This window comes from Pelophylax lessonae (genome assembly GCF_965119305.1).
Source record: "Pelophylax lessonae genome assembly, chromosome: 2".
Lineage (NCBI taxonomy): Eukaryota > Metazoa > Chordata > Amphibia > Anura > Ranidae > Pelophylax > Pelophylax lessonae.
The window spans coordinates 418,919,652-419,063,830 of NC_138769.1; positions in this window are offsets into that span (position 1 = coordinate 418,919,652).

The following is a 144,179-nucleotide window of genomic DNA, read 5'->3' on the forward strand; positions in this document are numbered from 1 at the left end:
TACAATCGATATTGCTGTGTGGTGTGGGATTGGAGATAGGCAGGTGTCAGTGATCCACATCCATTTTTCTGTGTGTGAGCTGCAGTGAACACAATCTTTTTGGGCTGCAGTGAACACAATCTTTTTGGGCTGCAGTGAACACAATCTTTTTGGGCTGCAGTGAACACAATCTTTTTGGGGTGCAGTGAACAAAATCTTTTTGGGGTGCAGTGAACACAATCCTTTTTGGTGTGCAGTGAACACAATCTTTGTGGGGTGCAGTGAACAAAATCCTTTGTGGGGTGCAGTGAACACAATCTTTTTGGGGTGCAGTGAACAAAATCCTTTTTGGGGTGCAGTGAACAACATCCTTTTTGGGGTGCAGTGAACACAATCTTTTTGGGGTGCAGTGAACAAAATCCTTTGTGGGGTGCAGTGAACACAATCTTTTTGGGGTGCAGTGAACACAATCTTTTTGGGGTGGAGTGAACAACATCCTTTTTGGGGTGCAGTGAACAAAATCCTTTTTGGGGTGCAGTGAACAAAATCATTTTTGGGGTGCAGTGAACACAATCTTTTTGGGGTGCAGTGAACACAATCTTTGTGGGGTGCAGTGAACACAATCTTTTTGGGGTGGAGTGAACAACATCCTTTTTGGGGTGCAGTGAACAACATCCTTTTTGGGGTGCAGTGAACACAATCTTTTTGGGGTGCAGTGAACACAATCTTTGTGGGGTACAGTGAACAGAATCTTTGTGGGGTGCAGTGAACACAATCTTTGGGGGGTACAGTGAACACAATCTTTTTGGGGTGCAGTGAACACAATCTTTGTGGGGTGCAGTGAACACAATCTTTTTGGGGTGGAGTGAACAAAATCATTTTTGGGGTGCAGTGAACAACATCCTTTTTGGGGTGCAGTGATCAAAATCCTTTTTGGGGTGCAGTGAACACAATCTTTTTGGGGTGCAGTGAACAAAATCCTTTGTGGGGTGCAGTGAACAGAATCTTTGTGGGGTGCAGTGAACACAATCTTTGGGGGGGTACAGTGAACACAATCTTTTTGGGGTGCAGTGAACACAATCTTTGTGGGGTACAGTGAACAGAATCTTTGTGGGGTGCAGTGAACACAATCTTTGGGGGGTACAGTGAACACAATCTTTTTGGGGTGCAGTGAACACAATCTTTGGGGGGTACAGTGAACACAATCTTTTTGGGGTGCAGTGAACACAATCTTTGTGGGGTGCAGTGAACACAATCTTTGGGGGGGTACAGTGAACACAATCTTTTTGGGGTGCAGTGAACAACATCCTTTTAGGGTGCAGTGAACACAATCTTTGTGGGGTGCAGTGAACAACATCCTTTTAGGGTGCAGTGAACACAATCTTTGTGGGGTACAGTGAACAGAATCTTTGTGGGGTGCAGTGAACACAATCTTTGGGGGGTACAGTGAACACAATCTTTGTGAGGTGCAGTGAACACAATCTTTGTGGGGTGCAGTGAACACAATCATTGTGGGGTGCAGTGAACTCAATCTTTGTGGGGTACAGTGAACACAATCTCATACTTCTGAAGATTTGAGGGTGCTGCCTGTTCCATACTCCCCCTACTCCTCATCTAGCCTTTTAGGGGTACAAACAATAGTAATTGGGGCCTAGTGTGGTTGTGTACGTGTGATATACATACAGTTTTTTTGGATCATATTTTCTATTCCGCTATTTAATCAAAAACCTTTGGGGATCAGTTAAATTGGGGGATAGTCTGTGTTGGTACGTGTGAGAGAGATCCACCTTTCCAAGTTGTTGGGGTTCATCTCATACTTCTGAAGGTTTGAGGGTGCTGCCTGTTCCATACTCCCCCTACTCCTCATCTAGCCTTTTAGGGGTACAAACAATAGTAATTGGGGCCCAGTGTGGTTGTGTACGTGTGATATACATACACTTTTTTTGGATCATATTTTCTATTCCGCTATTTAATCAAAAACCTTTGGGGATCAGTTAAATTGGGGGATAGTCTGTGTTGGTACGTGTGAGAGAGATCCACCTTTCCAAGTTGTTGGGGTTCATCTCATACTTCTGAAGGTTTGAGGGTGCTGCCTGTTCCATACTCCCCCTACTCCTCATCTAGCCTTTTAGGGGTACAAACAATAGTAATTGGGGCCCAGTGTGGTTGTGTACGTGTGATATACATACACTTTTTTTGGATCATATTTTCTATTCCGCTATTTAATCAAAAACCTTTGGGGATCAGTTAAATTGGGGGATAGTCTGTGTTGGTACGTGTGAGAGAGATCCACCTTTCCAAGTTGTTGGGGTTCATCTCATACTTCTGAAGGTTTGAGGGTGCTGCCTGTTCCATACCCCCCCTACTCCTCATCTAGCCTTTTAGGGGTACAAACAATAGTAATTGGGGCCTAGTGTGGTTGTGTACGTGTGATATACATACACTTTTTTTGGATCATATTTTCTATTCCGCTATTTAATCAAAAACCTTTGGGGATCAGTTAAATTGGGGGATAGTCTGTGTTGGTACGTGTGAGAGAGATCCACCTTTCCAAGTTGTTGGGGTTCATCTCATACTTCTGAAGGTTTGAGGGTGCTGCCTGTTCCATACTCCCCCTACTCCTCATCTAGCCTTTTAGGGGTACAAACAATAGTAATTGGGGCCTAGTGTGGTTGTGTACGTGTGATATACATACACTTTTTTTGGATCATATTTTCTATTCCGCTATTTAATCAAAAACCTTTGGGGATCAGTTAAATTGGGGGATAGTCTGTGTTGGTACGTGTGAGAGAGATCCACCTTTCCAAGTTGTTGGGGTTCATCTCATACTTCTGAAGGTTTGAGGGTGCTGCCTGTTCCATACTCCCCCTACTCCTAGCCTTTTAGGGGTACAAACAATAGTAATTGGGGCCTAGTGTGGTTGTGTACGTGTGATATACATACACTTTTTTTGGATCATATTTTCTATTCCGCTATTTAATCAAAAACCTTTGGGGATCAGTTAAATTGGGGGATAGTCTGTGTTGGTACGTGTGAGAGAGATCCACCTTTCCAAGTTGTTGGGGTTCATCTCATACTTCTGAAGGTTTGAGGGTGCTGCCTGTTCCATACCCCCCCTACTCCTCATCTAGCCTTTTAGGGGTACAAACAATAGTAATTGGGGCCTAGTGTGGTTGTGTACGTGTGATATACATACACTTTTTTTGGATCATATTTTCTATTCCGCTATTTAATCAAAAACCTTTGGGGATCAGTTAAATTGGGGGATAGTCTGTGTTGGTACGTGTGAGAGAGATCCACCTTTCCAAGTTGTTGGGGTTCATCTCATACTTCTGAAGGTTTGAGGGTGCTGCCTGTTCCATACTCCCCCTACTCCTAGCCTTTTAGGGGTACAAACAATAGTAATTGGGGCCTAGTGTGGTTGTGTACGTGTGATATACATACACTTTTTTTGGATCATATTTTCTATTCCGCTATTTAATCAAAAACCTTTGGGGATCAGTTAAATTGGGGGATAGTCTGTGTTGGTACGTGTGAGAGAGATCCACCTTTCCAAGTTTTTGGGGTTCATCTCATACTTCTGAAGGTTTGAGGGTGCTGCCTGTTCCATACCCCCCCTACTCCTCATCTAGCCTTTTAGGGGTACAAACAATAGTAATTGGGGCCTAGTGTGGTTGTGTACGTGTGATATACATACACTTTTTTTGGATCATATTTTCTATTCCGCTATTTAATCAAAAACCTTTGGGGATCAGTTAAATTGGGGGATAGTCTGTGTTGGTACGTGTGAGAGAGATCCACCTTTCCAAGTTGTTGGGGTTCATCTCATACTTCTGAAGGTTTGAGGGTGCTGCCTGTTCCATACTCCCCCTACTCCTCATCTAGCCTTTTAGGGGTACAAACAATAGTAATTGGGGCCCAGTGTGGTTGTGTACGTGTGATATACATACACTTTTTTTGGATCATATTTTCTATTCCGCTATTTAATCAAAAACCTTTGGGGATCAGTTAAATTGGGGGATAGTCTGTGTTGGTACGTGTGAGAGAGATCCACCTTTCCAAGTTGTTGGGGTTCATCTCATACTTCTGAAGGTTTGAGGGTGCTGCCTGTTCCATACTCCCCCTACTCCTCATCTAGCCTTTTAGGGGTACAAACAATAGTAATTGGGGCCTAGTGTGGTTGTGTACGTGTGATATACATACACTTTTTTTGGATCATATTTTCTATTCCGCTATTTAATCAAAAACCTTTGGGGATCAGTTAAATTGGGGGATAGTCTGTGTTGGTACGTGTGAGAGAGATCCACCTTTCCAAGTTGTTGGGGTTCATCTCATACTTCTGAAGGTTTGAGGGTGCTGCCTGTTCCATACCCCCCCTACTCCTCATCTAGCCTTTTAGGGGTACAAACAATAGTAATTGGGGCCTAGTGTGGTTGTGTACGTGTGATATACATACACTTTTTTTGGATCATATTTTCTATTCCGCTATTTAATCAAAAACCTTTGGGGATCAGTTAAATTGGGGGATAGTCTGTGTTGGTACGTGTGAGAGAGATCCACCTTTCCAAGTTGTTGGGGTTCATCTCATACTTCTGAAGGTTTGAGGGTGCTGCCTGTTCCATACCCCCCCTACTCCTCATCTAGCCTTTTAGGGGTACAAACAATAGTAATTGGGGCCTAGTGTGGTTGTGTACGTGTGATATACATACACTTTTTTTGGATCATATTTTCTATTCCGCTATTTAATCAAAAACCTTTGGGGATCAGTTAAATTGGGGGATAGTCTGTGTTGGTACGTGTGAGAGAGATCCACCTTTCCAAGTTGTTGGGGTTCATCTCATACTTCTGAAGGTTTGAGGGTGCTGCCTGTTCCATACCCCCCCTACTCCTCATCTAGCCTTTTAGGGGTACAAACAATAGTAATTGGGGCCTAGTGTGGTTGTGTACGTGTGATATACATACACTTTTTTTGGATCATATTTTCTATTCCGCTATTTAATCAAAAACCTTTGGGGATCAGTTAAATTGGGGGATAGTCTGTGTTGGTACGTGTGAGAGAGATCCACCTTTCCAAGTTGTTGGGGTTCATCTCATACTTCTGAAGGTTTGAGGGTGCTGCCTGTTCCATACTCCCCCTACTCCTCATCTAGCCTTTTAGGGGTACAAACAATAGTAATTGGGGCCTAGTGTGGTTGTGTACGTGTGATATACATACACTTTTTTTGGATCATATTTTCTATTCCGCTATTTAATCAAAAACCTTTGGGGATCAGTTAAATTGGGGAATAGTCTGTGTTGGTACGTGTGAGAGAGATCCACCTTTCCAAGTTGTTGGGGTTCATCTCATACTTCTGAAGGTTTGAGGGTGCTGCCTGTTCCATACTCCCCCTACTCCTCATCTAGCCTTTTAGGGGTACAAACAATAGTAATTGGGGCCTAGTGTGGTTGTGTACGTGTGATATACATACACTTTTTTTGGATCATATTTTCTATTCCGCTATTTAATCAAAAACCTTTGGGGATCAGTTAAATTGGGGGATAGTCTGTGTTGGTACGTGTGAGAGAGATCCACCTTTCCAAGTTGTTGGGGTTCATCTCATACTTCTGAAGGTTTGAGGGTGCTGCCTGTTCCATACTCCCCCTACTCCTCATCTAGCCTTTTAGGGGTACAAACAATAGTAATTGGGGCCCAGTGTGGTTGTGTACGTGTGATATACATACACTTTTTTTGGATCATATTTTCTATTCCGCTATTTAATCAAAAACCTTTGGGGATCAGTTAAATTGGGGGATAGTCTGTGTTGGTACGTGTGAGAGAGATCCACCTTTCCAAGTTTTTGGGGTTCATCTCATACTTCTGAAGATTTGAGGGTGCTGCCTGTTCCATACTCCTCCTCCTACTGCTCAACCATCCTTTTAGGGGTACAAACAATAGTAGTTGGGGCCTAGTGTGGTGGTGTACGTGCGAGATACATACACTTTCTTTTTGATCATATTTTCTATTCCGCTATTCAATTAAAACCTTTGGGGATCAATTCAATTGCGAGATAGTCTGTGTCGGTACGTGTGAGATCCACCTTTCCAAGTTGTTGGGGTTCATCTCATACTTCTGAAGATTTGAGGGTGCTGCCTGTTCCATACTCCTGCTCCTACTGCTCAACCATCCTTTTAGGGGTACAAACAATAGTAATTGGGGCCTAGTGTGGTTGTGTACGTGCGAGATACATACACTTTTTTTGATCATATTTCCTATTCCGCTATTCAATAAAAACCTTTGAGGATCAATTGAATTGCGGGATAGTCTGTGTCGGTACGTGTGAGATCCACCTTTCCAAGTTTTTGGGGTTCATCTCATACTTCTGAAGATTTGAGGGTGCTGCCTGTTCCATACTCCTCCTCCTACTCCTCATCCATCCTTTTAGGGGTACAAACAATAGTAATTGGGGCCTAGTGTGGTTGTGTACGTGCGAGATACATACACTTTTTTTGATCATATTTCCTATTCCGCTATTCAATAAAAACCTTTGAGGATCAATTGAATTGCGGGATAGTCTGTGTCGGTACGTGTGAGATCCACCTTTCCAAGTTTTTGGGGTTCATCTCATACTTCTGAAGATTTGAGGGTGCTGTCTGTTCCATACTCCTCCTACTCCTCATCCATCCTTTTAGGGGTAGAAACAATAGTAATTGGGGCCTAGTGTGGTTTTGTACGTGCGAGATACATACACTTTTTTGGATCATATTTCCTATTCCGCTATTCAATAAAAACCTTTCTAGGGCAAGATCTTAAATTACAGAAATATGAGGAGACTGTCAAATAAGGGCCGTGGCCTGGGTCGTGGTGCTGCTGGTAGAGCTCCTGTTGCAAGGAGAGGACGTGGTCGATCTGTGCCAGCTACACGCACAAGTGAAACACCTTCCTCAAGTGTGAGTAGGCGACAGAACCTGCATCAGTATTTGGTAGGGCATCAAACGCCCCTAGAAGTGATGAGGCCAGAACAAGTTGAGGCGATAGTAGATTGGTTTGCTGCTGACAGTGCCTCCAGTTCCTTCACATTGTCTCCCACCCAGTCTACTGCAGAAAGGTCAGAGTTGGCACCTGCAGCCAATGTCCAACCGTCTTTCACCTCACCCCCTTGCAAATCAGGCCAGCAGTCTGAGCCCCAAGCCATACAGCAGTCTCTTATTCTTTTTGAGGACTCTGTCAGCAGGGTTTCCCAGGGCCATCCACCTAGCCCTGCCCCAGAAGTGGAAGAGATTGAGTGCAGCGATGCCCAACCACTTATTTCTCAAGATGAGTACATGCAAGGATCATCGCAGCACGTCTCCGATGATGACGAAACGCAGGTGCCAACTGCTGCGGCGTTCAGCATTGTGGAGACCGACAAGGAGGGCAGGGGTGAAGACTGGGTGGAAGATGATGTGGAGGACGATGAGGTCCTCGACCCCACATGGAATGAACGTCATGCAGGTGACCTGAGTAGTTTGGAGGAAGAGGCGGTGGTCGCACAGAGCCACCAGCACAGCAGAAGAGGGAGCAGGGTGCAGAAGCGGAGCGGCCGTGCCCTAGACACTACGCCCGCTACTGCCCAACGCAGCAAGGGAACGAGCGCACCAAAGTCAGCTCAAAGGAGTTCTCTAGCGTGGAAGTTCTTTAGAAAATGTGCTGATGACAGGACACGAGTGGTTTGCACCCTGTGCAATCAGAGCTTGAAGCGAGGCATAAACCTTCTCAACCTGAGCACAACCTGCATGATCAGGCATCTAAGTGCAAAGCACGAGCTGCAGTGGAGTACACACCTTCAAAACCAAGAAACGTCTCTGGCTCATCCTGCTTCCTCTTCTGCTGCAGTCTCGGCCGCTCCAGCCACATCTGTAGTGATACCGGCACCTGCCACCCCGCAAACAGACGATCTGTCAGCAACACCACCACCTGGGTCACCAACAACCATCTCCACAATGTCCCGTGGAAGCGTTCAGCTTTCCATCTCCCAAACACTTGAGAGGAAGAGGAAGTACCCCCCTACCCACCCGCGATCCCTGGCCCTGAATGCCAGCATTTCAAAATTATTGGCCTTTGAAATGCTGTCATTCCGTCTGGTGGAGACGCACAGTTTTAAAAACCTTATGTCGGTGGCTGTCCCACAGTACGTCGTGCCCAGCCGCCACTACTTTTCCAGGCAAGCCATCCCTTCCCTGCACAACCAAGTGGGGGAAAATATCAGGTGTGCACTGCGCAACGCCATCTGTGCCAAGGTCCACCTAACTACGGATACGTGGACCAGTAAGCACGGTCAGGGGCGTTATATCTCCCTAACGGCACACTGGGTAAATGCAGTGGCGGATGGGCCTGAGGCGGATAGCAATTTGGCGCATGTCCTTCCACCACCGAGGATTGCAGGGCGCTTCAGTTTGCCTCCTGTTCCTAACTCCTCCTACTCCGCTTCCTCATCCTCTACCGCCTCCTCATCCGGACAGCGTAACACCTTCACCACCAACTTCAGCACGGCCAGGGGTAAACGACAGCAGGCAGTTTTACAACTTGCCTGTTTGGGGGACAAACCACACACCGCGCAGGAGTTGTGGAGGAGCATGGAACAGCAGACAAATGAGTGGTTGCTGCCAGCGAGCCTCAAGCCCGGCCTGGTGGAGTGCGATAACGGGCGAAATCTCATAGCAGCTCTGGGCCTAGCCGGTTTGACGCACATCCCTTGCCTGGCGCATGTGCTGAATTTGGTGGTGCAGAGGTTCCTTAAAAACTACCCCGATATGTCAGAGCTGCTGCAGAAAGTGCGGGCCGTTTGTGCGCACTTTCGGCGTTCTCACCCTGCTGCTGCTCGCCTGGCAGCGCTGCAGCGTAACTTCGGCCTTCCCGCTCACCGCCTCATATGTGACGTGCCCACAAGGTGGAACTCCACCTTGCACATGCTGGAAAGACTGTGCGAGCAGCAGCAGGCCATAGTGGAGTTTCAGCTGCAGCACGCACGCGTGAGTCGCTCTGCGGAACAGCACCACTTCACCACCAATAACTGGGCCTCCATGCGAGACCTGTGTGCCTTGTTGCGCTGTTTTGAGTACTCCACCAACATGGCCAGTGGCAATGACGCCGTTCTCAGCTTAACTATCCCACTTCTATGCCTCCTTGAAAAAACAATTCGGGCGATGATGGAAGAGGATGTGGCACAGGATGAGGAGGAGGAGGAGGATGAAGAGGTAACATTTCCAAGGCTTTCAGGGCAGTCATTCGCAAGGGGCTCCGAGGGTGGGTTCCTGCACACGCAAACGCCAGGGACGCAATTGTCCAGCAGGGGCACAGTTCTGGAGGATGAGGAGGATGAGGAGGAGGAGGAGCTGGAGGAGGAGATGGAACCATGTTCACAGCAGGGTGGCACCCAGGCCAGCTCATGGCCATCACTGGTGCGTGGCTGGGGGGATACAGAGGACACGGACGATACACCTCCCACAGAGGACAGCCTTTCGTTGCCTCTGGGCAGCCTGGCACACATGAGCGATTACATGCTGCAGTGTCTCCACAACGACCGCCGAGTTGCCCACATTCTAACTTGTGCTGATTACTGGGTGGCCACGCTGCTGGATCCCCGTTACAAGGACAACGTACCGTCCTTAATTCACTCACTGGAGCGCGATCGCAAGATGCGCGAGTACAAGCGCACGCTGGTAGACGCCATGCTGCTGGCATTCCCATCTGACAGCGGGGCCACAGTGGAAGCACAAGGCAGAGGAGGAGGAGGAGGAGGTCGCCAACGCAACCAGGGCACCGCCAGCACCTCAGAAGGCAGGGTTAGCATGGCCGAAATGTGGAAAAGCTTTGTCAGCACGCCACAACAAACAGCAGCACCAGCAGCTCAGATGGAACGTCTTAGCAGGAGGCAGCATTTTACCAACATGGTGGAGCAGTATGTGTGCACACGCCTACATGTAGTGAATGACGGGTCTGCCCCCTTCAACTTCTGGGTCTCCAAATTGGGCACATGGCCTGAGCTTGCCCTTTACGCCTTGGAGGTGCTGGCGTGCCCTGCAGCCAGTGTATTATCTGAACGGGTATTTAGCACGGCTGGGGGCGTTATAACAGACAAGCGCAGCCGCCTGTCCAGAGACAATGTGGACAAGCTCACGTTCATTAAAATGAACCAGGCATGGATCCCACGGGACTTTTCCGTACCTTATGCAGAATAGCAATGGATACCGACCTTACCCACCCATTGTTCCATTTTTGCTCTTTCTCACTCTTTTGGGGTGTACCCTCATTTAAAATTTTTGAAAAGAAGCAGTGTTGGCTACCTCGTCCTCCTCCTCAGGGCCAGATTAATGTAGGGGCTATTGGAGCTGCAGCTCCAGGCCCCTACCTTTTATATAGGCCCCGGGTTGGCCATATTCACTGTTACCGCTCTTCTGTCACTTGTAAACACAGAAGTCTGGCTTCTATGCTCGCTTCCCCAGGCAGCACCCTCAGAACCTCCCCACACAGCGTGAAGGCCGGACAAGGAGGGACAGTTGGCGATGCATGGATGTGTTTATGGGCTTCAGAGACAGCATCCCATGTTGAATTAGGCATGCATGGCTGCACCCTTCCTCCTCTGGGTGCATGGCAAGGCACGGCCCTTAAGGCCCTTCAAAATCCTCAGCACCAAGCCCATGATGCTGTTAATCCGGCCCTGGTCCTCCTCCACCGCCGCTTCCACCTACACCGCCCATAGGTGTGCGCAGCCTATTGCATTAAGGTGTGCACCCCAAAGTTGAAATACACATGCATGTGTTTGCCAGCAGGGAGAGTAATGTATCGGGGCCATGTACCTGTAGGCAAGGAGAAATAGAGCAGAGCAGGTCCCAGGGAGATCTTTCCCATCTCCTCACTGGCAATGCTATGTGCCCTAGGTGATTAGGGTGTGCCCAGGCACACCCAGCACACCCTGTGCGCACGCCTATGTCACCGCCACATCCACCACCACCTCAACCTCCCTCCTACTCCATATGGGCCTCGTCCTTCAGAGATGAAGAAGAACATTGTTTTATTTTTCTGTTTTTTTTTGTTGTTTTAAGTTATTTCCCTATCCACATTTGTTTGCAGAGCACTTGCCATGCTCTTAATTACGTTTTGCTGCCATTTGCAGCACTCTAGCCCTTTCCTTTGGTGTTTTAGAGCCATTTTAGTGCCTTAAAGTTCGGGTCCCCATTGACTTCAATGGGGTTCGGTGTCCGGGAAAAGTTCGGTAAAAGTCCGGGACACGGACCCGGACTTTTTTTTAAAGTTCGGCCGAACCCGTCGAACACGGACATCTAGGTGTCCGCTCAACCCTACTTATAAGTACTCAAACATGTATTAATATTTTTTAAGGGCTTAAAATATGGACAATGTCCACTGAGGAATGTATCATGATATAGTTTTGATTTGATAAAATTATATGTGTACCTAAATATTGTATAATATGTTTTAACTATGCTGCATCTCCCAGTACTAATAGGAATCCCCTGAAGAAGCTATTTGCGAAACATGAAGTGATCCTCTGGTAATGGCACATTGACTTCCTGTTAGGCCCAATATTAGAAATCGCAGACCCTTCATCTTTAACCACTTGCTTGTTGTTTTACAGTGGCAGGTCTGCTCTGTCCCGTGAAACAACGTGCCTGTACGTCGCTTTGCGGGACCGCTAGTGGGGGGGGGCGCATACGCACCGCCAGAGGCTACAGGGGGAGCCAATCAGCAAGTCCGGCCGCTGCAATGCCCATCGGGCACCCGCAATCGCTCCCCGTGGTGACAGAATGGCGATCTGCTGTTGTAAACACGGCAGACCGCTGTTCTGTCAGTAATGAACACAGGGTTCCTATGTTCCTCCTATTTAGGAACACAGGTCTCTGTGTTCATTCAGCAAGCCCATCCCCACAACAGTTAGAAAGCACCACCTAGGGACACATTTAACCCTTTGATCACCTCTAGTGCTAACCTCTTCCCTGCCAGGGTCATTAGTACAGTAACAGTGCATTTTTTTTGCACTGATTACTGAAGTAATGTCACTGGTGCCCCAAAAGTCTCAAAAATGTCAGTTAGGTGTCTGGTCCGTCCACCGAAATGTCGCTAAAAAAATGCTGACCGCTGCCATTACTAGTAAAAAATAAATAAATAAATAAAAATGACATAAATCTTTCCCCTAGTTTGTAGACATGATAATTTTTGCGTAAACCAATCAATATATGCTTTTTGGGATTTTTTTTTTTTACCAAAAATATGTAGCAGAATACAAATTGGCCTAAAATGAATTGTCGCTCTTTTTTTGTTTATAGTGCAAATAATTAAAAATCGCAGAGGTGATTAAATACCACCAAAAGAAAGCTCTATTTGTGGGGAAAAAAAAAACATCAATTTTATTTGGGTACAGCATCGCTTGATCGCGCAATTGTCAGTTAAAATAACGCAGTGCGGAATCGCAAAAAATCGCCTGATCATTAGGGGGAAAAACCTTCCGCTCCAGAAGTGGTTAGAACTAAGAATATTTACACGCATGGGCATCAAACAGGTCTCTGTGTATAGCCAATTGCCACGCTCATTCTAAGGGGAAGATGTTGCTGTATATATACCCATCATGCATGTATTGTTCTGATATATTTTTAACAATTATAACATGTTGTAATAACCTTTTCAATTTTTATATACGATTAAAGTACTCTATCTTCCTATTTAGGATCACTAGTGGCAACCCTCAAAGTCCTACACAATTCCTTCTTTTTCTTTGCCCCATTTAAGAACTTAACCTTCCTCATTGTCTGATTTGCTTTTAGACAAGATGGCAACATCCTATCAAGCAATGATTGCCTCTGCATACAGTAAATGGAACAGTTAAAGAAGAACTCCTTTCTAGTTTTGGATAGCATGGGGAGAAGTTGAAACATGTTTTCAGCTTTAAAAACGTGGTAAAGGCAGAAGGTTTTTATATCTTAATTAGTGTTGAGCGAACACGGACTGTATTATTCGTGTTCGTACCGAATAATTGGATTTTTTGTACCCGAACACGGACACGGACACTTTACTGTATGTTCGGGTAAAAATCCGTGTTCGGTCGTTTTATTTCCGGGTTTTGCATGCTTTGGCGCTCTTTTCATGGCGGGCTTTCAACAGCCAATCAACAATCGTTTAACTGGTGTGCCTTAAGCCATCCCAGCCATGCCTGCAAATGTCTCAGTAGCTGTGATTGGCCGTCTGAAGCATGTGACCAAGTCTTTATAAGTTCGAGGCAGCCGCAGCGGCGTCATTATGCTGCTTAGATTCAGGGACAGAGCACACATCAACGTGCTGGCTGCTGATTAGGGAAAGATAGGCAGGAAAAAACCATTTGTGTCCGGATAGAATTGAGGGACAGGTCGGAGTGTTTAGGCAGGGCGAGTTGTAGGCATTTTAGGGATAGAGTCTGCTGAATTATATAGGGTCAGTGTCTTCTACAAACTACAATCGATATTGCTGTGTGGGGGGTGGGGTCTGCACTCAATCCTGATCTACGATCTCTTCTCAATCCTGTTAGGGACAGAGTCTGCTGAATTTTAGGGAAACTGTGTTCTACAAACTACAATCGATATTGCTGTGTGGTGTGGGATTGGAGATAGGCAGGTGTCAGTGATCCACATCCATTTTTCTGTGTGTGAGCTGCAGTGAACACAATCTTTTTGGGCTGCAGTGAACACAATCTTTTTGGGCTGCAGTGAACACAATCTTTTTGGGCTGCAGTGAACACAATCTTTTTGGGCTGCAGTGAACACAATCTTTTTGGGCTGCAGTGAACACAATCTTTTTGGGGTGCAGTGAACAAAATCTTTTTGGGGTGCAGTGAACACAATCCTTTTTGGTGTGCAGTGAACACAATCTTTGTGGGGTGCAGTGAACAAAATCCTTTGTGGGGTGCAGTGAACACAATCTTTTTGGGGTGCAGTGAACAAAATCCTTTTTGGGGTGCAGTGAACACAATCTTTTTGGGGTGCAGTGAACAAAATCCTTTGTGGGGTGCAGTGAACACAATCTTTTTGGGGTGCAGTGAACACAATCTTTTTGGGGTGGAGTGAACAACATCCTTTTTGGGGTGCAGTGAACAAAATCCTTTTTGGGGTGCAGTGAACAAAATCATTTTTGGGGTGCAGTGAACACAATCTTTTTGGGGTGCAGTGAACACAATCTTTGTGGGGTGCAGTGAACACAATCTTTTTGGGGTGGAGTGAACAACATCCTTTTTGGGGTGCAGTGAACAACATCCTTTTTGGGGTGCAGTGAACACAATCTTTTTGGGGTGCAGTGAACACAATCTTTGTGGGGTACAGTGAACAGAATCTTTGTGGGGTGCAGTGAACACAATCTTTGGGGGGTACAGTGAACACAATCTTTGTGAGGTGCAGTGAACACAATCTTTGTGGGGTGCAGTGAACACAATCATTGTGGGGTGCAGTGAACTCAATCTTTGTGGGGTACAGTGAACACAATCTCATACTGAAGGTTTGAGGGTGCTGCCTGTTCCATACTCCCCCTACTCCTCATCTAGCCTTTTAGGGGTACAAACAATAGTAATTGGGGCCTAGTGTGGTTGTGTACGTGTGATATACATACACTTTTTTGGGATCATATTTTCTATTCCGCTATTTAATCAAAAACCTTTGGGGATCAGTTAAATTGGGGGATAGTCTGTGTTGGTACGTGTGAGAGAGATCCACCTTTCCAAGTTGTTGGGGTTCATCTCATACTTCTGAAGGTTTGAGGGTGCTGCCTGTTCCATACTCCCCCTACTCCTAGCCTTTTAGGGGTACAAACAATAGTAATTGGGGCCTAGTGTGGTTGTGTACGTGTGATATACATACACTTTTTTGGGATCATATTTTCTATTCCGCTATTTAATCAAAAACCTTTGGGGATCAGTTAAATTGGGGGATAGTCTGTGTTGGTACGTGTGAGAGAGATCCACCTTTCCAAGTTGTTGGGGTTCATCTCATACTTCTGAAGGTTTGAGGGTGCTGCCTGTTCCATACTCCCCCTACTCCTAGCCTTTTAGGGGTACAAACAATAGTAATTGGGGCCTAGTGTGGTTGTGTACGTGTGATATACATACACTTTTTTGGGATCATATTTTCTATTCCGCTATTTAATCAAAAACCTTTGGGGATCAGTTAAATTGGGGGATAGTCTGTGTTGGTACGTGTGAGAGAGATCCACCTTTCCAAGTTGTTGGGGTTCATCTCATACTTCTGAAGGTTTGAGGGTGCTGCCTGTTCCATACTCCCCCTACTCCTAGCCTTTTAGGGGTACAAACAATAGTAATTGGGGCCTAGTGTGGTTGTGTACGTGTGATATACATACACTTTTTTGGGATCATATTTTCTATTCCGCTATTTAATCAAAAACCTTTGGGGATCAGTTAAATTGGGGGATAGTCTGTGTTGGTACGTGTGAGAGAGATCCACCTTTCCAAGTTGTTGGGGTTCATCTCATACTTCTGAAGGTTTGAGGGTGCTGCCTGTTCCATACTCCCCCTACTCCTAGCCTTTTAGGGGTACAAACAATAGTAATTGGGGCCTAGTGTGGTTGTGTACGTGTGATATACATACACTTTTTTGGGATCATATTTTCTATTCCGCTATTTAATCAAAAACCTTTGGGGATCAGTTAAATTGGGGGATAGTCTGTGTTGGTACGTGTGAGAGAGATCCACCTTTCCAAGTTGTTGAGGTTCATCTCATACTTCTGAAGGTTTGAGGGTGCTGCCTGTTCCATACTCCCCCTACTCCTAGCCTTTTAGGGGTACAAACAATAGTAATTGGGGCCTAGTGTGGTTGTGTACGTGTGATATACATACACTTTTTTGGGATCATATTTTCTATTCCGCTATTTAATCAAAAACCTTTGGGGATCAGTTAAATTGGGGGATAGTCTGTGTTGGTACGTGTGAGAGAGATCCACCTTTCCAAGTTGTTGGGGTTCATCTCATACTTCTGAAGGTTTGAGGGTGCTGCCTGTTCCATACTCCCCCTACTCCTAGCCTTTTAGGGGTACAAACAATAGTAATTGGGGCCTAGTGTGGTTGTGTACGTGTGATATACATACACTTTTTTGGGATCATATTTTCTATTCCGCTATTTAATCAAAAACCTTTGGGGATCAGTTAAATTGGGGGATAGTCTGTGTTGGTACGTGTGAGAGAGATCCACCTTTCCAAGTTGTTGAGGTTCATCTCATACTTCTGAAGGTTTGAGGGTGCTGCCTGTTCCATACTCCCCCTACTCCTAGCCTTTTAGGGGTACAAACAATAGTAATTGGGGCCTAGTGTGGTTGTGTACGTGTGATATACATACACTTTTTTGGGATCATATTTTCTATTCCGCGATTTAATCAAAAACCTTTGGGGATCAGTTAAATTGGGGGATAGTCTGTGTTGGTACGTGTGAGAGAGATCCACCTTTCCAAGTTGTTGGGGTTCATCTCATACTTCTGAAGGTTTGAGGGTGCTGCCTGTTCCATACTCCCCCTACTCCTAGCCTTTTAGGGGTACAAACAATAGTAATTGGGGCCTAGTGTGGTTGTGTACGTGTGATATACATACACTTTTTTGGGATCATATTTTCTATTCCGCTATTTAATCAAAAACCTTTGGGGATCAGTTAAATTGGGGGATAGTCTGTGTTGGTACGTGTGAGAGAGATCCACCTTTCCAAGTTGTTGGGGTTCATCTCATACTTCTGAAGGTTTGAGGGTGCTGCCTGTTCCATACTCCCCCTACTCCTAGCCTTTTAGGGGTACAAACAATAGTAATTGGGGCCTAGTGTGGTTGTGTACGTGTGATATACATACACTTTTTTGGGATCATATTTTCTATTCCGCTATTTAATCAAAAACCTTTGGGGATCAGTTAAATTGGGGGATAGTCTGTGTTGGTACGTGTGAGAGAGATCCACCTTTCCAAGTTGTTGGGGTTCATCTCATACTTCTGAAGGTTTGAGGGTGCTGCCTGTTCCATACTCCCCCTACTCCTAGCCTTTTAGGGGTACAAACAATAGTAATTGGGGCCTAGTGTGGTTGTGTACGTGTGATATACATACACTTTTTTGGGATCATATTTTCTATTCCGCTATTTAATCAAAAACCTTTGGGGATCAGTTAAATTGGGGGATAGTCTGTGTTGGTACGTGTGAGAGAGATCCACCTTTCCAAGTTGTTGGGGTTCATCTCATACTTCTGAAGGTTTGAGGGTGCTGCCTGTTCCATACTCCCCCTACTCCTAGCCTTTTAGGGGTACAAACAATAGTAATTGGGGCCTAGTGTGGTTGTGTACGTGTGATATACATACACTTTTTTGGGATCATATTTTCTATTCCGCTATTTAATCAAAAACCTTTGGGGATCAGTTAAATTGGGGGATAGTCTGTGTTGGTACGTGTAAGAGAGATCCACCTTTCCAAGTTGTTGAGGTTCATCTCATACTTCTGAAGGTTTGAGGGTGCTGCCTGTTCCATACTCCCCCTACTCCTAGCCTTTTAGGGGTACAAACAATAGTAATTGGGGCCTAGTGTGGTTGTGTACGTGTGATATACATACACTTTTTTGGGATCATATTTTCTATTCCGCTATTTAATCAAAAACCTTTGGGGATCAGTTAAATTGGGGGATAGTCTGTGTTGGTACGTGTGAGAGAGATCCACCTTTCCAAGTTGTTGGGGTTCATCTCATACTTCTGAAGGTTTGAGGGTGCTGCCTGTTCCATACTCCCCCTACTCCTAGCCTTTTAGGGGTACAAACAATAGTAATTGGGGCCTAGTGTGGTTGTGTACGTGTGATATACATACACTTTTTTGGGATCATATTTTCTATTCCGCTATTTAATCAAAAACCTTTGGGGATCAGTTAAATTGGGGGATAGTCTGTGTTGGTACGTGTGAGAGAGATCCACCTTTCCAAGTTGTTGGGGTTCATCTCATACTTCTGAAGGTTTGAGGGTGCTGCCTGTTCCATACTCCCCCTACTCCTAGCCTTTTAGGGGTACAAACAATAGTAATTGGGGCCTAGTGTGGTTGTGTACGTGTGATATACATACACTTTTTTGGGATCATATTTTCTATTCCGCTATTTAATCAAAAACCTTTGGGGATCAGTTAAATTGGGGGATAGTCTGTGTTGGTACGTGTGAGAGAGATCCACCTTTCCAAGTTGTTGGGGTTCATCTCATACTTCTGAAGGTTTGAGGGTGCTGCCTGTTCCATACTCCCCCTACTCCTAGCCTTTTAGGGGTACAAACAATAGTAATTGGGGCCTAGTGTGGTTGTGTACGTGTGATATACATACACTTTTTTGGGATCATATTTTCTATTCCGCTATTTAATCAAAAACCTTTGGGGATCAGTTAAATTGGGGGATAGTCTGTGTTGGTACGTGTGAGAGAGATCCACCTTTCCAAGTTGTTGGGGTTCATCTCATACTTCTGAAGGTTTGAGGGTGCTGCCTGTTCCATACTCCCCCTACTCCTAGACTTTTAGGGGTACAAACAATAGTAATTGGGGCCTAGTGTGGTTGTGTACGTGTGATATACATACACTTTTTTGGGATCATATTTTCTATTCCGCTATTTAATCAAAAACCTTTGGGGATCAGTTAAATTGGGGGATAGTCTGTGTTGGTACGTGTGAGAGAGATCCACCTTTCCAAGTTGTTGAGGTTCATCTCATACTTCTGAAGGTTTGAGGGTGCTGCCTGTTCCATACTCCCCCTACTCCTAGCCTTTTAGGGGTACAAACAATAGTAATTGGGGCCTAGTGTGGTTGTGTACGTGTGATATACATACACTTTTTTGGGATCATATTTTCTATTCCGCTATTTAATCAAAAACCTTTGGGGATCAGTTAAATTGGGGGATAGTCTGTGTTGGTACGTGTGAGAGAGATCCACCTTTCCAAGTTGTTGGGGTTCATCTCATACTTCTGAAGGTTTGAGGGTGCTGCCTGTTCCATACTCCCCCTACTCCTAGCCTTTTAGGGGTACAAACAATAGTAATTGGGGCCTAGTGTGGTTGTGTACGTGTGATATACATACACTTTTTTGGGATCATATTTTCTATTCCGCTATTTAATCAAAAACCTTTGGGGATCAGTTAAATTGGGGGATAGTCTGTGTTGGTACGTGTGAGAGAGATCCACCTTTCCAAGTTGTTGAGGTTCATCTCATACTTCTGAAGGTTTGAGGGTGCTGCCTGTTCCATACTCCCCCTACTCCTAGCCTTTTAGGGGTACAAACAATAGTAATTGGGGCCTAGTGTGGTTGTGTACGTGTGATATACATACACTTTTTTGGGATCATATTTTCTATTCCGCTATTTAATCAAAAACCTTTGGGGATCAGTTAAATTGGGGGATAGTCTGTGTTGGTACGTGTGAGAGAGATCCACCTTTCCAAGTTGTTGAGGTTCATCTCATACTTCTGAAGGTTTGAGGGTGCTGCCTGTTCCATACTCCCCCTACTCCTAGCCTTTTAGGGGTACAAACAATAGTAATTGGGGCCTAGTGTGGTTGTGTACGTGTGATATACATACACTTTTTTGGGATCATATTTTCTATTCCGCTATTTAATCAAAAACCTTTGGGGATCAGTTAAATTGGGGGATAGTCTGTGTTGGTACGTGTGAGAGAGATCCACCTTTCCAAGTTGTTGGGGTTCATCTCATACTTCTGAAGGTTTGAGGGTGCTGCCTGTTCCATACTCCCCCTACTCCTAGCCTTTTAGGGGTACAAACAATAGTAATTGGGGCCTAGTGTGGTTGTGTACGTGTGATATACATACACTTTTTTGGGATCATATTTTCTATTCCGCTATTTAATCAAAAACCTTTGGGGATCAGTTAAATTGGGGGATAGTCTGTGTTGGTACGTGTGAGAGAGATCCACCTTTCCAAGTTGTTGGGGTTCATCTCATACTTCTGAAGGTTTGAGGGTGCTGCCTGTTCCATACCCCCCCTACTCCTCATCTAGCCTTTTAGGGGTACAAACAATAGTAATTGGGGCCTAGTGTGGTTGTGTACGTGCGAGATACATACACTTTTTTTGATCATATTTCCTATTCCGCTATTCAATAAAAACCTTTGAGGATCAATTGAATTGCGGGATAGTCTGTGTCGGTACGTGTGAGAGAGATCCACCTTTCCAAGTTGTTGGGGTTCATCTCATACTTCTGAAGGTTTGAGGGTGCTGCCTGTTCCATACCCCCCCTACTCCTCATCTAGCCTTTTAGGGGTACAAACAATAGTAATTGGGGCCTAGTGTGGTTGTGTACGTGCGAGATACATACACTTTTTTTGATCATATTTCCTATTCCGCTATTCAATAAAAACCTTTGAGGATCAATTGAATTGCGGGATAGTCTGTGTCGGTACGTGTGAGAGAGATCCACCTTTCCAAGTTGTTGGGGTTCATCTCATACTTCTGAAGGTTTGAGGGTGCTGCCTGTTCCATACCCCCCCTACTCCTCATCTAGCCTTTTAGGGGTACAAACAATAGTAATTGGGGCCTAGTGTGGTTGTGTACGTGCGAGATACATACACTTTTTTTGATCATATTTCCTATTCCGCTATTCAATAAAAACCTTTGAGGATCAATTGAATTGCGGGATAGTCTGTGTCGGTACGTGTGAGAGAGATCCACCTTTCCAAGTTGTTGGGGTTCATCTCATACTTCTGAAGGTTTGAGGGGGCTGCCTGTTCCATACCCCCCCTACTCCTCATCTAGCCTTTTAGGGGTACAAACAATAGTAATTGGGGCCTAGTGTGGTTGTGTACGTGCGAGATACATACACTTTTTTTGATCATATTTCCTATTCCGCTATTCAATAAAAACCTTTGAGGATCAATTGAATTGCGGGATAGTCTGTGTCGGTACGTGTGAGAGAGATCCACCTTTCCAAGTTGTTGGGGTTCATCTCATACTTCTGAAGGTTTGAGGGTGCTGCCTGTTCCATACCCCCCCTACTCCTCATCTAGCCTTTTAGGGGTACAAACAATAGTAATTGGGGCCTAGTGTGGTTGTGTACGTGCGAGATACATACACTTTTTTTGATCATATTTCCTATTCCGCTATTCAATAAAAACCTTTGAGGATCAATTGAATTGCGGGATAGTCTGTGTCGGTACGTGTGAGAGAGATCCACCTTTCCAAGTTGTTGGGGTTCATCTCATACTTCTGAAGGTTTGAGGGTGCTGCCTGTTCCATACCCCCCCTACTCCTCATCTAGCCTTTTAGGGGTACAAACAATAGTAATTGGGGCCTAGTGTGGTTGTGTACGTGCGAGATACATACACTTTTTTTGATCATATTTCCTATTCCGCTATTCAATAAAAACCTTTGAGGATCAATTGAATTGCGGGATAGTCTGTGTCGGTACGTGTGAGAGAGATCCACCTTTCCAAGTTGTTGGGGTTCATCTCATACTTCTGAAGGTTTGAGGGTGCTGCCTGTTCCATACCCCCCCTACTCCTCATCTAGCCTTTTAGGGGTACAAACAATAGTAATTGGGGCCTAGTGTGGTTGTGTACGTGCGAGATACATACACTTTTTTTGATCATATTTCCTATTCCGCTATTCAATAAAAACCTTTGAGGATCAATTGAATTGCGGGATAGTCTGTGTCGGTACGTGTGAGAGAGATCCACCTTTCCAAGTTGTTGGGGTTCATCTCATACTTCTGAAGGTTTGAGGGTGCTGCCTGTTCCATACCCCCCCTACTCCTCATCTAGCCTTTTAGGGGTACAAACAATAGTAATTGGGGCCTAGTGTGGTTGTGTACGTGCGAGACACATACACTTTTTTTGATCATATTTCCTATTCCGCTATTCAATAAAAACCTTTGAGGATCAATTGAATTGCGGGATAGTCTGTGTCGGTACGTGTGAGAGAGATCCACCTTTCCAAGTTGTTGGGGTTCATCTCATACTTCTGAAGGTTTGAGGGTGCTGCCTGTTCCATACCCCCCCTACTCCTCATCTAGCCTTTTAGGGGTACAAACAATAGTAATTGGGGCCTAGTGTGGTTGTGTACGTGCGAGATACATACACTTTTTTTGATCATATTTCCTATTCCGCTATTCAATAAAAACCTTTGAGGATCAATTGAATTGCGGGATAGTCTGTGTCGGTACGTGTGAGAGAGATCCACCTTTCCAAGTTGTTGGGGTTCATCTCATACTTCTGAAGGTTTGAGGGTGCTGCCTGTTCCATACCCCCCCTACTCCTCATCTAGCCTTTTAGGGGTACAAACAATAGTAATTGGGGCCTAGTGTGGTTGTGTACGTGCGAGATACATACACTTTTTTTGATCATATTTCCTATTCCGCTATTCAATAAAAACCTTTGAGGATCAATTGAATTGCGGGATAGTCTGTGTCGGTACGTGTGAGAGAGATCCACCTTTCCAAGTTGTTGGGGTTCATCTCATACTTCTGAAGGTTTGAGGGTGCTGCCTGTTCCATACTCCCCCTACTCCTCATCTAGCCTTTTAGGGGTACAAACAATAGTAATTGGGGCCTAGTGTGGTTGTGTACGTGTGATATACATACACTTTTTTTGGATCATATTTTCTATTCCGCTATTCAATAAAAACCTTTCTAGGGCAAGATCTTAAATTACAGAAATATAAGGAGACCGTCAAATAAGGGCCGTGGCCTGGGTCGTGGTGCTGCTGGTAGAGCTCCTGTTGCAAGGAGAGGACATGGTCGATCTGTGCCAGCTACACGCACAAGTGAAACACCTTCCTCAAGTGTGAGTAGGCGACAGAACCTGCATCAGTATTTGGTAGGGCATCAAACGCCCCTAGAAGTGATGAGGCCAGAACAAGTTGAGGCGATAGTAGATTGGTTTGCTGCTGACAGTGCCTCCAGTTCCTTCACATTGTCTCCCACCCAGTCTACTGCAGAAAGGTCAGAGTTGGCACCTGCAGCCAATGTCCAACCGTCTTTCACCTCACCCCCTTGCAAATCAGGCCAGCAGTCTGAGCCCCAAGCCATACAGCAGTCTCTTATTCTTTTTGAGGACTCTGTCAGCAGGGTTTCCCAGGGCCATCCACCTAGCCCTGCCCCAGAAGTGGAAGAGATTGAGTGCAGCGATGCCCAACCACTTATTTCTCAAGATGAGTACATGCAAGGATCATCGCAGCACGTCTCCGATGATGACGAAACGCAGGTGCCAACTGCTGCGGCGTTCAGCATTGTGGAGACCGACAAGGAGGGCAGGGGTGAAGACTGGGTGGAAGATGATGTGGAGGACGATGAGGTCCTCGACCCCACATGGAATGAACGTCATGCAGGTGAACTGAGTAGTTTGGAGGAAGAGGCGGTGGTCGCACAGAGCCACCAGCACAGCAGAAGAGGGAGCAGGGTGCAGAAGCGGAGCGGCCGTGCCCTAGACACTACGCCCGCTACTGCCCAACGCAGCAAGGGAACGAGCGCACCAAAGTCAGCTCAAAGGAGTTCTCTAGCGTGGAAGTTCTTTAGAAAATGTGCTGATGACAGGACACGAGTGGTTTGCACCCTGTGCAATCAGAGCTTGAAGCGAGGCATGAACCTTCTCAACCTGAGCACAACCTGCATGATCAGGCATCTAAGTGCAAAGCACGAGCTGCAGTGGAGTACACACCTTCAAAACCAAGAAACGTCTCTGGCTCATCCTGCTTCCTCTTCTGCTGCAGTCTCGGCCGCTCCAGCCACATCTGTAGTGATACCGGCACCTGCCACCCCGCAAACAGACGATCTGTCAGCAACACCACCACCTGGGTCACCAACAACCATCTCCACAATGTCCCGTGGAAGCGTTCAGCTTTCCATCTCCCAAACACTTGAGAGGAAGAGGAAGTACCCCCCTACCCACCCGCGATCCCTGGCCCTGAATGCCAGCATTTCAAAATTATTGGCCTTTGAAATGCTGTCATTCCGTCTGGTGGAGACGCACAGTTTTAAAAACCTTATGTCGGTGGCTGTCCCACAGTACGTCGTGCCCAGCCGCCACTACTTTTCCAGGCAAGCCATCCCTTCCCTGCATAACCAAGTGGGGGAAAAAATCAGGTGTGCACTGCGCAACGCCATCTGTGCCAAGGTCCACCTAACTACGGATACGTGGACCAGTAAGCACGGTCAGGGGCGTTATATCTCCCTAACGGCACACTGGGTAAATGCAGTGGCGGATGGGCCTGAGGCGGATAGCAATTTGGCGCATGTCCTTCCACCACCGAGGATTGCAGGGCGCTTCAGTTTGCCTCCTGTTCCTAACTCCTCCTACTCCGCTTCCTCATCCTCTACCGCCTCCTCATCCGGACAGCGTAACACCTTCACCACCAACTTCAGCACGGCCAGGGGTAAACGACAGCAGGCAGTTTTACAACTTGCCTGTTTGGGGGACAAACCACACACCGCGCAGGAGTTGTGGAGGAGCATGGAACAGCAGACAAATGAGTGGTTGCTGCCAGCGAGCCTCAAGCCCGGCCTGGTGGTGTGCGATAACGGGCGAAATCTCATAGCAGCTCTGGGCCTAGCCGGTTTGACGCACATCCCTTGCCTGGCGCATGTGCTGAATTTGGTGGTGCAGAGGTTCCTTAAAAACTACCCCGATATGTCAGAGCTGCTGCAGAAAGTGCGGGCCGTTTGTGCGCACTTTCGGCGTTCTCACCCTGCTGCTGCTCGCCTGGCAGCGCTGCAGCGTAACTTCGGCCTTCCCGCTCACCGCCTCATATGTGACGTGCCCACAAGGTGGAACTCCACCTTGCACATGCTGGAAAGACTGTGCGAGCAGCAGCAGGCCATAGTGGAGTTTCAGCTGCAGCACGCACGCGTGAGTCGCTCTGCGGAACAGCACCACTTCACCACCAATAACTGGGCCTCCATGCGAGACCTGTGTGCCTTGTTGCGCTGTTTTGAGTACTCCACCAACATGGCCAGTGGCAATGACGCCGTTCTCAGCTTAACTATCCCACTTCTATGCCTCCTTGAAAAAACAATTCGGGCGATGATGGAAGAGGATGTGGCACAGGATGAGGAGGAGGAGGAGGATGAAGAGGTAACATTTCCAAGGCTTTCAGGGCAGTCATTCGCAAGGGGCTCCGAGGGTGGGTTCCTGCACACGCAAACGCCAGGGACGCAATTGTCCAGCAGGGGCACAGTTCTGGAGGATGAGGAGGATGAGGAGGAGGAGGAGCTGGAGGAGGAGATGGAACCATGTTCACAGCAGGGTGGCACCCAGGCCAGCTCATGGCCATCACTGGTGCGTGGCTGGGGGGATACAGAGGACACGGACCATACACCTCCCACAGAGGACAGCCTTTCGTTGCCTCTGGGCAGCCTGGCACACATGAGCGATTACATGCTGCAGTGTCTCCACAACGACCGCCGAGTTGCCCACATTCTAACTTGTGCTGATTACTGGGTGGCCACGCTGCTGGATCCCCGTTACAAGGACAACGTACCGTCCTTAATTCACTCACTGGAGCGCGATCGCAAGATGCGCGAGTACAAGCGCACGCTGGTAGACGCCATGCTGCTGGCATTCCCATCTGACAGCGGGGCCACAGTGGAAGCACAAGGCAGAGGAGGAGGAGGAGGAGGTCGCCAACGCAACCAGGGCACCGCCAGCACCTCAGAAGGCAGGGTTAGCATGGCCGAAATGTGGAAAAGCTTTGTCAGCACGCCACAACAAACAGCAGCACCAGCAGCTCAGATGGAACGTCTTAGCAGGAGGCAGCATTTTACCAACATGGTGGAGCAGTATGTGTGCACACGCCTACATGTAGTGAATGACGGGTCTGCCCCCTTCAACTTCTGGGTCTCCAAATTGGGCACATGGCCTGAGCTTGCCCTTTACGCCTTGGAGGTGCTGGCGTGCCCTGCAGCCAGTGTATTATCTGAACGGGTATTTAGCACGGCTGGGGGCGTTATAACAGACAAGCGCAGCCGCCTGTCCAGAGACAATGTGGACAAGCTCACGTTCATTAAAATGAACCAGGCATGGATCCCACGGGACTTTTCCGTACCTTATGCAGAATAGCAATGGATACCGACCTTACCCACCCATTGTTCCATTTTTGCTCTTTCTCACTCTTTTGGGGTGTACCCTCATTTAAAATTTGTGAAAAGAAGCAGTGTTGGCTACCTCGTCCTCCTCCTCAGGGCCAGATTAATGTAGGGGCTATTGGAGCTGCAGCTCCAGGCCCCTACCTTTTATATAGGCCCCGGGTTGGCCATATTCACTGTTACCGCTCTTCTGTCACTTGTAAACACAGAAGTCTGGCTTCTATGCTCGCTTCCCCAGGCAGCACCCTCAGAACCTCCCCACACAGCGTGAAGGCCGGACAAGGAGGGACAGTTGGCGATGCATGGATGTGTTTATGGGCTTCAGAGACAGCATCCCATGTTGAATTAGGCATGCATGGCTGCACCCTTCCTCCTCTGGGTGCATGGCAAGGCACGGCCCTAAGGCCCTTCAAAATCCTCAGCACCAAGCCCATGATGCTGTTAATCCGGCCCTGGTCCTCCTCCACCGCCGCTTCCACCTACACCGCCCATAGGTGTGCGCAGCCTATTGCATTAAGGTGTGCACCCCAAAGTTGAAATACACATGCATGTGTTTGCCAGCAGGGAGAGTAATGTATCGGGGCCATGTACCTGTAGGCAAGGAGAAATAGAGCAGAGCAGGTCCCAGGGAGATCTTTCCCATCTCCTCACTGGCAATGCTATGTGCCCTAGGTGATTAGGGTGTGCCCAGGCACACCCAGCACACCCTGTGCGCACGCCTATGTCACCGCCACATCCACCACCACCTCAACCTCCCTCCTACTCCATATGGGCCTCGTCCTTCAGAGATGAAGAAGAACATTGTTTTATTTTTCTGTTTTTTTTTTGTTGTTTTAAGTTATTTCCCTATCCACATTTGTTTGCAGAGCACTTGCCATGCTCTTAATTACGTTTTGCTGCCATTTGCAGCACTCTAGCCCTTTCCTTTGGTGTTTTAGAGCCATTTTAGTGCCTTAAAGTTCGGGTCCCCATTGACTTCAATGGGGTTCGGTGTCCGGGAAAAGTTCGGTAAAAGTCCGGGACACGGACCCGGACTTTTTTTTAAAGTTCGGCCGAACCCGTCGAACACGGACATCTAGGTGTCCGCTCAACCCTAATCTTAATGCATTCTATGCATTAAGTTAAAAAGCCTTTTGTGTGTAGCAGCCTCCCCAGCACCCCCTAATACTTACCTGAGCCCCCTCTCTATCCAGCGATGTCCATGGGTCCCTCGACTATATGTTCTTCCTCCTGATTGCCTCAGACATAGCAGCGGCACCATTAGCTCCCGCTGCTGTCATTTAAAGCCAGTTAGCCAATCAGGAGAGAGGGGGGCAGGGCCGAATGGCAGCTTCATGTCTGAATGGATACATGGAGCTGCAGTTTGGCTCAGGTGCCCCCATTGCAAGCTGCTTGCTGTGGGGGCACTCGACAGAATAGAGGGGCCAGGAGCAGCGAAGAGGGACCCGAAAAGAGGAGGATCTGGGCTGCCCTGTGAAAAATCACTTAACAGAGGAGGTAAGTATAACATGTTTGTTATTTAAAGAAAAAAAAAACACAAGACTTTACAATCGCTTTAATTCTTTCTTCCTTTTGGTGGGTTTAACCACACTTCTTGCCTACTTGATGAGAATTTATCAGAACAGGAAATGACGGGAAATTTTTTCAAAGGGGGATACCGTCAGCCAATAAAATACATTTACTAGCAGGTTTCCTTATCTTTTCTGGTATTAGCAGTTAACTTACCTGTGGAAACCAGGAACCAGCTATTTTCCAATTTCAACTAGGAATTATGTGGCATACTTTCAATACCACCGTTTCTATTATATACTTTCTAGTTGTAAATATACATAGGTAGCACCCACTGAGCATTTAATACATTTACAGTACACGAGAAATGTATTATTATAATTATGAAAAACAAAAGATATTCATTTTAAAAAAGAAGAATATTCTAGGTGCTATTGAATTCCAAAAATAGAAAATCACTTTAGATTTGAAGATTCACACTGTTTTATCCTAAGAACAAGCTAATCTTTTTAGGCACTTGGTAATGACAAAAAAAATAAGTTTTGTAATATCATAGTGGTTTTACTAATATATAAAACTCGGTTTCACACTGTTTTCATTTTGTTAATGCTCTAGATTATTTTGTTAACTCCTAAGGTAAAAGTAATTTTCTATCCAACTCATGTACCGACTTGCATTTAAAACCTATATTATTGCAGAGTCTGTAAAAATGGAATTAATTTCTCTGGGAAGAAATGTATTGATTATCAGGAAGTGATATAAGGTGCACATACTAAACATAGAAAAAATATCCCGAAGCAGAAGCAGAAAGAAGTTTGCGCTCTCCAATTATTTTAACCAATTCAGCTGCTCACATGACTGTATGTACAACGCAGGCAATCCACAAATTGAACACCTAGACATAAACCAATGCAAACAGAAGTGAAAATAAAATAATTATTTGTTCTTCAAAATAAAATGACCTAAACAGAATCTTCTTGCCAAAAATGTATATGATAAGCATGAGTAGAGTGAATTTGCTTATTGTTAAAACGACACGCAGATTTAGAGTCATAAAATGTTGCTGTTTTTGTAATAGCTTCACTTGGGAATACAGTTACATTTTTAGTTCCAGAGGCATACCAAGGATGAGGGGTTGGGGAGGGGGAGTGAGACTTGTCCAATCTATATGCAGACAGTATTGGGGTGCATTGTCTTTAGACAATAGCAATGCAGACAACGTGCAGGCAGTTCTGGAAAGATTGATCTCATGCACTAGGTTAATCTGATGCCACAATTACTCAGCAGAGCCAGTAGGTCAGGAGCAGTAGAGGTGCTGCTCTCTCAGGTAAGTAACAGTTGACACTAATTATCTATTTAGCTGAGCTCCCACTGACCAATGATAGAGAAAATCAAGCTTTTCCTTGCCTCTACCCTGCAGCAGCAGTGACCCTGCAGCAACAGATCACTGAATGTAAGAGAACGTTTGCTGTGCAAAGACGTGTTCCTGTCAGAAACCTGACAATGGCCAATGCGCATGCGCGAACACGCGCAACCGCGCACGCACGTTCGTGAGTACGCGAACATGCGTTACACATTGGCGCCAAAGGGACTATTTAAACCCAGCCATTACACTGCTCTAGTGCTGCTTTGTCTTCAGCCTTGGATACCTGTTACCTGTTTACCTGCATCTTGTTCCTAGTTCCAGACCCGGCTTGTCCTGACGATTCTCTGCTCTCCACCTGCACCCACCTTGGCTTGTCCCATGACCTCTCTTCCTGTCTGCTCCTACTGGCTTCTACGTTCCCGATTGGCTCCGGACCTGGCTTGTCTTACCACGCTTCTGTCATTCCCAGATCCGTTCATCCTGCCCAGGAGGCTCCTCCTGTTACCCAGGAACCCCTGCTTCCAGCACTGCTGACAGCTCAAAACCCTGCTCATCGGACTTCTCTGGTGACCTTCACCAGTGGCCATCGTCCGCTTCAAGCAAACCTCCAGGCACTCGTGCTACTCTACACTCCGGTGTCCCCTGTCTGCACTATCAGGGGTCCCGAGTCGGAGGTGCAAGGGAGGCCTTCCTCACAGTGTCAGGCTCATCTCCAGGTACGTGATAGTACAAAGCAGCCAGATGTCTGAGCCTGACCAAGGAACCTCTCCTATGGACGAGTTATGTCATCAGCTGGCGGCACTGGCCCGGTCTGTCAAAGACTTACAAGAAGGCTATAACCGACTTGAAGAACGGGTCCAGTGACTAACCCCGCCAGCCTCCTCTTCAAACGCCCAGGGGGGATCTCCTGCTGCGCCTGCAGTAATGTTTTTACCTCCAGAACCTCGTGTACCTACCCCGGAAAAGTTCTTTGGTGATCGCAGCAAGTTCAGGTCCTTCCATAATGCCTGTGAACTTTATTTTGCGCTACAATCCCGGACTTTTTCACTCAAAGCCACTAAAGTAGGCTTCGTCATTTCCCTTCTACAAGGCGAACCCCAGTCCTGGGCCCACCGTTTGCTTGAACAAAAGGATTATCCAGTTTAACCTTGTTCTTTGGAGCTATGGCCCAGTTATATGAGGACCCCTAGAAAACCACTACTGCTGAGGCAGCTCTCTACACCCTTCAGCAGGGCCGCAGAGCAGCAGAGGACTAAGTAACTGACTTTAGATGGTGGAGTGCTGAATCTGATACTAACTGGAATGATGCTGCCCTCCGCCACCAAATTCGGATGGGACTATCTGACTCTCTGAAAGACGAATTGGCCTGTGTAGGGGAGCCAGATACTCTGGAAGCCCTGATACACCTGGCGATCCAGATCGAGATCCAGATCTAAGAGAACGTCGTTCAGAAAGATCATCCGGTCAGTCCCGACCCGTATGGATGATGCCTCGAGTCTTCAGACCTTCTGGTCCAGCACCCTCAGCATCCGTTCCTCTCGCTACTGACTCTTCTGAACCAATGCAGCTTGGCATACTCCGTCCTTCTCTCACCCCAGAAGAACGTCAACGCCAGCGACTGAATAACTTGTGCCTGTACTGTGGAGAAGATGGACACTATGTGAGGTCTTGTCCAGCTAAAAGCCGTAAGTGCCTAACCCTTTCCTCTACCAACCAAGGGTTGTGCCCCCACAATTCATCTCACCTGACTGTTCTTATCTCATTACAGCTTCCAGAAGGGGCTATCCAGGCACCGGTCATTATTGATTCAGGAGCCTGTAGCTGTTTTATTGACCTGAAATTTGCAACTCAGCTAAGAGTTCCGCTAAGGCCCAGATCACAGGGACTGACTATCTGTTTGGCTGATGGGTCTCGTATCAGATCTGGACCTGTCACACAAGAGACTCTTCCTTTGCATGCTACCATATCGGGTAACCACAAGGAGCTACTACGCCCAGATGTTATCACCATACCACTATTTCCCATTATTCTGGGCATGCCATGGCTGCAGGCACACAATTTCTGCATTAATTGGAAAACGGGAGAGATTAAATTCCAGTCATCTTACTGTCAACAACTCTGCTTCCTCCAACCACAAGACCCCCTGTCTTCATTACTGTGTATGGACTCTGATACCGAATCGTGCTCTTCTGTGCCTGCAACCTACCACAATTTCTTAGATGTCTTCAGCAAGAAAGGAGCAGAAACTCTTCCCCCTCACAGACCATACGATTGCCCTATCGAGCTTCTTCCCGGAGCCGAAATACCCTTTGGACGGATTTTCCCCCTCACTGAACTTGAACTTGCAGCACTAAAGGAATACCTTGATGATAGCCTGAGAAAGGGGTTTATCCGCCCTTCCACATCCCCGGCAGGAGCAGGGATTTTCTTTGTAGAAAAAAAGGACCACTCGCTCCGCCCCTGTGTGGACTATCGTTATCTAAATAAAATTACGATCAAGAATCGTTACCCGTTACCATTAGTGCCAGAACTGTTCCAGAGACTCCGCTGTGCCACCATTTTTACTAAGTTGGACTTACGGGGGGCATATAATCTAGTGCGAATCAGGGAAGGTGACGAGTGGAAAACAGCATTTTAGCACCTGTTTCGGGCACTATGAGTACCTAGTGATGCCCTTTGGGCTTTGCAACGCCCCAGCCACCTTCCAGCACTTTGTTAATGACATTTTCCAAGATTTTCTGGACTTGTTTGTTATTGTTTATCTTGATGATATTTTGATATTTTCCTCCACCATAGAAGACCATCATGAACACGTAAGAAGTGTCCTGGCCCGTCTCAGACAGCATGGCTTATACGCAAAACCTGAGAAGTGTGAGTTCAATCGTCAGAATATCCAATTCCTGGGTCTGATCCTCTCCACAGAAGGTATTAAAATGGATCCTCAAAAAGTTTCTGCCATTTTACACTGGCCGGTCCCCTCTGATAAAAAAAAGGGGTGCAACGGTTTGTAGGGTTCTCAAACTTTTATCGGAAGTTTATCAAACATTTCTCTGCAATTATCTCTCCCATAACCAGACAAAGTACCCGGTTCCTGTGGACTCCTGAGGCGCAGACCGCATTTGAAACTCTAAAGGCTTTCTTCACCACTGCACCGGTTCTTCAACACCCAGATCCTGGCCTGCCCTACATCCTGGAAGTGGATGCATCTGAGTCTGCAGTAGGAGCAGTATTGTCTCAGCGGCAAGGAGCCAAAGCTCTGTTACATCCCATTGCCTTCTTTTCACGCAAGTTATCTCCAGCAGAGAGGAATTATGACATCGGTGATCGAGAGCTCTTGGCTATTAAGGCAGCCCTGGAAGAGTGGAGATACCTCTTAGAAGGGGCAGCCCATCCAATCCTAGTCTACACAGATCACAAGAATCTAGAATACTTGCGAGCAGCTAAACGCTTGAAACCTCGCCAGGTCAGGTGGGCTCTCTTTTTCTCCAGATTTTCCTTTCATGTCACGTACAGGCTGGGATCAAAGAACACAAAACCGGATGCATTGTCCAGTACCAGTATGTTTTCTGATGCTGAGAGATCTGCAGTCCCAGATACAATTCTGTCGTCAGGAAACTTCCTGTTACTGCAAGAAGACTTACTGCTACAGCTCAAACAGGCCTCTGAGGATATTTCCCCACTTCCCGGAGTGTCCTTACAAGTTAAGTACGGATTTTTGTGGCATAATGACAAAATATTCGTACCTGAAAGATTGCGGGTCCCTGTCCTGGGTCTCTGCCATGACCATTCCCTTGCAGGTCATTTTGGAGTCCATAAGACATCTGAGTTGCTTCAACGTACCTTTTGGTGGCCTGATCTGCAGAAGGACTGTAAAAAATATATTGAAACTTGTGTTACATGTATCCTGAACAAGACCCCCAGGTCCAAGTCTTGGGGCTTGCTCAAACCCTTACCAGTCCCTGACAGAGCATGGAAAATGATTTCGATGGACTTCATCGTTGAACTCTTGCCATCTGAAGGCTACACTACTATCTTCGTGGTGGTAGACCGGCTATCCAAGATGGCACATTTTTTGCCCATGAAGGGCACTCCCTCTGCCATGGATACAGCTAAGTTGTTCATCAAAGAGATTGTGAGACTGCATGGAGTTCCTGCCAACATAGTATCCGACCGTGGAGTTCAGTTCACCTCCAGATTTTGGAAATCCCTTTGTGAGAAATTGGATATTGAACTGTCCTTCTCTTCAGCGTACCACCCACAGACCAATGGTCAAACGGAAAGGACCAATCAGACACTGGAACAGTATCTACGCTGTTTCTTGTCCTTTTCCCAGGATGATTGGGTGACGCTATTGCCACTAGCGGAGTTCGCATACAACAACTCTGAACATTCGGCTACCAAGCAGACTCAATTTTTTGCCAATTATGGTTACCACCCTTCCTTTCTGATCACCACAATACCTGAATGCCCTGTCCCTGCTGTCCAGGACACAGTAAAATTTTTTGCATCCAACACTGAGTTACTTCGGGAAACCATGGCTAAAGCTCAGGAAAATAATAAAAAATGATTTGACAGGAAAAGAAAGGGAGAGCTGATATTGGAACCTGGTGATCAGGTATGGTTGGCCACAACCAATTTGAAACTTACCTGTCCTTCAAGAAAACTTGGACCTAAATTTGTGGGTCCCTTTCCTATTAAAAGAAGAATCAATGACGTCTCTTATGAATTGGTACTACCTGATTCTTTCAAAATCCACCCTGTTTTCCACGTGTCTCTGTTAAAACCTGCATTACCGAACCCCTTTCCTGAAAGGGACAATGGTCCCCCTGAACCTGTGGTAGTCAACAGTGAAGAGGAGTTTGAGTTTGAAGCCATTGTTGATTGCAGAAGAAGGGGTAATCAAATTCAATATTTGATTAAATGGAAGGGTTATGGACCTGAGGAGAACTCTTGGGAGCCAGTGGACAATATCCATGCAAAAGACTTAATCCAGGCTTTCAAGCGTAATCACCCAGAGAGGTTGGCCCGGTTGGGCATTCGGAGGCTGCCCATTGGGAGGGGGCAATGTAAGAGAACGTTTGCTGTTCAAAGATGTGTTCCTGTCAGAAACCTGACAATGGCCAATGCGCATGCGCGAACTCGCACAACCGCGCACGCACGTTCGCGAGTACGCGAACGTGCGTTAGACATTGGCGCCAAAGGGACTATTTAAACCCAGCCATTACACTGCTCTAGTGCTGCTTTGTCTTCAGCCTTGGATACCTGTTACCTGTTTACCTGCATCTTGTTCCTATTTCCAGACCCGGCTTGTCCTGACGATTCTCTGCTCTCCACCTGCACCCACCTTGGCTTGTCCCGTGACCTCTCTTCCTGTCTGCTCCTACTGGCTTCTACGTTCCCGATTGGCTCCTGACCTGGCTTGTCTTACCACGCTTCTGTCATTCCCAGATCCGTTCATCCTGCCCAGGAGGCTCCTCCTGTTACCCAGGAACCCCTGCTTCCAGCACCTGCTGCCTGCTCAACACCCTGCTCATCTGACTTCTCTGGCGACCTTCACCAGTGGCCATTGTCCGCTTCAAGCAAACCTCCAGGCACTCGTGCTACTCTACACTCCAGTGTCCCCTGTCTGCACTATCAGGAGTCGGAGGCGCAAGGGAGGCCTTCCTCACAGTGTCAGGCTCATCTCCAGGTACGTGATACTGAAATAGTAATTCAATGTGTTCTGATAACAGGTAGAAATACACCACTGTTAGAACAGACTGTTGCTGATTTATTTTATTATATTTTTGTTAGTACTGCAATGGTATCTAATAGTTACATAATTAAATGGAAGCACACCATCATCTTTAGGCTGTAATGGCATCTGCAGTGTCATCTTCACGATGAAGGCTTATTTTCTTTTAAAGCACAGTGCACTTAATTTTAACTCTACTATGCTTCAAGTAGAAGTATAGGCAAAACCTTGTTTTTCATTTTGGATAGAGTAAGGGAGGATTCTAATTCATTTTTTTTTTGCCTTCTGTGTCCCATTGGGGAGATTTAACTTTACTTTCTGCCTCATAGCCAAAACAGGAAGTGAGAAATCCCTGCAAATTAAAGTGTAACTAAAGGTACATTTTTTTAAATTTTGAGATAGGGGAGGGTTGTAACCCCTGTTTTTTTTTTTTTTTTTTTGTCATCTGTGTCCCATAGGAATAATTTCCCTTCCCTTCCTGTCCAATAGCCAAAACAGGTAGTGAGATGAAGCGAGGGAATCCCAGGGGGTCACCAGGGTCACAGGAACTAGAGTGGAAGATTTCCACTCTATTACTCTTTTTGTGTGAACCCAAAATTTGGGATTTGTTTTACCTTCACTCTCAATAACAATAGTAAACATGACAAATAGAGTGGGTGAATCTCTAATAGGCACATAGACAGCAATCAAAACTGCCAGTTGTGCTAATCCCTCCTTACTCTATCCGAAACTAAAAAAAAAAAAAAAAGTTTTGCCTTTGGTTACACTTTAAGATCTCCCCTCCATTGCTCTTCTGAGGACAACCAAAAATGTGAGCTATCCTTTTCCTTTCACTGTCACTAATAATAGTAAATAGGGCAAATAGAGAGGGTGAATCTCTATAACTGGGGGCAGATATGACAATAAAAGCCTGACATGTATTCTAATCCCTCCCACTCCCTGAACAGTTTTTTGGAGCACAGTGGGTTGCACACTGAGCTCCTGCAGGTAACATGTAGCTGGAAAGCCCCTAGTTTTGCTGGTTTAAGCTATTACACAAAAAAAGATCATAATACAAACCAGTAAACTAGTATCTTTTACTGGTTTACAAATACAGCAGATGTTTCAAATAGCTGCCTTTCCCACAGGATAATTCTTACATTCAGATGTCAGTGAATGTTGTTGGATCTTTTAGGAATCCATGTTTCAGACAGCGAAATCAGCATCAGATTTGGCCAAACATCTACTATCACCAACACATGCATTTAAAGCATGTCCGTGTTTGCTTAGATGACCATATGGTATCTAAAAGTGTACAGACTGGTAGCACAATTTGTCTCTGTGTCAATTATGGTTCAAGTATAACACATTTAACATTCCAAATAGTAGTCTGTGCATGGACAAATTTAGCTTTAGTGTAACTGCCTTTACCATGAGCTACATAGGAACTCTCTCTGCTTGCCATATCTACCAATCAGATTCCAATTGTAACTATAGAAGAATCTTTTTAGTAACTGCAAATAACACATTATGATATAAAGGTTGCATTTAGGCATGTTTTTTTTTTTTATAAAATAAAAATAAATATTACTTTGCTGCTTATGTACATGTACATTTGAAGATATTTATAATAAATAATTTTCAGCACATTGTGATTTATTAGTGTATCAGCATAGCAATAAAATTATTAAAACAATAATACTGTTTCTTGAAGTTTCGTTTGAAAGTTTAGACTTTGAAATACTTGCAACCCCTTGTGATTTGAAATTCAGATCCTTATGGTCTGGCCTTTGGAATCATAGCATAATATATTTTTAATAGGCTCCCATAAGGTTGGCAGCCTTGGACAGCTTCATAAAAAATGTACATTAACACATTTCCAGTTCTAAGTAATTACAAGCAAAGTCTTATTACTGAGCCATCATGGATTGCCGTGAACTATAAAGAGTTTACTCCTAAGAACACAAGATCCTTGCAAAAAACTCAGATAGGTCAAATCTATGTTGGTTTTGTGCAGTGTAACAGATATAAGAGTAATCAGGGCACAAGAATATTTTCATCTTGATGAGGCTAGAATAGGGGTAACAAGAAGACTATGTGGTCAAGACACCACAGTCTTAACATGAATAAAAAAATTATTACATCATATCAGACCATAATCCTCATTGCGGTAAAAAAGCCATATGTGTAAGGACAGATAAAAGTTAGCTAGATTGTAAACACTAAAGAGCATGGCCCTAATCCCATTTTGTCTCCAAGACAGTTTACAATATTACTGTATTCTTTGTAGTGTAATATGTTGCTAGTGCCATTATATATACAAATATAATACTACAAAAAGTGCAGTTAGGTGGACTTAGCTATGTCACACGAAATCACTTAATGTGAACTACATTAAAGGATGACTGCATTGTAAATTTTCCCTTTCTAATTTTGTAGGTCATAATCCTGCTGAAAGAATATCTTTTTGAGCTGTTCACAGGTATGTTTTCCCTATATCACAGTTCTGCTATCAATGTGGAAAACAAAGCCTAAATTCACGAAACCAACAAATGCTGTGCTAATCCTATGATGTGAAAGGTGTTTAATTCTTATCTTACTGCTGCTGGCTGAATGTCTTACTGGTGGTGGAACATGTTCCCCTAGTATGGGGGATTTTGGATAAGCCTTCACTGTAAAGTGTCATATTGGAAGCTGCTGTAGGCAAAGCATAGGAAAAGCTTCCAAACTGCATAGGGAGAGATTAAGGTCAATTAATTTACTTGAATTTTTTTTGCTTTACACAATCAACACCTTCGCTCCTTTTTGTTTTGATTATTGAGGGTCTTTTATATCTTTCATTTTATTTTGTGGATAATTTAAGGTTAACAGTTTCTTTGAGCCTCTTTCCCATCCATAGCAAACTGTCTTTTTTTTCTTTTTACTGCAAGACTTTACTTTAAAAAGGATTTTGTTTCAGAAGGTATTTTGGGGTTTTCCGTTAAGTACTTTTTTATTGGTTTTGAAGGCAGCAGATGGCGAGCTATTAAAAGACACGGTAGGTATGAGTATGGCATCCAGGTGAACAATGCAAAGGGGTCATCTAATTGGTTCAGTAGAGTATAATACATTTGGAAGAAGGCAGTATAGGACCCCAGGGCTCTTTCCTACCGTCAACATAAATCAACAAAAGACTTGTACAGAAGAAAGAAAAAGTTAAGAGGGAGGAGAGTTGAAAGGTAGGGAGGAGCACTGTAGAAATTGTATGGGTCTCAGATGAGGAGAGTGGCTTCTCATAAGTCTAATAGTCAGCGGTTGAAATCTGATGGCATAAAGCTGGAGATCATAGGTTTATATTTCAAGGTTTTCGTTTATTTTTATGGAATATATTTTATATTCTATTTTGCTTAGGGTTTTATATTAAGTAACCGAGTTTTTTTGTGCAGCAAATTCACGCAAAATAATAAATATAAATCAAGTCCCTAGCAACAAAAGCCCAAAATTGGCATTATATTTTACAGATGATATTTTGGGGTTTACATTTCTTTTGTGTTTTTTTTATTGTATGTTGATAGGCCCTTTTCATAAGTTCAGGGTGCTCAAAGTGAAGCATTCACTTGCTACTGAACATTTATTTATTTAGCTGTGTTTTGTTCGCAGTATGCTGCTGCATCATTTGAAATAATGAAGTGCCATAAGAGTCCTTTCACATGGAATGGATCCATTCTACTCAGAGGTAGATCGATTCGCTGATCCCCCCTGAGCAGGCGGATGACAGCTCCGTCTCCGCTCTGTGTGCAGAGACAGAGCTGTCAGATCCCCGCTGTCCTCTATGGGGAGATTGGATGAGAACAAACCGCCTGTCCGTTCTCATCTGATCCCATCTGATCCGATCTGCCAGACGGATGAAAAATAGGGTCTCACTGTTGAATATCTTCTGTCCGCCATTGTTTTGCCTTGGCCAATACATTATCAGAAGAGAAAGGATGGTTCTTGTATTGAGGATCCAAAAGACATGCAAGCACAACATTTTTATTCTCTTCATGCTTCTCAAAACGTTTGGCGAGGCTGTCCCTCATGGCCTGCCTACATGTTTTAATGCCACGTGTGTTGGGTCCTTCATTCTGTTGAAGAAGCATCTTTACACATGGGATGACAGATGACACAGATGAGTCATAATGACTTACCTCTAGTGTCACTTCCTCTATGGGGAGGAGGATCTCAATGACATTGGCTACAATGTCCCACTGATCAACAGTAGGACAAGAAAATCCTTCATATTCACCTGAATATATGGTAAGAGCTCGCTTCTGCTCCAGCATTCTTTGCAGCATGTGAAGTGTTGAGTTCCATCATGTTGGAACAGCGTTAATCAAGTTGTTCTTGGGTAGGCCAAGGTCTTCCTGAATGCACCTCAGTCGCAGCTTGGCAAGGATTGAATGGTGGAAATAGCCTGCGCACCTCTTCAGCATGCTAATTATCATTATGTCAAGCAAAGCTCTCTGGTTTAACAGACCATCATTTACCACAAGTTGGAGGGTGTGTGCCATGATACTGAGGTCTGACACTTCAGCAAGTTTCATTCCTTTCACCATGTTTGCTTCGCTGTCTCGAAGCACAAAAAGTCACTCAGTCTTTGGTGATTCCCCATTCTTCTAGCATTCCTAGAAACCTTTCTCCAATGTACTCCCCAGTGTGGGATCCTTGCATCACTTTTGTATTCAACACCAAATGCCTTCTTGTCCATCCGCTGTCAATGAAGCAGTATGTAAGACTCATTAGTGATTCTGTTTGTCCTGACCAGCAGTCAGTCGTGAATGAGAGTGAGTTGCCAGCATTCTATGGTTTCAGCATAGCCTTTACTTTCTCAATGACCTTTTGGTGAATCTTTCCCAGTGTGTTCCTTGGCTCAAGTATGGACATCAACCGCTTAAATTCAGAGTCAGACACCATTGTAAATGGCTATTTATCAGTGACCATCATCTCTGTGATTACTCTGTCCAGCAGTTGGGATCTTCCATCCGATTTTAGCCACCTGTTTTTTTTCTGAAACATATCTGTTATTGTTGCCTGGGATAGTGATGTTTCACCTTGTGATTCATTTTGGTTTTTCTGTGCTGCATGATACAATTCAACATGATGAACTCTTAGAAGGGCCTAAAGATTTGATGTATTTTTGGATTTTGCAGTTATTGATCCCATGCTTACATTGTTTGTGCACATGTTGCACACTGCTGCTGCTTTTCCTGGAGATGGACATGAGAAATAGTCCCAGACCACACTTTTAATTTTTCTATCTCCATCCATCTCCATGGAAATTTGAAAGACACTACTGAAATTGAATATAGGCTTAAAAAAACTGGCTGGCTGGCACCCTTTGGTGGGTGGCTGGCTAGCACCCTGTGGTGGGGGGGTTGGCAGGGTGGCTGGCTGGCACCCTGTGGCGGGTGGCTGGCTGACTGGCACCCTGTGGTGGGTGGCTGGCTGGCTGACACCATTTGGTGGGTGGCTGACTGACACCCTGTGGTGGGTGGCTGGCTGGCACCCTGAGGTGGGTGGCTGGCTGGTACAGGCCCAGGGCTTGTGGCTGGCTGGCTGGTACAGGCCTGTGGGTGTGTGGGTGGCAGCTGTTTGTGGGTGTATCTGTGTGGCCGTGGCGGCTGTGTTAAACACACTGTGCACTGTGACTGTACTGTATGAGAATCAGTCACTGTCCAGACTCCAGACTCCAGTATGTGGCCGCGGCGGCTGTGTTAAACACACTTGCACTGTGACTGTAGTGTACGTACAGTCGTACACTCACTGTCCTGACTCCAGGCGAGGCTGATGGAGGCGGCCTAAGAAGGCAGAAGCTGTCCCAGTGCGTGGAGGTGTGTGGCGCAATATACGCAATGACCTCATGACAATATCAGTAACCGATATATTGGGGGAAAGTGCATATCGGCCCTCGATATATCAGCTTTGCCGATAATCGGTCGATCCCTACTCTGCAGTGTGTTAATTCATGTAGTAAATCCCAAGAATGTTGGCCAATTCTCTATTGAAAATACCCTGCTGCTTATATTTTTTTTTTTACACTACTTTATCAACTGCAGTCTGTTCTTTTTCTTTAGAGTTTGATATAAATTGGCCACAACAGTTTTGCATTAGCAAGAACAAGGAGAGCCACAGCACACTACTTTCTAGTTTCTTTCTGCCAGTCAAAGTGTGATTATTGCCTTAGATGAAAAGGCATGCATTGCTAGTAAAAAGCCTTTTTTTTTCCAAACCAATATTAATCAGACTAGGGTGCTGCTGCATGTAAGTCAAGCTAACTGTAAAAGGAAAAACATACATTTTACACCCAAATGGAAACTGGAAATTATGCTGGTCTTGTTATTTGCATGTTATTAAAGGGTTTATGTATTTTAAATGTTTCCCTCAAATCCACATGGAAATAATATTTTCCGGATGTATGGTAGTTTTGTTTTATTTGCATTTACATAGACTTCATTGTGATTTACCTCTCCCTGATCAGATTCACCCTTTAATAATAAGGGTTTCAATAAGGTTCAAGAGGGCAGTATTTTCATTATGAAGAAAAGATTACAGGGGCATGATCTCAAACTAGCAGGAGGACATTTAAAAACTAACCTTATAAGTATTCATGCACTGTAATGGCCCGTACACGTGGTCCGAAAATCGTATGTAAAATACTGCTTTCCAAGTGATTATACGATAATCTGATTATTAGTACAGAGCTTTTGATACCAGATCATGAGAGTTCTTCCGATATTATCCGATTGGACAAGCACGAAAATTGTTCTCATATGATACCAGATTGTACGATTTTCATTTAACCCCTTCTGGACCGAAAGGATTTGCCCCCTTAATGACCAGGCCATTTTTTGCGATTTGGCACTGCGTTACTTTAACTGACAACTGCGCGGTCCTGCGATTACCCAAATAAAATTGACGTCCTTTTTTTCACCACAAACAGGGCTTTCTTTTGGTGGTATCTGATCACCTGTGCAGTTTTTTGATCATGCACTATAAACAAAAAAAGAGCGACAAAGCAGTGTTTTTCACTTTCTGCCATATAACATTCCCAATAAAAAAACAAATAAAAATCAACATTTTTCATCATTTTTGGCCAATTTGTATTCTGCTACATATTTTTGGTAAAAAAAAAAAGTGTATTTTGATTGGTTTGCGCAAAAGTTATCGCGTCTACAAACTAGGGGTAAGATTTATGTCATTTTTATTTATTTATTTTTTTATTACTATAAATGGCGGCAATCTGCAATTTTTAGCAGGACTACGACATTGCGGCGGAAAGATTGGACACCTAACTGACATTTTTGACACTTTTGGGAGGTCCAGTGACATTACTACAGTAATCAGTGCTAAAAATATGCACTGTTACTATAATAATGACACTGGCAGGGAAGGGGTTAACACCAGAGGCGATCAAAGGCTTAAATGTGTACCTAGGGAGTGATTCTAACTGTGTGGGGGCCAGACTTGGTGGATGGAAACAGGGCTCCTGTGTTCCGAGATAACAGGAACACAGGTGCCTTGTTTCAATCAGTGACAGATGAGCGGTGTGCCGTGTTTACAATGGCACACCGCCTTCTGTCAGTCCCTGCAGTGATCGCCGGGTTCCCGGTGGCCATCACGGCCACCGGACCCGTTGCTTAGTTGCAGGGCTAGAGAGCAGGTGCGTGATCGTGCCGCCGACGGCGCGCGTACGCCCAAGGCCCGCTTCCCTGAGGCGTTTTGCGCAGGAGAGCCAGCATGCAGCAGTATGTCTGCGGCGGCTGGTCGGGAAGCAGTTAATCAGTACAGTTGTCTTCCAAAAATATAAAACAAATATACTACATCACATTACATAATTTCCCAATTTTTATTCTGTCTTATGAGAATTTTCGAAACTGTAGTAACCTATTTAATTTCTACTTGTGTCTAGCAAGCGAAAAAAGTCAGATGATCTGCGTCCAATTTTTGAATCGTGTGTATGGGGCATAAGAGTAATTGATGCTTGGAACAAACTTTCATGAGAGTAGTCAGGAAACAGTAAGGGTGTATAAAAAAATGCAGAGCTATTCCTTCTGTAAAATTGCATGTACATTAGTTCTGTGTAAATGATGGTAAAACCAAATGTTACAATTTTCTCTCCAGGTTGGATGTTCCTAATTCATAAGAGAGCAAGAATCAGGAAAATACTGCTTTATTGCAACTAGATGGAGCTTATGATCATAGGAAAAATCTTTATTTGTGCTAGTCTCATGAATAAATAGCATCTGACCTGGAGAGAACTTAGGCTGGCCATTCATGTTCAATCCCCTTGTACAATTTCCCTTTAGATTTGCCAAACACCAAACAATATGAGGTCAAAACGAAACAACTTTTAATTGTATCCAATTAAGCAGGCCCTTATACTACATAGTTTCAGGTAAATCTAAAGGAAAATTGTACAAGAGGATTGAACATGTATGGCCAGCCTTAGCCTGGTAACATTCAATTTTGCAAGCATTCGTACAGAACAAATGTACATGGCAGTTTTGCAGGAACAACCCTGCAACTTTTTTTTATAAGTACACCCCCTAAGTGAATTTAATTATGCTTGGGATAAACATAGAACTATACCCAAAAATGTTCAAAACATAAATAGAAAATTGGACAGACTTGATGGACCACTTGCTCTTTTTTACTCTTCTGTGTTTTTATTTTACAAAAATAATTTACCCAATTTGTATCCAGTCTATTGCCTTTTGTACATTTTATTAGTGTATCTTTCATGCTGTTGTTTAATGCTTTATTTTAAATACAACTCTTTAAGGCCCCGTTCACACTGGGGCGATTTGACTTGGGGGGGCGACCTCCGAGGTCGCGGTGCGAGCAGCGCGCCGCGACCTCGGAGCGGCCGGCACGGACTTCATAACATTGAAGTCTATGACGGTCGCTCCGGGTCGCCCCAAAGAAGCTCCGGACCCTTTTTCTAAGTCGGAGCGACTTGTGTCGCTCCTATTAGAACGGGTCTGCAGCTTCCCTATGGAAGGCGACCTACAGCGACCTGTGAGGCGACCAGGTCGCCTCACAGGTCACCTTAGTGTGAACGGGGGCTTATATGTATTATAGCATTTGTAAACCCTTAACAATAAAATTCTTTGTTTGCTCCTTTTGGTCTATGAAATTTACCCTTTGGTCTATTTTAATTTTTTGAAATTACTTTGGTTTATCAGTTTTATAAGGGCAAACAATACCTGCTGCTCCTGCCAGAGCCAAAGCTGTCCCTTGTCCTGAGCCTTGTTATCTCGATTAGTGTTATCAACCCTACCTAGTTCGCCTCTGTTAACTCCAGAACTCCTACCCATATGTAGGAGGAGATGGGGGAGAGAGAATTTATTTTTTAGACCTAACACACTTCCTGATCTAGGGTGACAACACTGCTCCCCCATAGATACAGGATAGAGTAAGTGTTGTCACCCCCATAACAGGAAGTGTGTTTGTTACATGTGGGATCACCATATGAAAATAAAGGAAATTAAGCCTAAAAAAAAAAAAGAAACCTAGAGAAACAAACACACCTGATGGCTGGTAAGCAGCAATATATTACACTTATGTTCTTGAGTTTAAATACTTTAACACAGCAGTAAAAGTAAAAACCAGCATGTTGCCCACAGACGTTGCTACAATCACTTAGTAGAATTATATTCACTGACTAAAAATATATTTGTATTTTTACATGCTACTGACATGCTGTGAACATTTTTTTTCCTAATACAAATAAACTGTGTGAAACAGGAAAGCCAAAAAATAAATAAATAAATAAATAAAATACACTGCTAAAGTTGTAAAGTTATTTCTACAGATATGCTGCAGTACCCCACTGACTAAATATCTATACTTATCCCAATGGCAGATATTAGGTGACAGGAGTTTTTAGGATAGCGATGCAGAGACAACGTTTTCTTATCTGTTACATGCAGACTCTAGTGCATACCTATCCATCTACTTGTACTCTAAAGTCTTTTTCCTAAATTATCACAAATAATACTTTTTTGTCACAATTGAAATAGTCCTAAAAGGTCCAAAATCAGCCATCAAAATTCTCTGCAGAGCAATTTTTCCCAGCTCCCAAGAATAGAATAGAATAAACGCAATCACCCTCACTGCAACATAAAACTTTTAAGATGCTTCTAGTATCTATCACTATTCCCTAACAACTTCTTCTGATTGTTCTATGATAAATTTAATTCAAATGATATCTATAAAGCTCCCTTTTTCCACTTTGAATGGACTGGTAGGGAAAACTATATATTGTAGCTATGATGAGGTCAAATGAATGATTCACGATCAAGCAAAACCATGCTCTTTTCTCAGGAATCAGTAGCTCTTTCTATGCTCGATAAAGTCTTTATAACCTTTGCTCATCCAAGCTGAACAATTTTCACTTACACCTCTTTATAATCTTTCTTTTTCCATTTATGAACAAAAGTTTTCAAAGTCCATATAGTTTTGTGGCACTCACTAGATGATAGCACATTGATAGAGAAATGAATTCTAATCAGTTATTGCCTTATTAAAATAAAAAAAAAAAATGTTTTTTTTTTTTTTTCCTGCCACTGTGCATATACTACATCTTTTAATGTTATAACATTGAACAGAATCATCTACTTCATTAAAGAAATTTAAAACTGTGACTGCTGCCTCCCCCTGATGTCCGTTTTAAAACTCCACAGCCTACCCAAACCTTTTAGGTCGATCCGTTTTGTATACCTTATAAGAAAAATGCATGTATTCTGCTTTTGAGTCAGCTTTCAGGAGCCAGCTCTTGTTGCTGTAATAACTGTAATGTAAGAATTCTATACTGCTGCTCACAGAGTATGGGCTCAGGACAAGGTGAGTATATTCTGCAAAGAGGTTGATTTAGTGTTAGGGATTATTATAACAATGGTCATTTAGTGTTGGGGCCAAGGGTTATTGGTTTAATTTAAAGTGGTTGTAAACCCTTGCATATACCCAATGAAGTGAGTAGCTTCAGATCATACAGAGAGATTAAACAAAACCTGCTACATAAGTTTTACTTGTATATCTGCAGTCTTCCCCTTTCTACACCCTTTCAGAAGTGCCGATTGTGTTAAAAATCTTTCTTCATCTGTCTCAGCACCCTCCCCGACACAAATTTTTATCTCATGTTATCTCATGTGTTGGAGAACATGTCCGAAGGGCCTTATGCTGATAACAGAGGAAGGAAGCACCAGAGAGAAACGACACTTAGAGCTTTGGAGAGAGATAACACTGCATAAATATGTGCTTAAATTTCATGAATGGAGTTTACAATCACTTTAAGAGCTAGGCCCCTTTCACACATGCAGACTGTTCAAATCTGCCTGTCCGTTTTTCAGGGGTATCTGAATAGATGCCCCATGCATCTCTATGGGGAAGCAGGTGTCAGCGGAGACATGTCCACTGACATCCAATTTGATCCTGTCTGTTAAATCCGGGCCGATGGAAACCCTATTTTCCATTGTCCAGCAGATCGGATTGGATGGGATGAGAGCGGGCAGGCGGTCCGTTCTCATCCGATTTCCCCATAGGGGACAGTGAGGATCTGACACCTCCCTCTCCACACACAGAGCAGAGACGGAGCTGTCATCCGCCTGCTCAGAGGGGATCAGCGGATCGATCCCCCGCTGAGCAGAACGGAGTCTGCCGACGGAGCGGATAGGTGTGAAAGGGGCCTTAAGGTTAGGATTAAGTTTTAGGGGGTTAATTACTAAAGTGTGCAAACCCAAAGATTCAAATTTCAAATAAGCTTTAACATGTTAAATTAATTTCAATTTTTTTTTTTTTTCATTTGCAGCTTTCATTAATATGATACCAGTGGTCCTGCCATTGTTCAGGCATTTAATTTAATAGGGTGACAGTGCTCTGTCCCCGTCTTTCCATTTTTCTACTGCATTGTCACCCTGTCGCATGGGCTTCCTATGGAAACAAGAAGTGTCAACACACATTATGTAGGCATGGACCACTGTTATCAGCATCAGAAAACCTGTCCTAAGAAGTCCCATGCAGCCACCACTGGAAAGCATGCAGACATGGTAGCAAAAAGGCTTCAGGAATTCTTCAGCACTGAAATGCTACAAAGGATAAAACCAAGATAAAAACAAGTATTTTATTTGGGGAAAAAAAGCAATTCTCTATAATACACAGCACTTTAGCAAACTTAACCACTTCTGGATCGGAAGGATTTGCCCCCTTTAATGATAGGCTATTTTTTGTAATTCGGCACTGCGTTACTATAACAGACAATTGCGCGGTCGTGCGGCACTGTGCGTAAATAAAATTGATGTAATTTTTTTTCCTACAAATAGAGCTTTCTTTTAGTGGTATTGGATCACCTGTGCGATTTTTTTTTTTTTGCGCTAGAAACAAAAAAAGAGCGGCAATTGTGAAAGTGAAAAAAAAAAAAGCAATATTTTTCACTTTCTGCTATACAACATTCCCCCCCCCCCCCCCCAAAAAAAAAAATTTAAAATCAAATTTTTTTCATCCTTTTAGGCCAATTTGTATTCTGCTACATATTTTTGGTAAAAGAAAATCTCAATAAGCGTATTTTGATTGGTTTGCACAAAAGTTATCTCATCTACAAACTAGGGGAAAGATTTATGTCATTTTTATTTATTTATTTTTTTAACTAGTAATGGTGGCGATCTGCATTTTTAGCAGGACTGTGACATTGGGGCGGACAGATCGGACCCCTAACTGACATTTTTGACACTTTTGGGGGGACCAGTGACATTACTACAGTAATCGGTGCTAAAAATATGCACTGTTACTATAATAATGACATTGGCAGGGAAGGGGATAGCCTAGGGGTGGTCAAAGGGTTAAGTGTGAGCCTAGGGGAGTGTTTTCTAAATGTATGGGGTGCTCTGTGATCATTTCAGAGAGAACAACGGTTTGCTGTGTTTACAACAGCAGAACATCATTCTCTCTCAGCAGGAAGCGATCGCGGGTGCCTGGTGGCAATCTGTGTTGCCGGTCCTGTGGATCAGCATCCCCGCTGCCTAGTGGGGGCAGGCACCCCTAGGAGCGCCCCCACAGGTACAGCGATTCACGCAGGCGAGCCAGCCTGCCGCAGTATATATGCGGTGGGTAGTTGACAAGTGGTTAATGTCATCCAGTTAGAGTTTACATTTATCATAAGGCTTTAGTGACTTTTAAAGGCTTACTTTAAGGATTATTGTAAATGTTAGGTGTATAGTGAGGATTAAAGCTGGCCATACGTTGATAAAAATTTGATCCATTCAGCAGGGACCAGCTGAATTTTGGTCAGTGTGTGGCATCCCTGCTAGACAGAACTCGATCATTTGATAGACTTCTGTCAAAGGGACAAGTCAGAAATGTTGTATTATTCGGTGCCTGCAGCCAATCAGTTGAAAAAAATAATCGCTTATGGCCATATTTTAAGGTGGGTTTTAGGTAATAGAGCGGGGTTTAAATGTTAAGGCGATATATTAGGGTTTAATAAAATTATTAGGTACAAGGAAGGTTAAATAGTAGGAAATGTGGCTTTTTAACTTGCCGTCAGTGTCAAAAGCCCAACACCAACGAGGTTTTTAAGCTCTGAGCATAATAAACTATTTCTGCATTCATGTTTAGTGTTTTAATGTTCTACTGTTATTTGCTACTATATCAATATATTAATTCATATATATTTTAATATAGCAATTAAAAATATATTTTAATATTAAAACAACAGTCAGTGTGCTTATATATGTGGCCTCTCCACAAATTCAGACCTGCTTTTTTTGTTTAGAGAATGGAAGCAGTCAAGAATGTAAAGTATCTGAAATACTCACAATGATTATTATGGGACAGAGAAAGGATTATGCTGGTAAGCAATATATGCCTGCAGCCTCGCAAAATCCCAGACAGTCCTGCTTCAGAAGAAGTAAGCTGAAAACTCTTGAAAACTGCATCAAAACTTCCATAGACATTAATCAAAAAAGGATATGTTACAGCACCACTAGCACAAAAGCTAGCACAAAAGCTTTAAGACATTCTTGATGATCCAGCAGGCACAGAAAACGGATTACAGAATGAATACTGGCCCAGCTTCAGATGTCGCTGTAAATGCCTTAGGTACTTACCTATGATGTGAATATCTATTTGAGTTTCCAAGTACATTGTTCACCAAAGTAGCTCAGTCATTTTCTATATAAAATAAATGGTGTATATATGTCTTCAAAGAGAGATAAAGCTGAGCAATGGCAAAGATCCTTATGTTTATTAAAATGACTGGGGAAAGATTTTCTTTTTTTGCATTTATTAACATGCAACATTAATTTCATAACTGTTTTTCCACTATATAAAAAAAATATATATAGTGTTAGGAATGGCAATGACAGAAACTATTAAATATTAAATTAATTAAGTGACTTGTCCTATTTTACCAATACAAGTATCCATAAACTGGTTATTTTCTACAATAACCCCACTCATCACAAAGCTTTAAATGTAATAACTAACCCCATGAAAATGAAGTTATTTAGAAGAGTCCTCTAAAGAGCTGGCTGTAATGATGAGACAGGACTAAAGTCCATATCTGGAGATGAGAAAACCAATTTGCGTAACCATGGATTTGATCCTGTCATTCCAATAACTCAATGGGGACGTTTTCAATCTTTCAGACCTTCACGACACCTAACATGAGTTAGGAGTCACAATCCAAATATTAATAACATTTGGGGTGCAATGGTGCTTGATACTTTTTCTTACTGTGTACAAGACCTTTCTCAATCATACCATCACAGTTCAAAATCTGTCCTCATAGCATGATCACAATAATTAGATTTAGAGCCCATTCACACTTGTCAGGCTGACAAGTCGCGGTATGTCGCGGTCCATTGAGTAGTACAAAACTCGTTCTAATAGGACCGACACATGTCGCTCCGACTCAGAAAAAGGGTCCTGTACTACTTTGGGGCGACCTCGGAGCGACTTGCATAGACTTCCATTATGTGAAGTCTTTGCAGGTCGCGCCGAAGTCGCGGTGCACAGTGGTGCACGTGACTTCACAGGTCGCCCCCGAAGTCGTATCGCCTCAATGTGAATGGGCTCTTAGGTGTATTTGTTATTTGAAGTTGTTATTTAGTAGCAAAATCCTAAAACTAAAGCAAATCAGAATTGGTGACATCATCATTGTCATGCACACATAGGCATTTTAAAACCTCTAATTTCTTGGTCTGTTAGAAGATAGGGATTCAATTTAAAAGTTATAATGTGTTCTGGCCACATTTTTAAAATTAACATTTTATTTAACTACTGATGTTGATCAGCTAAAAAATACTTATTAACATAATATAATAGAATATTAACATATTCTGTTTCAACAATTTTTATTAATGTTTTTGGAAAAGTAATTGTACAGTTAACAAAGAAATAGAGCATTTCACAATGGCTTTGGTGAACATTTTACAGTATTTATCATGAATGTTAAGGCTTTTAGATGTCTGGGGGTCCTCTTATTTGTCAAGAGTATGTAATGCTTATGTTTCTTGGCTGCTGCTGGCCTCATACCAGCATCCTGGTTTTAGCTTTCGCTGTCTGACTGACCACCTGCAGATTGATTGATGTAGGCTCAGCCTCTAAGTGGAGACCAAACCTGTTTTAAGCCAACCAAGCCCTTAGTGTAATGCTTGTGATAGTGTTTGTAACATGTACTTTGAGCTCCCTGTTTGCCTGCCTTGTTCCTGTACCTTGACCTTTGTCTTCGCCTAATCCCAGTCCTGCCTGCTAATTTGGATATCCATGATATCAGCCTCAGTTTGAATTTTGGATTACTCTATGAATTGTGTCTACCTTTTGATCATATATTCGACCCTGACTACTCTCTGAATGTTGCCTGTGTTGAACCCCGACTGCCATTGGACCATTCTGCCTGTCTGCCAACTGCAAGAAGTACCTCTTTGCTGTGCTTACTTTGTGCCTGCCCTGATGTGGTAGCCAGGCACTATAGCATTGGGTATAAGACCTGTGGGCAACTGAGTATCGGTAGGCCTGCTTACCTTATGGGTAAGGGGGCTGCTTTAGATGAAGAATGCAGAGCCAGCTATAGCGCCTTACAATCAAAGCTAGGGGTAGGCATGACATTACTGTTCTATAATGCACATAGTTATGGATCTGGTGCCACATCAGGCAATGTACAAGACTTTTAAAATACCACTTACAACAAATGTAAAGTTTAAAAACAGAAAATATGTTTGTAATAAATCAAAGAAAAAGGTACCACATCCCTAGAATGTATACAATTAAATGTGGGAAATATTCCCAAAGTGTATCCAAGGCACAAACCCAAGGTGTGAGGACATGGGTCTGGATGGAAACAAGAATGTAGACGGAAAAACTAGCGAGGAACCAAGGAGAAGAAGAAGAGAAAGGGGGAAAAAAGGGGGAAAAAAAGGGGGGAGGGGGAAAAAAGGGGGGGAGGGGTAAAAAGGGGGGGAAAAGGGGGGAAAAAGGGGAGGGAAGGGACAAAAAGGAAAAAGTGAGGAATGAGAATGAGAAAAGGAGAAAAGAGGAAAGTAGAAAGCAAGGGCAGTAGGAAAAAAGTATTGAGGGCTGATGGGATTTTTTAGGTACCAGGTAGAACAAATGGAAAAATGTTTATAAAAACTAAAAAAGTTTATTGGTACATATTAAAACCAGGGTAAATGATGCAAATCATGATATTCATAGATATATACTAAACATATATGAGATGAAATATAAAATGAAGCATATAGGCATGAAGCATATAGGCATAAGGCAACGATGTGTAGTACATTGGGTCCAATGAGGAGCATCAGACAATTCCCAAATTGGGAATTGTCTGATGCTCCTCATTGGACCCAATCTACTACACATCGTTGCCTTATGCCTATATGCTTCATTTTATATTTCATTCATATATGTTTAGTGTATATCTATGAATATCATGATTTGCATCATATACCCTGGTTTTAATATGTACCAATAAACTTTTTTAGTTTTTATAAACATTTTTCCATTTGTTCTACCTGGTACCTAAAAAATCCCATCAGCCCTCAATACTTTTTTCCTACTGCCCTTGCTTTCTACTTTCCTCTTTTCTCCTTTTCTCATTCTCATTCCTCACTTTTTCCTTTTTGTCCCTTCCCTCCCCTTTTTCCCCCCTTTTTCCCCCCTCCCCCCTTTTTTCCCCCCTTTTTTCCCCCTTTCTCTTCTTCTTCTCCTTTGTTCCTCGCTAGTTTTTCCATCTACATTCTTGTTTCCATCCAGACCCATGTCCTCACACCTTGGGCTCGTGCCTTGGATACACTTTGGGAATATTTCCCACATTTAAATGTAAAGTTTAAAAAAGTGTTTTTACAGAAATAAAATCATATAAGATCCTGTATTGTAAAATCATGGATGTTCATGGTGGTTTGTAAATAACCACAACCCTCATTTACAAACAATATGATACATGTGTACATACAAGTATTTTCGGTTTGGTGCATTCCATTAATACTGTATTTCTGTTTCTTCAAAAGTATTTTGTAGTTAACTAAAGAATGCTCCTCCAACAAGCTGTGCTAGTACTGCAAATGTATGTCCTCCCAGAGGCAGATATAAAAGTTCTCAGAGACACAACCTCAGGCATTCAGTTGATAGTAAACTCCATGTGTAGTATTAGTGGGAACTGTGAAACGTTAACCATGGATGGCAGTAATTTGGATCATGTCATATCCCAAATCCTACTTACTGGAGCGATTTAGATGCTTCTACGTAATAAGAGGTGCTTAATTCAAAGCATTAATGATCCAGTACAAAATCCACAGGCAAATGCTCGATAATGGTCACTGCCCATATGTACAGTAACTGGGTCACTATGAATGACATGCAACATAGTAAAGCTCAAAATGTCCATATAGGTGAGCCATCACATACAGATTGAAGCATCAAATAGAAATGCCCATAAAATTATTTAAAATGAATCACAAAGGAACCAATGAGGATCACTGTTTCAGTCTTGCTTGGGGACATTTAATAATAGGTCCCCTTACAAAACATTGTAAAAATTGACTTTACACTTCAACACACACCAAAATATCTTAAAAACCTGGCTGTGCTCTCTGCTTGATTAACTTTGCTTTGTGTTTAGTGCCTAGTATACATTTTACAAGTATGCCAGATGTTGAAAACTTTCAAAGCTTACCAGATGCCTCAATACAAGTCAATGAAAGCATGACAGAACTTTCACCAAAAGCACTTTAGACATTTGGGAAGCTCTGAATTTCCTTCTAAACAAAACACCAGAAAAAACATGTTTTGCAAGGCATTGTGACATTTTTAGCAATGCTTTATAATGGACTCCTAAAAGTTTCTAAAATGTGTCAAATAATTACCTTTTTTTACAAGCATTTCTTTTTACAGGGCCGGCGCCACCTGTAAGGCAACCCAGGCAGTCGCCTAGGGCGCAACTCAGCATGGGGGCGCCAGCATCCTGCTTGCTGCACCATCCGCAATGAGTATGCTGGCGGGTGCGGGCAGCACCCCTCTTGCTGTTCTAACCTGTATGTGTCGGCTCGGCAGCGCCCTCGACTCGGCTGCGTCATCATCATGTCTGTGTCTGTGTGTGACAGACAGCGTGAATCTCTCTCCTTCTTTCAGTACCGGCTCCAGCGTCGGAAATCTTTGCAGCAGTGGTCGCGCATGCGTACTAGGACTAGGTTTCCCCCAGCCAATGACGTCACCCGGTGGAGGATGATGGATGGAGGTCACTTCCTGTGTTTCCTGCACACAGAGGAGAGGAGGTGGGCTGATCTGAGGTCTGTGATTTTTTTAACTAATACTAACTTGCGGGGGGGCTGTATGGAGATTGAGGGGTGTATGAAGATGGGGGGTGTATGGAGATGGGGGGTGTATGGAGATGGGGGGTGTATGAAGCTGGGGGGGTGTATGACACCACAGATGCAGGTGCATTTCTACCTAAGACCCTGCTCACCAGTAGTGCAGTGACCGTGTTTTAAAAATGTTTTAATGTTTTTTTTTTTGGGGGGGGCGCAAGTAGCTGGTCTTGCCTAAGGCACATAATAGTCTAGCACCGGCCCTGCTTTTTAATGCCCATGTGAACTTATCCTTAATGTCACCTAAATGTTTACCTAAGCAGAAATCCAGGTTTACGATGGAAATGGGATTTAAAATATTTGGGTTATACACTGTAAATTATTCCTGGTATATAACCCCTCCCAGTCCAGCAGGCTCCCAGTTCTTTTTAGTGTCCTTATATGATGGCCCTAGTCATGTTTTCCGATACTACAAAGATGAGAGGTGGAAGTTTTGACAAAGCTGCCTCGACCAAGATGACTGTCCCCACACAGGGAAGAGCAAGGCATGGTAAGTCATTATTGGGAAAAATGTCAGCTGCAGGGAGCCTAGAGGTAATACTGGTGACTAATAGGGATGCACTAAGGTTCAGCGAAACCCAATTTAGCCTGAGCCCTCAGAAAGCTGTTATATGATAACAGGCCACCGACCCAATCAGTTGCAGCCAGGAATTTCCCCACCTACATGTAACAAGGGGGAAAGGATGTTGGCTGCTGTCACTATCCAAATATGGCTTAGTGGCCATATTAGGTCAATGATGTCCCCAGCACATCCATTCCTTTGTTACGTGCAGCTGCAAGGCAGGGGATTCCCTGGTAACAGCTTCCCACAGTTTCAGGCTAAACTAGGTTTTGCTCAAGCCTTAGCTCATCACTCGTGACTAGTCCTTTGCCCTTTGCTTATCTTTTTTGGCATAGCTTCCACAGTTAGTTAGTAAACCACATTCTGAAAAGGACTAGGATATGAAATTAAAATCTTAAGACTAGCCAATGTTATAATAGGAAACAGTACTCCCTCAGAATTCCCTTACACTTGCTGCACCCTTTGTGAAACTTTCAACCAATGTGTAATGTATGCTGCAGTAAACCAAAGAACTTTGTTGAACTATCTGTAATTCTGCTTCAGTCTCTGAGAGTACTCTGGGGAAAGACAGTGGTCCAATTATGTGAGAAGGATATGTCTTCTAGGATGTCCTGTCCTGTCTACAACTGTTGCCATGGTTTACCCAGTATTAAAATTCTGGTAGCTACATCACTTTTAAAATAATCATGTGACAAAATGTTGGCAATTCATACTGATTGTATGTTGAAAAAGACAATGAAATACTTTAAAGTGGAACTTCACTCTACGAATCAACATTGATTATATTTAATCCTCATGCTGCTAGCATTAGTAAATAGATAGGAAAGTATATCATATTTTAAATCTTTTGTTTACATTTCTTCAGTGACTTCCTGGTTTCTTGTGGGGAGGAGAGGAGGAGGGGTTTTCTTAGCTAAACACACTCTCCTGCATGCCTGAGTCAAGGGCAGATGGATTCTAGGGAGTAAATGCTACATGAATCATTTGCCCTACTCAAGTTTGCCACAGCCAGAAATGCTAGGAGGTTGTTTTTTAAAGTGATTTCTCAATAAAATAAAACAGAGAGATATGGGTGGATGGGGAAGTTTGCTTTGAATTTTAAAAATGAATTAAATAGTGTTTCTGGTTTGTGGTGCTCAGATGCATTAAAGATCTGCTTTGAACTTAAAAAACTGTTTAAAATGATCAAGATTCAGAGGCATACACAGTGTAAATTTTGTGCAAATCTTTACTTTTCCTTGTTCGGTGGAGGGCTTTTAGGTTGATTTTAACCTTTCTTACCATAACATGTCTGCTTATATTTTCTTGTTACTTTTCCTGTATAAGACAATTCGGCCAATTTGGCTCTGACTTCCCATGTATTCCTTTTGATCAATAAAGCTGTCCATTACCTTGGATAATAATACAGAAGCTTAGTAGGCAAATGGGAAAGGAGCTAAACTCATATTTTACAATAAAAGTCAAAGTTGCATACAACTTCAGCTCCCTATATTTCTGAAGCTACCAATCATTTAGACATCAATCAAATTACATATATACAAAAGCCTGTGCTATTAAAAACTCTTTCTGTGGCAAAAATAAACTAGAACTAGACGAAGGCGCGCTTCCCTATGCACCAAAATGCTACTTAACTAAAACTTAACCTTTATTGCAACTATAAAATGTATGTAATTGATCATAACAGGTATACCTATAGGATGAAGTCAATGCCATTAACATCTACCAAGTTTAGGTGGTGAACTTATTTTATTATATACATATAGACAATACAAGGGTTATAATCACCTCCTACATTCAATATAAAGGCTCCAGACTGTTTAGAGTATATATAAACTCAAGGTCTACTCACCAACTGGTATAAAGAGATGGGGGTATATCTGTCTCTCCTCCCATCTATTGGCCACATATAAAAATGAGATTAACAGAAAAAGAGAAAGTATACTAGTAAACATACAAAAGTATGTAGACAGCTTGAAGGTAATGTGTTACCATAATCCCGAAATAGGTTTTGAAGCAAAAACCCCCTTCATTGTGGGACTTTAAGGGTAACAATAAATTGTCTTTAGAGAAAAATATTTTTTCCTAAAATACTTTATTTAGAAATTTTTGATGTAAATTCTTATGAAAAATAGTCACTTTTAACAAGTATTCCATACAATATTAAAACATATAACCATATATGATTGGTACATCACACACATAAGTACATCGTGAACATAGTACTGCTTAAGGAGTGGTGTAAAGTCCAACACGTTTCGAAAATATATTAATTACAAAGATCTTCCTCAGGGAATTTGAATCCACTCCTGGAAAAGCATAACAAAATGTAAGTTACAAGTCCATCAAGAGACCTACATATATAAACATTTACAATTGTACATAAAAATATGCATTTGCGACACCTTCTCCCTAGGATGTTGGTTGGGGATCTATCCCGGGAAACCCCTACCCCTTTCTTCCCCTGTATCCCCTCGAAGGAAACCCCCAGTCCAGTCATACCACATACCTGCAAAGCATGCACCCTGTTGAATTTCTCCCCTTGGAGTACACCTATTATTCCAGATCAGAAAGCTAGAGCTAGTATACTAGTAAATGCTGTCTTACTGAAGAAGATGTTGGCTGTCTTCCACCCTATGAAATTATCTATCTCGCAGATATGTAATACGAGTACACTCATCCATGTGGACACAATTAACCACTGATAGGCGAGACCCATATATCACCATATCCACAAAAAAGCTTCTCTCCTAATCAAGACTGCATTGATACAAGCCATATCTCACCCCACAGAAAAGAAAAATGGTGTGGAGAGGGAAAATACCTGTTATGATCAACTACATACCTTTTATGATTTACAATAAAGGTTAGGCTTTATTTAAGTGACCTTTTGGTGCGTAGGGAAATGCACCCTCATCTAGTTCTAGTTTAATCATTTAGACATGCAGGTTTTGCTAAAGATAACCAGTGCTTATGCAGTATATATTTTATTATATGAAATATATTTTATTACAATCTCATATTTTAATTTAAACATGTTTATTGGAATGAATGAGATTTTAAAGCCAATCTTCCTGCCCATTTCAAGATGTTGATGGCAAGGATGTTGCTATTTGACAAAAGACAAAACATAATTTAGAGCCCATTCAGACAGGGGCGACACGACTTGCTGGGGCGACCTGTGAACCTCGGCGCGACTTGCACGGACATATAATTGAAGTCAATGCAAGTCACCTCCAGGTCGCCCCAAAGTAGTACAGGACCCTTTTTCTAAGTCGGAGCGACTTGTGTCGCTCCTATTAGAACGGGTCCTGTGCTAATCAATGGCAGGCGACCGACCGTGACTTGTCAGGCGACCAAGTCGCCTGACAAGTCGCGCAAGTGTGAATGGACCCTTAGTGAAATGCCCTTATCAAAATACATATTTGCTCTATACAATTTCATCTGTTACTTTTCTAAATATATAGTCAAAAAGGTAAAACATGCACTTAGGAAAAATATTTTTCAAACCTCCACAAAACTAACCATATACTGTACATTGTCATAATGGAAGGATTGTGATTGGTTTGATCTTGGAAAGTGGATATTGGGATTGAATGTAGTCAATAGCCAGTGGAATGGATTTAAAGAGGTTCACTGATCTCTATCCATGGCCTGTCAATATTACTACACATGATGAGAAAACGGAATGTGTTATAATATTCTAAGGGCACATAAGTGTTGGTAGGAAGGTGGGTAATGGAATTTTGGTTTAATCCAGCCTTTTCAACCATACTGGAGTCATTATCAGTAACAAGTTCCAAGGAATCATATGATATGAGAGGAGGAGAAAATGACAACCAGCTCTGGCTATTATGACAGCTAACAGTGCCTTCCTTTGTATTACACAAACTCTATGTCCTAGGTGATACAGACTGGCTGGGTAGCATTATTCAATCTAGATAAATTGTTTCATGTACATCATAACAGGACAGATACTATTCAACTTTCTTTCAATCTAAGCAAGCATTATCTGTAATCATTGTTTCTACTCCAGTCTTCTGTATATAGCATGCCAAGCTCTATTCTGTATTCACAGCATCAGTATTTTCATCATCTCCCTTCTTCCGCTAAGTGTGTTGAGGAGAAACATGATTTATACTTGAATAGAACTAAAATACATATATTTTTATAGCATAGAAATCTAAGTCATAGAATAGAAATCTTCTCATTTGCCGTCTAAATAATACTGCTGCAGTATTGCAGCTATTTAAAAATGAACTTTGGTTCCAGGTCTTGATGAGCATTTCATGAAAAAGAAAATAGGGAGACATTTTCATGCTGTTACAACGTAGGTATTACAACATGAAGCTGAAATGGATCCTAGAGAAACAGATGGAAAAGGCAATCTATGCACTTCAAAGAAATGTACATAGGAAAAGCAAATCGCAACACATCCAAATTAGCTGATTAGAGAAATGCAGCAAGAAGTTGGTGCCCATTAAACCTGACACTAACACTCAATAACACCTGATAAATCAATACTACTTTGAAATGATCATGGCTAAAATGTTTCAACTTATGTTTAAAACCTCAGCTGATTTTTGTATTGAATTCCAATTATTATCTTCTCAGAAATATACTTTTCTGTGCATTTTCTTGGCTGTCCAAGTAATTGTATGTCCCTAGGATGTCAATGATAGAAACTTTACAAAGGATGAACAATGTCAGAAATAGATAAATTAAGCAAAGCTGACATCCCAACTTCAGTGCATACCCTCAAACTATAGAAATATTCTTTGAAAATATGCAAGTCATATGCTAAACCTTCATATGGATCTGTGTGTATATATATATATATATATGGTTCCTGCGCTATCGTGAATAATTAATCTGTCCTTAATGCTGCACCACAGTTACTGATCCTATAAAACAGTATATACAGTGAAAATATGGGGGTGATGGTGCGCTTCAAGGATGATTTAACAATTAATAAGAATAAAATAAAATTAAAAGTGCTGGCTAGTGTTGATATCTGAACTTGATTAATTCCTATCAGGTGATCAAATAGAATGTGTGTGAAAATATATGAATATGCTTCAATACATGCTTATCCTAAAAAACATATAAAACATATAAAACAACGTGTCCAAATCTATATTCAAAAGTGCTCAGTGCTTGCAGTGATGTGACTTCTACAAATAGACAACTTAAACGAAAAACCGATTGTTGCCCAATAAGGTGCTTATTCAAACTCTATAAAATGTCCCATATACAAAATCTTTAATCCAGAGTGTAGCGATTCAAAAGTGCATTTGTAAAAAATAATTGGTGTGACTTGTTTCCTTCACCTCGTGCCACTTCTATGTGCTCTAAATGCTCACCTCCAATCAGAGGGTTAAACGCCTGTGTATAGTGCCTTTTATCCAGCGTGGTGTCTTATGGCTCCTGGATCCTTCCTCGGATATCCTGAGTCTGTTCTCGGTCCCTGGCTTATGTGTGGGGTTCCTTGTACAACAGCTCTTTCTAGTGCGGACTTCTTCTCCGATGGTTCTATCTCGAGGGCTCATTAAACAAATAGGGCCATCATGGTGCAGTATTAAAAGCTTTTTTATTTAGAATAAAGTAGTAAACTTACAAATTTCCTGCTTGTTTCCAGCGAAAAAATGTGCAAACAGCGCTATGGGGACTCCGTCCCGTCCGATACGTCACTTCCGGTCTGTTGGGTACCTCCTACGCGTTACGTCACGGAGTCAGTTCTTCATATGGATCTACCTTATGAGCTAAGAAGTGGGACGATTTAGGGGGCATTTTTCTACTGATCTAGTAAAATTTTTTGATCAAACTAGACATGTTAGATTACATCAAATTGGACATGCTCATGACTAATACTCTTGTTATCATGTAATCTAAAACACTCTAAGTTAACCTAATATGCAGAAAATACAGATATACAGTACAAAAAAACAGGAATATTTTCATGGACAAAAGATTTCCAGGAACAAAATGTCAAAAGTAGTATCTGTAGAAAAAGTACACGTATTCTGGATGTGTAACTGTATCTCAAACTTTCTGATACCAAGTGTTCTACTTCATGGAGATTAATTTAGATTTCAGGGGACCCAAAACTGAAGTTGGTCTGCTCAGCTTGGTAGAAAATCTAGAACTGTCTTCCAATAACCATAATATCCTAATTCACTTTTTACTGTTCTATGCAAGAAAATATATTGTTTTAATTTAGAACTTTAGTGCTTGCTCCCAAACATTCTATAAGATCTGTCAACCATGGATAGATGCACTTGGTGACCTGACCTGGCAGTTTGACAATGGGAGCAGATCCCACCCCTACCTGGAAAACTGTTAACTTGTCCCTTAATGAGTAAATATCTTGTTTTGCCTACTAATTGTAAATAGGGATGATAGAACTTTTGAAAAGTTTGGTTCGACCAGAACACCCGAACCTCCCAAAAGTTCGGCCCGGATTTCAGAACCCCATTGAAATCAATGGGACCCGAACTTCGGTAATCAAAAAACAGCATTTTAAAGCCCTAAATAAATGCCCCTAAAAAGTGCCTAGGGTTCTGGGTCATGCCCCAAGGACTATTAATCACACAAAAAAAGTTCTTAAAAATTGTCATTTTTGATAGAGAGCCAATTATTGAAAAAATAAAAAAAATAAAAAAATTCTTTGGATTTAGTATCTGGGGGGTCTAAAACGTGTACCTGTGAAGTTTCAGCTCTGTAGCATGTCCAGAACCATAAAAAAAAGATTGTTTGTATTTTGTCACTTATAGAACAGGTTAGTGGCTTCTCTCTTTTCACACCTTGCCGGTTTAGTAGCAAGCGTTTTTTTGGGCATTTTTTGGGGTCTTTTCAGGCAGGCATAACATCTGAACTTGTGTATTCGGGTATATATACACACATACTTATATGTATATATACACCTAGACATATATAGGTGTGATAGTAGCAGAAATAAATGCTTGCGCTAATGAAATCATTTACACGAATATGGCTCCGCTCCTATAACACCTATATATGTCTAAGTGTAAAATACATATAAGTATGTGTGTATATATACCACTATACACAAGTTAAGATGTTTTGCCTGCCTCCAAAGAACCCCAAAAAATGCCAAAAAAACGCTAGCGCCAGAAAAAAAACGCCCAGGTGTGTTGTTGCAGGCATTTTTTGGGGGTTTTGGAGGCAGGCAAAACATCTGAACTTGTGTATAGTGGTATATATACACACATACTTATATGTATTTTACACTTAGACATATATAGGTGTGATAGGAGCGTAACTATATTGGTGTTAATTATTTCATTAGCGCAAGCATATATTTCTGCTACTATCACACCTATATATGTCTAGGTGTATATATACATATAAGTTTGTGTGTATATATACCACTATACACAAGTTCAGATGTTTTGCCTGCCTCCAAAAACCCCAAAAAAATGCCTGCAACAACACACCTGGGCGCTTTTTTTTTTTTTGGCGCTAGCGGTTTTTTGGCATTTTTTGGTTTTTTTTGGAGGCAGGCAAAACATCTGAACTTGTGTATACGGGTATATATACACACATACTTATATGTATATATACACCTAGACATATATAGGTGTGATAGTAGCAGAAATATATGCTTGCGCTAATGAAATAATTAACACCAATATAGTTATGCTCCTATCACACCTATATATGTCTAAGTGTAAAATACATATAAGTATGTGTGTATAGATACCACTATACACAAGTTCAGATGTTTTGCCTGCCTCCAAAAACCCAAAAAAAATGCCTGCAACAACACACCTGGGCGTTTTTTTTTTTGGCGCTAGCGTTTTTTTGGCATTTTTTTGGGTTCTTTGGAGGCAGGCAAAACATCTGAACTTGTGTATAGTGGTATATATACACACATACTTATATGTATTTTACACTTAGACATATATAGGTGTGATAGGAGCGTAACTATATTGGTGTTAATTATTTCATTAGCGCAAGTAGTGTTTTCTGCTCCTTTCACACCTATATATGTGCAGGTGTATATATACATACATGGGTGTGTATATATACCCCCTATACACATGTTCAGATGTCATGCCTGACTCCAAACATGTGCTCAAAAAATCCCTATAGACGCCTGCAGCCAAAAAGAATGCTGACGGGGCGAAGCCATATTACTGCAGCGAAAGTGACTTCAGAGAAACTAGCTTTTCTCTATAGCGGTCACCCTGATATGGAAGGGTTTGGTCACCCAGCCATAGCAGTCACTGTCAGTTCACCCTACACTACACTACACTACGGTCACCCTGGCACTTAACACTTTCCCTACAGATACTGAATAAATAAAGCTTACTAAAGTGTAAAAGAGCACCCTAACTACACTACATATCCCTTTCCTCACACTAATAAATGCTAAATGACACTTTGTAGCAGAAGTCCACGAACTGCTTCCACTCTCTTCCATGTCCCTGTATAACAATGCTAGGAATTTGGCGTGGGCTATCTTATATACTGGGGGGCGTATTCACTAATGATTGGTCTATGGACCCCCTAGTCACTCCAATCACATTCCTAGCATTCTCCTGCCCCCTCAATTGGCTTTTGCTAATGGTTCTGGTCCAATCATGGGCTTTTAAAGCCCATTTCCTGTCCCATTGCATTTTGGTCGGTTCTGGTTGCCGAATTCCGAACTTTTTGGGCAAAAAGTTCTAAATTCGGCTGAACCTCGAACCGCCAATGTTCGGGTCGAACCGATGGTCGACCCGAACCGTTCGGTCATCCCTAATTGTAAATAGGTACATGATGATTGTATGAGTGTACTATTGTTTTTTTTTTTTGTAAATTAGCACACCTGTGAGTGTGTGGGTTGCCTACCAGCATTTATTTACAATTTGCATAAATAAATGCGTTCTTTTGTTTTAGTCATCTTTCACATCCCTCTATTAGACAAATAAGTTGGCTCTGATGCCCACATATTACATCTTCCGGTCAGGTTTGCACCTACACCCTCTAGTCGCATTGAATACCAAATACAAATTCTGCTTGGTGCACTGACAGGGCATCTAATCAAAACTACACTTTTAGATCTTTTGTGGAGTTCTGGTGGTAATCTGCACCTACAAATTCTGATCTGGTTCTGACCCAGTAAGTTTTGCTGACGTTCATCTGTTTTATTCTTGTCCCTCATTTAGCCTTGCACTTCTTCTGTCTGCTATCACCCCCATCAGTGTCAAGACTGCCTAAATGTTACTTGTCCAAAATTTTACTTGTTATGTTGACTTTGCCCATTATACACTATAATGTGCAATATATAAACATCTGTGGACACATTGTGGACACCCAACTATAGTGCCTTGTTGCAAATCCAAATAAAAAACAATGGGCAATACTTTGGAGTTGACCTTTGGCACTTTGTGACAATAATACAGTGGCTAAGTGGTTAGTGCCTCTGCCTAGCAGCACTAGGGTTGTTGGTTCCAATTCCAACAACAGCACTACCTGCTAGGTGTTTGCATGCTCTCCCTGTGCCTGTGTGGGTTTCCTCTCACACTCCAAAGACATTCTGGTAGGTTAATTAGCTCCTGTCTAAATTGGCCCTAGTATGTGTATGTATGAATGTGAGTTAGGGACCTTAGATTGTAAGCTCCTTGAGGGCAGGGATTGATGTGCATGTATATAGGTATATATATATATATATACACTATCTTACAAAAGTGAGTACACCCCTCACATTTTTGTAAATATTTTATTATATCTTTTCATGTGACAACACTGAAGAAATGGCACTTTGCTACAATGTACATTAGTGAGTGTACAGCTTGTATAACAGTGTAAATTTGCTGTCCCCTCAAAATAACTCAACACACAGCCATTAATGTCTAAACCGCTGACAACAAAAGTGAGTAGCCTAAGTGAAAATGTTCAAATTGGGTCCAATTAGCCATTTTCCCTCCCCGGTGTCATGTGACCTGTTAATGTTACAAGCTCTCAGGTGTGAATGGGAGGCAGGTGTGTTAAATTTGGTGTTATCACTCTCACTCTCTCATACTGGTTACTGGAAGTTTAACATGGCACCTCATAGCAAAGAACTCTCTGAGGAACTGAAGAAAAGAATTGTTGCTCTACAAAAAGATAGCCTAGGCTATAAGAAGTTTGCCAAGACCCTGAAATTGAGCTGCAGCATGGTTGCCAAGACCATACAGTGGTTTAACAGGACAGGTTCCACTCAGAACAGGCCACGCCATGGTCGACCAAAGAAGTTGAGTATACGTGCTCAAAGCCATATCCAGAGGTTGTCTTTGGGAAAGAGAAGTATGAGGGCTTCCAGCATTGCTGCAGAGATTAAAGGAGTGGGGGGTCAGCCTGTCAGTGCTCTTACCATACGCCGCACACTGCATCAAATTGGTCTGCATGGCTGTCTTCCCAGAAGGAAACCTAAAGATGATGCACAAGAAAGCCCGCAAACAGTTTTCTGAAGACAAGCAGACTAAGAACATAGATTATTGTAACCATGTCCTGTGGTCTGATGAGACTAGGATAAATGTATTTGGTTCAGATGGTGCCAAGCGTGTGTGGCAGCAACCAGGTGAGGAGTACAAAGACAAGTGTGTCTTGGATACAGTCAAGCATGGTGGTGGGAGTGTCATGGTCTGGGGCTGCATGAGTGCTGCCGCCACTGGGGAGTTACAGTTCAGTTGAGGGAACCATGAATGCCAACATGTACTTTGACATACTGAAGCAGAGCATGATCCCCTCCCTTCAGAGACTGGACCACAGGGCAGTATTCCAATATGATAACGACCCCAAACACACCTCCAAGATGACCACTGCCTTGCTAAAGAAGCAGAGGATAAAGGTGATGGACTGGCTAAGCATGTCTCCAGAACTAAACCCTATTGAGCATCTGTAGAGGAGCGCAAGGCCTCTAACATCCACCAGCTCTGTGATGTCATCATGGAGGAATGGAAGTGGCAACCTATGAAGCTCTGGTGAACTCCATGTCCAAGAGGGTTAAGGCAATGCTGGAAAATAATGGTGGCCACAAAAAATATTGACACTTTGGGCCCAATTTGGACTTTTTCACTTAGGGGTGTACTCACTTTTGTTGCCAGTGGTTTAGACATTATTGGCTGTGAGTTGAGTTTTGAGGGGGACAGCAAATTTACACTGTTATACAACATTCACTACTTTATATTGTAGCAAAGTGTAATTTCTTCAGTGTTGTCACATGAAAAGGTATAATAACATATTTACAAAAATGTGAGAGATGTACTCACTTTTGTGAGATACTGTATATATATATATATATATATATATATATATATATATATATATATATATATGTGAGTGCAAAGCACTGCATACATTGATGGCACTTCTTACTGTAAGTACCTGTAATAAATTCTTCTGGGAATGCCTCCCACAAGCTTTTGGAGTGTGTCTGTGGGGAATTGTGCACATTTAGAAAAAATAGAATTTGTGAGGTTAGGTACTGATGTTGGATGAGAAGACCTGCCTCACAATCACAGTCCAAGTCATTCCAATGGTGTCAGATAGGGTTGAGGGCAGAGCCTTGTGTAGGCAAAATTCTTCCACACAAAGCATGTTTTTTTTTTTTGTTCTGGCTGGATGGGCTACATACTTAAAACACAGTTGCCATAATAAAGTTGGAAACACACAATTGTTCAAAATGTTTTTTTGTATGCTGTAGCAAAAACAGTCCCCTTCACTGGAAACACCTGAATTCAGTAATCATCCAGCATCATCTAGCTAGCCCTTTCTCCCTAGCTGAGCCATTCCTGGCTCATTGCTTTCATTCATTGGATCTCAGTTCTCCAATAATGGAAGCTCATCTAGAGTTATATCCACCCATCAAGGCATTTTGATCTTTGCATAAATCCTCAAAAGAGCCAGCCTCCTGTTTGCATCAAGGCTGAGGGCTCTTGGGAGGAATGCTAAGGCAAAGTGCAGTGATGTTTTCAGAAAGCTTTGAGCAGCACCCTGCTGACCCAACCAAACCAGCCATGATCTGCCTGCATTAAATATTAAAGTATAGAGACCCAGTCTCTTAGGGTTAGGGTTGCTTATTGCCGGTACAGACACAGGGGATGGTTTTGACACAGGAAATGGGTCATGGACCCACCAAAGGTCAAAGGACAGGAGGTGTGGACTCGGAGGTCAAAGGTCAGGAGTTTTTGGCTCAGAGGTCAAAGGTCATAGCTCCACCTAGTGCTGGACAACGGGATTTCACCCATGGATGAGTATACAACGCCCTTTATTATATACTGACTGCTTTGGATATGAGGAACATTTTCAGCTTTGTACTGCTCAGTGCGTGAAGTGCGAGGGAGGTATATTAATACAGTCTACTGATCTCTATATGCTCACTATGAAAAGTGGTTTTAATATAGCATCCTATAGACCACACACGCAAATAATTTCAACTCTTTTCTTGCACTAACGGATGATATTTCTGCACTGCTTGATTTGTTCCAACTGCATCAAAAGTACCTCATTCCACCCATGTGTTTTGAATCTTTGCTTGAGTTTCTACTAGGAGACTTTCAATACATATATTTTCCCATCTGAACTCATGAGAACGGTCCATCAAGGGAGACTTCAATATATATTTATATACCAGCCTTCTATCCTCTATTGTCTTTAATTAACAGTTATACATACATATATATATGTACATTTACATGTGCATTTGTTCATGTGGCCAACATGATACCACAAATGGAGGGGAAAGGGTACAAATTTGGATGATTTTATTCATTTGTGTGTGTTGTGGTTTGTCTGTTGATGTGATTTTTCATCATGCCAGTTTTTTGCTAAATGTTTTTGCATTTTTTTTGCAATAAATGGTTGAATTCCATCCCAGTGGTTTTATTTGGAAGGGGTGGTTGAAGTAAATAAAACCAGTTCTTTCTTTCATTTCATTTTTCCATTTACAGCAGCTGCTCACCAACACAGGTGAGCCAGAGCTGAGCAATCACATGACCGCACCAAAGAAGAGTAGAAAAGGTATTCATTCTGATGACCATACAGGTAAATATGACTGCCCAGCGTTTGTTGTTTGCGTGTCCTCCCCTGGTGTGACATGGACCAGGGTCAAGGGCCAGACCAAGGGCCAAAGACATCAAGGCCAACATTGGTCAAAGGAGGGTCTGGAGCAAGTCTGTCGGCTGGAAGGTTGGCCATTTTTTGTGTTTGTAGCATGCCACGAAGTTTCCACATTTAAAGATCATGTTACTCACGCATCTCTTAGCTCCAACTATCCAAAGGCCGGTAGCTTGTAAAGCCCCCTCTGTGAACAGTCTTCCTTGATGTTTGACGTGGAAGTGATGATGTGATATGATCAAGTAAGCAATGTGGTGGTGACCAGGAACTATTAGAGGGTTTCTCTCATCTAATTCTAAGTTGGCTTGTCTTAGACGACCACCTACCCTCAATACTCCATTTTGATCAAGAAATGGGTCAAGTTTTCCCAGGGCACTGTCACTAGGGATTGGTTTTCTGTTCAAGATACAGTCGATTTCTTTAGCATACCCAAGAGTTCCTCTTATCAAGGGGTAGTGGGGCATCCCAGTCAGATGTTTCACGAATCAAGTCTCTAAGTAGGGCTTTACCTTGAATTGTAGCAGGTGCCGCAAATCCTAATGGGTCATATAGGCTATTGAATGTGGACAAGACACCTCTATGAGTAAAGGGCCTTTCTTCTCCATTTATTTGGAAGGTAAAGAAATCAGATTTCAAGTCCCAAAGTAGACCTAGACTGCGCCGTACAGGTAAAGAGTCTGTACCTAGATCTAAGTCCTTTAGATCATTAGAATGGTCTTGAACGGGGAAAAGCTTCCATTACCTCTTTGCGGTTGGAAGCAATCTTGTGAAGCCTGAGATTAGAACAAGCGAGCGTTTCCTGTGCTCTTTTAAGAAGACAGATTGCAAACTCGCTGGAAGGTAAGGATTTTAAACAGTCATCTACATAAAAGTCTTTCTCTACGGATTGTCTTGCATCTGAGCCATAATCAAGTTCACCTTCTTGGGCGTAATGTCCATAGATAGCGACTGCAGGTGAAGGGCTATTGCCAAAGATGTGTACCCTCATGCGATACTCTGAGATGTCTTTGGAAGGGTCATTGTCTCTGAACCAAAGGACTGTGCACCCTAAATGGTCTTGGTCACTGTCGCAGGCAAAGTTGTCACTAGTGGGGCTTGTGAAGGGACAAGACGAGTGAGTGGTGGACATTTTTCAGTTGTTGCAGCATGCTGCTCTTTCAGTTTATAAAAATGGTGTTCTGGACTTTTCGGCAGGAACCTCCTCCACCTCCTGTTGATTATCTTCTGTCAGCCATTGTTTTGCCTTAGCCAATACATCATCAGAAGACAAAGCATGGTTCTTGTATTGAGGATTCAAAAGACTTGCAAGCACAACATTTTTAATCTCTTCATGCTTTTCAAAACATATATCAATCAAATTCATATCAGATTTTAACATCCAACATAAGGAGGTTGAACACATTTTCCGTAACAACTGGAATATCCTACAGATGGATAAATTCATTGGCAAAGTAATTCCGGAGAAACCGGTTTTTATTTACCGAAAAGCTCCCAGTTTCGGAGATAGACTGGTTAAGAAGGTGTTAGACCCACCTGTAAGACCAAGGTTTTTTTGGGACAACAGGGTGGGCTTCTACGCATGTAGACACTGTAAGGCTTGTAGGCAGGTCAACGTTCATTTGAGGGGCCACACGTCCTTTACATCAACGGCCAATGGGCGCTCTTTTGAGATCCAAGATCTGATCACCTGCAGATCGACACATGTAGTATATGGCCTCCAGTGTCCCTGTGGGTTGATATATATCGGTCGGACTAAGAGGACTTTGGGCAAAAGGGTCTCGGAACACATAGGGAATATCCAAAAGGGTTATAAATACCATAGTGTTCCTTTACACTTTAAGTACCATCATAACAAGGACCCTTCTGGGTTGCGATTCTGGGGGATCGAGAAGGTGGACCAAGTATGGAGGGGCTCCAATCGGGTTAGGGAGCTCTCAAAAAGAGAAACCTTCTGGATCTACCAGACCAACGCTTTAGTCCCTAATGGTATGAACGTTGAGCTTGATATCAACTGCTTCATTAGCGATTACTAGCTGAGATGGGACCAAGGTAGGATGTGTCTTGATCAAGTGATAGTGGTCTATCCATTGGTTTCTATCCTAGTAGCACTGAATCATAGTATGTATGTCTAGATTTCGTAGGTACTTGGGGCTGGTGGTTTCACCTGATTTTTTACTTGAATTTGTATCTGGATTTTATCTGATTTTTATTGAATTTTAGTGAGATTCATTTGGTTTTTTACGTGATTATATCTGGTTTATTTGAAATGTATCCGAATTCTTACCAGATTTCTTATTCCATTTTATTTTATTGAGGTTGAATGATGTCGAATACAGTTCGATTTTATTCAGACTTGCTGCTATTCTGTATTTATATGATTTTATCAAGTTTTATAAGATGTTATGATGATACGAATACATAGCCATTGTGGCCACCGAGATGGCCTACATAGATGGGTGGTTTTATTTCAATTTGCGTGTAATAATCTGAGTTGATTGGCGATATTTAAGGATCTGGGTAGTTTGTCTACCATGGTTGGGGTTCAATATATTAGCCATATTGTAACATTCGTAACTTAAAGCCGGATATAGATATTCTCTGTCGCCATAACATGCTCCTTCCATTGGTGGTAGAAAAAGTGAGACCGCACTCCGGTTGATAGTTTGGTTGAAATCAAAAAATCGTTTCCTTTATTCCTCAAGTAAAAGCAAATAGACAGACAGTGTACAAGCAGACGTATAGGTTGTGCACATATGTTTTTACTCTTTTGTAAATGCTTGTTAAAATTCTCTATTACTTTTCCCTATTGGGATCCTATGTGTAATTAAAATGTCCTCACTGCGCCATTGCAAACAGTTCGGCATAATCATCTATCCAAGTGGTTCAACATGTGTGTATCATACCACTTGATTGATGTTAATTGATTGATTTTCTTACAAATACTCGGCCGACCCTTGCAATCTCACACTGTGGTTATGAGTAAGCGACTGGGAATGCCGTGAAACGCGTCAACCTATACGACTGCTTGTACACTGTCTGTCTATTTGCTTTTACTTGAGGGATAAAGGAAACAATTTTTTGATTTCAACCAAACTATCAACCGGAGTGCGGTCTCACTTTTTCTACTTTCACATGTTCCTGGACTACGGATCCGACCTGCACCAGGTTTGAGACACACACCTGAGTGGCTACACCTCTCTGTTTCTCATTATCTCCGTGAATTCAGCCAGCCCGGTGAGTCTTTTGAACTTATCTCCTCATGTTTCCTCTTCAAATGTTACATGGACTTTATTAACAGACAGACAGTGATACATACATAGCGGACATGGACCCACCCTCCACCAGTCGAACATTTAGATTGCTCACCAATAATCCACTCAGACAAGACGCACAGGCGACCCTTAAGAGTGCTAAGGATGATATTTCACGTTCAATTAAGACTAACTTTCATAAGTTGGAGAAACTAATGATCAAGGAGGTGAAAGCCTATTGGGAAAAAACAACCCTCAATGAATACATTGACGTTGCACGCATTCCCAGGGGACTCCGCATTAAAAAATTCCCAACATTTGAACTTTATAATGACGACTTAAAGCTTCAATGGACGGACACCCTTTCAAAATGTTCATTTGACCTTATGAAAATTATAATTGATTCCAAATCCCTGGAATTAGACAAATTGCAACAGGACATTTCAATATCACAGGCTGATCTTTTGCCATTTAAAGAAACACCTACATTTGCAGATTTGGATCAATTCCTCAATGAAAAAATCAACAAACTTGAAACCGACATCATTAAAGGCAAACAAGAGAAATTACTCAGGGATGAAAATGATTATGCTACCAAGAATGTCTATACATGGAAAAAAGCAAATTCGTAGAATCGCCAGCACTCCAAGAAAAGGGTCAGTTTCTCAGATCCAGAGACTTGTGCCACTGATACGTCTATGGTTCCTACATCGGACACGTCAATCGAATATCCACAGACGTCCCGATCTGGCAACACTTCCAACACTTCAACAGTGTCAAAAAACGGGTCTACCAAGAGGGGCAGGAGATATACCAAAAAGAAAAAAGACAAAAGATCACAAGGAGAGGAGGAAGGAAACACCACAGGGCGCACAGAAAGCCAATACCGCCTCAGAACACATCGGAAATGATGATTGAAGATTTAAATATAAATTCGGCTACTACAGTTGCCAATGTTATCAATCTCTCCAAACGGATTTTGACAGCCGATGATATCAGCCTCCTCTCAAAAGGATTAAACTTCTGTCCGCATACCCGTTTTGACCCATTTACAACCATTTTGAATGTCAACAAATGAGTTCGAAATTTGACCTTAAAGAGACATTTCTACAATTCCTCGGATACATTGTCTGGCGATCAAGATTCCATTACCCATAATGATTCCAATGACACCCCACTCACGTTTCGGGAGTCATGTGCCGTGATGGAGCTTGAGGACTTAGCTATGGAAAATGAAGGGCCCACACGTGAATACGATGAGGAGGGTTGTAATAGGATATCTTTTTCCACGTTTTCCAGTTTTTACTCTATACAGTCGAGATAATCAAACATTGACTTGTTCCAGAAATCAGTGGAAAGGGATGTCTTTAAACTGGCAAGCAACACACCATCTTTTGTATCCAGATCTTTGGACAATCTTACCTCCAAGGAGAGAGCTTCACTTAAAAGCTTGAAAGAAGATTCCTCAATTACAATTAGGAATGCTGATAAGGGGGGAGCGGTGGTTGTGCTTGACAGTGAGACCTATAGACAGGAAGCACTCAGACAACTGGGTGACCAATACGCCTATCGACCATTAAAAAGTGATCCTGTAAATACCTTTAAAATGGAACTTTCACATTTAGTCGATGAGGGAAAGTCTATAGGTGCTCTATCTCCTAAAGAAGCTGAAAAGCTCATCCCTGATTTCCCTATTACACCTATATTCCACCATCTCCCCAAGGTCCACAAGGGCCTTAATACCATCTTGGGCCGACCCATTGTCTCCGGCATTGGGTCCCTTTGTGAGAGGCTTGGGGAATGGTTGGATGGGCAACTTCAGGGATTGGTTTCACAACTCCCCAGTTATCTTAGGGACACAAAACACCTTCTCAACATCATGGACACATTTGTATGGTCAGAGGATTTGGCTTGGATCACTTGCGATGTATCTAGCCTGTACTCTTCGATACCTCATGATCTTGCAATACAGGCAATTGAATTTAGTTTGAAACAATACACTAATTTGACTGATGGCCTCCGATCTTACATCCTGAAAGTTTTACAATTTCTTTTGACACACAATTATTTTTCTTTTGATGGCAATTTTTACCTCCAAAGATGTGGGGCAGCGATGGGAGCCAAATTTTCCCCCTCTCTCGCCAACCTATACATGGGTTGGTGGGAGAGACCCCACATTTTTGGAGGTAAAAATCCTTACAGAGACCAGATCGCTCTATTTTTTCGATATTTTGACGATCTGATCTTTGTTTGCCATCGGGATGTTAATTTGGAGGATTGGAGGATTTTTTGCACTATCTTAACTGTAATTCGCTAAATTTAAAATTTACGGGCCAAAAAAGTCCGGATGACATAGAATTTTTGGACGTTACACTGGGCCATTCAGGTAATAAAGTTACATCCAATTTGTATAGCAAACCTTTATCCGGCAATAGCCTCTTACATGCAAAATCCAGCCATCCTCTGCATACAATTGAGGGCATACCTGTTGGTCAGTTTTTAAGGCTACGTAGAATCTGTAGCAATTTGTCTGATTTTAAGATAGAAGCATCTGCACTTTATTCTCGGTTCCTCGAAAGAGGTTATCCGCATTGGATGCTTGATAGAGCGTATTATATAGCTCTAGACAAGAATCGCACTGACCTTTTTATGTTCAGGGAGCCCAAAAGAATTTCCTGAGGTAGATGGTAATGTTGTTGGAAGTGCTGCCCAGGATGTGGACAATTGTGCTACAGCTACCGATAAACATGGCTACAAAAATAGAGTGACCCATAAGTATAGGAACAAAAATAAGAACAATAATATGAGTAAAGTAAAAACATTCTCGTCTGTCACTCTGTCTTTGCCTTACAGCCAAGAATTTAATGAGGTCAAAAGGATAATTCAAAGACATTTGCCCATTCTAAACTCTGATGAGATTTGTGCCGACATATTGAGTGATGGGGTTAATATAGTTGCCAAAAGGGCAATCACTCTAGGAAATTCCTTTTCACCCAGTTTGTATACCTCTAATAAATGCAATACATCTAGCACAAGGGCAATTTTAGGTGTGGCATGACGGATTGTGTAACCTGTCCTCACATCCTGCAGAGAAACAATTTTTTTTCTACTTACAATAACAAAACATATGATATATGCAAATTTTTCAATTGCAATACTCAGTATTTGATTTACCTTATCACTTGTAAAGCATGCTCCGTACAATATGTCGGCAGAACTACGCGCAAACTCGAAGAATGTTTCAGGGAACATCTTAGCGACATACGTACACTCAAATCTACAAATGTAGCGCGACATTTTAATAACACTCATGGGGGCGATACAACATTGGTACAGGTACAAGTTATAGATCACATCCCCAAACCCATTAGAGGTGGTGATGTGTTTTGTCTTCTCTGCAGGAAAGATGTTTTGGGGATCTTTAGGCTCCACACCCGGATGCCACACGGCCTAAATTGGGAATGGGATGTCACCCATTTTTATGAGTGACATCCCCTTCCCAGGTAGTTGTTTTTTGAGTTGTTTTTTGAGTCATTTATATGTCTTGTATATATAGGTGGATGTCCTATGGGATTTTCCCGTATTTCTATCTCTTTTATTACATCCACATAGTTGAACCATATCGGTCTGTATATGGCACTTTGAATAGCGATTTTCATCTAGAGAGAGTTGCGTGCAATAGTTTTGCTCTCCCTGGTAAATTCTCGCCTTAAGAGTTTCTTATGGAAATATTTACATTGTCATGTTTTCTATACAAGTTCCATATAACTCTATTTTTGTGGATTTGGATTTGATATACGTTCGATGATACAATAGGTGGGAGGGTTTTTCTCCATCGTATCTTTGTGGTTTTGTTCTCATTTAATATCCATATATCGACTTTCCTTTTGTTTTGGTCGATATGTGCATATGGTATAGATACATTCTATTGTGTTATAGATACATCTTATCTAGATATGTGTATTATTTTCATACATGTGCATGTCCTTTTTAAATCTACACATGTGTGGCTTTTGTCCTATATGCACTTAATTGTATTGCTGTCTGTATTATATTTACTATTTACAAGTTAACAGTGATTATTTTTGCATGCGTGTGTATATGTACATCTGCTGGTTTACACATGTCCATTAAGCTTACTTGGATTATTTCCTGTATTAGATATTAATTTTTAACATGTATCTTTTCCTAAATGAGATCTTTTTCCACAATTTGGACATGTTTATGCACACGGAATCTCTCCTACACAGGCTGCAGCTTTTGTGGATCAATACCTCTGGTGTTCAGCACACTTTTATTGTGTGTCACTTTAAACATTTACATATGATTATTTTTATTTTATTCTCACTTCAGCACTTTTTCACACCCGTCATGGGTATCTAGTTGAACATCACTATTCATCTATATTGGAGCTATGTATGTGTGTATCACCAATGATTTGGATTTCAAGGTTTAGGCATATTATATATATGTATATCTCTTTTAGTATATTTTTATATATATGTAGTTTTTATTCTCATTGGTGATTACCACATACTTTGTATATTGGCTTTCCTTTTTATATAGGCCTTTTTTCTTCATAATCTTTTTTTTTTGTTTTCTATATATCTCCATTTTTTCTCTGGAGTTCACTACCTCACCACACAAATAAGAGATTTTTTATATTTTTATTTTCATTTTTTCCATATATATATATATTTATGCAGCCTGTTTTCTGTGAGAACCCGTTGTGCACATATGTTTTTACTCTTTTGTAAATGCTTGTTTAAATTCTCTATTACTTTTCCCTATTGGGATCCTATGTGTAATTAAAATGTCCTCACTGCGCTATTGCAAACAATTCGGCATAATCATCTATCCAAGTGGTTCAACATGTGTGTATCATACCACTTGATTGATGTTAATTTATTGATTTTCTTACAAATACTCGGCCGACCCTTGCAATCTCACAGTGTGGTTATGAGTAAGCGACTGGGAATGTTGTGAAACGCGTCAACCTATACGACTGCTTGTACACTGTCTGTCTATTTGCTTTTACTTGAGGAATAAAGGAAACGATTTTTTGATTTCAACCAAACTATCAACCGGAGTGCAGTCTCACTTTTTCTACTTTCACATGTTCCTGGACTACGGATCCGACCTGCACCAGGTTTGAGACACACACCTGAGCGGCTACACCTCTCTGTTTCTCCTTCCATTGGTGCCCATGGTGAGTGTGTGTGTGCGGTTATATCACAGGCTTATGGGAGTTAGGATATATGGAAGCAGTGATGGCTGGATTCCTATTAGATAACGTTGAGAAACCCAATACCCGTTGGCACACACATTAGCCATAGTAGGGTGCATCCAGTGAGAAATGGTGGTTATGGACCAGCTAAGAGTATTATAAAATTCATATATGCCACATAGACTTTCTTTAAGCTAGTTGCAGTACACGATCTGCATTGTTGTTTTTCTACCTATGGCAACAGGGTATAAAACTAGAGATTCTTTACAGTGTTAAGTGGACAATTAGCAACTGCTGAAGCCATGCATTTTTTGTATTCATGTATACAATAATAATGTGAGCATATATAGATATAAGTGTTTTTTAGATCTGGGCAATAACTGGTATTTGTTTTTTGTACAAATATATATAGAACGGTGGCTGGGACGGATTATGTAAAGATGATGTCTCCACTGTCCGCAGGGACGGTCATGAAGCCGGCCACGTCTGCACTTCCTGTTTCCGTCGAGGGCGGGGTTTAGTGTAGCGGCTCCGGCGTCTCCAGCGTTGCGATAGGCGGTTATGGAGGCTGGTGGCTGCACTTCCTGTTTCCGTGGAGGGGCGGGATTCGTTGTAGTAGTTCCGGTGTCTCCAGCGTTGGGATGGAGGCTGGCGGAGGGTGGACTTCCGGCCGGCACTAATTGCTCGAGTGATTACACCGCCCAGTACTTTCCCCCAAAGAGTATATAGATGAGGTGATGATGCTGCGTGCTAACGCCCTCAGTAGAAGTCCGTACTGTACTCAGTGTGGGATCCTTGCATCACTTTTGTATTCAACACCAATTGAATTTTTATCCTTCCGCTGTCAATGAAGTGGCATGTAAGAATCATTAGGGACTCTGACTCTGTTTGTCCTGACGACCAGCAGCCAGTCGTGAATAACAGTGAGTTGAAAGCATTCTCTGGTTGCAGCATAGCCTTTACTTTCTCAACAACCTTTTGGTGAATCTTTCCCAGCATTTCGGTTTGATAATACTTCTCACTCTTCAGTGTGTAGCTTGGCTCAAGTATGGACATCAACCGCTTAAATCCTGAGTCAGACACCATTGTAAATGGCTGGTTATCAGTGACAATCATCTCTGTGATTACTCAGTAGTTGGGATCTTCCATCTGAATCTAGATGGTTACACCTGTTTTTTTTTCAGAAACATATCTGTTATTGTTGCCTGGGATAGTGGAGGAGGTATTTCTAAATCACATTGACATTCATTTTTTTTTTTCTGTGCTGCATGATATAATAGATTATGATGAACTCTTAGATGGGCCCAAAGATTTGACGTATTTTTGTTTTTTGCAGTTACTGATCCCGTGATTATATTGTTTGTGCATGTGTTGCACACTGCTGCTTTTCCTGGAGATGGTTGAGACAAGAAATAGTCCCAGACTACACTTTTACTTTTTCTGTCCTTATCCATCTCCATTGCAATTTGAAAGAGACAAAAAAGTAAAAAATGGTTGGCTCGCTGCTGGCACCCTGCTCCGCTGTGGGTGGCTTGCTGGCACCCTGTTGTGGGTCGGTCGATGGCTGACACTTGGCAGTGTGGGTGGCTTGCTGGCACCCTGTTTTGGGTCGTTGGGTGTGGGTGGCTTGCTGGGACCCTGTTGTGGGTCGGTGGCTGATGCCTGGCAGTGTGGGTGGCTTGCTGAGTTGCTGGCACCCTGTTGTGGGTCAGTGGCTGACGCCTGGCAGTGTGGGTGGCTTGCTGGCACCCTGTTGTGGGTTGGTGGCTGACGCCTGGCAGTGTGGGTGGCTGGCTGGCACCCTGTTGTGGGTTGGTGGCTGATGCCTGGCAGTGTGGGTGGCTGGATGGCCTGGCACCCTGTTGTGGGTCGGTGGCTGAGGCCTGGCAGTGTGGGTGGCTGGATGGCCTGGCACCCTGTTGTGGGTCGGTGGCTGACGCCTGGCAGTGTGGGTGGCTGGGTGGCCTGGAACCCTGTTGTGGGTCGGTGGCTGATGGCTGGCAGTGTGGGTGGCTTGTTGATTTGCTGGCCCCCTGTTGTGGGTTGGTGGCTGACGCCTAGCAGTGTTGGTGGCTTGCTGGCACCCTGTTGTGGCTCAGTGGCTGACGCCTGGCAGTGTGGGGGGCTTTCTGAGTTACTGGCACTCTGTTGTGGGTCAGTGGCTGACGCCTGGCAGTGTGGGTTGCTTGCTGAGTTACTGGCACCCTGTTTTGGGTCAGTGGCTGATGCCTGGCAGTGTGGGTGGCTTGCTTGCTTGCTTGCAACCCGTTGTGGGGTGGCTGGCTGCTGTCACCCTGCTGTGGGTTGGTGGCAGGCGCCTGGCAGTGTGAGTGGCTTGCTGGCACCCTGTTGTGGGTCGGTGGCTGACACCTGGCAGTGTGGGTGGCTGGATGGCCTGGCACCCTGTTGTGGGTCGGTGGCTGACGCCTGGCAGTGTGGGTGGCTTGCTGGCACCCTGTTGTGGGTCGGTGGTGGCTGACACCTGGCAGTGTGGGTGGCTTGCTGGCACCCTTTTGTGGGGTGGCTGGCTGCTGTCACGCTGTTGTGGGTCAGTGGCTGATGCCTGGCAGTGTAGGTGGCTTGGTGTCACCCTGTTGTGGGTGTGGCTGGCTTGCTGGAACACTGTGGTGGGTGACTGGTTTGGTGTCACCCTGTTTTGGGGGGCTAGCTTGCTGGAACACTGTGGTGGGTGGGTGGGTGGGTGTCTGGCTTGGTGTCATCCTGTTGTGGGTGGCTTTCTTGCTGGAACACTGTGATGGGTGGCTGGCTTGGTATCACCCTGTTGTGGCTGGCTGGCTTGCTGGGACACTGTGGTGGGTGGCTGGCTGGCTTGGTGTCACCCTGTTGTGGGTGGCTGGCTTGCTGGAACACTGTGGTGGGTGGCTGGCTTGGTGTCCCCCTGTTGTGGGTGGCTTGCTTGCTGGAACATTGTGGTGGGTGGGTGGCTGGCTTGGTGTCACCCTGTCGTGAGTGGCTGGCTTGCTGGAACAATGTGGTGGGTGGCTGGCTTGGTGTCACCCTCTTGTGGGTTGCTGGCTTGCAGGAACACTGTGGTGGGTGGCTGGCTGGCTTGCTGGAACCCTGTGGTTTGTGGCTGGTTTGGTGTCACCCTGTTGTGGGTGGCTGGCTTGCTGGAACACTGTGGTGGGTGGGTGGCTTGCTTGTTGTCACCCTGTTGTGGGTGGCTGGCTTGCTGGAACACTGTGGTGGGTGGTTGGCTTAGTGTCACCCTGTTGTGGGTGGTTGACTTACTAGAACACTGTGTGGGTGGCTGGCTTAGTGTCACCCTGTTGTGGGTGGCTGGCTTGCTCGAACACTGTGGTTTGGCTGGCTTGGTGTCACTCTGTTGTGGGTGGCTGACTTGCTGGAACACTGTGGTGGGTGGCTGGCTTTGTGTCACCCTGTTGTGGGTGGCTTGCTTGCTGGAACACTGTGGTGGGTGGGTGGCTGGCTTGGTGTCACTCTGTTGTGGGTGTCTGCCTTGCTGGAACACTGTGGTGGGTGGCTGGCTTGGTGTCACCCTGTTGTGGGTGGCTGGCTTGCTGGAACACTGTGGTGGGTGGCTGGCTAGCTGAAACACTGTGGTGGGTGGCTGGCTAGCTGGAACACTGTGGTGGGTGGCTGGCTGGCTTGCTGGAACACTGTGGTGGGTGGCTGGCTTGGGGTCACCACGTTGTGCGTAGATGGCTTGGTGTCACTCACCCTGGCCTGTTGTGGGTGGCTGGCTTCCGCCGAACAGTGTGGTGGCGGGTGGCTGGCTTGGTGTCATCTGGGTGGCTGGTTTGCTGGAACCCTGTTGTGGGGTGGGTGGCTGGCTGCTGGCACCCTGTTGTGGGGTGGGTGGCTGGATGCTGGCCTGGCACCCTGTTCTGTTGTGGGTCGGATGGCTGGCGGCTGGCACCCTGTGGTGGGTGGCTGAGGCCAGGGCCTGTGGGGGCTGGCTGGCTATGGCTGGCACCGTGAGCACTGTGACCGGACTGCAGCTGGCTGCACACAAGGCTGTCCGAGGTGTGGGAGGCGGTCTTAGAAGGCAGAACGTGTGCAGTGCGCGGTGAAATAACGTCACGTATGCGCCGCACAGTTGTGAGAGGCGGTCTTAGAAGGCAGAACGTGTGCAGAGCAACATACGCAATGACGTCACGAAAATATCGGCAATATCGGCAACTTCAGAGGCCGATTCCGATATATCGGGGAAAGTGCATATCGGCCCTCGATATAACGGCTTTGTCGATAATCGGTCGATCTCTAGTTTCAAGTGAGGGTGATGAGCAGCTGCATCTGGTGTAGGAATTTCAGATATATGGTCAGGGATCTGGTTGCATTCGATAAGAGTTGGCTAAGACAAGCATGATTGTCCATCGATGGACTTGACTTGGTAGCCGGATGCTCTCCTCCCGGCCGTCTCCACTATTCCTGCACAAGTTTTTAAGGAGTAGGGAATGTTGGGGCCTTTAATGCCGAAAACGTCAAAGAAGGTTGAGCTAATGACTTGTTACTTTGGTCATCCAGAATTGCGTAAAGCTTAATAGCTTTGTCTTCTTGCCCTGCTAGGTAGACTCTGACTAGGCAGATTTTGGAGCAGGACCTACTACCTATGACTCCTTTGCAGACCTCTGTACATTGTGAAATGATCTCTGGTCTAGTTGTAGTGCTGTGTTCTTCCTCCCCGCCGTGCTCACTAGTGCTGAGGGTGTGTTGTAAAGTCCATGGAGCTGACCCAGGAGGCAAACCTGTGTTGTGATCTGAGCTGTCACATTCTGTGCTTTTTTTAACTGACCTTACAGTCCTTGGCGAGATGAAATGTTGAGAAGGAGCAGCACACGACAATGTAAAATCGAAGCTTGGGTCATTTCTTGTTTTAGCTTGCTGGCACACAAAGTCCACAAAACCAGAAAAAGGGGGGAATAGAACATCATGCTGTCTTTTAAATCATAATCCATGTGTAATCCACAGCTCTTGCAAGTTATAGGGTAACTTTTGTACAATGGGGTTGACACCTATGGCTGTGTCAAGGAATGCAAGTCCTTGTAAGTCCCCCTTGGATTTAGCTACTTGAAGTTATATTAACAAGACACTTAGCTCGCTAAGTTTCTGGTAGGTTTTGTTAGGTATTTTGGAAAAGTTATCAAGTCTTTTGAATAATGCGCTTTCTACTGCTTCTGCTGAACCATAACACTCATCAAGTCTATCCCAGATCATTTTAAGACCAGTGTCTGGCTGGTTTATATTTATTGTCCTGATTCACCTGGCGTGCTCGGCAGATGCATTTCCAAGCGATTTGATCAGGAGGTCTATCTCTAAACTGAGAGGCAATCCTAAGTCTCTGATGACATTTTGAAAAGAAGACCGCCAGGCTCTGTAGATTTCAGGGTGGTTATTAAACTTTTCAATTTTTTTGATGACTAACTCGTGTCGTGCAAAGAACCTTGCAAAGTCTATGGTGACTTGGTTAGCCTGCTGTGTGTTACCATGGTGAGATGGCTGTGTGCAGTCATACCTTTTGAGGTTGTCAAGCCGGCCTCTGTCGTACCATTCTGGCTTGGACGTCGGTTCTGGAGGACCATTAGAAGGCTCTGTTATCTCATGTATAGGGAGTCTGTCGTAGGAGGCACTACTTTGCATGGATTTCTCCCATTTGCAGGCTTGAGGCTTAACGCTGACTTGCGGCGGAACCGTGTAGTATCTTTGGCTTGTCTCTTTGACGTAATCTTTGTCACTGCTTGGCTTAAAATGTTGCTTGATGTCATATGAAGTTTGTTGTGGAGAATCTTGATTTTCAGCTTCTGGGTTCAAGAATATTGCTGTGTCTGCTGCATTCACTAATTCTAAGGCCTCTGCTTCGGCTATGGCGGCTGCTGCTTCCTTCTCTACAGTGATTTTCTCTAGAGCTACTTCTAGGAGTGCTTCCTTGGCCTCTAACTATGCCTCTTGCTGCACTTTCTCTATTTTTAACCTCACTTTCTCCTTTTAATCTGCATTTCTTGCTCAGCAAGGGCTGTTCGTGCCTTGGCGGCTTCAGCTTTCACACGTGCAATAGCAAGTGCATTGCTTGGGGAGGAAGATCTAGAGGAGCCGAAAACTTGGAACCTTGTCTTGAGTGAGGATGTCCTGGCTATGTGACATGTTGCTTGCAGGAATGCTTGATTGTATATAGACTGCTGTATTGCCATATGCATATGACTGCACTGACAGGGTAGCAGGCCTCTGTGCAGTAACTGCCCTAAATCCTGCTGTTTCACTGTTCTGTTCTCGCTACATGTTTGCCCCTGGCATGTACAGTGCCTTGCGAAAGTATTCGGCCCCCTTGAACTTTGCGACCTTTTGCCACATTTCAGGCTTCAAACATAAAGATATAAAACTGTAATTTTTTGTGAAGAATCAACAACAAGTGGGACACAATCATGATGTGGAACGAAATTTATTGGATATTTCAAACTTTGTTATAAATAAAAAACTGAAAAATTGGGCGTGCAAAATTATTCAGCCCCTTTACTTTCAGTGCAGCAAACTCTCTCCAGAAGTTCAGTGAGGATCTCTGAATGATCCAATGTTGACCTAAATGACTAATGATGATAAATAGAATCCACCTGTGTGTAATCAAGTCTCTGTATAAATGCACCTGCACTGTGATAGTCTCAGAGGTCCGTTTTAAGTGCATAGAGCATAATGAAGAAAAAGGAACACACCAGGCAGGTCCGAGATACTGTTGTGGAGAAGTTTAACCACTTAAGCCCCGGAAGATTTTACCCCCATTCCGACCAGGGCCTATTTAGCGATTCGGCACTGCGTGACTTTAACGGACAATTGCGCGGTCGTGCGACGCTGTACCTAAACGAATTTGACGTCCTTTTTTCCCACAAACAGAGATTTCTTTTGGTGGTATTTGATCACCTGTGCGATTTTTTGATCATGCGCTATAAACAAAAAAAGAGCAACAATTTTGCAAAAATAACAATATTTTTTACTTTTTTTTACATGAAATTCCCCAAAAAAAGATGTAAAAATCAAAATTTTTAACATTTTCGGCCAATTTGTTTTATGCTACATATGTTTGGTAAAAAAAAATCGCAAAAAGCGTATTTTGATTGGTTTGCGCAAAAGTTATCGTGTTTACTAACTAAGGGAAAGATTTTTGTCATTTTTGTTGTTTTTTTACTTTTTTTTTACATGAAATTCCCCAAAAAAAAGATGTAAAAATCAAAATTTTTAACATTTTCGGCCAATTTGTTTTATGCTACATATGTTTGGTAAAAAAAATCACAAAAAGCGTATTTTGATTGGTTTGCGCAAAAGTTATCGTGTTTACTAACTAAGGGAAAGATTTTTGTTGTTTTTTTTTTTTAACGCGTAATGGCGGGGATCTGCGATTTTCTTTGCGGTTCTGCAACATTGTGGCGGACAGATCGGACCCTTGACTGACATTTTTGACACTTTTGGGGTTACCAGTGACATTTCTACAGTAATCAGTGCTATAAATATGCACTGTTACTGTAAAATTACACTGGCAGTGAAGGGTTTAACTTTTTTTGAGAGGGAGGGGTTATGTGTGTCCCTAGGGGCGTGATTCTAACTGTGATGGTCTGTGGCTTGAGCTGTAAGAACAGTGATCAATGGTCCTACATAGTAGAACCGTATAATAACTGTTTCTACACCGGGGAGAATGACAGGCGGCTTGTTTACATCAGCCGCCTGCCTTTCTCCCTCTCCACCGACGATCGCCGAGTGACCGGCGGACATCGGGTCCACCGGTCACACGCGCGGGGGGGTCTGTGACCGCGCGGGAGCGTGCCTCTGGTGGCGCGCGCTCGCTCCCCAGAGCCCTCACTGGCTAGCGACGTAGCACTACTTCGCTCTGCCTGTGAGGGGCTGACTGCCGCAGTAAATATACTGTGAACAATCGGCAAGTGGTTAAAGTCGGATTTGGATGCAAAAAGATTTCCCAAGCTTTAAACATCCCAAGGAGCACTGTGCAAGTGATAATATTGAAATGAAAGGAGTATCAGACCACTGCAAATCTATGAAGACCTGGCCGTCCCTCTAAATTTTCAGCTCATACAAGGAGAAGACAGATCAGAGATTCAGCCAAGAGGCCCATGATCACTCTGAATAAACTGCAGAGATCTACAGCTGAGGTGGGAGACTCTGTCCATAGGACAACAATCAGTCGTATACTGCACACATCTGGCCTTTATGGAAGAGTGGCAAGAAGAAATCTACAATGGAATGGTTCACAAATAAATATATCCAGGTGTTAGAATGGCCAAGTCAAAGTCCAGACCTGAATACAATCGAGAATCTGTGGAAAGAACTGAAAACTGCTGTTCACAAACGCTCTCCATCCAACCTCACTGAGCTTGAGTTGTTTTGCAAGGAGGAATGGGCAAAAATTTCAGTCTCTCGATGTGCAAAACTGATAGAGACATACCCCAAGCGAATTACAGCTGTAATTGCAGCAAAAGGTGGCGCTAAAAAGTATTAACTTAAGGGGGCTGAATAATTTTGCACGCCCAATTTTTCATTTTTTTATTTGTTAAAAAAGTTTGAAATATCCAATAAATTTCGTTCCACTTCATGATTGTGTCCCACTTGTTGTTGATTCTTCACAAAAAATTACAGTTTTATTTCTTTATGTTTGAAGCCTGAAATGTGGCAAAAGGTTGAAAAGTTCAAGGGGGCCGAATACTTTCGCAAGGCACTGTATGTAGCTCAACATACAGCTTAAACCTTGAATCCTAGAATAACCAGACTGTCTGTAACTTTTGATCTTTATTACAATGAACAGATGGTGGCCATATAAGAATAGGATGTACACGCGGTGAAACTAGAAATAAACAGATAAAATGAACATATAATAATTACATAAACATAAACTAATGTACACTGGATATACAGCTAAACAATCTTTAACCACTTGCCGACCGGTCACATTGACCGCACTGCGGCAAAGTGGCTTGATTCCGTCCAGCGACGTAGACCTACGTCGCTGGACTCCTCCCCCTGTAGGCGGCGCTCGCGCGCCGTCGGAGGCGCGCTCCCGCTGTTTTCAGTCACAGCGGGAGTCAGGCCAGGGGAGGAGCGGCGCCGATCGCCGCTGCAATGTCGGCGCCGATCTGTCCGCCGCAATGTCACAGTCCCGCAAAAAAAATCGCAGATCGCCGCCATTACGCGTTAAAAAAAAAAACACCAAAAATGACAGAAATCTTTCCCTTAGTTAGTAAACGCAATAACTTTTGCGCAAACCAATCAAAATACGCTTATTGTGATTTTTTTTACCAAACATAGGTAGCAGAATACAAATTGGCCAAAAATGTAAAAAAAATTTGATTTTTACATTTTTTGGGGGGGGGGGGGGGGGATTTCATTTAAAAAAAATGTTAAAAATATTGTTATTTTTTCAAAATAAACGATATTTTTTTGTTTATAGCGCAAAAAGTAAAAATCACACAGGTGATCAAATACCACCAAAAGAAAGCTCTGTTTGTGGGAAAAAAAAGGACGTAAATTTTATTTGGGTACGGCGCCGCACGACCGTGCAATTGTCAGTGTAATTCGCACAGCGCCGAATCGCAAAAAGTGGCCAGGACGTAAGACAGGAAAATCCTCCGGTGGTAAAGTGGTTAAGCATACCAGCGAAGCTGCCTTAGAAGGACCAGGATTTTTCCAGAAACATGTGGTGCAGGCTTAGCTGGCTCCCATGCGGTCTGTCCCAATTAGGGTTGCCACCTCATCCCTTTAAACCAGGACACACATTAATTACACAGGTTCTGTGGCTGATTAAGGTGGTAATTAAACTCACTTGGTGCCTTATGCGCATCATATCAGCCTCAGAACCTGTGTAATAAATATGTGTCCTGGATTAAAGGGATGAGGTGACAACCCTAGTCCCAATGGTGAAGGTAAAAGAGACTTGTAGTAGGAGGTGGAGTTAGTTCCCTGGAAATATGAAATAACTATAGAACACTGTCCATCAGTAGTCTTTTGTTAGAGTGGCATCTAGTGGACAATGTTGGTATTGTAAGTCCAAAAGATATTGATTTTTCCTTATAGCCAGAAGGCATGACAGTATTTATCTAGATTTTTTTTACCAACAGTATGCAGCATGTAAAAAAGCAGGCGAGAAGTTTCACATAAAACCCTGTTTATTTTAGCCTTACCTACAACGTTAAGCAAAGGAGCCCTGGGATAAATTTATAGCAGTTGAAAGGCGACCCTGGGTCACTGTGTGTGTTAGCAATCTACACCTGGTTTTGATTAAGACAGGCCTGCTGATTGCACACCTGTGGGCTGGGTTCATAATATTTCCAGGGTTAGCACTCAGGGCTCCCAGTTGGAGACACCTGCACCTGGGCAGACAGGAGGTCTGGCCCAGGAGTCTTCCAACTGACAGACATGAGGGGAGAGAGAATCCTGCCCCACTTGGTCAGCACACGCTGGATCCTCTGCAGCACAGCTCAACCCCTGGTCCCTAGGCCGACTGCCTAGACCACCTTCATCAGCAACAGGAGGAGAGACAGCCGTCACCCTCCTCCTGGGACCTGCTTTCACACACAAAGTCACCCTGTCACATGCTCCCCTCCTATTTCTTTGCAATCCCAGGATGCATTGCAGGAATGCCCTCCCACTGGAACTGACATAAAACAGAGTGTGCCACTGGCTAGGTTTCCTCCACTGTCCAATGAGCTCCCTCATTGGCTGCAGTGTGGACACTCCCTCAGACCCAGTGAATTACACCTGGAAACATGTGACAGGCTAAACTAACAGATCAGACCCTCCTGAAAAGCAGAACAGATACAGTATGTTTTGCCTAGCACCTACCTAGGAAGGTGCTACTCTGATTTTATGCTGTTATTTTGCAGATAATTCACCATCATGTTTATTTTAAATGTGTATTTTACTTGTATTGTGTATTGTAAACTATGTTTTGCTATGTAGGACACATATGACATAGAGCTAGGTTCACACCGCTCCAGGCTGCCTGCGAGATCCCATTTTCTGCTGTGAGGATCTGGGTGCCTGCCTGGTCCCCCAACCAGTGATAATCTGTTAAAAAAGAGAAAAGTGACGGCACATCCAGAGAATGTGTTCAAATGCTTTATTAGAAATCCATAAAAAAAGAAACATGACACACACACAGTTCAAAGGTGCTCAGTAAAGGCGCTTCACACTCTCGCAGTTCATCATTACTTATTACCCCAGGGGTGCAGGTTCACTTGAGACCACTAGCCAACAGGTGAGACCAATCAATCAATGGTGGGGGAAAAAAGGAGCCACCTACCATGGACGCTCACTGACCATGTAGCTCAGGTCTGTAGCAAAACTGCAACTAAACAGATAAAATAACAAAATATAAACCAAGTATAAATATATATTCACAAAATGAATAATTTCCATAAATAATAAATAAAGTAACAAAAAATGAATAAAAAAGACAATCGATTATGGAAACAAATCGTAGTGAAAACAAAAAACGGCAAAAAACACCTACAAGAAAAAAAGGACATATTACACATTCTATGAAACTAATCCAATGAAATTTTCACACAGACAAACGATTAAATCCATTGAGTGTCAGATACTCATAGAAAAAAAAAAAGAGAAAAACATTTTCTAAAATGGATTAAAGTCATAATGTGAATGTAATGAATAATTGAATAGTAAACACATACAAGAAATATATATATATATATATATATATATATATATATATATATATATATGCCTAAAACAGATACAGATACAGAAACAGATACAATAAAAGATCGCCAGTCATTTCAGGTTGCAACAAGTGCCGCTCATCATAAGACATAGGCACTTTGGACCGTGTGTGTGGGATGTTTCCCTTTTTTATGAATTTCTAATAAAGCATTTGAACAAATTCTCTGGATGTGCCACCACCTTTCTCTTTTTCTACACATATGACATTGTTTGTCCTATGATCTATATTTGCTTGGATTGTATTCTTGTGAAGGTATTTATTCTATAAAAAGAAAATGATTCTAAAAGAAAAAAAAATCAATGTATGTTATCATCCAGGAAAGGAAGGCAGCTTTCTGTGCTTTTTCACAATCTATAGTGGCCTTCATGCAATAGAGTTGAAGGATAACAAAGGCAAAGAAATCATCTGGTATAAGTGCACATAGCAGGACAGACATCCAATCACAGCTTTTTAACAAATGACGCTTGTACTGAAATTACAAATACAGATGAGATTAGGCTTTGCAGCAACCATGGGATTAGGATTCACAATCTCAGAAAATTCTTGTGCAGATTCACCTGGGAGTATTTTACACTGCATGGCCTTTGAACTATAGTAATCAGGTTTAGAAGAGTTAAAAGGGGGCTCTTGGCTAAGCCAGTGCCCTCACTATAAAATTGCAAGTCACTAGATGGAAAGCATAAAGAAAGCCAATAATATGGAGAGATTAGAGTAAATTGATGTACAGTTGAGATGCAGGAAATGGTTCCTTTAGGAAATTGTACTTTATTCTGATTGCTAGCTCTTTGGGCAAAAATCTCTTTTACATGCCCCCTTGTTACCGCTAAAGCTACCTCAAGAAATTATTTTTTTTCTCTTTAACTGAAATTAATCAGATTGTGGTGCTACTGCTGTGTGTGTATGTCAATGTAAAGTAAAAGAAAAAAGTAAAAAAAAAAAAAAAAACCACAGCAAAATATATACTGCCAGTGTACACTGTCACAGAGACTGTCCTTAAAAACCATACAGTTCCGTACCACCCAAGCATGCTATTTAAAGGATTTGTGCATTTTCAATGTTGCCGTTAAAGCCACCTAAAAATCCTCTTACCCTACTGTGCAGTACTTTTTTAAAACATTTCTGCATATCCTCGATGCCCAACTTAACAAAGCCATTTTAGCAAAAGTTTGCCTATTACCCTAAAACTGGACAGAATTTATCAAAAAGATTTGCCCCTAATAATGTTAATGGGGCTTGTGTTCAATCTGAGTTTATTAAGGTTTTACACACAAGCTTAGGTTGGGGGGGGGTAAAAAAAGAGTACAGAGTACAAAGCCACACATGACATCACCTGTGGCCATCTTACTGTATTATACACTGAACAAAATTATAAACGCAACACTTTTGTTTTTGCCCCCATTTTTCATGAGCTGAACTCAAAGATCTAAGACTTTTTCTATGTACACAAAAGGCCTATTTCTCTCAAATATTGTTCACCAATCTCTCTAAATCTGTGTTAGTGAGCACTTCTCCTTTGCCGAGATAATCCATCCACCTCACAGGTGTGGCATATCAAGATGCTGATTAGACAGCATGATTATTGCACAGTTGTGCCTTAGGCTGGCCACAATAAAAGGCCACTCTAAAATGTGCAGTTTTATCACACAGCACAATGCCACAGATGTCGCAAGTTTTGAGGGAGCGTGCAAATGGCATGCTGACTGCAGGAATGTCCACCAGAGCTGTTGCCCATGAATTTAATGTTCATTTATCTACCATAAGCCGTCTCCAAAGGCGTTTTAGAGAATTTGGCAGTACATCCAACTGGCCTCACAACCGCAGACCACATGTAACCACACCAGCCCAGGACCTCCACATCCAGCATCTTCACCTCCAAGATCGTCTGAGACCAGCCACCTGGACAGGTGTTGCAACAATCGGTTTGCATATCCAAATAATTTCTGCACAAACTGTCAGAAACCATCTCAGAGAAGCACACCTGTATTCTCGTCATCCTCATCGGGGTCTCCACCTGACTGCAGTTCGACTTCGTAGCTGACTTGAGTGGGCAAATGCTCACATTCTATGGCGTCTGGCACTTTAGAGTGGTGTTCTCTTCACGGATGAATCCCGGTTTTCTTAGATCTTTGAGTTCAGCTCATGAAAAATGGGGGCAAAAACAAGTGTTGCGTTTATAATTTTGTTCAGTATATGTGTATACACAAAGCACTTATTTGTGCACTTATGTCAAAATTGTAAGTGGTTTTACAATTATTGAATAAATGATTATATAACTGTGAGCACTGGATTCTTTCTATTTGCTTTTCTATCGCCATCCACGATACCACGAGTAATTGACTGTCTTGGATCTGCTCAGACCATTGGGAGACTATTATATCCCTTCATGGGAATGCTTGTTTGGCTGTCCTGTTGATTCAGGGGGTCATGGTTATAGGGTGAGCGACCATCTGTGTGTATGGTGGAGGTGCTGCACATTATGTGACAAAGAAAACAAAGAAAGGGTGCACCGACCTAGCGCATTATCCTCAATAAAAGGCTTTATTTGTGCAACATTAAAAAGTGGCTACTCACAGACATAGATGTAAATATAGCATATCGAGCTCATTTGCCCAAGTGTCCGGATAAGTCCAAATAATCGTCCATAACCGATGAGATGACGGCTGACGCGTTTCAAGGCTTAGCCTCTTCCTCAGAGCCACTGGATCATGACTCGCTCCTTGGGTAAAATAGCAATGTAATGAACCGACCCCTCCCCCAGATTTGAGAGACTCCTCCCACTGGGGAGTGGCTAAAAACATCACATCATTCCCTCTTGCAACTAGCCATGCAGTCAGAGGTGTATCACAAACCTTTGACTGCTGGCGAACAATTTTAACAGTGGGCATATTTTCTCCTGGAGGGACATGAGTTTCTTCCTATGACTACTTCCAAAAGAAGTTGTATACATATGTATTCTCCCTGGTTATAATTAATTTAATTTTATTTTGAATTGATTTTAAATTTATTTTAATTTTCTCTTCTGCTGTGACTATATTGAGTATATACTAGATAACTGCAGATATGTGTCAGAGTATGAGTGTGTGTATATACATATGCACACATATATACTCTCTGGATACCCATGGATCATGGGTTTTCTTTGCTTCTAGTATCGGTGGACTACCCGAGTCCGTTATGGGCAGCAAGACCTTAGCCATCTGAGAAGCCAGGTGTGAGTCCCGGGAGGAGTGTGGTCGGGGAGGCTTGGATTCCAAGCGCAGGAGAAAGGTGTTTCGCCTTATTGTTTTTTGGAGTGCACATTATGTGACACCTGCATGTTTAATTTAGAGGCAACATCTATGAACTTTTCATGGAAACTTATTTGGACTTTCTATTATATATTTTATAGAATTTATATGCTTTTAAGTATATGAATATTTCTTGCGCTGCATTATTTTAATTTATTAGAAGATACAGGCCAGGCTGCAGACAGACAAAAAATACAACAGATGGGGCTGTAACCAGTATATGGTCAGGGTACCGTCAAGAATTAGAATGAGTATTTTACTTTAAAACTGATCTACCAAGGTAGATGGTATGGGCATGCACTTGGAAATAACACATGTGGACAGGATAAAAATGCCTGTAAAGGACTGGACCAAGGAAGAAATGAACTCTGGTCTGGTCTTCATTATGGCTACTGAGTTCTTACAGTTTGAATTATTTCTATTCTCAGAGAGCAATGCTGTAAATCAACTATGAAGGTGTGTAAAAAAAAAAAAAAAAAAAAAAAAAAAAGCTAAACACAAACCAAGTGACTTTGATTGAGAATTGAGTAGTTCATACCTACATAGAATACGTCAACATTCAGCCCCTTTGGTGCTACCACTAGGGTTGAGCGGACACCTAGATGTCCGTGTTCGACGGGTTCGGCCGAACTTTAAAAAAAAGTCCGGGTCCGTGTCCCGGACTTTTACCGAACTTTTCCCGGACACCGAACCCCATTGAAGTCAATGGGGACCCGAACTTTAAGGCACTAAAATGGCTCTAAAACACCAAAGGAAAGGGCTAGAGTGCTGCAAATGGCAGCAAAACGTAATTAAGAGCATGGCAAGTGCTCTGCAAACAAATGTGGATAGGGAAATAACTTAAAACAACAAAAAAAAACAGAAAAATAAAACAATGTTCTTCTTCATCTCTGAAGGACGAGGCCCATATGGAGTAGGAGGGAGGTTGAGGTGGTGGTGGATGTGGCGGTGACATAGGCGTGCGCACAGGGTGTGCTGGGTGTGCCTGGGCACACCCTAATCACCTAGGGCACATAGCATTGCCAGTGAGGAGATGGGAAAGATCTCCCTGGGACCTGCTCTGCTCTATTTCTCCTTGCCTACAGGTACATGGCCCCGATACATTACTCTCCCTGCTGGCAAACACATGCATGTGTATTTCAACTTTGGGGTGCACACCTTAATGCAATAGGCTGCGCACACCTATGGGCGGTGTAGGTGGAAGCGGCGGTGGAGGAGGACCAGGGCCGGATTAACAGCATCATGGGCTTGGTGCTGAGGATTTTGAAGGGCCTTAGGGCCGTGCCTTGCCATGCACCCAGAGGAGGAAGGGTGCAGCCATGCATGCCTAATTCAACATGGGATGCTGTCTCTGAAGCCCATAAACACATCCATGCATCGCCAACTGTCCCTCCTTGTCCGGCCTTCACGCTGTGTGGGGAGGTTCTGCTGCCTGGGGAAGCGAGCATAGAAGCCAGACTTCTGTGTTTACAAGTGACAGAAGAGCGGTAACAGTGAATATGGCCAACCCGGGGCCTATATAAAAGGTAGGGGCCTGGAGCTGCAGCTCCAATAGACCCTACATTAATCTGGCCCTGAGGAGGAGGACGAGGTAGCCAACACTGCTTCTTTTCACAAATTTTAAATGAGGGTACACCCCAAAAGAGTGAGAAAGAGCAAAAATGGAACAATGGGTGGGTAAGGTCGGTATCCATTGCTATTCTGCATAAGGTACGGAAAAGTCCCGTGGGATCCATGCCTGGTTCATTTTAATGAACGTGAGCTTGTCCACATTGTCTCTGGACAGGCGGCTGCGCTTGTCTGTTATAACGCCCCCAGCCGTGCTAAATACCCGTTCAGATAATACACTGGCTGCAGGGCACGCCAGCACCTCCAAGGCGTAAAGGGCAAGCTCAGGCCATGTGCCCAATTTGGAGACCCAGAAGTTGAAGGGGGCAGACCCGTCATTCACTACATGTAGGCGTGTGCACACATACTGCTCCACCATGTTGGTAAAATGCTGCCTCCTGCTAAGACGTTCCATCTGAGCTGCTGGTGCTGCTGTTTGTTGTGGCGTGCTGACAAAGCTTTTCCACATTTCGGCCATGCTAACCCTGCCTTCTGAGGTGCTGGCGGTGCCCTGGTTGCGTTGGCGACCTCCTCCTCCTCTGCCTTGTGCTTCCACTGTGGCCCCGCTGTCAGATGGGAATGCCAGCAGCATGGCGTCTACCAGCGTGCGCTTGTACTCGCGCATCTTGCGATCGCGCTCCAGTGAGTGAATTAAGGACGGTACGTTGTCCTTGTAACGGGGATCCAGCAGCGTGGCCACCCAGTAATCAGCACAAGTTAGAATGTGGGCAACTCGGCGGTCGTTGTGGAGACACTGCAGCATGTAATCGCTCATGTGTGCCAGGCTGCCCAGAGGCAACGAAAGGCTGTCCTCTGTGGGAGGTGTATGGTCCGTGTCCTCTGTATCCCCCCAGCCACGCACCAGTGATGGCCATGAGCTGGCCTGGGTGCCACCCTGCTGTGAACATGGTTCCATCTCCTCCTCCAGCTCCTCCTCCTCCTCATCCTCCTCATCCTCCAGAACTGTGCCCCTGCTGGACAATTGCGTCCCTGGCGTTTGCGTGTGCAGGAACCCACCCTCGGAGCCCCTTGCGGATGACTGCCCTGAAAGCCTTGGAAATGTTACCTCTTCATCCTCCTCCTCCTCCTCATCCTGTGCCACATCCTCTTCCATCATCGCCCGAATTGTTTTTTCAAGGCGGCATAGAAGTGGGATAGTTAAGCTGAGAACGGCGTCATTGCCACTGGCCATGTTGGTGGAGTACTCAAAACAGCGCAACAAGGCACACAGGTCTCGCATGGAGGCCCAGTTATTGGTGGTGAAGTGGTGCTGTTCCGCAGAGCGACTCACGCGTGCGTGCTGCAGCTGAAACTCCACTATGGCCTGCTGCTGCTCGCACAGTCTTTCCAGCATGTGCAAGGTGGAGTTCCACCTTGTGGGCACGTCACATATGAGGCGGTGAGCGGGAAGGCCGAAGTTACGCTGCAGCGCTGCCAGGCGAGCAGCAGCAGGGTGAGAACGCCGAAAGTGCGCACAAACGGCCCGCACTTTCTGCAGCAGCTCTGACATATCGGGGTAGTTTTTAAGGAACCTCTGCACCACCAAATTCAGCACATGCGCCAGGCAAGGGATGTGCGTCAAACCGGCTAGGCCCAGAGCTGCTATGAGATTTCGCCCGTTATCGCACACCACCAGGCCGGGCTTGAGGCTCGCTGGCAGCAACCACTCATTTGTCTGCTGTTCCATGCTCCTCCACAACTCCTGCGCGGTGTGTGGTTTGTCCCCCAAACAGGCAAGTTGTAAAACTGCCTGCTGTCGTTTACCCCTGGCCGTGCTGAAGTTGGTGGTGAAGGTGTTACGCTGTCCGGATGAGGAGGCGGTAGAGGATGAGGAAGCGGAGTAGGAGGAGTTAGGAACAGGAGGCAAACTGAAGCGCCCTGCAATCCTCGGTGGTGGAAGGACATGCGCCAAATTGCTATCCGCCTCAGGCCCATCCGCCACTGCATTTACCCAGTGTGCCGTTAGGGAGATATAACGCCCCTGACCGTGCTTACTGGTCCACGTATCCGTAGTTAGGTGGACCTTGGCACAGATGGCGTTGCGCAGTGCACACCTGATTTTTTCCCCCACTTGGTTGTGCAGGGAAGGGATGGCTTGCCTGGAAAAGTAGTGGCGGCTGGGCACGACGTACTGTGGGACAGCCACCGACATAAGGTTTTTAAAACTGTGCGTCTCCACCAGACGGAATGACAGCATTTCAAAGGCCAATAATTTTGAAATGCTGGCATTCAGGGCCAGGGATCGCGGGTGGGTAGGGGGGTACTTCCTCTTCCTCTCAAGTGTTTGGGAGATGGAAAGCTGAACGCTTCCACGGGACATTGTGGAGATGGTTGTTGGTGACCCAGGTGGTGGTGTTGCTGACAGATCGTCTGTTTGCGGGGTGGCAGGTGCCGGTATCACTACAGATGTGGCTGGAGCGGCCGAGACTGCAGCAGAAGAGGAAGCAGGATGAGCCAGAGACGTTTCTTGGTTTTGAAGGTGTGTACTCCACTGCAGCTCGTGCTTTGCACTTAGATGCCTGATCATGCAGGTTGTGCTCAGGTTGAGAAGGTTCATGCCTCGCTTCAAGCTCTGATTGCACAGGGTGCAAACCACTCGTGTCCTGTCATCAGCACATTTTCTAAAGAACTTCCACGCTAGAGAACTCCTTTGAGCTGACTTTGGTGCGCTCGTTCCCTTGCTGCGTTGGGCAGTAGCGGGCGTAGTGTCTAGGGCACGGCCGCTCCGCTTCTGCACCCTGCTCCCTCTTCTGCTGTGCTGGTGGCTCTGTGCGACCACCGCCTCTTCCTCCAAACTACTCAGTTCACCTGCATGACGTTCATTCCATGTGGGGTCGAGGACCTCATCGTCCTCCACATCATCTTCCACCCAGTCTTCACCCCTGCCCTCCTTGTCGGTCTCCACAATGCTGAACGCCGCAGCAGTTGGCACCTGCGTTTCGTCATCATCGGAGACGTGCTGCGATGATCCTTGCATGTACTCATCTTGAGGAATAAGTGGTTGGGCATCGCTGCACTCAATCTCTTCCACTTCTGGGGCAGGGCTAGGTGGATGGCCCTGGGAAACCCTGCTGACAGAGTCCTCAAAAAGAATAAGAGACTGCTGTATGGCTTGGGGCTCAGACTGCTGGCCTGATTTGCAAGGGGGTGAGGTGAAAGACGGTTGGACATTGGCTGCAGGTGCCAACTCTGACCTTTCTGCAGTAGACTGGGTGGGAGACAATGTGAAGGAACTGGAGGCACTGTCAGCAGCAAACCAATCTACTATCGCCTCAACTTGTTCTGGCCTCATCACTTCTAGGGGCGTTTGATGCCCTACCAAATACTGATGCAGGTTCTGTCGCCTACTCACACTTGAGGAAGGTGTTTCACTTGTGCGTGTAGCTGGCACAGATCGACCATGTCCTCTCCTTGCAACAGGAGCTCTACCAGCAGCACCACGACCCAGGCCACGGCCCTTATTTGACGGTCTCCTCATATTTCTGTAATTTAAGATCTTGCCCTAGAAAGGTTTTTATTGAATAGCGGAATAGAAAATATGATCCAAAAAAAGTGTATGTATATCACACGTACACAACCACACTAGGCCCCAATTACTATTGTTTGTACCCCTAAAAGGCTAGATGAGGAGTAGGGGGAGTATGGAACAGGCAGCACCCTCAAACCTTCAGAAGTATGAGATGAACCCCAACAACTTGGAAAGGTGGATCTCTCTCACACGTACCGACACAGACTATCCCGCAATTCAATTGATCCTCAAAGGTTTTTATTGAATAGCGGAATAGGAAATATGATCAAAAAAAGTGTATGTATCTCGCACGTACACAACCACACTAGGCCCCAATTACTATTGTTTGTACCCCTAAAAGGCTAGATGAGGAGTAGGGGGGGTATGGAACAGGCAGCACCCTCAAACCTTCAGAAGTATGAGATGAACCCCAACAACTTGGAAAGGTGGATCTCTCTCACACGTACCGACACAGACTATCCCGCAATTCAATTGATCCCCAAAGGTTTTTATTGAATAGCGGAATAGGAAATATGATCAAAAAAAGTGTATGTATCTCACACGTACAGAAACACACTAGGCCCCAATTACTATTGTTTGTACACCTAAAAGGATGGATGAGGAGGAGGAGGAGTATGGAACAGGCAGCACCCTCAAAGCTTCAGAAGTATGAGATGAACCCCAAAAACTTGGAAAGGTGGATCTCACACGTACCGACACAGACTATTCCGCAATTTAATTGATCCCCAAAGGTTTTTATTGAATAGCGGAATAGGAAATATGATCAAAAAATGTGTATGTATCTCACACGTACAGAAGCACACTAGGCCCCAATTACTATTGTTTGTACACCTAAAAGGATGGATGAGGAGGAGGAGGAGTATGGAACAGGCAGCACCCTCAAAGCTTCAGAAGTATGAGATGAACCCCAAAAACTTGGAAAGGTGGATCTCACACGTACCGACACAGACTATCCCGCAATTTAATTGATCCCCAAAGGTTTTTATTGAATAGCGGAATAGGAAATATGATCAAAAAAAGGGTATGTATCTCACACGTACAGAAGCACACTAGGCCCCAATTACTATTGTTTGTACACCTAAAAGGATGGATGAGGAGGAGGAGGAGTATGGAACAGGCAGCACCCTCAAACCTTCAGAAGTATGAGATGAACCCCAACAACTTGGAAAGGTGGATCTCTCTCACACGTACCGACACAGACTATCCCGCAATTCAATTGATCCTCAAAGGTTTTTATTGAATAGCGGAATAGGAAATATGATCAAAAAAAGTGTATGTATCTCGCACGTACACAACCACACTAGGCCCCAATTACTATTGTTTGTACCCCTAAAAGGCTAGATGAGGAGTAGGGGGGGTATGGAACAGGCAGCACCCTCAAACCTTCAGAAGTATGAGATGAACCCCAACAACTTGGAAAGGTGGATCTCTCTCACACGTACCGACACAGACTATCCCGCAATTCAATTGATCCTCAAAGGTTTTTATTGAATAGCGGAATAGGAAATATGATCAAAAAAAGTGTATGTATCTCGCACGTACACAACCACACTAGGCCCCAATTACTATTGTTTGTACCCCTAAAAGGCTAGATGAGGAGTAGGGGGGGTATGGAACAGGCAGCACCCTCAAACCTTCAGAAGTATGAGATGAACCCCAACAACTTGGAAAGGTGGATCTCTCTCACACGTACCGACACAGACTATCCCGCAATTCAATTGATCCTCAAAGGTTTTTATTGAATAGCGGAATAGGAAATATGATCAAAAAAAGTGTATGTATCTCGCACGTACACAACCACACTAGGCCCCAATTACTATTGTTTGTACCCCTAAAAGGCTAGATGAGGAGTAGGGGGAGTATGGAACAGGCAGCACCCTCAAACCTTCAGAAGTATGAGATGAACCTCAACAACTTGGAAAGGTGGATCTCTCTCACACGTACCAACACAGACTATCCCCCAATTTAACTGATCCCCAAAGGTTTTTGATTAAATAGCGGAATAGAAAATATGATCCCAAAAAAGTGTATGTATATCACACGTACACAACCACACTAGGCCCCAATTACTATTGTTTGTACCCCTAAAAGGCTAGGAGTAGGGGGGAGTATGGAACAGGCAGCACCCTCAAACCTTCAGAAGTATGAGATGAACCCCAACAACTTGGAAAGGTGGATCTCTCTCACACGTACCAACACAGACTATCCCCCAATTTAACTGATCCCCAGAGGTTTTTGATTAAATAGCGGAATAGAAAATATGATCCCAAAAAAGTGTATGTATATCACACGTACACAACCACACTAGGCCCCAATTACTATTGTTTGTACCCCTAAAAGGCTAGGAGTAGGGGGGAGTATGGAACAGGCAGCACCCTCAAACCTTCAGAAGTATGAGATGAACCCCAACAACTTGGAAAGGTGGATCTCTCTCACACGTACCAACACAGACTATCCCCCAATTTAACTGATCCCCAGAGGTTTTTGATTAAATAGCGGAATAGAAAATATGATCCCAAAAAAGTGTATGTATATCACACGTACACAACCACACTAGGCCCCAATTACTATTGTTTGTACCCCTAAAAGGCTAGATGAGGAGTAGGGGGAGTATGGAACAGGCAGCACCCTCAAACCTTCAGAAGTATGAGATGAACCCCAACAACTTGGAAAGGTGGATCTCTCTCACACGTACCAACACAGACTATCCCCCAATTTAACTGATCCCCAAAGGTTTTTGATTAAATAGCGGAATAGAAAATATGATCCCAAAAAAGTGTATGTATATCACACGTACACAACCACACTAGGCCCCAATTACTATTGTTTGTACCCCTAAAAGGCTAGGAGTAGGGGGGAGTATGGAACAGGCAGCACCCTCAAACCTTCAGAAGTATGAGATGAACCCCAACAACTTGGAAAGGTGGATCTCTCTCACACGTACCAACACAGACTATCCCCCAATTTAACTGATCCCCAGAGGTTTTTGATTAAATAGCGGAATAGAAAATATGATCCCAAAAAAGTGTATGTATATCACACGTACACAACCACACTAGGCCCCAATTACTATTGTTTGTACCCCTAAAAGGCTAGGAGTAGGGGGGAGTATGGAACAGGCAGCACCCTCAAACCTTCAGAAGTATGAGATGAACCCCAACAACTTGGAAAGGTGGATCTCTCTCACACGTACCAACACAGACTATCCCCCAATTTAACTGATCCCCAGAGGTTTTTGATTAAATAGCGGAATAGAAAATATGATCCCAAAAAAGTGTATGTATATCACACGTACACAACCACACTAGGCCCCAATTACTATTGTTTGTACCCCTAAAAGGCTAGGAGTAGGGGGAGTATGGAACAGGCAGCACCCTCAAACCTTCAGAAGTATGAGATGAACCCCAACAACTTGGAAAGGTGGATCTCTCTCACACGTACCAACACAGACTATCCCCCAATTTAACTGATCCCCAGAGGTTTTTGATTAAATAGCGGAATAGAAAATATGATCCCAAAAAAGTGTATGTATATCACACGTACACAACCACACTAGGCCCCAATTACTATTGTTTGTACCCCTAAAAGGCTAGGAGTAGGGGGGAGTATGGAACAGGCAGCACCCTCAAACCTTCAGAAGTATGAGATGAACCCCAACAACTTGGAAAGGTGGATCTCTCTCACACGTACCAACACAGACTATCCCCCAATTTAACTGATCCCCAGAGGTTTTTGATTAAATAGCGGAATAGAAAATATGATCCCAAAAAAGTGTATGTATATCACACGTACACAACCACACTAGGCCCCAATTACTATTGTTTGTACCCCTAAAAGGCTAGGAGTAGGGGGGAGTATGGAACAGGCAGCACCCTCAAACCTTCAGAAGTATGAGATGAACCCCAACAACTTGGAAAGGTGGATCTCTCTCACACGTACCAACACAGACTATCCCCCAATTTAACTGATCCCCAGAGGTTTTTGATTAAATAGCGGAATAGAAAATATGATCCCAAAAAAGTGTATGTATATCACACGTACACAACCACACTAGGCCCCAATTACTATTGTTTGTACCCCTAAAAGGCTAGGAGTAGGGGGGAGTATGGAACAGGCAGCACCCTCAAACCTTCAGAAGTATGAGATGAACCCCAACAACTTGGAAAGGTGGATCTCTCTCACACGTACCAACACAGACTATCCCCCAATTTAACTGATCCCCAGAGGTTTTTGATTAAATAGCGGAATAGAAAATATGATCCCAAAAAAGTGTATGTATATCACACGTACACAACCACACTAGGCCCCAATTACTATTGTTTGTACCCCTAAAAGGCTAGGAGTAGGGGGAGTATGGAACAGGCAGCACCCTCAAACCTTCAGAAGTATGAGATGAACCCCAACAACTTGGAAAGGTGGATCTCTCTCACACGTACCAACACAGACTATCCCCCAATTTAACTGATCCCCAAAGGTTTTTGATTAAATAGCGGAATAGAAAATATGATCCCAAAAAAGTGTATGTATATCACACGTACACAACCACACTAGGCCCCAATTACTATTGTTTGTACCCCTAAAAGGCTAGGAGTAGGGGGAGTATGGAACAGGCAGCACCCTCAAACCTTCAGAAGTATGAGATGAACCCCAACAACTTGGAAAGGTGGATCTCTCTCACACGTACCAACACAGACTATCCCCCAATTTAACTGATCCCCAAAGGTTTTTGATTAAATAGCGGAATAGAAAATATGATCCCAAAAAAGTGTATGTATATCACACGTACACAACCACACTAGGCCCCAATTACTATTGTTTGTACCCCTAAAAGGCTAGGAGTAGGGGGAGTATGGAACAGGCAGCACCCTCAAACCTTCAGAAGTATGAGATGAACCCCAACAACTTGGAAAGGTGGATCTCTCTCACACGTACCAACACAGACTATCCCCCAATTTAACTGATCCCCAAAGGTTTTTGATTAAATAGCGGAATAGAAAATATGATCCCAAAAAAGTGTATGTATATCACACGTACACAACCACACTAGGCCCCAATTACTATTGTTTGTACCCCTAAAAGGCTAGGAGTAGGGGGAGTATGGAACAGGCAGCACCCTCAAACCTTCAGAAGTATGAGATGAACCCCAACAACTTGGAAAGGTGGATCTCTCTCACACGTACCAACACAGACTATCCCCCAATTTAACTGATCCCCAAAGGTTTTTGATTAAATAGCGGAATAGAAAATATGATCCCAAAAAAGTGTATGTATATCACACGTACACAACCACACTAGGCCCCAATTACTATTGTTTGTACCCCTAAAAGGCTAGATGAGGAGTAGGGGGAGTATGGAACAGGCAGCACCCTCAAACCTTCAGTATGAGATTGTGTTCACTGTACCCCACAAAGATTGAGTTCACTGCACCCCACAATGATTGTGTTCACTGCACCCCACAAAGATTGTGTTCACTGCACCTCACAAAGATTGTGTTCACTGTACCCCCCAAAGATTGTGTTCACTGCACCCCACAAAGATTCTGTTCACTGTACCCCACAAAGATTGTGTTCACTGCACCCCAAAAAGATTGTGTTCACTGCACCCCAAAAAGGATGTTGTTCACTGCACCCCAAAAAGGATGTTGTTCACTCCACCCCAAAAAGATTGTGTTCACTGCACCCCACAAAGATTGTGTTCACTGCACCCCAAAAAGATTGTGTTCACTGCACCCCAAAAATGATTTTGTTCACTGCACCCCAAAAAGGATTTTGTTCACTGCACCCCAAAAAGGATGTTGTTCACTCCACCCCAAAAAGATTGTGTTCACTGCACCCCAAAAAGATTGTGTTCACTGCACCCCACAAAGGATTTTGTTCACTGCACCCCAAAAAGATTGTGTTCACTGCACCCCAAAAAGGATGTTGTTCACTGCACCCCAAAAAGGATTTTGTTCACTGCACCCCAAAAAGATTGTGTTCACTGCACCCCACAAAGGATTTTGTTCACTGCACCCCACAAAGATTGTGTTCACTGCACACCAAAAAGGATTGTGTTCACTGCACCCCAAAAAGATTTTGTTCACTGCACCCCAAAAAGATTGTGTTCACTGCAGCCCAAAAAGATTGTGTTCACTGCAGCCCAAAAAGATTGTGTTCACTGCAGCCCAAAAAGATTGTGTTCACTGCAGCTCACACACAGAAAAATGGATGTGGATCACTGACACCTGCCTATCTCCAATCCCACACCACACAGCAATATCGATTGTAGTTTGTAGAACACAGTTTCCCTAAAATTCAGCAGACTCTGTCCCTAACAGGATTGAGAAGAGATCGTAGATCAGGATTGAGTGCAGATTCACCCCACCCCCCACACAGCAATATCGATTGTAGTTTGTAGAACACAGTTTCCCTAAAATTCAGCAGACTCTGTCCCTAACAGGATTGAGAAGAGATCGTAGATCAGGATTGAGTGCAGATTCACCCCACCCCCACACAGCAATATCGATTGTAGTTTGTAGAACACAGTTTCCCTAAAATTCAGCAGACTCTGTCCCTAACAGGATTGAGAAGAGATCGTAGATCAGGATTGAGTGCAGATTCACCCCACCCCCCACACAGCAATATCGATTGTAGTTTGTAGAAGACACTGACCCTATATAATTCAGCAGACTCTATCCCTAAAATGCCTACAACTCGCCCTGCCTAAACACTCCGACCTGTCCCTCAATTCTATCCGGACACAAATGGTTTTTTCCTGCCTATCTTTCCCTAATCAGCAGCCAGCACGTTGATGTGTGCTCTGTCCCTGAATCTAAGCAGCATAATGACGCCGCTGCGGCTGCCTCGAACTTATAAAGACTTGGTCACATGCTTCAGACGGCCAATCACAGCTACTGAGACATTTGCAGGCATGGCTGGGATGGCTTAAGGCACACCAGTTAAACGATTGTTGATTGGCTGTTGAAAGCCCGCCATGAAAAGAGCGCCAAAGCATGCAAAACCCGGAAATAAAACGACCGAACACGGATTTTTACCCGAACATACAGTAAAGTGTCCGTGTCCGTGTTCGGGTACAAAAAATCCAATTATTCGGTACGAACACGAATAATACAGTCCGTGTTCGCTCAACACTAGCTACCACTGAAGGTTTGTGTCCTGTGATATAGAGTCGGCAATTTCAATTAAGGCAAAGAGGGTGTACAAAGTGTGAAAGCTATTAAATAATAGACTTCTAATGAAACCTCTTTCCAATCACCAGACAGTGTTATTCTAGTTAGGGAGGTTGATTAACAGGTCTTTTTATGATCCCATTGTACCAAGTACTGATTGTGCTTTCACTATTTATTAGCAATCAAGCATTACCTTGCCTTGGAATATAATTTTAACCTAGTACTATAACCAAATATGTATAATCAACATAAGAATTAGAAAAGAAAAAAATGACTGCCACATTTAAACACAGTGAGGGATATCATGTTTGACAAAAGGTAAACAGCTATGAAGATTGATGGTGTGTGATTCATGAGTGCTGTGAGACAATAACAGTAACACAAGAACAAGAGTACAGGAAATAGTCGATTTTAAGCGCCTGTACTTGCAAAGTCACCAAGCTGTTTGTCACAAATCCTTTTCTTGGAAAATAAACCAGCTTCATTAAAGAAAAAAAAAAAACAGAAAAGTGGTTATTTCTCATTTAAAATACTCAGGTGTCATTTAAATCCTGGTGTCATTTAAAATCCCGATTTAACCTATAACATCATGAACATTCTGTGGTTAAATAAGATAGTGTAATGCTTGTAGAGCATCTTTGCTAGAATGTAATAAATAAAATAAAAAAAACTAAGTAAAAGCACTGCTCATCTACAACCTTTCACTTGTAATTCCTCAACTAATCTAGGCTTGCACCTATATACCCTTTCAGGAAATATGCTGTTTCTAGTGGCTTAATGATCTGCTAAGGTTTTAGACATTAGGGAAAATCTAAGCATGTTTTGAGCCCAGATTGCATACAGTATGCATGAGCAACTGTAGTAAAAAAAACTTTGGGGTATCAAAGCAACAGGAAACATATCTTGCCGGTACCACAAAGCCTAATGTATGGGTACTTATAGGATACAGTATAGGTGGAACAAATAGTAGAAGCTTGAAAAGAAAACATGTACAACATATAATGTAAGCACCCTAGAGGCTGAAGATCTTCTGCCATTAAATGTTTTAAATAAATGCTTCATTTTGAAAGCGTTATGTAATTGGACTAATGTACTTATTATATTAACATATTAGGATATTACCAGCCTAACGGTAGCATCATGAATATTCCTTTTTATGCTAATCATGGAACAAATCTTATTACCTGGAATACTCCATTGCTCAAGCCCTTGCTTCATTAAAAAAACTTATATAGAATATTTAATTGCTGCACAAGCCATTTTGTAATTTAGTTATTAATAAAAGGCCTTTTCATTGCAATCTGCAGCCATTCATGTTTTATTTTTTCCAACAACTACTCCTGTAATGGCCAGCTGTCACTCCTAAAAAGCTGCCTAGGGTTAAACTACTCACTGTTGCATGGAACATTAGCATCCTCTGTGTTCTGTTTATGTTACTTGCAGAATATCTTAGTTTTGGTGAATTAGCTGTAAAGAATGTTGCATGGGGAGGGGATACAAGTTAAAATGTGAAGGGTGGGAGCATATTATATTTCTGGCACATCAACAATTGTTTTTCTGTACTTAGAGTATGTTTAAAGGATTAAAATATGGGGACACATGCCTGCACTTAAAAGTTGTACAAGACATGTTCTTTTTTATTTTGCATTGATATATACTTTAAGGGAATGGTGAAGGGATTCTGTTAAAAACACTTGGGCTGTATGTGATAAAAGCAAAAGCATACCTTCTGATTTAGCCCTAATTTACATCTAGTTAAATAAAATTGTGTATTACAATATCCACAAAACAAAATCGGGTAAAGATCCTAAAATTCCTCACAAAACTGACCTGAACAGGTTATTTATTTTAAAAGAACCTGTTGGATGAAGCCACCCCCACGGGGACTAAGTTTAAACATTTCTGAAATTAAAAATAGAAGAGGTAAGGTTAATTCTTGTATATAAATATATATATATATATATATATATATATATATATATATATATATATGTATATATACATATACTGTATATATATATATATATATATATATATATATATATATATATATATATATATATATATATCTTTTTTAATAAAGTTAATAAAGTGTCATATCTCTTTTTAACACCTTGTTTTTTAATACCTTCTTTCTGTTTACATATCTGACTTATTGCAGTATAGTTGCCCAATAAAAGAGAAGTATGGCCAAGCTTTCCCAAGAGTCAGCTTATAGCAGGCTAAATCCTGCTGTCAACTAAGATCACAGAGCGGCTCCAGGGTCTGGAAGGACCCCGACCATATTGTCGCGATCCAGCTCCCTGAATGATAGCTGGCTTTAGCTATCAGCACGTGGCTGAGAGCTGAAACCAGCTGTGACAGCCCCCCTCTCTAACCCTGGAGAGGCATCTAAGAATGCGTAGTGATTGCTCTTGGCCCTACAGACCTCTGTATCAGAATAACATGTTGGTGACTTATAATATGTATTTGGGAAACAGCAAAAGGTTGCATTCCACAGACACTGAAGTGGATGTGCTTGCATCTCACAGATTGGAAATTTGTATGGCTTGCATTTAACAGACAGGAAATAATTAAAGCTGTAGTAAAGTCCTTTTATGGATTTATACCTACAGGCAGGGCTTTTTTTCTCAAAGAATAGGTGCAGGAACTCTCCGTTTCTAAGTCACCCCTTTTCTCCGCCCCCTACCCACCTCCAAGGAATGTTCCTTGGTTCCACCACTTGCCCATCTCCCAGTACTGCCCTTTATGGAGAATACAGAACTAAGTATAACTTTTTTGTGGCAAGTTATTTGTTAATGAGAACAAGAAAAGCAGTAAAAATAGATCCCCTGCAGCCAGCAACAATATTAGACCCTACATCAACAATAGATCCCCCCCCCCCCTAAAAAAAATGGACCACCCTCAACAAAAAATCCCCCAGAACAATAGACCCCCAGCAACAATAGCCCCCCCCCATCAACTATAGACCCCCGGTAGCAACAATAAATCTCCCCACAGCCACCATCAACAGACCCCTCCCTCAACAGTAGAATTCTCCCAGCAACATAAGACCCCCCAGCAACATAAAACCCACCCCACCAACAACAGATCCTCCACCAATATCAATAGACTTTCAAATGAACAATAGACCCCCCCCATGCGAAAATGGATCCCCTCCAGCTACAATAGACCCCCCAGCAGCAAGTTTCAGTAGACCCTTCAGCACACCCCAGCACCTCTTGCATACATTCAGTACTAGAGGTGCCGGAACTGCATTCCCCTGCGTTCCTGCTGAAAAAAAGCCCTGCCTACAGGTAAGTCTTTAATAAGGCTTACCTATAGGTAAGCCTTATTAAAGGCTTACCTGTAGGTAGAGATGTCAAATTTCTGGAAATTTTGAAGCCATGAGGAAAAAAGTATTTCCTTGTTTTTTTCTGGAAAAAAAGAAAGATTTCTGAAAAAAAGGGAAAACAACTAAATCATTGTGGTGCAGCACATGGGAAGTTGTGGGATGTGGACAGATCTCTAGCCTGCTCTACACCCCTCTGGCCCTATCAGCTCATCAATAGTGCTCCAACGGCACTGAGAGGACTCCTGCCCACATAAAAGAGACACTGTAGCACACGTTTATGTTATCTAAGCTGGCGGGCAAGTCCAGGAGAGGCAGCCCGAGCTCCTCACAGTCCCCCTGCAGCAAAGGGGGCAAGATGACAACCGCAGAGGCTTCCTGTTCTCCACACGCAGGAGCAGAACATAAAGCTCTGCCACAGAGAACGATAGGCAAGGCTTCTACTGCACCTGCAGCAGCTTTTCTCATTATCTCACAGCATAAACAGCCAACTTTTCAGGGTGAGCAAGGAGGCTTTCAGACTTCATTTAGACCTGTTCCTTCTCCCTCACAGACTTTAGTACACTCTGTAGGACCGAATTCTTCATCTTCCATTCTAAATAAAGAGATGGCTGATGTTTTTTTTAGCCAACACAGCAGCCAGCCTTTGAATCCTGATAGGCCCACTGCCTTACTATCCACACCACCAGCTCCTGTGATTTATTTGGGGGTTCTTTTTGACCGATTTGCAGATCTGCTGCAGCGTGAACGAGATAAAATGGCCTCTAAACAGATCAAAAAATTAAAACAGGACCAAAGATATGACACCATTGAGCAGAAAATGGATGATACAGAACACATAGTGGTAAAAAAGGCATCCCAAATTTCAATGTTACAACAACAACTTCAGGAAGCGTATGCCAAAATACAGGACCTAGAAAATCATTCATGATGCTATAATTTTCGCATTCGAGGAGTACCAAAATCTGTTAAGTACATTTGATGCCACTGCAGAAACCTTAATGCAAAAAGCTCTTCCATGTGCAGATGCTCTCCAGTTGGAGATCGAAAGGATCCACAGAACGCTGACAGTGCCTAAACGGGATGGTCTGCCCAGGGACATTATTGTGAAACTGCATTTCTATGCAGCCAAAGAAACAGTAATGCGTTATGCTTGACCTGGGTTTTCCAAAGCCATAAACTCCAAGTATTTGCAGACCTTGCAGCTATAACGATTCTCCTGCTACACTTGACCTCCCCGCATTATACGGTATTGCTGGGCATACCCTTTTAGGCTCTCTTTCTCCTTCAAAGGCAAAAATCACTCTTTATATACACTATAAGAAAGTGTACAGCTGCTTGTCAATCTGGGCCTCATCTCCACAAATCCTTCTAATCGAAGCATCATGCTTGACAGATCTTCTCCTCTAACTCAACTCTGGTTGTCGGCTTTGAAGAAATCTGTAACTACCATATCCCCGACTTGAGCAACAGCAATCAACATCTATTTAGATTTCTTCTGACCTTACCTATGGCGGCATCACCTAATATGCCTTCTACTATTAGGCTTGTTTCCCACAACAAGAAAGGTTTGAACTCCCAGACGAAACACATTAAAGCTTTCTCTTTCTACTGCTCCCTATGTGCAGGAAAACTAGCACTACAAGATACAAATTGTCCCCATTCTTTTACCCCTCAATATCTCCATAGACAATTTCCTATATGCTTTTATGCTAATGCTTCAGAAAAGAAAAGGGGAGTGATTTTTTGTATGTCTAGTCGACTGTCCTTTATTGAGCATAAAGTTATAAGGGACAAGGAGGGATGCCATCTCCTAGTTAAAGGGCTACAAGGGGAAGACTTAACTACCTTTTTCTTATATTACACTCCAAACTCAAATCAGCTAGGCTTTTTATGAAATCTTCTCCGTTCCCTCCATTCCAAAATTGAAGGTTCGTTCATCTTGGCAAGAGACACTAACTTAGCCCTGGACCATACTTTGGACAAATATTCCTCTACTATTTACCGATTCCCTTTATAAACATAGTAGTAAACTTGCAGATCTATTGTTTTGTAATGACCTAATTAATGCCTGGAAGGAAGTTAATCCGACAATGAGAAACTATTCTTTTTATTTAAATGCTCCCAAATGATACACTAGAAAATACCATTTAGGAAGGGAAGTGGTTGGAGATTAAATTAGTCCCTATTAGGGAACAAATCTTACTTATTTGATATTGTTTTACATCTAAAAAGATGCCTCAAATTTAGGCAGAGGCTACTTCCCCATTTCTAATGTGGGCAGTTCATAGGGCCTCTGTAAGAGAGTTACTTATTCAACTGTCCTCAAGAAAGAAATGGTCCCATAGCAAACTTATTATAGCTTAAACTAAGGCATACTGTGATTTAATCAACCAGCACAAAGAAACTCACAAACTTCTCTCCCAAATAGAACACGCACGCACAAAATTGAATTCATGTCTTACTACTAGGGCAGAAAATCTCTGAGATGGACTTCCCACAAATTCTATACATGGAGGGACAAACCAGGCTCTCTCCTGGCAATTAAGCTCAATCCCAGACTACACATTTCTGCTTTACCTAAGCTTAAACTTAGCTTACAAAACTCTCGCCGCATTCTTAAGAAATTTCACTTATATTATAGCAAACTTTATCGGAAGACTTCAACTGACTTTACGGTCTCCTGGCAACTACCAACACTTTCTTCACCACACCCAGAATTCATGGACAAAGCTTTTACATGTGATGAAATCTCTAAAGTTTTTAAGACACTGAAATCAAAAAATCCCCAGGACCTGATGGGAAACCCAATGGATACTATAAACCAGGGTTTCTCAACCAGTGTGCCGTGGCGGGCACACAACCAAGGGCTTGCTGGACGTTCGAGCCGGGAGACGCTAGCTGGCGGGAGAGAGAAACCAGGAAGGAGGATCTTCTGTGCCTGCATGTCAGCTCTGTGAGGTACACAGTATTATGTGGCATAACTTTTTTAATATTTTACCTACTTAATAAATGGACTGCCTGGGATTTTTGACCTACCATTGAACAGTGTTCCTCTCAGCTGTTTTCATTCTCCTTTGTTAGTACACAGGATCACCTTGATGATTACTTTGTAAATGTAATATATATAAAATTTAAATATATGTGGGTATATAAAAAAAAAAAAAAAGATAAAGATGTTTGTTTTAACTACTGTATTATTATATTTTACTGATCATGATAACAGTATTTTTTTTTTTTTATATTGTATTCTGCTTACAGATTTTTTTTTTGTATTCTACTTGCATGTCCGCTGCAGTTTTGTCTGTGTGCATATATACATGTCTGTATGTGTGTGTGGTGTATGTATGTTACTTTTTATCCTGAAACCCCCCCCCCCCTTATTCCTGTACCATCAAAAATGCTTTTTTAGGGATTCCTGTATAGTGTTGAGCGAACACGGACTGTATTATTCGTGTTCGTACCGAATAATTGGATTTTTGTTACCCGAACACGAACACGGACACTTTACTGTATATTCGGGTAAAAATCCGTGTTCGGTCGTTTTATTTCCGGGTTTTGCATGCTTTGGCGCTCTTTTCATGGCGGGCTTTCAACAGCCAATCAACAATCGTTTAACTGGTGTGCCTTAAGCCATCCCAGCCATGCCTGCAAATGTCTCAGTAGCTGTGATTGGCCGTCTGAAGCATGTGACCAAGTCTTTATAAGTTCGAGGCAGCCGCAGCGGCGTCATTATGCTGCTTAGATCAGGGACAGAGCACACATCAACGTGCTGGCTGCTGAATAGGGAAAGATAGGCAGGAAAAAACCATTTGTGTCCGGATAGAATTGAGGGACAGGTCGGAGTGTTTAGGCAGGGCGAGTTGTAGGCATTTTAGGGATAGAGTCTGCTGAATTATAGGGTCAGTGTGTTCTACAAACTACAATCGATATTGCTGTGTGGGGTGGGGTCTGCACTTAGTTCTCCTGATCTACGATCTCTTCTCAATCCTGTTAGGGACAGAGTCTGCTGAATTTTAGGGAAAGTGTGTTCTACAAACTACAATCGATATTGCTGTGTGGTGTGGGATAGGAGATAGGCAGGTGTCAGTGATCCACATCCATTTTTCTGTGTGTGGGCTGCAGTGAACACAATCTTTTTGGGGTGCAGTGAACACAACTTTTTTGGAGTGCAGTGAACAAAATCTTTGTGGGGTGCAGTGAACAAAACCTTTGTGGGGGTACAGTGAACACAATCTTTGTGGGGTGCAGTGAAGACAATCCTTGTGGGGTGCAGTGAAGACAATCCTTGTGGGGTGCAGTGAACAAAATCTTTGGGGGGTGCAGTGAACACAATCTTTGTGGGGTGCAGAGAAGACAATCCTTGTGGGGTGCAGTGAACAAAATCTTTGGGGGGGTACAGTGAACACAATCTTTGTGGGGTGCAGTGAACAAAACCTTTGTGGGGTACAGTGAACACAATATTTGTGGGGTGCAGTGAACAAAACCTTTGTGGGGTACAGTGAACACAATCTTTGTGGGGTGCAGTGAACACAATCCTTTTGGAGTGCAGTGAACACAATCTTTGTGGGGTACAGTGAACACAATCTTTGTGGGGTGCAGTGAACAAAACCTTTGTGGGGTACAGTGAACACAATCTTTGTGGGGTGCAGTGAACACAATATTTGTGGGGTGCAGTGAACAAAACCTTTGTGGGGTGCAGTGAACACAACCTTTGTGGGGTACAGTGAACACAATCTTTGTGGGGTGCAGTGAACAAAACCTTTGTGGGGTACAGTGAACACAATCTTTGTGGGGTACAGTGAACACAATCTTTGTGGGGTACAGTGAACACAATCTTTGTGGGGTGCAGTGAACAAAACCTTTGTGGGGTACAGTGAACACAATCTTTGTGGGGTGCAGTGAACAAAACCTTTGTGGGGTACAGTGAACACAATCTTTGTGGGGTGCAGTGAAGACAATCCTTTTGGAGTGCAGTGAACAAAATCTTTGTGGGGTACAGTGAACACAATCTTTGTGGGGTGCAGTGAACAAAATCTTTGTGGGGTACAGTGAACACAATCTTTGTGGGGTGCAGTGAAGACAATCCTTGTGGGGTGCAGTGAAGACAATCCTTGTGGGGTGCAGTGAACAAAATCTTTGGGGGGTACAGTGAACACAATCTTTGTGGGGTGCAGTGAACAAAACCTTTGTGGGGTACAGTGAACACAATCTTTGTGGGGTGCAGTGAACAAAACCTTTGTGGGGTACAGTGAACACAATCTTTGTGGGGTACAGTGAAGACAATCCTTTTGGAGTGCAGTGAACACAATCTTTGTGGGGTACAGTGAACACAATCTTTGTGGGGTGCAGTGAACAAAACCTTTGTGGGGTAAAGTGAACACAATCTTTGTGGGGTGCAGTGAACACAATCTTTGTGGGGTGCAGTAAACAAAACCTTTGTGGGGTGCAGTGAACACAACCTTTGTGGGGTACAGTGAACACAATCTTTGTGGGGTGCAGTGAACAAAACCTTTGTGGGGTACAGTGAACACAATCTTTGTGGGGTACAGTGAACACAATCTTTGTGGGGTGCAGTGAACAAAACCTTTGTGGGGTACAGTGAACACAATCTTTGTGGGGTGCAGTGAACACAATCTTTGTGGGGTGCAGTGAACAAAACCTTTGTGGGGTGCAGTGAACACAACCTTTGTGGGGTACAGTGAACACAATCTTTGTGGGGTGCAGTGAACAAAACCTTTGTGGGGTACAGTGAACACAATCTTTGTGGGGTACAGTGAACACAATCTTTGTGGGGTGCAGTGAACAAAACCTTTGTGGGGTACAGTGAACACAATCTTTGTGGGGTGCAGTGAAGACAATCCTTTTGGAGTGCAGTGAACACAATCTTTGTGGGGTACAGTGAACAAAACCTTTGTGGGGTACAGTGAACACAATCTTTGTGGGGTGCAGAGAAGACAATCCTTTTGGGGTGCAGTGAACACAATCTTTGTGGGGTACAGTGAACACAATCTTTGTGGGGTGCAGTGAACAAAACCTTTGTGGGGTACAGTGAACACAATCTTTGTGGGGTGCAGTGAACAAAACCTTTGTGGGGTACAGTGAACACAATCTTTGTGGGGTACAGTGAACACAATCTTTGTGGGGTACAGTGAACACAATCTCATACTTCTGAAGCTTTGAGGGTGCTGCCTGTTCTATACTCCTCCTCCTCCTCCTCATCCATCCTTTTAGGTGTACAAACAATAGTAATTGGGGCCTAGTGTGCTTCTGTACGTGTGAAAAACATACACTTTTTTTGATCATATTTCCTATTCCGTTATTCAATAAAAACCTTTGGGGCTCAATTAAATTGCGGAATAGTCTGTGTCGGTACGTGTGAGATCCACCTTTCCAAGTTTTTGGGGTTCATCTCATACTTCTGAAGCTTTGAGGGTGCTGCCTGTTCTATACTCCTCCTCCTCCTCTTCCTCATCCATCCTTTTAGGTGTACAAACAATAGTAATTGGGGCCTAGTGTGCTTCTGTACGTATGAAAAACATACACTTTTTTTTGATCATATTTCCTATTCCGCTTTTCAATAAAAACCTTTGGGGCTCAATTAAATTGCGGAATAGTCTGTGTCGGTACGTGTGAGATCCACCTTTCCAAGTTTTTGGGGTTCATCTCATACTTCTGAAGCTTTGAGGGTGCTGCCTGTTCTATACTCCTCCTCCTCCTCATCATCCATCCTTTTAGGTGTACAAACAATAGTAATTGGGGCCTAGTGTGCTTCTGTACGTGTGAAAAACATACACTTTTTTTTGATCATATTTCCTATTCCTCTATTCAATAAAAACCTTTGGGGCTCAATTAAATTGCGGAATAGTCTGTGTCTGTATGTGTGAGATCCACCTTTCCAAGTTTTTGGGGTTCATCTCATACTTCTGAAGCTTTGAGGGTGCTGCCTGTTCTATACTCCTCCTCCTCCTCCTCCTCATCCATCCTTTTAGGTGTACAAACAATAGTAATTGGGGCCTAGTGTGCTTCTGTACGTGTGAAAAACATACACTTTTTTTTGATCATATTTCCTATTCCGCTATTCAATAAAAACCTTTGGGGCTCAATTAAATTGCGGAATAGTCTGTGTCTGTACGTGTGAGATCCACCTTTCCAAGTTTTTGGGGTTCATCTCGTACTTCTGAAGCTTTGAGGGTGCTGCCTGTTCTATACTCCTCCTCCTCCTCTTCCTCATCCATCCTTTTAGGTGTACAAACAATAGTAATTGGGGCCTAGTGTGCTTCTGTACGTGTGAAAAACATACACTTTTTTTTGATCATATTTCCTATTCCGCTATTCAGTAAAAACCTTTGGGGCTCAATTAAATTGCGGAATAGTCTGTGTCGGTACGTGTGAGATCCACCTTTCCAAGTTTTTGGGGTTCATCTCATACTTCTGAAGCTTTGAGGGTGCTGCCTGTTCTATACTCCTCCTCCTCCTCTTCCTCATCCATCCTTTTAGGTGTACAAACAATAGTAATTGGGGCCTAGTGTGCTTCTGTACGTGTGAAAAACATACACTTTTTTTTGATCATATTTCCTATTCCGCTATTCAATAAAAACCTTTGGGGCTCAATTAAATTGCGGAATAGTCTGTGTCGGTACGTGTGAGATCCACCTTTCCAAGTTTTTGGGGTTCATCTCATACTTCTGAAGCTTTGAGGGTGCTGCCTGTTCTATACTCCTCCTCCTCCTCTTCCTCATCCATCCTTTTAGGTGTACAAACAATAGTAATTGGGGCCTAGTGTGCTTCTGTACGTGTGAAAAACATACACTTTTTTTTGATCATATTTCCTATTCCGCTATTCAGTAAAAACCTTTGGGGCTCAATTAAATTGCGGAATAGTCTGTGTCGGTACGTGTGAGATCCACCTTTCCAAGTTTTTGGGGTTCATCTCATACTTCTGAAGCTTTGAGGGTGCTGCCTGTTCTATACTCCTCCTCCTCCTCTTCCTCATCCATCCTTTTAGGTGTACAAACAATAGTAATTGGGGCCTAGTGTGCTTCTGTACGTGTGAAAAACATACACTTTTTTTTGATCATATTTCCTATTCCGCTATTCAATAAAAACCTTTGGGGCTCAATTAAATTGCGGAATAGTCTGTGTCGGTACGTGTGAGATCCACCTTTCCAAGTTTTTGGGGTTCATCTCATACTTCTGAAGCTTTGAGGGTGCTGCCTGTTCTATACTCCTCCTCCTCCTCCTCATCCATCCTTTTAGGTGTACAAACAATAGTCATTGGGGCCTAGTGTGCTTCTGTACGTGTGAAAAACATACACTTTTTTTTTATCATATTTCCTATTCCGCTATTCAATAAAAACCTTTGGGGCTCAATTAAATTGCGGAATAGTCTGTGTCTGTACGTGTGAGATCCACCTTTCCAAGTTTTTGGGGTTCATCTCATACTTCTGAAGCTTTGAGGGTGCTGCCTGTTCTATACTCCTCCTCCTCCTCCTCCTCATTAGGGATGATCGAACTTTTGAAAAGTTCGGTTCGACCAGAACACCCGAACTTCACGAAAGTTCGGTTCGGATTTCAGAACCCCATTGAAATCAATGGGACCCGAACTTCTGTAATCAAAAAACACAATTTTTAAGCCCTAAAACCCAATAAATGCCCCTAAAAAGTGCCTAGGGTTCTGGGTCATGCCCCAGGGACTATTAATCACACAAAAAAAAGTTCTTAAAAATTGTCGTTTTTGATAGATAGCCAATTATTGAAAAAATTAAAAAAAAAAAAAAAAAAAAAGAGATTTCTTTGGATTTAGTGTCTGGGGGGTCTAAAAGTTGTACCTGTGAAGTTTCAGCTCTGTAGCATGTCCAGAACCAGAATTACAGCATACCAAACCTTCAAAAATGACTTTTTTGCTTAACCGCACCTTTCTTTTGCTCCTAATCAACGGCTCAGCCAATGTGTATGATGGGGACATAATGCAGTGCACTGGGAACAAGATTAGAGGTTTTTTTGGAAAAAGGTGCTGTCTCTTTAAATGTGCATATAATTAACGGGTGTATTTCCACAATGGGGCTTTTATTACCAAATGTTTCAAGAAGTCCAAAGATGTATGTAATTGCACTTTATTTCATGTAAAATGGTGTTTGGTGCACTTTAACTTGAAATCTCACAAGAAACAGACATATATGCACGGATACATTGAGGGTTAGGGGTAGGGGCCACAATGTAGTGCAGAGTGAACAAGATTAGAGATGTTTTGGATGAATACTGTTGTCTCTTGACTTTGAATAGAAGTAAAGGATGCTTAAAAATTGGGCATTTGGTGGTGCGGACGATGCCTTGACACCATATCCCTATGAAAGTGCTGGTAATGAAAGCAATAATTGCCTTTGTAAGGAAAAAAATTACAATGATATGCATCTGTGTGACAGGTGCGCAAAAATTGTTGTTTGGTTGTTGGCGGAGCCATACCACTGTAAGCCCAAAGAGCTGGTGTTGAAGAAGGCGTAAAAATTATGAAGGTGTGCACCTGTGGAACAGGTGCGCAAACATGGTAGTTTTGGTGTTGGCGGAGCCTCCCCACCATAACCCCAAAGAGCTGGCTTTGAAGGAGGCCCAAAAATTGTAAAGGTGTGCACCTGTGGAACAGGTTCGCAAACATGGTAGTTTTTGTTTAGCATAGCCTCCCCACCTTAACCCCAAAGAGCTGGTGTTGAAGGAGGCCCAAAAATTGTAAAGGTGTGCACCTGTGGAACAGGTGCGCAAACATTGTCGTTTTTGTTTTAGCATAGCCTCCCCACCTTAACCCCAAAGAGCTGGTGTTGAAGGAGGCCCAAAAATTGTAAAGGTGTGCACCTGTGGAACAGGTTCGCAAACATGGTAGTTTTTGTTTAGCATAGCCTCCCCACCTTAACCCCAAAGAGCTGGTGTTGAAGGAGGCCCAAAAATTGTAAAGGTGTGCACCTGTGGAACAGGTGCGCAAACATTGTAGTTTTTGTTTTAGCATAGCCTCCCCACCTTAACCCCAAAGAGCTGGTGTTGAAGGAGGCCCAAAAATTGTAAAGGTGTGCACCTGTGGAACAGGTGCGCAAACATTGTCGTTTTTGTTTTAGCATAGCCTCCCCACCTTAACCCCAAAGAGCTGGTGTTGAAGGAGGCCCAAAAATTGTAAAGGTGTGCACCTGTGGAACAGGTGCGCAAACATTGTCGTTTTTGTTTTAGCATAGCCTCCCCACCTTAACCCCAAAGAGCTGGTGTTGAAGGAGGCCCAAAAATTGTAAAGGTGTGCACCTGTGGAACAGGTGCGCAAACATTGTCATTTTTGTTTTAGTATAGCCTCCCCACCTTAACCCCAAAGAGCTGGTGTTGAAGGAGGCCCAAAAATTGTAAAGGTGTGCACCTGTGGAACAGGTGCGCAAACATTGTCGTTTTTGTCATAACCAAAATGAGGTTCTGTGAACGTAAAGAGAATGAGAGGAGGGTTTGAGGGTGGCACCATGGTCCAGGCTTAAACTGAGGCTCAACTGCCACATCACAACGATAGCCTAGTCTACAAGGTCTGCATCAGGTGCATCAAAGCTTGATATCCACGACTGATTCATCTTAATGAATGTCAAACGGTCGACTGAGTCGGTGGAGAGTCTAGTTTGATGGTCTGTGACGAATCCTCCTGCTGCGCTGAATGCCCGTTCCGATAGGACACTGGAAGCAGGGCAGGCCAACAACTCCATGGCATACTGGGCCAGTTCTGGCCAGTGGTCTAATCTTAAGACCCAGTATGCCAGTGGATCGGATTCGTCACATGAAAAGCCCTCTGTGTCACTTTGTGCCCTCACGTAATCGTCCACCATGTGATGCAGACGGTGTCGATGCGATGTGGCAGCTGAGAGGCCTGGGCGGTGAGGACTAAAAAAAGACCGAAAGGCATCCGTCAACCGCACGCCTTCTCCAACGCTCCTCTCGTGACCACCAGTAGAATCCATGGTAGGTTGTCCCCGCCCCTGCACCCTACGGGAGTCGGGGAACATGTTCACCAGATTCCTCTTGAGACTGTCCTCAAGGGATTTGATCCTGTGGACTCTATGGGTGGATGGGAAAAGCTCAGAGACTTTACACTTGTACCGGGGGTCAAGTAGGGTGGCCAACCAATAGTGGTTAGTCTCTTTAATGGCCTTGATTCTGGGGTCCTTTCGCAGGCTCTGGAGCATGATGTTTCCCATGCGTCGCAAATTAGCGAAGGCCTGAGAAGCTGACTCCTCGGGGTCACTCATAACGACATTATCTTCAACGGGCTCCTCCTCCTCCCAGCCACGTACTACTCCAAAGTGTCCCGAGGGAGTCAAACTAGGCCTTGCAGATTGCCGCATGTCTTCCTCCTCCTCCTCCTCAAACCCTGCAAAAGTTCCCGCAGAATCGTCCTCCTCCTCCTCTTCCACCCCTGGATCCTGCTCGGGCCTCTGGGAGCTAGGCATAATGGGGTCAGGATTCTCAGGATAAAGGGGGCCTTGAGAGGCAAGGAAGTCCTCCTCTTCCTCCTGCTGCTCTGCCTCCAGTGCCCTGTCCATAATGCCACGCAGAGTGTGCTCCAACAAAAACAGTACCGGTAGGGTGTCACTGATGCATGCGCTGTCCCGGCTGACCATCCTTGTGGCCTCCTCAAATGGCGAGAGGACAGCGCATGCATCCTTAATCAAAAGCCACTGCCGTGGTGAAAAGAAGCCCAGGCGCGCAGAGCCAGTGCTGGTGCCGTACTCGCATAGGTATTCATTGAGGGCCCTCTGCTGCGTGTACAGGCGCTGCAGCATAGCCAAGGTGGAGTTCCAGCGGGTGGGCATGTCACAGATGAGGCGGTGTACCGGCAGGTGAAACTCGCGCTGCACTTCGGCCAAACGTGCAGTGGCACTGTACGACCGCCTGAAGTGACTGCACACCCTTCTTGCCATCCTTAGCACATCCTGCATTCCCGGGTACGAGTTCAAAAACCGCTGTACCACGAGATTCAGGACATGCGCCAGGCATGGCACATGGGTTAACTTTCCCTGACGAAGGGCGGCCAGGAGGTTTGACCCATTATCAGTAACCACCATCCCTGGCTGCAGCTGGCGTGGTGTCAACCACCTCTGGGCCTGTGCCTGCAGAGCCCCAAGAATCTGAGGGGCAGTGTGCTGCCTGTCCCCTAGACACACAAGCTGCAGCACTGCGTGACACCTTTTGGCCTGAGACATAGAATAGCCCTTTGAACGTTTACGTGGTATCTCATCATATTCAAAGGACCATTCTGCAGAGGAGGGCATGGAGGAGGTAGAGGAGGAGGAGCAGGAGGGGGTAGAAGTGATCGATCTACCCGGATCAGCGACACCACCAGCTGTTTGCAGACGTGGGGGCAACACTGGCTGCAGCACCGAGCCCTGGCTACAATCCCTTCCACTGGCAAGCAGTGTCACCCAGTGAGCAGTGACAGAAATGTACCGTCCCTGCCCATGTTTGCTTGACCAAGTGTCAGCCGTCAAGTGTATCTTACGGCTGACTGACTTGGCCAGGGATGACACTACATTGCCTTCCACATGTTGGTATAGGGATGGCAGGGCCTTACGGAAAAAGTAATGCCGACTTGGCACCTGCCACTGTGGAACTGCACATTTTGCGAAGTCACGGAAGGGAGCAGACTCTACCAGGTTAAATGGTAATAGTTGCAGAGCCAGTAGTTTAGCCAAACTACTGTTTAGACGCTGGGCATGTGGGTGGCGGGGAGTATACATTTTTTTTCGTTCCAGCATGTGTGGAATCGAAATTTGGCGTCTAGATGATACAGCTGGTGGTGTGCTGGAGGTAGATGCGACACTGCCTGCTATATCATCATCCCTGCCAGTGGAGGCTGCCAACAGGTGACGAGTGACTATAGCAGGGCCAGGAACAGACTGATGTGCAGGTGGAGCAGGTGGAGCAGATGGAGCATGAGGAGGAGCGCGAGGAGAACTAGGAGGCCGACTGACCAATCTTTGGCCCTTTTGTGGGTTCTTTAAATGCTCCTGCCAACGGGCCGAGTGGTGGGTTGTCAAATGCCTGTTTAGGCAGCTTGTACCCAGGTGGTTGACATTTTTGCCACGTTTTATACCCTTCTTACAAATCTTGCAGATCGCAACTGTTTTATCTGCATGGGATGTCTCAAAAAAGGCCCAGCAAGATGAGGTGTGTATAGTGGCCCGGGAGACAACAGGTGCGGCCTTAGATGGAGTAGGCCGTCTGCTCTCCCCTCTTGCTTGCTCTGCCTCCTCCTCAACCTCAGACCCAACATCTGACTCCATCAAAGACTGAGCATCAGGCCTGGCCTGGGAGACAACAGGTGCGGCCTTAGATGGAGCGGGCCGTCTGCTCTCCCCTCTTGTTTGCTCTGCCTCCTCCTCAACCTCAGACCCAACATCTGATTCTATCAAAGACTGAGCATCAGGCCTGGCCTGGGAGACAACAGGTGCGGCCTTAGATGGAGCGGGCCGTCTGCTCTCCCCTCTTGTTTGCTCTGCCTCCTCCTCAAACTCAGACCCAACATCAGACTCCATAAAGGACTGAGCATCAGGCTGGAGTAGATGGCCGACACTGTGGTCAAACAGCTCAGCTGACTCCTCTGCCATGTCTGAAATTGGGTCTAAGGGAGGACATGAGGTGGACATGGACTCATCTGTATTTGTTCTGACAACTGCAGAAGACTGACCACTTTTCTCTGCCTGGGTCACTGTAGTTGCAGATGATGCCGATGATGAGGGTTTGTTCATATAGTCCACCACCTCCTGTACATACTGTGGACGTATAGCTTGGCCACTGCCGGAGAACAATCCAAATGGTGGCCTGGCTGAGGACTGACCACCACGTCCACCCCTGCCTCTAGACACCCTAGAAGCTGTGCCCCTTTCCGCAGCAGGGCCACGTATGCCTTTTCTTGGTCTACCAGGCATATTTCTCAATGATGCATTGGCAACTGTGTGCGGTGAAAAACGCACACTGCTATGCGACCCACAGTTGTCGCTGGATACAGCACAGCAGTTGCGGTTCACGCACAGTAGCAAAGCCTTTTGCACAGTGGACCTAACGCTTTGAACAACAGGCGTTAGGTTGTCACTGATGCGTTGGCAACTGTGTGCGGTGAAAAACGCACACTGCTATGCGACCCACAGTTGTCGCTGGATACAGCACAGCAGTTGCGTGTCACGCACAGTTGCAAAGGCTTTTGTACAGTGCACCTAACGCTTTGAACAACAGGCGTTAAGTTGTCACTGATGCGTTGGCAACTGTGTGCGGTGAAAAACGCACACTGCTATGCGACCCACAGTTGTCGCTGGATACAGCACAGCAGTTGCGGTTCACGCACAGTAGCAAAGCCTTTTGCACAGTGGACCTAACGCTTTGAACAACAGGCGTTAGGTTGTCACTGATGCGTTGGCAACTGTGTGCGGTGAAAAACGCACACTGCTATGCGACCCACAGTTGTCGCTGGATACAGCACAGCAGTTGCGTGTCACGCACAGTTGCAAAGGCTTTTGTACAGTGCACCTAACGCTTTGAACAACAGGCGTTAAGTTGTCACTGATGCGTTGGCAACTGTGTGCGGTGAAAAACGCACACTGCTATGCGACCCACAGTTGTCGCTGGATACAGCACAGCAGTTGCGGTTCACGCACAGTAGCAAAGCCTTTTGCACAGTGGACCTAACGCTTTGAACAACAGGCGTTAGGTTGTCACTGATGCGTTGGCAACTGTGTGCGGTGAAAAACGCACACTGCTATGCGACCCACAGTTGTCGCTGGATACAGCACAGCAGTTGCGTGTCACGCACAGTTGCAAAGGCTTTTGTACAGTGCACCTAACGCTTTAAACAACAGGCGTTAAGTTGTCACTGTATTTTGCTGCCTAGCAAGCACGTATACCTGCTGTGATACAGCAGCACTGTGCCACGTGCTCACTAAACAGAACCCTCACACTTTCCCTACAGAAACTAAATTTTCAAATCTAACTAATGTAGTACAAAGTTCCCTAACTACACTAGATATCCCTTTCCACTAAATAGAAAGCTCCATACAGCAGAAGACTGACACTGTCCCTTAAGTTTTTTTTTTTTTTTTTTTTTTTTAACTCTAAGAACCAGCACAATCGCTGTATCTAACTACACTGGCTGTAAGCTAAATACAATTCTGCTATATGGAGCTTTAGAACCACTCGATATGTAGGAAATGTAGTGTAGCAAGCAGGAGTCAGACAGAACTGCTTCAACTCTCTTCAACAGGCTCTGGATAACTGTGCTAGGGGTTAGGCGGGGCCATCTTATATAGTGTGGGGCGTATTCACTCCTGATTGGCCTCTGGTCCCCGTAGTCACTCCAATCACGTTCCTAGGAGACTCCTGCCCCCTCATTGGCTTTTGCAGACGTTTCTGGGCCAATCACGGGCTTTTAAAGCCCAGTTCCTGTCCCAGTGCATTTTGGGCGGTTCTGGTGGCCGAATACCGAACTTTTGCCGCAAAAAGTTCGGTATTCGGCCGAATATCGAACATCCAATGTTCGGGTCGAACCGATGGTCGACCCGAACCGTTCGATCATCCCTACTCCTCATCCATCCTTTTAGGTGTACAAACAATAGTAATTGGGGTCTAGTGTGCTTCTGTACGTGTGAAAAACATACACTTTTTTTGATCATATTTCCTATTCCGCTATTCAATAAAAACCTTTGGGGCTCAATTAAATTGCGGAATAGTCTGTGTCGGTACGTGTGAGATCCACCTTTCCAAGTTTTTGGGGTTCATCTCATACTTCTGAAGCTTTGAGGGTGCTGCCTGTTCTATACTCCTCCTCCTCCTCTTCCTCATCCGTCCTTTTAGGTGTACAAACAATAGTAATTGGGGCCTAGTGTGCTTCTGTACGTGTGAAAAACATACACTTTTTTTTGATCATATTTCCTATTCCGCTATTCAATAAAAACCTTTGTGGCTCAATTAAATTGCGGAATAGTCTGTGTCGGTACGTGTGAGATCCACCTTTCCAAGTTTTGAGATTTGAGGGTGCTGCCTGTTCCATACTCCTCTTCCTCATCCTCCCTTTAGGGTAGGAAAAAATTTAATCGGGCCTAGTCTGTGTTTGTACGTGTGAGATACACAGTTTTTTATCCTATTCCGCTATTCAATACACACCCTTTTGGTGTAAAAAACATTAAATTGCGGCATAGTTTGCATATTTGACTGTGAGATACACCCGTGCGATACTGTTGTTCTTTTGTTCCGCTATTCAATAAAGACCTTTCTAGGCCAAGATCTTAAATTTCAGAAATATGAGGAGAGCGTCAAATAGGGGCCGTGGCCTGGGTCGTGGTGGTGCTGCTGCTAGAGCTCCTGTTGCAAGGAGAGGATGTGGTCGATCTGTGCCAACTACACGCACAAGTGAAACACCTTCCTCAAGTGTGAGTAGGCGACAGAACCTGCATCAGTATTTGGTAGGGCATCATACGCCCCTAGAAGTGATGAGGCCAGAACAAGTGGAGGCGATAGTAGATTGGTTTGCTGCTGACAGTGCCTCCAGTTCCTTCACATTGTCTCACACCCAGTCTACTGCAGAAAGGTCACAGTTGGCACCTGCAGCCGATGTCCAACCGTCTTTCACCTCACCCCCTTGCAAATCAGGCAAGCAGTCTGAGCCCCAAGCCATACAGCAGTCTCTTCTTCTTTTTGATGACTCTGTCAGCAGGGTTTCCCAGGGCCATCCACCTAGCCCTGCCCCAGAAGTGGAAGAGATTGAGTGCAGCGATGCCCAACCACTTATTTCTCAAGATGAGTACATGCAAGGATCATCGCAGCACGTCTCCGATGATGACGAAACGCAGGTGCCAACTGCTGCGGCGTTCAGCATTGTGGAGACCGACAAGGAGGGCAGGGGTGAAGACTGGGTGGAAGATGATGTGGAGGACGATGAGGTCCTCGACCCCACATGGAATGAACGTCATGCAGGTGACCTGAGTAGTTTGGAGGAAGAGGCGGTGGTCGCACAGAGCCACCAGCACAGCAGAAGAGGGAGCAGGGTGCAGAAGCGGAGCGGCCGTGCCCTAGACACTACGCCCACTACTGCCCAACGCAGCAAGGGAACGAGCGCACCAAAGTCAGCTCAAAGGAGTTCTCTAGCGTGGAAGTTCTTTAGAAAATGTGCTGATGACAGGACACGAGTGGTTTGCACCCTGTGCAATCAGAGCTTGAAGCGAGGCATAAACCTTCTCAACCTGAGCACAACCTGCATGATCAGGCATCTAAGTGCAAAGCACGAGCTGCAGTGGAGTACACACCTTCAAAACCAAGAAACGTCTCTGGCTCATCCTGCTTCCTCTTCTGCTGCAGTCTCGGCCGCTCCAGCCACATCTGTAGTGATACCGGCACCTGCCACCCCGCAAACAGACGATCTGTCAGCAACACCACCACCTGGGTCACCAACAACCATCTCCACAATGTCCCGTGGAAGCGTTCAGCTTTCCATCTCCCAAACACTTGAGAGGAAGAGGAAGTACCCCCCTACCCACCCGCGATCCCTGGCCCTGAATGCCAGCATTTCAAAATTATTGGCCTTTGAAATGCTGTCATTCCGTCTGGTGGAGACGCACAGTTTTAAAAACCTTATGTCGGTGGCTGTCCCACAGTACGTCGTGCCCAGCCGCCACTACTTTTCCAGGCAAGCCATCCCTTCCCTGCACAACCAAGTGGGGGAAAAAATCAGGTGTGCACTGCGCAACGCCATCTGTGCCAAGGTCCACCTAACTACCGATACGTGGACCAGTAAGCACGGTCAGGGGCGTTATATCTCCCTAACGGCACACTGGGTAAATGCAGTGGCGGATGGGCCTGAGGCGGATAGCAATTTGGCGCATGTCCTTCCACCACCGAGGATTGCAGGGCGCTTCAGTTTGCCTCCTGTTCCTAACTCCTCCTACTCCGCTTCCTCATCCTCTACCGCCTCCTCATCCGGACAGCGTAACACCTTCACCACCAACTTCAGCACGGCCAGGGGTAAACGACAGCAGGCAGTTTTACAACTTGCCTGTTTGGGGGACAAACCACACACCGCGCAGGAGTTGTGGAGGAGCATGGAACAGCAGACAAATGAGTGGTTGCTGCCAGCGAGCCTCAAGCCCGGCCTGGTGGTGTGCGATAACGGGAGAAATCTCATAGCAGCTCTGGGCCTAGCCGGTTTGACGCACATCCCTTGCCTGGCGCATGTGCTGAATTTGGTGGTGCAGAGGTTCCTTAAAAACTACCCCGATATGTCAGAGCTGCTGCAGAAAGTGCGGGCCGTTTGTGCGCACTTTCGGCGTTCTCACCCTGCTGCTGCTCGCATGGCAGCGCTGCAGCGTAACTTCGGCCTTCCCACTCACCGCCTCATATGTGACGTGCCCACAAGGTGGAACTCCACCTTGCACATGCTGGAAAGACTGTGCGAGCAGCAGCAGGCCATAGTGGAGTTTCAGCTGCAGCACGCACGCGTGAGTCGCTCTGCGGAACAGCACCACTTCACCACCAATAACTGGGCCTCCATGCGAGACCTGTGTGCCTTGTTGCGCTGTTTTGAGTACTCCACCAACATGGCCAGTGGCAATGACGCCGTTCTCAGCTTAACTATCCCACTTCTATGCCTCCTTGAAAAAACAATTCGGGCGATGATGGAAGAGGATGTGGCACAGGATGAGGAGGAGGAGGAGGATGAAGAGGTAACATTTCCAAAGCTTTCAGGGCAGTCATTCGCAAGGGGCTCCGAGGGTGGGTTCCTGCACACACAAACGCCAGGGACACAATTGTCCAGCAGGGGCACAGTTCTGGAGGATCAGGAGGATGAGGAGGAGGAGGAGCTGGAGGAGGAGATGGAACCATGTTCACAGCAGGGTGGCACCCAGGCCAGCTCATGGCCATCACTGGTGCGTGGCTGGGGGGATACAGAGGACACGGACGATACACCTCCCACAGAGGACAGCCTTTCGTCGCCTCTGGGCAGCCTGGCACACATGAGCGATTACATGCTGCAGTGTCTCCACAACGACCGCCGAGTTGCCCACATTATAACTTGTGCTGATTACTGGGTGGCCACGCTGCTGGATCCCCGTTACAAGGACAACGTACCGTTCTTAATTCACTCACTGGAGCGCGATCGCAAGATGCGCGAGTACAAGCGCACGCTGGTAGACGCGATGCTGCTGGCATTCCCATCTGACAGCGGGGCCACAGTGGAAGCACAAGGCAGAGGAGGAGGAGGTCGCCAACTCAACCAGGGCACCGCCAGCACCTCAGAAGGCAGGGTTAGCATGGCCGAAATGTGGAAAAGCTTTGTCAGCACGCCACAACAAACAGCAGCACCAGCAGCTCAGATGGAACGTCTTAGCAGGAGGCAGCATTTTACCAACATGGTGGAGCAGTATGTGTGCACACGCCTACATGTAGTGAATGAGGGGTCTGCCCCCTTCAACTTCTGGGTCTCCAAATTGGGCACATGGCCTGAGCTTGCCCTTTACGCCTTGGAGGTGCTGGCGTGCCCTGCAGCCAGTGTATTATCTGAACGGGTATTTAGCACGGCTGGGGGTGTTATAACAGACAAGCGCAGCCGCCTGTCCAGAGACAATGTGGACAAGCTCACGTTCATTAAAATGAACCAGGCATGGATCCCACGGGACTTTTCCGTACCTTGTGCAGAATAGCAATGGATACCGACCTTACCCAGCCATTGTTCCATTTTTGCTCTTTCTCACTCTTTTGGGGTGTACCCTCATTTAAAATTTGTGAAAAGAAGCAGTGTTGGCTACCTCGTCCTCCTCCTCAGGGCCAGATTAACGTAGGGGCTATTGGAGCTGCAGCTCCATGCAGGCCCCTACCTTTTATATAGGCCCCGGGTTGGCCATATTCACTGTGACCGCTCTTCTGTCACTTGTAAACACAGAAGTCTGGCTTCTATGCTCGCTTCCCCAGGCAGCACCCTCAGAACCTCCCCACACAGCGCGAAGGCCGGACAAGGAGGGACAGTTGCCGATGCATGGATGTGTTTATGGGCTTCAGAGACAGCATCCCATGTTGAATTAGGCATGCATGGCTGCACCCTTCCTCCTCTGGGTGCATGCCAAGGCACGGCCCTTAAGGCCCTTCAAAATCCTCAGCACCAAGACCATGATGCTCTTAATCCGGCCCTGGTCCTCCTCCACCGCCGCTTCCACCTACACCGCCCATAGGTGTGCGCAGCCTATTGCATTAGGGTGTGCACCCCAAAGTTGAAATACACATGCATGTGTTTGCCTACATGTACATGGCCCCGATACATTACTCTCCCTGCTGACAAAGAGAAATAGAGCAGAGCAGGTGCGAGGGAGATCTTTCCCATCTCCTCACTGGCAAACAGAGCGATAATGCTATGTGCCCTAGGTGATTAGGGTGTGCCCAGGTACACCAGGCACACCCTGTGCGCACGCCTATGACACCGCCACATCCACCACCACCTCAACCTCCCTCCTACTCCATATGGGCCTCGTCCTTCAGAAATGAAGAACATTGTTTTATTTTTCTGTTTTTTTTTTTGTTGTTTTAAGTTATTTCCCTATCCACATTTGTTTGCAGAGCACTTGCCATGCTCTTAACTACGTTTTGCTGCCATTTGCAGCACTCTAGCCCTTTCCATTGGTGTTTTAGAGCCATTTTAGTGCCTTAAAGTTCGGGTCCTCATTGACTTCAATGGGGTTCGGTGTCCGGGAAAAGTTCGGTAAAAGTCCGGGACACGGACCCGGACTTTTTTTTAAAGTTCGGCCGAACCCGTCGAACACGGACATCTAGGTGTCCGCTCAACCCTATTCCTGTACCATCAGAAATGCTTTTTTAGGGCTTGTTTGTGATAGCAGCAACGACTGCTGCTCCTCTGAAAAGCAATCCATACTCCACATTGGGTTGACATGGAAGCCCTGTCATAATCCAGGAGTTCAACCGTAGTTGTGATGTGGATTCCTAGCAAGTTACGTCCCCCTATCCTATGTTTCTCATTATCAATATGGGACAGGAATCAGATGAAGAAGAAACTCTGTTCTCCACATATGCCTTTATCTACCCTGTTAAATAATCCTGAATTCATACCAGGACTTTCCCCATAGCTTTTTCGATGGTGAGAGAATAAGGACTTTTACAGTATGTGCATAGGGGACCTCCTATCTGGAGGTTAACTATACTCCTTGGATTATTATAAATTCACATTATAACTACCTCCCTCAGAATTATTCCAATAGAACCAAATCACTTCAAACATGAAAGACAAACTTAACACAATTTATAGTCCCCCTATCATTGTCCTTCTTTGACAGTTCTTGTAAAACTAGAAATCTATATTTCTATTGTATATAGCTATGTGACTGACTGCACGCAAGCTCCCCTATATGGAACACTGGGAAAAAGATCTCAACATTTCTTGTAAACTCTGAGAATGACATGACACTATTAATAATCTTTCTAAGATTTCAATCAACACAACCTTGGTTGAATCTAACTATAAGATGCCGTTACGATGATATATGTTTCCATCAAGTATTGACAAGATAAATTCACAAGCCTCCTCCCGATGTTTTAGACATTGTGGTCAAGAAGGCACCATGGTACATGTTTGGTGGCGATGTCCCAAAGTGAGCAGATTTTGGATCAGAGAGTTTCATTTTATTTGTTCATTTACAGACGTGGATCTTTTTAGATCCCCAGAGATTGCTGTCTTTCAAAAATGTCTTTCTAAAGACACCCTACGCTTAATTTCCTACATGATCCTGGCCACTAGGATAGCCGCCATTGCATGTTGTTGGAACCAATCAGTAAAAACATTTGACAAACAAACAAAAATTGAACTGGACTATGATTAACAATAAGATGACCTGTACCCTTCATAAACACCAAGCTAACTTTGATAAAGCATGGCAACCCTGAATAGAATTTTTATCAATAGAAGCATAATGTCTGGGACAGCGCAACCCTGGCTGCCCTCAACTTTTGCTCCTTCCTTCTTTTTCCGCTTTTCTTCTCTTTTTTTCTTTCTGGTTTATTTTCTGTATTGACCAGATTTAACCAGTTGACCAGAACCTAGTTTTATGGCTCATGATCATTTGAAGAGGACTAGATATATTACACAGTGCCTGTCTTTTCGAAGGTTCACTTACAATCTCGCCCAGACAAGAAACCAAGCCTGTTTTTGAATTCTCAATATTATTTGTATGTGTATATAGGTCTCTTTAATATTACTAATGTCCATGCACTGTGTAGGGATACTCGTCATCGTCGGTCATTTAACTCTGTTTGTTACATATCTTTGATATGTTATCTCTTTTTATATGCTTCAATATCAGTATGTTATTTGTTAAAAAAAAAAAAAAAAAATCATTGTAGAGTAGCTTTAGAAATTGAAAGTCACTTTCTTATACTGCGAAGGTGAAATGCAGTGTATGTAAATGTATTATGCTTGAAATAAAAGTACAGCCTATTCAGTATATAAACTAAACTTACTTTTTAAAATGTTATTTTTTATTACAAATGGAACAAGGACTGAAAATGTAAAGAACATTTCACATATACATGAGAACAGGTAACTACCCCCTTTCCCTAATAATAATGTAAAAGCCTCCTACCAATATGTATTTCCAGTTATTGACAATGCTGATCCAGAAGCATGTATTGCTCTTGCAAGAGCTTGCTCAATGTTATCCTGATTTTCAGGTGTCAGTTACTTAAAGATGCTGCTGGTAAAGAAATAGTTTGGGATGATCCAGAAGCAGCAGAAAGAGTATTTCTAGAATGAGAACTCTGGAGGGAAAAGCTACTTGCACTTTCATTATGGTCCTCATCATTTTATTACAACAAGTAGTTTTAACGTCTTTAGGGCTCCTCTGGCATGCCAGGATGTGTTTTGTCATCCTTCTAGCATTTGGAAAATAATATTTCTTCTCACAATATTTGCAAATTGCAGCCATTTTACTAAGAAGAGGAAAAGAAAAAACAATTTACTGACCATACTATATACTATAGGCAAACATGCTGTGATGGTGGAGAACATTATTAGGTTTCATTTAAAGGTTATAAAGATAAACTAATTTGTCAGCTAGATGAACCCCCTTACCTGTCAATTAGGGCCTGAAAGGGCAGAAACTGTCATCTACTGTATCCCAACGATCACTCAACTGTAGGAGGTACAAGATGGAGCCTACAAGCAAACTAAACTGGAGCCTCCCCTGAAGTGCCCCTTAGTGGCAGAATTGCATAACTTTCTATGTTTGAGAAATGTATTGAGAAGAACACATGTATCACATACCTGGTGCTGGAGGCCAATGGAGAGAGGGCTTCCCTTGCGGCTAAGTTCCAGACTCCTCTGAAAGTGAGAACAGGAGGAGTCAGGCTCACAGTATCACAGGTGGCCTGTAATGTAGTTTGCAGAGGAACATAGAAAGTTTTTGATGTGCGAAGTAGAGGCTTGCAGACAGGTGGCGCCTGTGAGACGTGGCAGGTCTGTGGTTGCGCTAAGACAATGGAAGTCAGTTCAAGCCGGAGTTCGGAAACCAGGAGCATACCAAAGCAGGCAAGGTTGTATAGGAAAGCCAAGGTCAGGCACAGGAGAATAGAAGAGGATATCCATGGACAAGCTGGGGATGGGTCAGGAGACAGGCAGAATAGTAAAGACAAGCTGGGTCAGTAGCAGAAAACTTTCAGGAACCAGGAGCACAGGAACACGGTACAAGCTGAAGATCAATAAGCAACTTCAATCATTGACAAACTTCTTTATAAAGGCCCATGTGACGTGCTGGCTGAGATGCTGGCTCTTAGAGCCCTTCTCCTTCCATTGGGGTCCTGACAGATGCTAGGTCCTAGAGACCTTCTCGTACCACTGGAGCCCTGACAGTGCCCCCCCTGACGGGCAGCCTACGCATGCCATTATGGCAATCTTCCCCAGATGTTTAGCCCAAAATTCTCGGAGAAGTCTGGGGGCATGCAAATTGGCTTTGGGTTCCCAGAAACTTTCTTCGGGTGGATACCCCTTCCATTTAATCAGATATTGGATCTGCCTACCTCGCTTCCTGCGATCCAGAACTGACTCCACTTCATACTCTGTTTTTTCTCCAACAGTTACTGGTGGTGGAGGTGGTTCAACTTTTCCTGGGAATGGGTCAGGAATGACTGGCTTGACAAGAGAAACGTGAAAGACCGGGTGGATTCTGTAAGAGTCTGGCAGGGAGAGCTCAAATGCCACTGGGTTTATCTCACGCATAGAAACATAGAAACATAGAATGTGTCGGCAGATAAGAACCATTTGGCCCATCTAGTCTGCCCAATATATCTGAATCCTATGAATAGTCCCTGGCCCTATCTTATATGAAGGATAGCCTTATGCCTATCCCATGCATGCTTAAACTCCTTCACTGTATTTGCAGCTACCACTTCTGCAGGAAGGTTATTCCATGCATCCACTACTCTCTCAGTAAAGTAATACTTCCTCATATTACTTTTAAACCTTTGCCCCTCTAGTTTAAAACGGTGTCCTCTTGTGGTAGTTTTTCTTCTTTTAAATATGCTCTCCTCCTTTACCGAGTTGATTCCCTTTATGTATTTAAAAGTTTCTATCATATCCCCTCTGTCTCTTCTTTCTTCCAAGCAGGGCCAGATTAACGTAGGGGCTATTGGAGCTGCAGCTCCAGGCCCCTACCTTTATATAGGCCCCGGGCTGGCCATATTCACTGTTACCGCTCTTCTGTCACTTGTAAACACAGAAGTCTGGCTTCTATGCTCACTTCCCCAGGCAGCTCCCTCAGAACCTCCCCACACAGCACGAAGGCCGGACAAGGAGGGACAGTTGCCGATGCATTGATGTGTTTATGGGCTTCAGAGACAGCATCCCATGTTGAATTAGGCATGCATGGCTGCACCCTTCCTCCTCTGGGTGCATGCCAAGGCACGGCCCTTAAGGCCCTTCAAAATCCTCAGCACCAAGCCCATGATGCTCTTAATCCGGCCCTGCTTCCAAGCTATACATGTTAAGGTCCTTTAACCTTTCCTGGTAAGTTTTTTCCTGCAATCCATGTACTAGTTTAGTAGCTCTTCTCTGAACTCTCTCTAGAGTATCTATATCCTTCTGGAGATATGGCCTCCAGTACTGCGCACAATACTCCAAGTGAGGTCTCACCAGTGTTCTGTACAGCGGCATAAGCACTTCTCTCTTTCTACTGCTTATACCTCTCCCTATACATCCAAGCATTCTGCTAGCATTTCGTGCTGCTCTATTACATTGTCTTCCCACCTTTAAGTCTTCTGAAATAATTACTCCTAAATCCCTTTCCTCAGATATTGAGGTCAGGACTGTGTCAAATATTCTATATTCTGCCCTTGGGTTTTTACGTCCCAGGTGCATTATCTTGCACTTATCCACATTAAATTTCAGTTGCCAGAGTTCTGACCATTCTTCTAGTTTTCCTAAATCCTTTTCCATTTGGCGTTTCCCTCCAGGAATATCAACCCTGTTACATATCTTTGTGTCATCAGCAAAAAGACAATCCTTACCATCGAGGCCTTTTGCAATATCACTTATGAAGATATTAAACAAAATTGGTCCCAGTACAGATCCCTGAGGTACCCCACTGGTAACATGACCTTGTTCTGAATGTTCTCCATTGACTACAACCCTCTGTTGTCTGTCACTCAGCCACTGCCTAATCCACTCAACAATATGGGAGTCCATGCTCAATGACTGCAGTTTATTGATAAGTCTTCTATGTGGGACAGTGTCAAAAGCCTTACTAGAATCTAGATATGCAATGTCTACTGCACCTCCACCGTCTATTATTTTAGTCACCCAGTCAAAAAAATCTATAAGATTTGTTTGACATGATCTCCCTGAAGTAAACCCATGTTGTTTTTCATCTTGCAATCCATGGGATTTAAGATGTTCCACAATCCTATCCTTTAATAGGGTTTCCATTAATTTGCCTACTATTGATGTCAGACTCACTGGTCTATAGTTGTAATGATTTGGAAAGGACCGATATATCTTGGCCCCAACTTCATCGATGGGCATGGTAGCTTCAGGTTCACAGTTGACAGCCACACCTTGTCCCCTACTGTAAGGGAATGATTGCCTCTTCGTTTTCTGTCAAAAAACCTCTTGTAATCCGTTTGAGCCCTTTGCGTGCAGTGTTGAAGGGTTTGGTAGTTGCTTTGTATGAAGGTAAGCCTGTCTTGCACTGCGGGTACTGTTTATTCCTAAATTGTGTCTGGCAGAGCGGAAGGGTGTAATTTGTAATTGGCCCAGAATGGAGATTGGTTGGTTGATGAATGTGAAGAGTTGTTGTAGGCGAATTCTGCCAGTGGGAGCAGGGATGCCCAGTCATCTTGAGAGGAAGTGGAGAAACAACACAAATATTGCTCCAGGGTCTGATTTGTGCTTTCGGTCTGTCCGTTACTTTGAGGATGGTAGGCAGATGAGAGGCAAAATTCCACTTGTAGTGCATTACAGAGGGCTTTCCAAAACTTGGAGGTAAACTGTACCCCTCGATCTGAAACAATGTTACTGGGTAATGCTCTCTTTGATAAAGATGTGGGCAGTTTCTGTAGCAGAAGAAGTACCCACCATGGGCAGGAAATGGGCCATCTTGGAGAGCCGATCTACCACTACCAAAAAGGTAGTAAACTCTTCAGAGGGAGGTAGGTCAACAATGAAATCCATGGAGATCATCTCCCAGGGACTGTTAGGAATGGGCAGGGGCCTCAATACCCCCAGGCTTTAGCTTTGATGCCGTCGTTGCGTATGCACACTGTGCAGGAATTGACATAAGCTCTACAGTCCCTACTAAGTTTAGGCCACCAGAAGGCCCGTTGGATGAGCTCGCAAGTTTTACAAGCTCCAAAGTTCAAAGTTTCTGGCTATCTGGTGGTCATGAAATGTCTTGAAAACCTGAGGCCTTTCCTCCAGAGGTATAAAGACCTTATCTTGGTGCCACAGCAATCCATCCTTCTTTTTTAGTGAGACTTTTTCGGATTCGGGACAAGATGTGGAAGCCCGCCTGATGGATGATTCCAGACTAGGCTCAATTAGTAAAAAAGTTTGGGCAGAAAGAATGGTGCTTGGGGGAGCAGGTTCAGAAGATTCAGGGAACATCTGAGATAGGGCATTTGCCTTCCCGTTCTTTGATCCTGGTCGGTACGTCAAATGGAATCTAAACCTGGAGAAAAAACAAGGCCCATCTAGCCTGCCGTGGTCTTAGGCATTTCGTGGATCTCAGGTACTCCAAGTTCTTGTGATCAGTAAAGATCATGATTGGGTGACTAGCCCTCTCCAGCAGGTACCTCCACTCCTCAAAGGCTACTTTAATTGCCAGGAGCTCCCCATCACCCACATCATAATTCCTTTTCGGCCTGGTTTAGTCTCTTGGAACAATAGGCTACCGGGTGCAGCAAAGCCTTTGGACCCTGACGCTGGGAAAGTACTGCTCCTGTTGCTACTTCAGAGGCAACTACCTCGAGAAGGAAGGGAAGTGCTGGGTCTGAGTGTTGTAACGCAGGGGCAGAGGTAAATAGGACTTTCAGTTGCTCAAAGGCTGCGAGTAATTGAAGCAATGATAGTTGAGAAACCCCTGATAAATTTCCGGTAAAAGTTAGCGAATCCTATGAATCTTTGGGTTCCCTTTCTGTCGGAAAGGTGCAGGCCATTTCATAATTGCTGAGACCTTCTGAGGATCTATAGAAATTCCCTCAGTAAAGAATATGAGTCCCAAGAACTGAATGGATGGTCTCTCGAACTCGCATTTTTCTGCTTTGGCATATAAGCCATGAATTCTTAGGGTATTTAACACCTTCTTGACATGGTCCCGATGGAGCTCGAGTGAGGCTGAGAAGATCGAGTGAGGCTGAGAAGATCAGTATGTCATCCAGGTAGACAATGAGAAAAAGGTTGAGGTACTCTCGACAGATATTGTTCACGAAGTGCGGGAATGTCGCAGGAGCATTACAAAGTCCGAAGGGCATCACAAGGTATTCAAAATGACCAAAGGGCATTCGGAAGGCGTCACCTTCCCTTATGTAGACTAGGTTGTAGGCCCCACTTAAGTGCACCTTTGTGAACACCCTGGCAGCTCAGAACCTCTGAAATAATTCCGGAACAAGAGGAAGTGGGTACCTATTCTTGCTAGTGATCTTGTTAAGCTCCCTGTAGTCAACACATGGTCTGAGGGAGTGATCCTTTTTATCAATGAAGAAGATACCTGCTCCGGCCAGCGAGGAAGAGGGACAGATGAATCCCTTGTCTAAGTTTTCATCAATGTACTGTCGGAGGGCTTCAAGCTCAGTTTCAGAGGAAAGATGTGCCCAAAGGGTATCTCTGCTCCAGAAAGTAATTTAAATAGGACAATCATAGGATCAGTGTGGGGGCAGAGTATCGGCCTTTCTTTTGTCGAATACATCAAGAAAATCGTGATAAACTGGCGGGACGGCAAAACTAGTATCTGCTGAAGGCTGGATGGACAAACATACAGGAGAACTGTCATGCAAGGAGATGCCACAGTGTTGTTGACAGTAGCTAGATGAAAAGGTGATTTCTCCCTTGGACCAGTCAATTTGTGGGTTGTGGGCCGGTAACCAGGGTATTCCTAGGATGACTGGGAAAATGGGAGACCTGATGACATTGAACTGGAGGAGTTCTAGGTGACCTGTATTTGTTTGCTGAAATAGGATTGGTCTCCTGGGTAACAGGTCCCGAGCTGGGAGTGGTGCCATCTGCTAAGTGTATATCGAGTTTTGCTCCTTCGACTAGAGAGGGATATGCAAGTCTTTTTACAAGAATAATGTTAATGAAGCAGCTGCAGGCCCCAGAAACAACGATTACTTGCAGGTTGATTCCTCTTCAGCCACCTGCAATGAGATGGGAAGAACAATGTGAGAGGATTGAGTCCCAGACTACTGGAGATAAGAAGAGGATGGTGGACAGGGCTTACTTGGTCGGATTGGACAATTGTGCAGGAAACGGCTCTGCAATACAGACAGAGATTATTCTGTTGTCTACACTCCTTTTCTTCAGGAGTTAGAGTGGGTCGGAGTTGACCAATCTGCATGGGTTCCACATCAGATGAACTAGAAGGTTGAGGTAGGAATGGCTGGACCTGGGACCCTTGGCTAAACCCATGTGGTCCGGAAACTCCGGTACTTGCGGAGCGTCACTCCCACAGGTGTCTGTCCAACAGGATGGAGTTTTGGATGAGATTCTCAAGGGAGGTAAAAGCCTCGATCCAGGCAAATTAATCCTTAAGGGTTTCAGCTAAGCCTAAATGGAACTGGTACTATAAGGCAGCATCATTCCAACTGATATCAGCTGACCACTTACGGAACTCCACAATGTAGTCCTCCACAGGTCATCGGCCCTGTAGGAGGGTATGGAGGGAAGACTCAGCAGTAGCAGTCCTCTGTGGGTCATTGTAAAGGAGAGCCATGGCCTCAAAGAATGTGGAAACAGAGTTCAGTGCTGTATTCTTTTGCTCCAATAGGTTATGAGCCCAGGATTGTGGTTTATCAGACAGTAGAGAAATAATGAATCCTACTCTGACCATCTCAAGTGCGAAAGACCTTGATTGCAGAGCAAAATAAAGTTCACATGCATTCTTAAAGGCCCTGAACTTTTGTTGATTACCTGAAAAGTGCTCAGGAGTGGGAACTCGGGGTTCCAGGGAAGGAAGGAAGATGGTGGCTGTAGCAGTAGCTGGGGGACTGGAAGGAGCAGCTGAAGGGTTGGGGCTCATAGCCAGGTTAGATTCTGTGGAAGTCACTGTAGCAGTAAGGGTGTGCATGCATTCAAGCTGGAAGTATCCTCCTTGAAAATCCCTGATGGCTTGTGTAAGTGCGGTCATCTACTGACAGAGAGCCTCCATCGCCGAAGCACCTCTCTTGGCCTCAGACATAGTGGCTAATTGATACTATCACGTACCTGGTGCTGGAGGCCAATGGAGAGAGGGCTTCCCATGCAGTTAAGTTCCAGACTTCCCTGAAAGTGAGAACAGGAGGAGTCAGGCTCAAAGTAGCACAGGTAGCCTGTGATGTAGTTTGCAGAGGAACTCTGAAGGGTTTCTGATGTGTGAAGTAGAGGCTGCAGACAGGTGATGGCTGTGAGACGTGGCAGGTCTATGGTTGCGCTAATATAATGGAAGTCCGTTCAAGCCAGAGTTCGGAGCAGGCAAGGTCATATAGGAAAGCCAAGGTCAGACACCAGAGAACAGAACAGGATATCCATGGACAAGCCAGGGTCGGGTCAGGAGACAGGCAGGAGAATTGAAGAGACAAGTCGGGTCGGTAGCAGAGAACTCTCAGGAATAAGGATCACAGGAACATAGTACAAGCTGAAGATCAATCAGCAACTTCAATCACTGAATGCCCTTCATTGTCATGGGGATATGCATTGTTTAGGGATGCATGAACTTAAAGCAGTATTAAATCCAAAATAAAGAAATTTAATAAATTGCACCTTACCAATCCTTAAAGAGAAGCATAGACAAAGCTCATTTGGCTGTACTATGGATCACAATTAGGGTTGAGCGGACACCTAGATGTCCGTGTTCGACGGGTTCGGCCGAACTTTAAAAAAAAGTCCGGGTCCGTGTCCCGGACTTTTACCGAACTTTTCCCGGACACCGAACCCCATTGAAGTCAATGGGGACCCGAACTTTAAGGCACTAAAATGGCTCTAAAACACCAAAGGAAAGGGCTAGAGTGCTGCAAATGGCAGCAAAACGTAATTAAGAGCATGGCAAGTGCTCTGCAAACAAATGTGGATAGGGAAATAACTTAAAACAACAAAAAAAAACAGAAAAATAAAACAATGTTCTTCTTCATCTCTGAAGGACGAGGCCCATATGGAGTAGGAGGGAGGTTGAGGTGGTGGTGGATGTGGCGGTGACATAGGCGTGCGCACAGGGTGTGCTGGGTGTGCCTGGGCACACCCTAATCACCTAGGGCACATAGCATTGCCAGTGAGGAGATGGGAAAGATCTCCCTGGGACCTGCTCTGCTCTATTTCTCCTTGCCTACAGGTACATGGCCCCCGATACATTACTCTCCCTGCTGGCAAACACATGCATGTGTATTTCAACTTTGGGGTGCACACCTTAATGCAATAGGCTGCGCACACCTATGGGCGGTGTAGGTGGAAGCGGCGGTGGAGGAGGACCAGGGCCGGATTAACAGCATCATGGGCTTGGTGCTGAGGATTTTGAAGGGCCTTAGGGCCGTGCCTTGCCATGCACCCAGAGGAGGAAGGGTGCAGCCATGCATGCCTAATTCAACATGGGATGCTGTCTCTGAAGCCCATAAACACATCCATGCATCGCCAACTGTCCCTCCTTGTCCGGCCTTCACGCTGTGTGGGGAGGTTCTGAGGGTGCTGCCTGGGGAAGCGAGCATAGAAGCCAGACTTCTGTGTTTACAAGTGACAGAAGAGCGGTAACAGTGAATATGGCCAACCCGGGGCCTATATAAAAGGTAGGGGCCTGGAGCTGCAGCTCCAATAGACCCTACATTAATCTGGCCCTGAGGAGGAGGACGAGGTAGCCAACACTGCTTCTTTTCACAAATTTTAAATGAGGGTACACCCCAAAAGAGTGAGAAAGAGCAAAAATGGAACAATGGGTGGGTAAGGTCGGTATCCATTGCTATTCTGCATAAGGTACGGAAAAGTCCCGTGGGATCCATGCCTGGTTCATTTTAATGAACGTGAGCTTGTCCACATTGTCTCTGGACAGGCGGCTGCGCTTGTCTGTTATAACGCCCCCAGCCGTGCTAAATACCCGTTCAGATAATACACTGGCTGCAGGGCACGCCAGCACCTCCAAGGCGTAAAGGGCAAGCTCAGGCCATGTGCCCAATTTGGAGACCCAGAAGTTGAAGGGGGCAGACCCGTCATTCACTACATGTAGGCGTGTGCACACATACTGCTCCACCATGTTGGTAAAATGCTGCCTCCTGCTAAGACGTTCCATCTGAGCTGCTGGTGCTGCTGTTTGTTGTGGCGTGCTGACAAAGCTTTTCCACATTTCGGCCATGCTAACCCTGCCTTCTGAGGTGCTGGCGGTGCCCTGGTTGCGTTGGCGACCTCCTCCTCCTCCTCCTCTGCCTTGTGCTTCCACTGTGGCCCCGCTGTCAGATGGGAATGCCAGCAGCATGGCGTCTACCAGCGTGCGCTTGTACTCGCGCATCTTGCGATCGCGCTCCAGTGAGTGAATTAAGGACGGTACGTTGTCCTTGTAACGGGGATCCAGCAGCGTGGCCACCCAGTAATCAGCACAAGTTAGAATGTGGGCAACTCGGCGGTCGTTGTGGAGACACTGCAGCATGTAATCGCTCATGTGTGCCAGGCTGCCCAGAGGCAACGAAAGGCTGTCCTCTGTGGGAGGTGTATGGTCTGTGTCCTCTGTATCCCCCCAGCCACGCACCAGTGATGGCCATGAGCTGGCCTGGGTGCCACCCTGCTGTGAACATGGTTCCATCTCCTCCTCCAGCTCCTCCTCCTCCTCATCCTCCTCATCCTCCAGAACTGTGCCCCTGCTGGACAATTGCGTCCCTGGCGTTTGCGTGTGCAGGAACCCACCCTCGGAGCCCCTTGCGAATGACTGCCCTGAAAGCCTTGGAAATGTTACCTCTTCATCCTCCTCCTCCTCCTCATCCTGTGCCACATCCTCTTCCATCATCGCCCGAATTGTTTTTTCAAGGAGGCATAGAAGTGGGATAGTTAAGCTGAGAACGGCGTCATTGCCACTGGCCATGTTGGTGGAGTACTCAAAACAGCGCAACAAGGCACACAGGTCTCGCATGGAGGCCCAGTTATTGGTGGTGAAGTGGTGCTGTTCCGCAGAGCGACTCACGCGTGCGTGCTGCAGCTGAAACTCCACTATGGCCTGCTGCTGCTCGCACAGTCTTTCCAGCATGTGCAAGGTGGAGTTCCACCTTGTGGGCACGTCACATATGAGGCGGTGAGCGGGAAGGCCGAAGTTACGCTGCAGCGCTGCCAGGCGAGCAGCAGCAGGGTGAGAACGCCGAAAGTGCGCACAAACGGCCCGCACTTTCTGCAGCAGCTCTGACATATCGGGGTAGTTTTTAAGGAACCTCTGCACCACCAAATTCAGCACATGCGCCAGGCAAGGGATGTGCGTCAAACCGGCTAGGCCCAGAGCTGCTATGAGATTTCGCCCGTTATCGCACACCACCAGGCCGGGCTTGAGGCTCGCTGGCAGCAACCACTCATTTGTCTGCTGTTCCATGCTCCTCCACAACTCCTGCGCGGTGTGTGGTTTGTCCCCCAAACAGGCAAGTTGTAAAACTGCCTGCTGTCGTTTACCCCTGGCCGTGCTGAAGTTGGTGGTGAAGGTGTTACGCTGTCCGGATGAGGAGGCGGTAGAGGATGAGGAAGCGGAGTAGGAGGAGTTAGGAACAGGAGGCAAACTGAAGCGCCCTGCAATCCTCGGTGGTGGAAGGACATGCGCCAAATTGCTATCCGCCTCAGGCCCATCCGCCACTGCATTTACCCAGTGTGCCGTTAGGGAGATATAACGCCCCTGACCGTGCTTACTGGTCCACGTATCCGTAGTTAGGTGGACCTTGGCACAGATGGCGTTGCGCAGTGCACACCTGATTTTTTCCCCCACTTGGTTGTGCAGGGAAGGGATGGCTTGCCTGGAAAAGTAGTGGCGGCTGGGCACGACGTACTGTGGGACAGCCACCGACATAAGGTTTTTAAAACTGTGCGTCTCCACCAGACGGAATGACAGCATTTCAAAGGCCAATAATTTTGAAATGCTGGCATTCAGGGCCAGGGATCGCGGGTGGGTAGGGGGGTACTTCCTCTTCCTCTCAAGTGTTTGGGAGATGGAAAGCTGAACGCTTCCACGGGACATTGTGGAGATGGTTGTTGGTGACCCAGGTGGTGGTGTTGCTGACAGATCGTCTGTTTGCGGGGTGGCAGGTGCCGGTATCACTACAGATGTGGCTGGAGCGGCCGAGACTGCAGCAGAAGAGGAAGCAGGATGAGCCAGAGACGTTTCTTGGTTTTGAAGGTGTGTACTCCACTGCAGCTCGTGCTTTGCACTTAGATGCCTGATCATGCAGGTTGTGCTCAGGTTGAGAAGGTTCATGCCTCGCTTCAAGCTCTGATTGCACAGGGTGCAAACCACTCGTGTCCTGTCATCAGCACATTTTCTAAAGAACTTCCACGCTAGAGAACTCCTTTGAGCTGACTTTGGTGCGCTCGTTCCCTTGCTGCGTTGGGCAGTAGCGGGCGTAGTGTCTAGGGCACGGCCGCTCCGCTTCTGCACCCTGCTCCCTCTTCTGCTGTGCTGGTGGCTCTGTGCGACCACCGCCTCTTCCTCCAAACTACTCAGTTCACCTGCATGACGTTCATTCCATGTGGGGTCGAGGACCTCATCGTCCTCCACATCATCTTCCACCCAGTCTTCACCCCTGCCCTCCTTGTCGGTCTCCACAATGCTGAACGCCGCAGCAGTTGGCACCTGCGTTTCGTCATCATCGGAGACGTGCTGCGATGATCCTTGCATGTACTCATCTTGAGGAATAAGTGGTTGGGCATCGCTGCACTCAATCTCTTCCACTTCTGGGGCAGGGCTAGGTGGATGGCCCTGGGAAACCCTGCTGACAGAGTCCTCAAAAAGAATAAGAGACTGCTGTATGGCTTGGGGCTCAGACTGCTGGCCTGATTTGCAAGGGGGTGAGGTGAAAGACGGTTGGACATTGGCTGCAGGTGCCAACTCTGACCTTTCTGCAGTAGACTGGGTGGGAGACAATGTGAAGGAACTGGAGGCACTGTCAGCAGCAAACCAATCTACTATCGCCTCAACTTGTTCTGGCCTCATCACTTCTAGGGGCGTTTGATGCCCTACCAAATACTGATGCAGGTTCTGTCGCCTACTCACACTTGAGGAAGGTGTTTCACTTGTGCGTGTAGCTGGCACAGATCGACCATGTCCTCTCCTTGCAACAGGAGCTCTACCAGCAGCACCACGACCCAGGCCACGGCCCTTATTTGACGGTCTCCTCATATTTCTGTAATTTAAGATCTTGCCCTAGAAAGGTTTTTATTGAATAGCGGAATAGAAAATATGATCCAAAAAAAGTGTATGTATATCACACGTACACAACCACACTAGGCCCCAATTACTATTGTTTGTACCCCTAAAAGGCTAGATGAGGAGTAGGGGGAGTATGGAACAGGCAGCACCCTCAAACCTTCAGAAGTATGAGATGAACCCCAACAACTTGGAAAGGTGGATCTCTCTCACACGTACCGACACAGACTATCCCGCAATTCAATTGATCCTCAAAGGTTTTTATTGAATAGCGGAATAGGAAATATGATCAAAAAAAGTGTATGTATCTCGCACGTACACAACCACACTAGGCCCCAATTACTATTGTTTGTACCCCTAAAAGGCTAGATGAGGAGTAGGGGGGGTATGGAACAGGCAGCACCCTCAAACCTTCAGAAGTATGAGATGAACCCCAACAACTTGGAAAGGTGGATCTCTCTCACACGTACCGACACAGACTATCCCGCAATTCAATTGATCCCCAAAGGTTTTTATTGAATAGCGGAATAGGAAATATGATCAAAAAAAGTGTATGTATCTCACACGTACAGAAACACACTAGGCCCCAATTACTATTGTTTGTACACCTAAAAGGATGGATGAGGAGGAGGAGGAGTATGGAACAGGCAGCACCCTCAAAGCTTCAGAAGTATGAGATGAACCCCAAAAACTTGGAAAGGTGGATCTCACACGTACCGACACAGACTATTCCGCAATTTAATTGATCCCCAAAGGTTTTTATTGAATAGCGGAATAGGAAATATGATCAAAAAATGTGTATGTATCTCACACGTACAGAAGCACACTAGGCCCCAATTACTATTGTTCGTACACCTAAAAGGATGGATGAGGAGGAGGAGGAGTATGGAACAGGCAGCACCCTCAAAGCTTCAGAAGTATGAGATGAACCCCAAAAACTTGGAAAGGTGGATCTCACACGTACCGACACAGACTATCCCGCAATTTAATTGATCCCCAAAGGTTTTTATTGAATAGCGGAATAGGAAATATGATCAAAAAATGTGTATGTATCTCACACGTACAGAAGCACACTAGGCCCCAATTACTATTGTTTGTACACCTAAAAGGATGGATGAGGAGGAGGAGGAGTATGGAACAGGCAGCACCCTCAAAGCTTCAGAAGTATGAGATGAACCCCAAAAACTTGGAAAGGTGGATCTCACACGTACCGACACAGACTATCCCGCAATTTAATTGATCCCCAAAGGTTTTTATTGAATAGCGGAATAGGAAATATGATCAAAAAAAGTGTATGTATCTCGCACGTACAGAAACACACTAGGCCCCAATTACTATTGTTTGTACACCTAAAAGGATGGATGAGGAGGAGGAGGAGTATGGAACAGGCAGCACCCTCAAAGCTTCAGAAGTATGAGATGAACCCCAAAAACTTGGAAAGGTGGATCTCACACGTACCGACACAGACTATTCCGCAATTTAATTGATCCCCAAAGGTTTTTATTGAATAGCGGAATAGGAAATATGATCAAAAAATGTGTATGTATCTCACACGTACAGAAGCACACTAGGCCCCAATTACTATTGTTTGTACACCTAAAAGGATGGATGAGGAGGAGGAGGAGTATGGAACAGGCAGCACCCTCAAAGCTTCAGAAGTATGAGATGAACCCCAAAAACTTGGAAAGGTGGATCTCTCTCACACGTACCAACACAGACTATCCCCCAATTTAACTGATCCCCAGAGGTTTTTGATTAAATAGCGGAATAGAAAATATGATCCCAAAAAAGTGTATGTATATCACACGTACACAACCACACTAGGCCCCAATTACTATTGTTTGTACCCCTAAAAGGCTAGGAGTAGGGGGAGTATGGAACAGGCAGCACCCTCAAACCTTCAGAAGTATGAGATGAACCCCAACAACTTGGAAAGGTGGATCTCTCTCACACGTACCAACACAGACTATCCCCCAATTTAACTGATCCCCAGAGGTTTTTGATTAAATAGCGGAATAGAAAATATGATCCCAAAAAAGTGTATGTATATCACACGTACACAACCACACTAGGCCCCAATTACTATTGTTTGTACCCCTAAAAGGCTAGGAGTAGGGGGAGTATGGAACAGGCAGCACCCTCAAACCTTCAGAAGTATGAGATGAACCCCAACAACTTGGAAAGGTGGATCTCTCTCACACGTACCAACACAGACTATCCCCCAATTTAACTGATCCCCAGAGGTTTTTGATTAAATAGCGGAATAGAAAATATGATCCCAAAAAAGTGTATGTATATCACACGTACACAACCACACTAGGCCCCAATTACTATTGTTTGTACCCCTAAAAGGCTAGGAGTAGGGGGAGTATGGAACAGGCAGCACCCTCAAACCTTCAGAAGTATGAGATGAACCCCAACAACTTGGAAAGGTGGATCTCTCTCACACGTACCAACACAGACTATCCCCCAATTTAACTGATCCCCAGAGGTTTTTGATTAAATAGCGGAATAGAAAATATGATCCCAAAAAAGTGTATGTATATCACACGTACACAACCACACTAGGCCCCAATTACTATTGTTTGTACCCCTAAAAGGCTAGGAGTAGGGGGGAGTATGGAACAGGCAGCACCCTCAAACCTTCAGAAGTATGAGATGAACCCCAACAACTTGGAAAGGTGGATCTCTCTCACACGTACCAACACAGACTATCCCCCAATTTAACTGATCCCCAAAGGTTTTTGATTAAATAGCGGAATAGAAAATATGATCCCAAAA